Source organism: Nomascus leucogenys, chromosome 12 (assembly GCF_006542625.1).
Source record: "Nomascus leucogenys isolate Asia chromosome 12, Asia_NLE_v1, whole genome shotgun sequence".
NCBI lineage: Eukaryota > Metazoa > Chordata > Mammalia > Primates > Hylobatidae > Nomascus > Nomascus leucogenys.
Window position 1 is genome coordinate 52,557,598 of NC_044392.1, and position 144,179 is coordinate 52,701,776.

General features: G+C 42.7%; 2 protein-coding genes, 2 non-coding genes and 2 pseudogenes across 4 annotated transcripts; 4 read left to right on the forward strand and 2 right to left on the reverse strand.

Annotated features, from left to right (window-relative positions):
- Nucleotides 1-5,541: 5,541 nt before the first annotated feature.
- On the forward strand, nt 5,542-16,065 carry LOC100587085 (annotated as a pseudogene).
- Nucleotides 16,066-31,508: 15,443 nt separating this feature from the next.
- Nucleotides 31,509-34,129, forward strand: LOC100587440 (protein FAM91A1-like). Its single transcript, XM_030824730.1, is given in 3 exon segments — nt 31,509-31,579; nt 31,707-33,838; nt 33,841-34,129. Coding segments are annotated over 3 exon segments (2,409 nt in total). The 3' UTR covers nt 34,047-34,129.
- A 421-nt stretch (nt 34,130-34,550) lies between these two features.
- On the forward strand, nt 34,551-103,674 carry LOC100592845 (myomegalin-like). Its single transcript, XM_030823647.1, is given in 23 exon segments — nt 34,551-34,577; nt 35,484-35,506; nt 68,623-69,058; nt 69,892-70,084; nt 70,659-70,775; nt 73,293-73,821; nt 75,606-75,841; nt 76,844-76,895; nt 77,981-78,204; nt 78,856-79,012; nt 81,174-81,355; nt 84,867-85,118; nt 86,621-86,749; nt 87,409-87,528; nt 89,001-89,187; nt 89,876-90,000; nt 95,734-95,973; nt 98,003-98,120; nt 98,678-98,903; nt 99,836-99,979; nt 101,065-101,203; nt 101,510-101,556; nt 103,208-103,674. Coding segments are annotated over 23 exon segments (3,945 nt in total). The 3' UTR covers nt 103,250-103,674.
- TRNAE-UUC lies at nt 60,895-60,966 on the reverse strand. The gene has a single exon. It is a non-coding gene; the product is annotated as a tRNA-Glu (tRNA).
- TRNAG-CCC lies at nt 65,726-65,796 on the reverse strand. Its single transcript has one exon. It is a non-coding gene; the product is annotated as a tRNA-Gly (tRNA).
- Nucleotides 103,675-122,321: 18,647 nt separating the features above from the next.
- LOC100593526 lies at nt 122,322-126,390 on the forward strand (annotated as a pseudogene).
- Nucleotides 126,391-144,179: the final 17,789 nt, after the last annotated feature.

Consider the following 144,179-nt stretch of genomic DNA (forward strand, 5'->3'; position numbering starts at 1 on the left):
CCCAGTGAAAACCTTTATTTTCATGATGGCTGCTTATTTATTTATTTATTTATTTTTCTTTGCATGCTCTCCCTCTTTTTAAATTTTTATTATTTATTTATTTATTTTTCTGCAGAGATTTATCCAATTCAGAGGCCTTGTCCCCATAGTTTGGAACTTTCCTTTGGATTTGATCAAGTCAGATAGAACTGGTCAAACCCAATGGGGAAAAGAAGGAAGCAACAATAAAAACACAAACAAAAAACAAAAAACAGTTCATAAAATTAATGATCAATTTTTTGAACAATTAAATGAACAATTTATATGATTGCCTAGCACTCTAATGGTAAGAAGAAATTATGATCAGTTGGTTGTTAATTTTTTTTTTTTTTTGAGACGGAGTCTTGCTCTTTCGCCCAGGCTGGCGTGCAGTGGCGCGATCTCGGCTCACTGCAAGCTCCGCCTCCCGGGTTCACGCCATTCTCCTGCCTCAGCCTGGTTGTTAATCTTAACTTTAGTCATTTAGGAGAATTTCCAAGACAAAACACAGATTCAGTTACTTACCTAGGAATGGGGCCCAGGCTGAAGACTGCTCTGTACCATCCTAGAAGCAGGAAAAAACTCAAACTCTCCTTCCGTCCTTCCCTGTTAGAAGTGAACTGAAACCCCAGAAAGGAATTGCCTGCTCTCCATCGTCATGGAAGCAGGAAAACTTGCCTTCATTGCTGGAAGCAAGTAAAACTCTAAAAAATGAGTTCTACAGCAAAATAAACCTTAGATCTCAACCAAATTTTGGGAAATCAGGGATTCTCTGGAGGGGGTGGATCTCTGAGGCCTCAGCAAATTGTCCTATTGGTTTGAGCAATAAAGTTAGCTCAAGCTGGTACCAAGTACAGATAGGAGATTTGTCAAAGGTCAGGGCACCTCCACTCAGAATTCCTTCATGGTTATCAATTGTAAACCAAAAAGTATGTGAGACAGGTCTGAGTTGATTTAGAAAGCTTAGTTTGGACTCTTATTCATAGGTAATTTTAGTCTTCATAGAGGTATAGCAGCCAGGTGCAAATTGTGGGGGCCTGGCAACAATTTTGGTATAACAGAGATTAAATAATTTGTCTAAGCAATAGCTTGGCAACTTTGGGAGCCAAGTTGTAATCCTGGAAAGATTAGTGCTTGGCCTGAGATGTAATAGCCACTCCTCCAGTTTGTCTCTTAATGTGGGAAGTAAGTTCTAGTGTGTTTCTGTAGTGTGGAACTTTTAGAAATAATATTCTTGTCACATTTGACAATACCATGGCTGATCTAGACAAAATATCAACCAGTCGCTGTTTAGCCCTGATTTGCATATGAGACTTTGTGCTGGTCGTCTGGTAACTTTTCACTCGGCAGTGGGGATGAAGTAACTGAAACTCCAGAAAGAAGAGTTACTAGATACCTCAAAAATGATGAAGATATTATAAGCCCTGGCCTTAGGGGTCCAAGAAAGAGCAAGGTTTGTGGGTAATAATCTGTATAAATCTGATAGGAAGCTATAAGGAGGACTCTTAGGATTTTGAGTGGTGGGCGAAGATTAGAGCCTGGATTAATCAAGGGCCTGTGGCTTCTAACACCATCAGTTGCCTATACTCAGCCACCTTCAGCAGTGCTATCTGGCTCTAGAGAGCCATAGCATTCCAGGAAAGGAGAGAAGGCTACACAGAGGCTTGGTGTTTGTGTCCCCCCATCTAGACAGACATAGTAGCATGCAGGGACAAAGCAAAAGAGAAGAGTAGGCAGAGACAATATGAATCTGTTCACCACATATTGTAAATGCATTTAAAAATATTGTTAGCCCATATTTGCAAGTAGCACTAATTATGAAGTTGTTGGACTGAGTACTTTATTTATTTGTGACTCTCACCATCTTCAAAGTCAGCAATGAAGAGTTTCTTCCTCATTGAATCACTAACATGTTTTGGATCTCTCTGACTTCCTAGTTTGCTGACCTCTGACCTCTAGACCCAGACGTTAAAGGCCCATGTTATTAGATTAGTCAACCTTTATAATCTCCCCCATTTTAAGGTTAATTTAATTGTATCTGCAAAATCCCTTTGCCATACAATGTAACATAATTATGTAATTAGCAACCATAAGAAAGCTGAAGTGACTTTTAAACCAACCCAATTGTCCCATAGAACTGATGTTTACAGTTTCTTTTGAATAAACATAGAAATTGACCCTTTCAGTCTTGAAATTTGAGAAAGTTACATTTGTATTATCTGAGTTCCTTTCTCAGGAAACCAACCATCGGGCCTTCCAGATAGTATCAAAGAACTGAAATTTACCAGAGTACCACATCTGGACAATGAAATGTCAGACCCCTTATCCTATCATAATTGCCTAAGTGACCACTTGCTTCCTGTTGACCAATTCCTCTTTCTTACCTCTCCCTAATTCCTGTTTTTCCTGCATGTAGTTCCATTTCTTCCCTGCTATCTAAACCCTGAATTTTCATTGGTCAGGAAGATGGATTTGAGACTGATCTTCCATCTCCTAAGTTGCAGTACCGGATGAAAGCCTTCTTCCCTGGCAATGTTAGTTGTCTCAGTGACTGGCTTTCTGTGCAGTGAACAGCAAGTCTTAAATCAAACCTCTGGTATTTCAGTAACAACTATCCTAATACCAGACAAGATAAACAAGAGACTTTAAGACAAAAAAAGTTACTGAAGACAATGAGGGCTATTTTGTAATGATAAAAGGGTTAATCCATTAGGAAGAGAGTACAATTATAAATACACATGCATCTAACAGAGCCTCAAAACACAGGAATCAAAAACTGACAGAATTGAAGGGAGAAGTAGACAATTTAACAATAGTAGATGGAGACTTTAATACCACAACTTTCAATAATGGATAGAACAACTAGGCAGAAGATCAATAAAGAAATAAAAGATTTAAACAACATAACCTACCACACATCTATAGAATACTCCACTCAACAAAAACAGAATACACTTCCTCTCAAGTACACATGGGATGTCCTATAGAATAGACCATATGCTAGCCCTTAAAATAAATCTTAATAAATTTAAGAGGACTAAAATCATATAGCTTCTGATATATCTCATAAAATAATACTATTACAGACTATAGTTTCAGGTTAGCATGTAGGGTATGCAGTTTGTTGGTCCTGCTTCCTACTGTTTGTTATGAATGTGGAAGTGACCATGATTACATAGGTGTAGGCCAGTAGACCAGGAAAGTCAGGCAGCTGAAGGGAAAGGACAGATATTCCATAAGAGTCTCCCTATCTCAGTCTCAAAAAACCAGGGAGGAATTGATACATAGGAAGTGAAGAGGTACACCAGGGGATGACTTCTCTTCTGCCTATCAATGCCTGTCTTTAAAACCTCAGTTTCTATCCCACTAAACCCCATTGCACAGGAATACTGTTGATCACCACCAACCACCACAGACTCGTTAACTTGATTTTTACCATGCTCTGTCTGAGAATATATCCTCAGACCAATGCAAATCATTAGTGTTCCATAAAAACTGATTCAAACATATAAAACAGTAACAGTTTATAAGTCATTCCAAATTAGGTGGCAACTACATGTGTTTCAAGAGATATACATAAATTATTTCAGCAATTGTGACAAATTGGAAAGAAAGCATGCGGAGTTAGAATGAAAATCATAAGTGACAAGCACAAAATATCTATAGAGAGATTATAACACAAAGCAACCCATACATAGAAGAGGAGAGTGGGGTTAGGAGTTATGAATATCAAACTTGTCCTCAAGTTAAGTGAAAAGCCAGCATGGGCCAGGTGTGGTGGCTTATGCCTGTAATTCCAGTACTTTGGGAGGCCAAGATGTGAGAACAACTTGGGCCCAGGAGTTTGAGACCAGCCTGGGCAACATAGTGAGACCCCATCTACACACACACACACACACACACACACACACACACACACACACACAAAATAGCTGAGTGTGATGACATGTGCCTGTAGTCCCAGCTATTCAGGAGGCTGAGGCAGGAGGATCCCTTGAGCCTGGGAGTTTGAGGCTGCAGTGAGCTGTGATCATGCCATTGCACTCCAGGTTGAGCAGCAGAGCTAGACCCTTTCTATTAAAAAAAAGCAAAAAACCAAAAAACTAACATGCTTCCCCAGTGGGGGAAAAGATGCCAGTATAACATTGGTTTGCAGCAAGAAGTATATTAAGACATTGACCAAAATCCTTTTATTGTTTATTTTGCTTGTAGGTTTTGAGACAGGGTCTCACTTTGTCATCCAGAATGGAGTGCCATGGCATGATCTTGGTTCACTACAGCAAAAAACACCTGGACCCAAGCTTGCAGTGAGTGATCATGGCTCACTGCAAGCTCCGCTTCCTGGGTTCATGCCATTATCCTGCCTCAGCATCCCAAGTAGCTGGGACTACAGGCACCCACCACCACGCCCAGCTAATTTTTTTGTATTTTTAGTAAAGACGAGGTTTCACCATGTTAGCCAGGATGGTCTCGATCTGCTGCCCTCATGATCCGCTCTCCTCGGCCTCCCAAAGTGCTGGGATTACAGGCATGTGCCACCGTGCCTGGCTCTATGCCTGGCTAATTTTTAAAATTTTTTTGTAGAGGCAGAGTTTCACCATGCTGCCCAGGTTGGTCTCAAACTCCTGAGCTCAAGTGATCCAACCACCTTGGTCTCCCAAAGTGGTGGGATTACAGGTGTGAACCACTGCACCTGGCCTCTAAATCCATATAAATCAATTATTCACACACTGAGCAGAATATTCAGGATTTTTTTCTTATAATATAAATGATGTGGAAAACTGGAGAACCAAAGAAGGATGCCAAGACTATCTAAAAGTGTTAAATTTTTCATTAGGAAGAAAATGACTTCATGACAGTCCTTAAGACAATGATAGAACTTGGGGAAATATGTATTCCTTGATGTTTTCTATGCATTTGCAATAATAAACAATGAAAATATGGTTGAATTTTAGAAAGAGATAGGCCTGTGGTATTGTCACAAGGGTATACAAATACTGAGAATGACTGCCGAGGCAGTGGTCTCCATTGGTGGTGACCTTCAGAAGAGACCTGTGTTTCCACATGGCCTAGACACCTGGAAGGCAGAGATCCTAACATTCCATGACATCCCCACCTTCTAATTCTGACTGTGACTCCAGAACATTACCTGGCACTGGGTCTTACCTCTGGCATTCCTATCAGAGCCTGAACCACAGACAGTACCTTAGACTCTAAGCTTAAGCACCTTGTGCCTTGTTTTTGTGGCTAAGGATTCTCAGAGTTGTGGGATGCCGACAAGTTTCCCAAAAGTAAGTTATGAATCAGATCTGCTTTCTTTTGACTTGTTTAAATCCTTTGTTTAATGTAAAGAAACTTTATTGAGGTATAATTTACATACTTAAAATTTACCCATTATAATTGTACAGTTCAATAATTTTTAGTAATTTACCCAAGTAGTGCAACCATTACCATAATCCATGCATTTGTTTTTAATTTATTATTTGTCTGGGTTCTGATTCTACTTCCTCTACAAGCTTCAGCATGGCAGTATCTCCCACCGCTTGTTTTGGTCCAAGGGCAGAAATGAGCATCCTGAAAACCAATCAGTACTTGTGCTCTGAACTGGAAAAGTGCAAACAGAATTTCTGAGACCTCACAGAGAAATTCCTGACATCCAAAGCTACTGCCTACTCCCTGGCCAATCACCTGCAGAAATACAGTAGGTCCCATAGGGGCATGGTCACCAAAGTGATAAATGATTGTCCATCTTTCCTCTGTGAAATGAAACACTGCAGACTTTATTCTCTATCAAAATTAATTTTATCCTAACTACACTCCCAGAAAGGTAGAAGTGGGCATTTTACTCTCAATTTGCCAAGGACAGAAAAACTGAGGCACAAAGGTGTAAAGTTTGCAGGGCGAGTGTAGTGAGGAATAGAGACTAAAACCTTGGTTTAAGCATGAAACTGTCTTTCTCCTCTCAACAATGAATATCAGATTCTACAAACATGTAACATCACTGTTGGTTAAAACATCTCAGGATTCGATTTAAACTTTTTAAGAGCACCCATTTGCAAAGCACTGTGCCAACAGCACCAGGGGTGAGGGAAATAATAGTATACCCTATCTGCCTTGAAGGAACTTAAAACTAGCTATTCTCAACTGAGTAACAGATATGTGGAGATGCGAACTTCAAGAGCAGACATGGAAAAAAGTCTTTATGATACCCGGATCAAGATTCTCTTCCACATAAGTTCAGATAAGCCATTCCTCATGCGCTGGTTAGATTGAGGGTATTTCCAGAAGAATCAGAGACTTTGTAACACCCTTTCTGTCTCTCTCTGAGTATCAACTTTACGGACAGCAAGCAACTGCAGGTGGACATCCAGGATCAGAGCTATGAGACATACGGCTAAAATGGGAACAAGGCCAAGTGGAACAGACCGCCGTTCTCAATAGAAGGCCAGGCCAGGTTAGGGGCTGGCCCCTTCCTCTCCACAGTTAGCTCTCACATTTTTAAATCCATGGTAAAATCCCAAACCTGTTACTAATAGTCGGAGAAGGGGGAAGCTGTAATGACAAGGAATCATGGGAACAAGGGCATGAGAGGAACAGGGATATTAGAAGAGGATTCTGGTTAACATTGAAATTGAGTTTGCTTTCCAATTTCTACAATTATTTTAAAATAAATCATTGTGTGGGGGGGGCGGCTAAAAGTTGCTGTCTAACTTACTGTCATAGAAAAGTAAAGCCAAAAGCCCACTTATTAAAGAAGTGAAAAGATGAGCTTTGGTGTGTGGAAAAACTAGTTTAAAAAAAAAAAACTTCATTCATTATAATTGTCGGAAAAAATTTCTCAAGCCACAGAAGAAGAAAGATATTACCTAAGACCTTAGCATAAAGGTATTATTGTGCAGTGATTAAAGAGCATATACCCTAGGGCCAAATTTCCTGGGTTCAAATCTAACTTATCCTCACTGTGCCTCAGTTTTCTCATCTGTGATGGTAATAGAGTAGTAACTACCTCTTTGGATAGTGGTGATGATCATATGATGATAATTCTTAAAAACCTACTGCAACGGTACCATGACAAACACTATGTGTTGGTTCTCCCTTTAAAACACCACCTATTAGCTTTTGGGCATATATCATTTGGATCTTTCTCCTCTATATACAGTTTTACACAGCTGTATACAGATAAATGTTTAAATCTTTGAAATATTTTGGGATTATTGAAACTCTTGAAACAGGAGAACCATCAGTCCTACAGTTCTTAGTATCTTCCTAAACACACAGGAAGTCATTATTTCATGCCCTTATGTTCATGTTTTACTTAAGAGGCTGTAAGGCTTGGGAAATTGGCCTTAAGATTTGAAGTCATGGCTGGGTGCAGTGGTTCACTTACTGTAATCCCAGCACTTTGGGAAGCCAAGGTGGGTGGATCATTTGAGGTCAGGAGTTCAAGAGGAGCCTGGCCAATATGGTGAAGCCCTGTCTCTACTGAAAATACAAAAACTAGCAGGGTGTGGTGGGGCACACTTGTAATCTCAGCTACTTGGGAGGCTGAGGTGGGAGAATAACCCGGGAGTCAGAGGTGCAGTGAGCCGAGATTGTGCCACTGCCCTCCAGCCTGGGCAAAAAAGTGAGATTCCATCTCAAAAAAAAAAGAAAAGAAAAGAAAAGAAAAGAAAAAGATGTGGAGTCAGACCCCAGGGGATGTGAATTCTGACTGCCTCATTCTAGTTGAATCATCTTGTCAAGTGACTTTATTGGCCTGTGGGCTTTTCTTTCCTCATCTCTAAAACAGGGAGTAAGTAGTTGAGAGAATGAGGAATAAAGATATGGAAATCCCAGTGTAAAGCCTGGTACTGGGGATACTTTTATCCTTGAGATAGACCCTGCCTCCTGCCCTGCAGGCAGTGACCACAGCAGCACGGCCAGCTTTCCATCATGCAGGCATGTCTGTCTTTTCTTAGAAGAGTGTGAAGAGTGCAAAGACCTTACAGAATCTGTGCTGGAGGAGGAGCTGCAGTTTCAGGAGAGGGAGCTGGCCGAATTGCCAAGGCCAGCTGCAAGGCTCCGGTAAGGAGGTACCTCTGTGGGAAGTGTATAAATACTGTTTGAAGTAGGGCAGCTCAGGCTGGTAGAACAAAGAGCAAATTTGTGCAAGGACAAGGGCAGAAATGTGTGACACAGGCACAGAACTAGAGTAAGACACAATGAATCTATGGTCTAGTTAGGTTTCTAGGGTTTTCCATTAAATAGCATATTAGTAAAATGGAGTCAGCTGCCTGCGTTGGAATACTAGCAATGTGGCTTCTATTTGTGTGTCCTTGGTCAAATTTACTTCACTTTTCTGTGTGTCATTAACTTAGGCTACCTCATTTACAAAATGGAAATACTGACAGTATCTACCTTAGAGGGTTATGAAGATTAAATGCACAATTGCAAGTAGTTAGAACCATCTCTAACACATATAAAACTCTGAACAACTATTTTCTGTAATTATTATATTTGTTCCCATTTATAGATGTGGTGATTGTCATTAACATTTACTATAAGAGATATTTTCAAACTTTCCAAAGTGCCTTTCATGATAAGAATGTTTCTCCTCCAAACTTTTAAAAAAGGTATTATACTAAGTGGAGTATTAACTGGTAGGGCTATTGGGTAGAGAGATGATTGAGCAGCTGTAGTGTGGAAAATGAATTATTAATTTTCTCGGGACCAGCATTGACTATCCTTAAAGGGTTTCAGACATAAGGTAGATTGTAGCATTTGAAACTTCTTTTAATCCTTTGTTGAAATGAAATCATAGAAGCTCAAATGTGTAAAACTCACCAAAGCAGAGATATTTGATTGAAGGTGGGATAGGTCTGGAGCCCGTTTCTCCCCATTATGTGTCTTTACTTCCCTGACACTTTCTAGTAACTCTATGGAATAGAGTTTGAAAGAGGACCTGAAGATAACTACTTAGAAAAATAGCAGGGAGAAAATTCAAGCATTAGACGGGGTAGATGACTGTAAATGTTCAGTCCAGCTCTGGGATTACATGGTTCTAAACATTAACTGAATAACTACTTGTATGTGTACACACTACTGGGTGCTTTAAGTTGGGTAATAGGTGGCACTGTCTTTAGACTCACAGAGCTCACACTCTACATTGGAACCCATGTGTATTAGTCCATTCTGACACTGCTATAAACATGTATCTGAGACTGGTGATTTATAATGAAAAGAGGTTTAGTCGGCTCATGGTTCTGTGGTCTGTACATGCTTCTGCTTCTGGGCAGGCCTCAGGAAACTTACAATCATTGCAGAAGTCAAAGGGTAAGGAGCCATGGTCTTCACATGGCCAGAACAGGAGAGAGAGAGAGAGAGCAAAGAGGGAGGTGCTACACTTTCAAACAACCAGGCCTCATGAGAACTCACTCACTATCACAGGAGCAGCAAGGGGGAATCCACCACCGTGATCCAGTCACTATCCAGCAGGTCCCTGGTTGGAGTAAAATCCAACATGAGATTTGAGTGGGGACACCGAGCCAAACCATATTACCATGAGAAATATTTAAACAATAATTAGAAAAAAAGAAATCCCCATAGAGTAATGAAATTACTACTCAGAGCTTTACTTTTTATTTTTATTTTTTTGAGATGGAGTCTTACACTGTTGCCCAGGCTGGAGTGCAGTGGTGCGATCTCAGCTCACTGCAACCTCCACCTCCCGGGTTCAAGCGATCCTCCTAGGTCAGCCTCCCAAGCTGTTGAGAGTATAGGTGCACACCACCACACCAGCTAATTTTTGTATTTTTCGTAGAGATGGGATTTCGCCATGTTGGCCAGGCTGGTCTCAAAACTCCTGACCTAAGGTGATCTGCCTGCCTTGGCCTCCCAAAGTGCTGGGATTACAGGCGTGAGCCACTGTGCCCAGCCAGAACTTTAGTTTTAACTGCCTTCTTACTGATTATAGTCTATCTTCATGTCATTAAAAAGAATACTGCCCTTCTTGACCTTTTCACTGATTTTTCTTTTTAACTTTCAATTAATACCAGAAATACCTGCCCAACACTTTTGAACCTGGATTTTTTTTTTTTTTCTGCCAGTTACTGCATATGAAAATGTACTTGGGCTAAAGTGGGGAACCAAAGGGGCATCTTTTTAAAGGAAAGTTAGTAAAATAGCAGACAAACCCAAGGCTGCCTCTTCTTTCCTTCTGCCACAGGCAAGTCACACAACTTGTACAAGAATTCATCTTGGGCCAGGTGCGGCGGCTCATGCCTGTAATCCCAGCAGTTTGGGACACCGAGGTGCACGAATCATTTCCGGTCAGGAGTTCGAGACTAGCCTGGCCAGCATGGCAAAACCCCATCTCTACAAAAAATATATAAATTATCCTGGTATGGTGGTGAGCATCTGTAGTCCCAGCTACTTGGAAGGCTGAGGCAAGAGAATTGCTTGAACCTGGGAGGTGGAAGCAGAGGTGGAGGTTGCAGTGAACCGAGATCACGTCACTGCACTCCAGCCTGGGCCACAGAGTGAGATTCTGTCTCAAAAAAAAAAAAAAAAAGAAAAAAAGGAATTCAACTTGGGAGTTCCTTACAGGGTTTCTAAGAGATCTCTCCTCTGAAACTTCTATAACCTATTATTCACTACATTCCCTCATACATTTTACTCTTCTTTCCCACCTTAGGATACATGATTCCTTAATTCAGGCTCAGGCTGAAGAACGGACCCACTTACGACAGAAGATACAGGAAGGGAGAGGTGTCTGCTACCTTTTCACCCAGCATGTGAAGAACACAGTTAAGCCTTTGAGGGCCTTCTCGGGGCACTGGCTTTGCCTACTACCAGAGACAGTGATTCTGTGAGCAAATGGTATAAGGAAGCCAGCTGACAGAGATCCTTGTCAGAAAACTTGCCACAGGTAAGTTGGCTACAGGCTCTGAAGACCCTTAGCTCCTCCCAAGTGCCCCAAAGTGGAGAGAAAAAATGCAAAGTTATCTCCATTGTAGATTTTATTTTAGTTTTGACTATAGTCCTTAACCTGCATTCTATTGTTTTCTCTTTAGGGCACTCAGGTAATCACTTTTCATATTCTTTCAAGAGTTCTGAGTTTTGTTTTTTATTTTGAGACTGAGTGTTGCTCTCTTACCCAAGCTGGAGTGCAGTGATACGATCTTGGCTGACTGCAATCTGTGCCTGCTGGGCTCAAGCAGTCCTCCCACTTCAGCCTCCCAAGTAGCTGGAACTACAGGTGTGTGCCACTACACCTGGTTAATTTTTGTATTTTTTGTAGAGACAGGGTTTCTCCATGTTGCCCAGGCTGGTCTTGAACTTCTGAGCTCAAGTGATCCACCTGCTTTGGCCTCCCAAAGTGCTGGGATTACAGATATGAGCCACTGTGCCAGGCCTGAGAGTTCTTAGTTTCAATTAGTACGAGAGATAGAGCATAGTGGATTACTTCATCTTGATAAGCATAAGAACTCACTTTCATTTCTGGAAGATATTTTCACTGGATGTAGGATTCTAGTTGGCAGTTTTTGTTTTAAAAAAGTGTTTGGAAAGTGATATTCCACTGCCTTCTGGCTTACATTGTTTCCAACAAGAAGTCTGTCATAATTCTTATTTTTGTTTCTCTGTACATAATATGTCTTTTTTCTCTGGCTGCCTTTGAGATTTTCTGTTTATCCCTGGTTTGAAGCAGTTTGATTAAGATAAGACCTTGTATAGTTTTATCTTTTACATATTGTTTTACTTTATTTAGTTTCTTGCATGTTTATAGTTTATACTTTATTTAGTTTCTCCATGTCTATAGTTCTCATAAAATTTGAATAATAATGATATATATGTCTTATCTATGGCATATACAATATAATATTTGGCATAGATATATCAAATATATATAATGTATATTCTATTCTTTCTCTCTATCCTCTCCTTCAAAGACTCCAGTTATATTTATATTAGCTGCTTTGAAATTTTACCACAGCTGACTAATAGTCTGTTCATTTTTGTTGTATCTTTTTTTTCTCTTTTTGTTTCTTTCTCTTTCCATGTCTTGGAATTGATTAGTCTTTCTTTAGCAGCATCTAATCTGCTGTTAATCCTATCCAGTGTATTTTCATCTCAAACTTTATTTTTCATCTAAATTTAATTTATGTCTTTTTTTAAGGTCTTCTATGTAACTCTTCATCATTTCATATTTTCCTCTAGTTTCTTTATTTTATTTTATTCTATTTTTTGAGGCAGAGTCTTGCTCTGTTGCCCAGGCTGAAGTGCAGTGGTGAGATTTTGGCTCACTGCAAGCTTCACCTCCTGGGTTCAAGTGATCCCCGTGCCTCAGCTTCCTGAGTAGCTGGAATTACAGGCATGTGCCTCCACACCCAGCTAATTTTCATATTTTTCAGAGATATGGGGTTTCACCACATCGGCCAGGCTGATCTCAAACTCCTGACCTCATGTGACCCATCCGCCTTGGCCTTGCAAAGTGCTGGGATTACAAGCATGAGCCACCACACCAGCCTAGCTTCTTTAATACAAGGAATAGAGTTATATTTGTTCCAATGTCCTTGCCTACAGATTCTGTCATCTGTATCCTTTCTATTGTTTTTTAATTCTCACCTGGTGTGTCCTTTCTAAGTTAGTCTAAGTAGATTGATTTTTTTTCCCCTTCTTATCATGGATTATAGTTTTCTGTCTCTCTGCATTCCTAACATTATTTGATTTGGTGTTAGACATTGCAAATTGTAACTTATTGAGTGCTGGACTATTTTGCATTTTGTGTTAAAATTCTTTTAGCTTTCTTTTGGTATACAATAAAGTTACTTAAAAACAATTTTCATCTTTTCAAGCTGGCTTTTTAATTTTTTGAGGCAGGATAAGAGCAGCTATTAGTCAACTGCTATTTTTTTCCCACAATGGAGGCAACATGACTTTTAAGAAAATAGACCTTATGTTTTAGAGTAGTTTCAGAGTCACAGCAAAATTGAGCAGGAAGTACAAAAAGTTCCCATATACCCCCTGCCTCCACACATGCACAGCCTCCTAGACTCTCAACATCTCTCTCCAGAATGGCACATTTGTTACAGTTGATGAACTTACATTGACATGTCATTATCACACAAAGACCATAGTTTACACTGGGGGCAGTACTGTTTTGAAGATTCTAAGCCAGTGATCTCCCACAGATCTGGCACCAGGGACTGGTTGCATGAAAGACAATTTTTCCACAGACAAGGTGGGGGTGGGGTGGTAGGGGTTGGGAGTTGGGTGGTTTCAGTATGAAACTGTTCCACCTCAGATCATCAGGCACTAGTTAGAGTCTCATAAAGAGCATGCAACCTAGATCCCTGGCATGTACAGTTCACAACAGGGTTTATGCTCCAATGCTAATCTAATGCCATCGCTGATCTGACAGAAGGCTGAGCTCAGGCGGTAATGATTTCTCGCTGGCTGCTCACCTCCTGCTGTGTGGTCCCCCATTCCTAACAGGCCATGGACCAGTGCTAGGGGTTGGGGACTCCTGTTCTAACCAATGCTCCCTCTCTTAAAAGGGATTTTCCCTCTAGCTGATGGAAACACCAAGTGTTGCAAGCTCTGTGTGAGCTACAGAGATTATTCCTTTTGAGAAGTTCTTTGCCCTGCTTTGCATAATTTCCTCAAATACATGTACTAATCAGTACTTAGCTGAAGATTGAAGACAGATATCCAAGGCATTCCGTCTGTGCAGCAACCTAATCTCTAGTCTGTCCTGTGATGTCTAGCCACCCTGACTTCTTCAAACTTACTACCAGGCTCTGTCTGGGTCCTCCCTCCCTGCTCTGCAGTTGACAATCTCAGGCAACAAACTGGAGCAATCATAGGGCTCACCTCTTTTATTTTCTCTCTCTCAGGGATCACTGTACTGTACTGCACTATATCCAATGTTGAAGCTAGAGTTTAAAATACTTTTTCCAGTTTCTTATTTGTTTAAGGTGGAGGACAAATCTGGTCCCTATTACTCCAACTTGGCCAGAAGCAGAAGTCTCCATTCCATCTTTGTGGTCAGAAAGAACAGTATGACAGAAGGCAGCTTGTTAGAATGGGAAGATCCATGGACTAAGAATCAGAATTACCCAGGCTCTAGTCTCAGCACTGTATTTACTAACTTTGTGCAAGTGATTGATCCTTCTTGAATTTCTGTTTCCTCATTTGTAAAGTGGGTCAAATCATAATTCCATGGCTGCTGTACAGATCAGTTGAAGTAGTATCTTAATGTTCATGAGTGTATTTCTCTTTCAGGGTTATTTATTTATTTTCAGGTCCCAATAAACTGTCCAAATCTTTTGGGGTTAGTTCAGGGTCTGTATATAGTAGAAGCTGGTGTTAGAAAAGTTGATTTATACTGGAATATTTTTCATAGAATCACCCCCAATTCTCACTAACAAACTGAGAAAAAAAAAAGAATCCCCCCCAAGAACATCTGAGGAAGCACAACAGGGACAGACTTGAAGGCACCTGGGCAGTCCTCTGGTTTTGGAGTAGAGGTAGGACAGGGCTATTTGTCCTCTCAGAGACTGGAGCAGGTTCTGGGTGTGAGTAGCTATGGGACAAACACTTATGGTCTGGCAAACAGCCTGTAGCAGGAAGGAAGGTTACAACCGGAGAAGTCCAAAGGGCAGCCAGGCAAGTATTCTTTAAGCTGGGGAACAAAAGACATTTTAAACTTTTTGCTCTGCTTCAGGCAGCTGATGTCATGGTGATGATTCACCACATCAGGAACACCCTGTCCAGTGGGCTCAGGCAAGCCTGCCAGGCCACTTCTCTAAAGACACAACCTGAAGCCTCCTGCAATAATTCTCACAGAGCATTCTGAACACACATGTAAATAAAGGGTTATGTCCCTGATCATATAGGCCCCATGTGTGCAATGTGTGAAACGGGACCTGCTTAATTTCTGACCAGCTCTTTTTAATTTTGGCTTGTAGAAAATCACAATGGTGAGAAAAATGAGGACAGGCAAAAGCCACTGGCTCCCAGGTAACTCTAAATGATGAAGAGGCTGATAATGGACTGACCAAATCTAGAGAGGATTCCAGAAGCAAGGACTCAAGAGCTTAAAGGTCCCAGATCTAGAAAAAGCAGAAACTGTTGATTGGTCCTTTTTTTGTTGACTAATTATACAATGTGTCCTTTTAAAAATGGTTCTCTCTTCTCTTTGCCATTCCTGTATTGGTTCCTGTTTCCTAGTAATTTCTCACACTTAGTTAGCTAGTCAGTCTTACCAAAAAGTAAACTAACCAGGGATCCCTGGTTTCTGTATCTTTAAAACTTTTGTGGTTACAAACCAAAGTGAGATGCCTATCTGGTTTCTTTACAGTTGTCCTGAATTATGTTGGCAGATATTTTATGCCCAGAAATTTACCTTGAAAACTAAATTGAAACCATACCAAGTATTTAGAGCTAGGGGTCTAAAGTCTGCAAAAGTCCTGGGAGGTTCTGTTGTCTCAAGAGCCAGTATTCAATGGACCACTCCACATCGTATTAAATACAATTTGAACACAGCATTTTGAAGCCAATAGTGTGGGTCTTTGTGTGTCCTGTGTGCCCTGAGTGTATTTTAGAGTAGTTGTTGAGTCTGCTGCCTTATCTGTGTGTTATGAGGTCAATGCACTGATCACTTGCTGTTTTCACTTCTATACTAAATTTAGGCACACTCTACTCCCAGTCAAAAGTGGATTGTATATGTCCTCTTTGATATGATGGTCCCTTTGGTTTTGGTGCCTCTTCCATCAGCTTCAGATCAGAACCAGCTATGAAGCTGTGGTTCCAGGCTGCCTTGGTTTAATCCCTTGTCTTGCCTACTCCACCAGGCTCAGGAGGGAGGTCCAGGAGGAAGAAATGGATGAAGTCCTGGAGGACTCACTAGATGAACAGTATTTGACTCATTCCAGCTGCCATGACTCCCACCTGCTTCCCAGCAGCAATGCCTTCATCTTTGATGCACAGGAAGACCCCTCTGCTCTGGATATAGCCAGTGAGTGCTCCTTTGATAAGAGAAATAAAGCTCCATCAATCTCTCAGTAGCTCCTATATTCTACATGCTCACCACCTCTGTCTAAACTGAGAGATGTTATTCTCTGCAGGCAGGCCCTAAACATTAACTTTAAAAAAGTGATTATGCTGAACACAGCTCTGGGATCAAGTCTTAAGTACAGGTCCCTGGTGGGTCAGGTAATTTGCTCTATTCCTGTCCTCACCTCAGTCCCTCTGGCCCAAACTGGCATCTGCAAGCTGATATACTCAAAGCAGGCCAAAATGGAGAGAGTGAAGAGATTATGGCAGACTTCCTGCCACTACTGCCACACATGTACAAATCCGTTTAACCGATCTCCTTCTTTAAAATGGGACGTCTTATCTTTCCTGAAATATATATGCATAGAGAGAGACAGCATCTCTTGTTCTGTCAGCCAGGCTGGAGTGCAGTGGCGTGATCTCGGCTCACCATGACCTACAACCCAGGGTCAAATGACCCTCCCATCTCAGCCTCCTGAGTAGCTGAGACTGCAGATGCATGCCACTACTCCTGGCTATATTTTTGCCTCTTTGGTAGAGACAGGGTCTTGCCTTGCTGCCCAGGCTGGCCTCAAACTCCTGAGCTCAAGCAATTAACCCACCCCTGCCTCCCAGAGTGCTGGGATTACAGACGTGAGCATTCCTGAAATATTCTTTTTTTTTTTTAATATTATACTTTAGGTTTTAGGGTACATGTGCACAATGTGCAGGTTTGTTACATATGTATCCATGTGCCGTGTTGGTTTGCTGCACCCATTAACTCGTCATTTAGCATTAGGTATATCTCCTAATGCTGTCCCTCCCCCCTGCCCCCATCCCACAACAGTCCCCGGAGTGTGATGTTCCCCTTCCTGTGTCCATGAGTTCTCATTGTTCAATTCCAACCTATGAGTGAGAACATGAGGTGTTTGGTTTTTTGTCCTTGTGATAGTTTACTGAGAATGATGGTTTCCAGTTTCATCCATGTCCCTACAAAGGACATGAACTCATCATTTTTTATGGCTGCATAGTATTCCATGGTGTATATGTGCCACATTTTCTTAATCCAGTCTATCGTTGTTGGACATTTGGGTTGGTTCCAACTCTTTGCTATTGTGAACAGTGCCGCAATAAACATATGTGTACATGTGTCTTTATAGCAGCATGATTTACAGTCCTTTGGGTATATACCCAGTAATGGGATGGCTGGGTCAAATGGTATTTCTAGTTCTAGATCCCTGAGGAATCACCACACTGACTTCCACAATGGCTGAACTAGTTTACAGTCCCACCAACAGTGTAAAAGTGCTCCTATTTCTCCACATCCTCTCCAGCACCTGTTGTTTCCTGACTTTTTAATGATGGCCATTCTAACTGGTGTGAGATGGTATCTCATTGTGGTTTTGATTTGCATTTCTCTGATAGCCAGTGATGATGAGCATTTTTTCATGTGTTTTTTGGCTGCATAAATGTCTTCTTTTGAGAAGTGTCTGTTCATGTCCTTTGCCCACTTTTTGATGGGGTTGTTTGTTTTTTTCTTGTAAATTTGTTTGAGTTCATTGTAGATTCTGTTATTAGCCCTTTGTCAGATGAGGTAGATTGCAAAAATTTTCTCCCATTCTGTAGGTTGCCTGTTCACTTTGATGGTAGTTTCTTTTGCTGTGCAGAAGCTCTTTAGTTTAATTAGATCCCATTTGTTAATTTTGGCTTTTGTTCCCATTGCTTTTTGTGTTTTAGACATGAAGTCCTTGCCCACACCTATGCCCTGAATGGTGTTGCCTAGGCTTTCTTCTAGGGTTTTTATGGTTTTAGGTCTAACATGTAAGTCTTTAATCCGTCTTGAATTAATTTTTGTATAAGGTGTAAGGAAGGGATCCAGTTTCAGCTTTCTACATATGGCTAGCCAGTTTTCCCAGCACCATTTATTAAATAGGGAATCCTTTCCCCATTTCTTGTTTTTGTCAGGTTTGTCAAAGATCAGATAGTTGTAGATATGTGGCATTATTTCTGAGGGCTCTGTTCTGTTCCATTGATCTATGTCTCTGTTGTGGTACCAGTACTATGTTGTTTTGGTTACTGTAGCCTTGTAGTATAGTTTGAAGTCAGGTAGCGTGATGCCTCCAGCTTTGTTCTTTTGGCTTAGGATTGACTTGGCGATGTGGGCTCTTTTTGGTTCCATATGAACTTTAAAGTAGTTTTTTCCAATTCTGTGAAGAAAGTCATTGGTAGCTTGATGGGGATGGCATTTAATCTATAAATGACCTTGGGCAGTATGGCCATTTTCACGATATTGATTCTTCCAACCCATGAGCATGGAAAGTTCTTCCATTTGTTTGTATCCTCTTTTATTTCATTGAGCAGTGGTTTGTTGTTCTCCTTGAAGAAGTCCTTCACATCCCTTGTAAGTTGGATTCCTGGGTATTTTATTCTCTTTGAAGCAATTGTGAATGGGAGTTCACTCATGATTTAGCTCTTGGTTTGTCTGTGATTCTTGTACAAGAATGCTTGTGATTTTTGTACATTGATTTTGTATCCCGAGACTTTGCTAAAGTTGCTAACCAGCTTAAGGAGATTTTGGGCTGAGACAATGGGGTTTTCTAGATATACAATCATGTCATCTGCAAACAGGGACAATTTGACTTCCCCTTTTCCTAATTGAATTCCCTTTATTTCCTTCTCCTGCCTGATTGCCCTGGCCAGAACTTCCAACACTATGTTGAATAGGAGTGGTGAGAGAGGGCATCCCTGTCTTGTGCCAGTTTTCAAAGGGAATGCTTCCAGTTTTTGCCTATTCAGTATGATATTGGCTGAGGGTTTGTAATAGATAGCTCTTATTATTTTGAGATACGTCCCATCAATACCTAATTTATTGAGAGTTTTTAGCATGAAACGTTGTTGAATTTTGTCAAAGGCCTTTTCTGCATCTATTGAGATAATCATGTGGTTTTTGTCTTTGGTTCTGTTTATATACTGGATTACATTTATTGATTCACATATGTTGAACCAGCCTTGCATCCCAGGGATGAAGCCCACTTGATCATGGTGTATAAGCTTTTTGATGTGCTGCAGGATTCAGTTTGCCAGTATTTTATTGAGGATTTTTGCATCAGTGGTCATCAAGGATATTGGTCTGAAATTCTCTTTTTTGGTTATGTCTCTGCCAGGCTTTGGTATCAGGATGATGCTGGCCTCATAAAATGTGTTAGGGAGGATTCCCTCTTTTTCTATTGATTGGAATAGTTTCAGAAGGAATGGTACCAGTTCCTCCTTGTACCTCTGGTAGAATTCAGCTGTGAATCCATCAGGTCCTGGACTCTTTTTGGTTGGTAAGCTATTCATTATTGCCCCAAGTTCAGAGCCTGTTATTGGTCTACTCAGAGATTCAACTTCTTCCTGGTTTAGTCTTGGGAGAGTGTATTTGTGGAGGAATTTATCCATTTCTTCTAGATTTTCTAGTTTATTTGCATAGAGGTGTTTGTAGTATTCTCTGATGGTAGATTGTATTTCTGTCGGATCAGTGGTGATATCCCCTTTTTCATTTTTTATTGCATCTATCTGATTCTTCTCTCTTTTCTTCTTTATTAATCTTGCTAGCAGTCTATCAATTTTGTTGATCTTTTCAAAAAACCAGCTCCTGGATTCATTAATGTTTTGAAGGGTTTTTTGTGTCGCTGTTTCCTTCAGTTCTGCTCTGATTTTAGTTTTTGTAGCCTTCTGCTAGCTTTTGAATGTGTTTGCTCTTGCTTTTCTAGTTCTTTTAATTGTGATGTTAGGGTGTCAGTTTTGGATCTTTCCTGCTTTCTCTTGTGGTCATTAAGTGCTATACATTTCCTTCTACACACTGCTTCGAATGTGTCCCAGAGATTCTGGTATGTTATGTCTTTGTTCTCGTTGGTTTCAAAGAACATCTTTATTTCTGCCTTCATTTCATTATGTACCCAGTAGTCATTCAGGAGCAGGTTGTTCAGTTTCCATGTAGTTGAGTGGTTTTGAGTCAGTTTCTTAATCCTGAGTTCGACTTTGATTGCACTGTGGTGTGAGAGACAGTTTGTTATAATTTCTTTTCTTTTACATTTGCTGAGGAGAGCTTTAATTCCAACTATGTGGTCAATTTTGGAATAGGTGTGGTGTGGTGCTGTAAAAAATGTATATTCTTTTGATTTGGGGTGGAGAGTTCTGTAGATGTCTATTAGGTCCACTTTGTGCAGAGCTGAGTTCAATTCCTGGATATCCTTTTTAACTTTCTGTCTCGTTGATCTGTCTAATGTTGACAGTGGGGTGTTAAAATCTCCCATTATTATTGTGTGGGAGTTTAAGTCCCTTTGTAGGTCACTCAGGACTTGCTTTATGAATCTGGGTGCTTCTGTGTTGGGTGCATACATATTTAGGATAGTTAGCTCTTCTTGTTGAATTGATCCCTTTACCATTATGTAATGGCCTTCTTTGTCTCTTTTGATCTTTGTTGGTTTAAAGTCTATTTTATCAGAGACTAGGATTGCAACCCCTGCCTTTTTTTGTTTTCCATTTGCTTGGTAGATCTTCCTCCATCCCTTTATTTTGAGTCTATATGTGTCTCTGCACATGAGATGCGTTTCCTGAATACAGCACCCTGATGGGTCTTGACTCCTTATCCAGTTTGCCAGTCTGTGTCTTTTAATTGGAGCATTTAGCCCATTTACATTTAAAGTTAATATTGTTATGTGTGAATTTGATCCTGTCATTATGATGTTAGTTGGTTATTTTGCTCGTTAGTTGATGCAGTTTCTTCCTAGCCTTGATTGTCTTTACAATTTGGCATGTTTTTGCAGTGGCTGGTACCGGTTGTTCCTTTCCATGTTTAGTGCTTCCTTCAGGAGCTCTTTTAGGGCAGGCCTGGTGGTGACAAAATCACTCAGCATTTGCTTGTCTGTAAAGTATTTTATTTCTCCTTCACTTATTAAGCTTAGTTTGGCTGGATATGAAATTCTGCTTGAAAATTCTTTTCTTTAAGAATGTTGAATATTGGCCCCCACTCTCTTCTGGCTTGTAGAGTTTCTGCCGAGAGATCAGCTTTTAGTCTGATGAGCTTCTCTTTGTGGGTAACCCGACCTTTCTCTCTGGCTGCCCTTAACATTTTTTCCTTCATTTCAACTTTGGTGAATCTGACAATTATGTGTCTTGGAGTTGCTCTTCTCGAGGAGTATCTTTGTGGTGTTCTCTGTATTTCCTGAATCTGAATGTTGGCCTGCCTTGCTAGATTGGGGAAGTTCTCCTGGATAATATCTTGCAGAGTGTTTTCCAACTTGGTTCCATTCTCCCCGTCATTTTCAGGTCCACCAATCAGACGTAGATTTGGTCTTTTCACATAGTCCCAAATTTCTTGGAGGCTTTGTTCATTTCTTTTTATTCTTTTTTCTCTAAACTTCCCTTCTCACTTCATTTCATTCATTTCGTCTTCCATCACTGATACCCTTTCTTCCAGTTGATCGCATCAGCTCCCGAGGCTTCTGCAATCCTCGCATAGTTCTCGAAACTTGGCTTTCAGCTCCATCAGCTCCTTTAAGCCCTTCTTTCCATTGGTTATTCTAGTTATCCATTCATCTAATTTTTTTTTCAAAGTTTTTAACTTCTTTGCTATTGTTTTGAATTTCCTCCCATAGCTCGGAGTAGTTTGATCGTCTGAAGCCTTCTTCTCTGAACTCGTCAAAGTCATTCTCCATCCAGCTTTGTTCCATTGCTGGTGAGGAACTGCATTCATTGGGAGGAGGAGAGGTACTCTGCTTTTTAGAGTTTCCAGGTTTTCTGCTGTGTTTTTTCCCCATCTTTGTGATTTTATGTACTTTTAGTCTTTGATGATGGTGATGTACAAATGGGTTTTTGGTGTGGATGTCCTTTCTGTTTGTTAGTTTTCCTTCTACCAGACAGGACCCTCAGCTGCAGGTCTGTTGGAGTTTGCTAGAGGTCCACTCCAGACCCTGTTTGGCTGAGTGTCAGCAGCGGTGGCTGCAGAACAGTGGATTTTCATGAGACCACAAATTCAGCTGTCTGATAGTTCCTCTGGAAGTTTTGTCTCAGAGGAGTACCTGGCCGAGTGAGGTGTCAGTCTGTCTCTACTGGGGGGTGCCCCCCAGTTAGGCTGCTGGGGGGTCAGGGACCCACTTTAGGAGGCAGTCTGTCCATTCTCAGATCTCCAGTTGCGTGCTGGGAGAACCACTACTCTCTTCAAAGCTGTCAGACAGGGACATTTAAGTCTGCAGAGGTTCCTGCTGAATTTTTGTTTGTCTGTGCCCTGCCCCCAGAGGAGGAGCCTACAGAGGCAGGCAGGCCTCCTTGAAATGTGGTGGGCTCCACCCGGTTCGAGCTTCCTGGCTGCTTTGTTTACCTAAGCAAGCCTGGGCAATGGCGGGCGCCCCTTCCCCAGCCTGGCTGCTGCCTTGCAGTTTGATCTCAGACTGCTGTGCTAGAAATGAGCGAGATTCCGTGGGCATAGGACCCTCCAAGCCAGGTGCGGGACACAATCTCCTGGTGTGCCATTTTCCAAGCCCATTGGAAAAGCGCAGTATTAGGGTGGGACTGACCCAATTTTCCAGGTGCCATCTGTTACCCCTTTCTTTGACTAGGAAAGGGAACTCCATAACCCCTTGCACTTCCCGAGTGAGGCAATGCCTTGCGCTGCTTTGGCTCGCACACAGTGCACTGCACCGACTGTCCTGCACCCACTGTTTGGCACTCCCTAGTGAGATGAACCTGGTACCTCAAACGGAAATGCAGAAATCCCCCGTCTTCTGTGCCGCTCACACTGGGAGCTGTAGACCGGAACTGTTCCTATTTGGCCATCTTGGCTCCACCCCCCCTGAAATATTCTTGATAATTATAGCTCCTGAACTGTTTTCCCAAGCTGTTCTAGCCATCCCAAAAATGTTGGCAGGCTTGTCCATATGTTTGGAGGAGCAATTATAATGGTTCCTGGGTTTCAAGCTCCAGTCTCCATGTCCCCTCAGGTGCTTGCTTTCCCATAAGGTTCCATCTGACTACTAGAATATCGGGATTTCCATAAAGACAAGACTTTGATCTTGGCAACCCATTGGTAAATAGCCAGGGTTCTCAATCTTTGTACAGCACCAAGGTATTTTTAAGATCTCTGTCAGTTTAGTCTCAATGTTGTAATTCAGTCTAAATAAACAACAAGGCTATCTGCTGGAGAAAAGTCTGAATCTAACAGCAATGCCGCCAGCATGCCCTCTTCCCAGAATAACTCCATGCTAGCTATTGTAGCTTCATTAGTATATATAAGAGCCCTATGTGTTGGTAGCCTCACTGGTGTGAGTATAGATTAAAACCTTGACCTATATCTCCTCTCCCTTACTTGAATGTTTGACTTTACTTTGGGGGCAAATGTTTGGATTGTTTGGAAACTATATGCTTTATATACTCTTCTATGCAATAGAGAGAGATTATATTAATTCATTCATTGAGCTTTCATAGTCACATAAACCATATTGGCTTGTCATTTTGTCAGTGATGGGTGTAAGTATGTGGCTTTTATTACTCATACCATCCTCTGACAAAGGCATCCTTATTTCTCTTTCCAATTTCACAATAAGGTGCAGAAGAAGGTCTTTATGTTCAGGGCCAGGCATGGTGGCTCACACCTATGATTCCAGCCCTCTGGGAGGCCTAGGTGGGTGGATCACTTGAGGTCAGGAGTTTGAGACCAGACAGGCCAACATACTGAAACCCCATCTGTACTAAAAATGCAAAAATTTGCCAAGCTTAGTGGTGCACACCTGTAGTCTTAGCCACTCAGGAGACTGAGGCATAAGAATCCTTTGAACCTGGGAGGCGGAGGTTGCAGTGAGCCAAGATGGTGCCTCTGCACTCCAACTTGGGTGACAAAATGAGACTCTGTCAAAAAACAACAACAACAAAAAAAGATGCTCAGGAGAGATATTTTGTAGAGAGGAAGATATTCCCTAGTACCTATAAGTCATCTCAAGTGGTGGTCATACCTTTCCTAGTGCTAGAAAAGCCCTACTCAGAGACCTTCAGTGTTTTCCCACCTCCTGTCAACCTGCCTTATACTTCCCATATCTCCATGTGGGAGGCATCCCTGTGGAGTTTGCTTAGCACTTGGCCATGCTTTGTTTGAAACTTTAAAAGCTCTTAAAGAAAGTTGCCTTATGTTCCCTGATGAGAAGATGAAGTTGGCAAAAGAATGGTGAAACGCAGGGATCTTGATGAGAGGCCCCTGAATACCCCTTTATTGATCGGCATTCTTCATTTCCCATCTCATTCCATGTCCTGGTGGAATGGCTGCAGAAGATGAGATCCATAGCCAGCGGTAGCACCTGAAGGAAACCCTTTTCATCAACAATTGCCTAAAAGAAAAGCTGGAACGTCATCTCAGCAGCTTTGACGAAGAAAATGGTAGGAGAGGCCCAAGTCGGCCTGCTTCTGGCAATACGTATTTTTCTAAAGGCATGTGATTGGGGCAGTCCTATAGATCTCAAGCACTTTGACATACTTTACTTCACTTATTCATTACAAATGTCCCAGCTAGAGAGGTAGGGCAGCTACTATCATTCCTATTTATAGGTAAATAAATAGGCTTAGAGATTTGCCTCCATCTTAGTGGTATCTACCTCTAAAATCATTCTTGTGATTCCTAGGCTGTCTTCCGTCTTCTGTCTGCTGCTGTACACTGCCTGCTGTCTCTCTGCTTCTTATGTGATTGGCATTCAGTAGAACCCAGGTTTCTGAGCACCTCATGTAGCAGAATGAGAGTCTCCTCTGCTGCCATCCTCATCAACTTCCCTTATGTCTTGATTACTCTTCATTCTACCATCCAAGGTGGTTCTCTCCAACCCCTGTCCTCTTAGATTGCTCTCACACAGAGGCCATCATTTCATAACATTTTGCTGGGCCAGAAGAACCGTAACCAAGTCCCTTCCCATACCAAAGCAGCAACTATTTCGGAAAAGCCTCCTTCATATTGCAGCCATTGGACATGATAATACACGTGATGTGCTGGCTTTTGTTGAGAATTATGTGAAAATTAAGCTTCTGCCCCATCACACTAAAGTTCCTGCCCTGAGTCCCCACGGTTTTCTCCCTAGGTTAAGATAGAGAGGAAGAACATCAAATGTGCAGAAAGCATTATCTTAAGCAAATATGTATAATTTGCCTAAATTTTAATTATTTCCTGGAAGAGGATGCACCTCTAACCTCTACAGGCACATCATAGATTCCATTGTCCAGCTGTATAATGAAAACAGTTCTCAGAGAATACCAGAGACTCCCCCGACTTGCCTGAATCAAATTTCCAGAGGTAAGTGGTGAAAGGGCACAATATGAAGTCACTCTCAGATGGGTCCCTTGTCTTGTCACACTCCACTGTAGAAACAAAAGAGGATGGGGAAGCCAGAACTGCTCAAAACCTCGTAACCCACAATTCTCATGGTTATTCTCAACTTTGAGAGGGCTGCTTTCTAGACACACCCCCTCCAGGCCCCAAGACTGCCAGGGTCTGGGAATAAGTACTTCTGAGAAATATAGTATTTTGGTGCAAGCCACACTCCACTATTGCAAATTGGAGAAGAGAAGGACAAATTTAAAAGGTGAAAAGATATAAGAGAGCAACATGATGAAACCCCGTCTCTACTAAAAATACAAAAATTATCTGGGTGTGGTGGCATGCACCTGTATTCCCAGCTACTCGGGAGACTGAGGCAGGAGAATCATTTCAACCCCAGAGGTGGAGGTTGCAGTGACCCAAGATTGAGCCACTGCACTCTAGCCTGGGTGACAGAGCAAGACTTCATCTCAAGAAAAAAAAAAAAAAAAGAAAGAAGGAAGAAAGAAAACAATTATTTTAGTTGAACACATTTTGTCAAGATTAAATCAACTTCCCCCTACAGTGCCGACAGAATAAGCAATCATAATTTAGATTCTAAGTTACTGGTCTTTGAGAAAATGTGAAAACCAAAAAGATGCCATAAGTCAAAAAAGAAGCAAAAGTCCTAATTTTCATACCGATGAAAATAAAGTACTAAAAAATTGAAATCATCATAGTTCATCTTGGTGCTTGGCAAAATACAAGTTTATTGACTGAAACTATAATATCCTAGCTACTTTATTGTGCCTAGCTTTTACCACTGAGGAAAAAAACCAAACGCAAACAAAAGTATGTTCACATTGGCAAAAATGTTTACAAACCTGTAAAATCTCTTCAGCCTATCCCTTAAACTCCAGACTTGGTATTTACTAAGCTCTGCTGTGCACAATACCCACCTTAATATCCATTCTTGCACAGGTTCTGTTAGGTATAAGCCAAGATCATATGGGATTTTTTTTTTTTTTTACCCTTTCATGCCTATGTTTGCTTTTGCTTCCAAAAACCCTTCTGAGTAAGGACTGTCCTCAGACTACTGGAGTCACTTAGTCACAAGCTTGCCTGAGGCTCAGAGCTGGCAATACCTTGGAGTTTATGTTAATCCCACAGCACCCAGCAACCCTGCCTGCAAAGTATTTACCCATGATTGACAGGTGCAGGCATATGAAAGTCCAGGTCTTCTACTTGCGGGGTGCCTTTGTGGTGAATTAGCTTTGGGAAAAGGGAATCCAGAGGCCAACTTTGTAAAACTCCAGATAGATAAATGGAAAGAAATCTTTGCCTTGGAAATCCAATTGAGAAAGATAGTGATTTAATTCAGACTGTGAAAAGAGAGACTAAAATCTTTATTTTCTCATGGGAAAGAAGCCTATGGTGAAAGAGAAACAAAGAGAATGGTGGGAAATAGGGTGGGTCTACTCAGTAGCTTTAAACCATTCTGTCATATTATAAAGCCTGGTGAGGTTTTAAGTAACGCAAGTGCCTGGACTCTACACATAGAGATTCTGATTTAAATGCTTCCAGGTGGGTGGAAGCCACTAGTAGTCCTAAAAAGCTCCCAAGTAATTTTCACATGTGGCTAGAGATGAAAAGGACCATCTATCTATTAGAATCTCAAGTCACCAGCATAGAAGTGTCCCAAATGTGCAGCTACCTCATAGAAAAGGCTTAACCCCACCCATTGATGGAATTTGCCTTCCTCTCTCCATGGTTTTGTTTGCATAGCATGGAAAAAAGAGAAGAGAAAAAGAGGTAGATGGATAGATTGAACCTATAATTTGCCTATGTAGAGCAGTTTCTCAAACTTTTCTGACCACAAGACGCAGTGAGAAATATACAATTCTTTGTGATCAGTTTTAAAAAAATCTTTTACTGTGTGTAATCCATCTTACCAGTGTTTAAATAAAGCCTGTAGTAGTAAGCAGTCCACTATGTTGATTTCACACCCCATAAGTTGTTCAGAATTGCAATTAGAAAATTTTTACTTTTGGCCAGGTGTGGTGGCTTGCACCTGTAATCCCAGCATTTTGGGAGGTTCACCTGAGGTCGGGAGTTTGAGACCAGCCTGACCAACATGGAGGAACCCCATCTCTACTAAAAAAAAAAAAAAATTAGCTGGGCGTGGTGGTGCATGCCTGTAATGACAGGTACTTGGGAGGCTGAGGCAGGAGAATTGCTTGAACCCTGGGGGTGGAGGTTGTGGTGAGCTGAGATTGCACCATTGCACTCCAGCTTGGGCAAGAAGAGTGAAACTGTCTCAAAAAAAGAAAGAAAGAAAGAAAAAAAGAAAAAAAATTTTTTCACTTATGCTCAGCCTTTTTATCAAGCAAAATCCCAAAAGAAGATTAACTGTAAAAGAATATTGACTATAAACATCTTTCTATGAATCCTTATTTCTGTCCCAGCCACCATGACCCAATAATCTCTGGAGCCTGTTACTGTTCTCCAGATTGAAGCCTTCTCTCTAACTGCTCCTAAACTCTGTGATGTAGTGGAAAAAGTTTGAGGCCTCGATTCTCATCCCAGGTTTTTCGCCTACACATCATGTGTCCTTAGCCTCTTGACACCATTGTCTCCTTATGGCCAAAGATGGAACTGTACTTGGGTGGTATCTGAGCACCCTGTTGGCTTTGACATTCTAGGGCTCTTCCCTTGGCACCACTCTCTTATTTAAAAGGAATAGGATGTGGACTTAGGCGGGTTATTTCTCTGCAAACTATCCTCTCTTTCTTATGACAAGCTATTTCTGAATGTGCACATTTGAGGCTAAGCAAATCCCTTCCTGGGAGGTGTGAAAGATCTTTATCTCTCTCCAGAAGAGTATTACAGAGAGTCAGTTGATGCTGAGGAGGTGGTAGAGAACTAGCTAACTCATCTGCAGTGGCTTTGAGCAAGGCTTTTAGAATCATAAGGTGGCTGGGGTCCTGTGTCCTTCACCACAGGCCAGCTAGTTCATTTCAGGAGACTTTCTTTTCCACCTATTATTACTATCTTCTTCTAGACTGTGGTTCACTACCAGAGATTATCCACTTAGCTGCACTCAGTTTGCACCTGGCCTGTATCACCGCTTAGCTCTCACTCCAGCCTCAGTTAGGTATCAGCAAGACCTCACCAAAGATGATTGTTTCATTGTATGTGTGTGTGTTTTTGTTTGTTTCAGGTAACAACTAATGTTGGAACTATGAAAAGCTCTTCGCTACTTTTAACAAAGCTTAGTCACAAACAGTTCCCCAGTTGATGAGAAAAACTAAAACAACAGAACAATTGAAAGTCCAAATCTGAAAGCTCCATCTCTGAGAAGCAAATTTTACAGCCACTCCAGATTTATATTCCAAATGGATAGTTTGACTGTAGAAATCACATCCTTCCGCCTGCAAATGTGATAACTGCCCAAGAGACAGTGATGCCTAGATCCATATATAATCCCTTCCCCCCAACCTATATATAACTGGAGTCCACAGCAGCTAGAGGAAAATGGCAAGGACTTGGAATGAAGATTAAGTTAGAATAACACTGCTGTAGACTGTTTATCAGCTCTTCAGCATATGTCCGTTTTCCTTGAAGGATGAGCATTTAGACACCTCTGACAATAAAGTTTATTTTACACACATTCTCTTGCCTATAATTTTTTGTACAAATCACAATTATAAAACTTTCTTGCTCCAGCTAAAAGCAGGAAACTCTGTCACAAATGTGTTCACTACATGTATACCACAGAATGATAGCAACCAGTCTGATTGCATCACTTGATTCCAAAATTAAATGTTAGCACTCAGTAGTGAACTACTACATGTATCTCCAACTCTGGAAGTCGCAGGCAAGGTATTCCTGTTTCCTTGCAGGGAAACAGATCTATAAGCAGGGCAGCAGTCTCACACATGTACATTCCTGGGAAACCCAAGGTAACAATGATAGTGATGCAGGGCAGGCAAGCCCCAAAACTGGTTTGTAGCCTGGCAAATTTCTCCCAGACTGTAGTCTCCTTGGGTTTGCCAAGGAAAGATTCAAGGATAAGCCGCTGGTGACAGAAGGCAACTTTTATTGAACTGGTGCTGCTTCTTGTAGAGCAGGGCTAACCCATAGGCAGTGTGCCCAGAGTTGGTGCCTGTGGGCTGCTAGCTAGTTGTATTTAGACCCACTTTTAATTGCATGCAAATTAAGAGGTAGGTTATTCAGAACTCTCTGGAAAAGGGGCAGGGAGTTTCCAGAACCATATAAAGTAACTTCCAGGCCATTGCCAAGGTGTGTTGCCATGACATTTGTAAACTGGCCATGGTCCCAGTGGTAGTGTCTTTATGCTCATAAGCAGTGAGGGCAACTAGAGGTCACTTTCATCATCATCTGCTGGTTTCAGCAGGCTTCTCCACTGCACCCTGTTTTGACCAGATTCTGCTCTGTTCAATGGGGTTGTGACTGGAAAATAAGTCCTTCTGGTCTCCTACCTCATTTCCCCATCAGAGATTATATACACCTCCTTAATCTTAAGGGGCTTGCAGAAGGGTGGAGGTTCATCTTCTGTAACTGCTTCCTGCTGATGTTATGGGCATAGACCCTGCCTAGCATTGGAGAAGTAAAATCTCTGGATACCTGTTCTAAAAGGCCCAAAGGCAAGATGTCTTTTTTTTCTGGGTCAGAAGAGGGGATGTGTTGAAAGCCTTGTGCCAGCATCACATTTTTTTTTTCTCTTTTGCTTTTTATTTATTTATTTATTTTTTAATTTTATTATTATTATACTTTAAGTTTTAGGGTACATGTGCATAATGTGGAGGTTTGTTACATATGTATACCTGTGCCCCGTTGGTGTACTGCACCCATTAACTAGTCATTTAGCATTAGGTATATCTCCTAATGCTATCCCTCCCCTCTCCTCCCACCCCACAACAGTCCCTGGTGTGTGATGTTCCCCTTCCTGTGTCCATGTGTTCTCATTGTTCAATTCCCACCTATGAGTGAGCACATGCCAGCATCATCTTTACAAGGAATTATTGTGATCTAGAAGACACAAACTTTATAAGGAGGTTAAACAAGCAAGGAGCAAAGATTAGTAATAACAAGATATCTGTTAAAGGTCCTAGGAAGGGTAAAAACCAAGGGTCTGCTGGTAGAGATTCCTTTACTGAATTCCATCAGCAGGGCAAAGCGGTAAGAGAGAAAACATTATAATTAGGAGTAAGAGAAAAACTTTCATGCTCATCCACAGCATCATGGTATTAATACTTACCTGTGCATTTGCAAAACAATAGCTTTAAGTCTTCTGGGAGTTTGCAAGCATAGGTCGTGGCATCTTTCTCTTGCATCTGTGACAACTCATAAGAATCTTTGAGGCTGAACACAGTGGCTCATGTCTGTAGTCCCAGCACTTTGGGAGGCTGAGAAGGGCATCTCACAATGTCAGGAGTTCGAGACCAGCCTGGCCAACATGGTAAAATCTCATCTCTACTAAAAATAGAAAAAACATATTAATAAAAAAATAAAAAATAAATTAGCCGTGCATGGCAGCATGTGCCTGTAATCCCAGCTACTCAGGAGGCTGAGGCAGGAGGATTGCTTGAACCCAGAAGGTGGAGGTTGCAGTGAGCTGAGATCGAGCCATTGCACTCCAGCCTGGGTGACAGAGCAAGACTTCATCTAAAAAAAAAAAAAAAAAATTAACTTTGAAGTTTAACAGCAGTGGTGATGCTTAATAATGCCTGATAGGGGCCCTTTCCATTTTGGTTGTAATTGATTCTTGGGGGGATCCTTCTTTCTAAGTTTTTAGTAAGACTAAATCTCCTTGTTGAATGGGGGAGTTAATCCTTTCCCTTGTGGGAGGAGGTTAGGTTTCATTTCCATAGGATTGAAGGGCCTTTTGAACCTGGCCTAAGTTGATAATCTATGTGTCTCTCATCAAACAGAAGGTCTAAAGTTAAAAAGGGCCTTCCGAGCTGCTCAGGCGACCCAGCCTCCCATCGCTGATGCTCTAATGCTCGGTTGGCCCCAGGCCGCGCTGAACTGTCGGGAGCCCAGGCCATTGGGCAGTGTGAGGCGCCGGGCTGCGGGTGGGCAGGTGGGAGGTGTAGTGTGGGTCGTGGTCACAGCCCCAGCTGCCGGCCCTGTCCGCGGCATCATGAACATAGACGTGGAGTTCCACATCCAGCACAACTACTCCTGGAACAAGTTGCCGGCCAACATGAGGCAGTCATTAAGTGGAGATGGCTCATCATGGAGGTCTTCATCCTTGTCTTCACAAGTAGGCTGAAGAGGAGGAAACACAGGAAGTATTGGTCTTGCTGTTCAGGGTGGCAGAGGAGGAAGGAAATCCCAGTCGTCTTGGAAATTCACAGAGAGACTATGAAAAGCAGGTTGTCCTGTACAGTATCTGCAATCAGTTATGATACAGAAATAACTTAGTTAAACATGTCAAGAAAGATGAATGCAGACACTATGAGGAACTGCTAAAGTACAGCCGAGATCATCTCATGCTGTACCCCTACCATCTATCAGATATTATGGAGAAGGGCTTGAGGATAACACCATTTTCATATTATACTGGGATTATGGAGAATATTATGAACAGTGAGAAAAGTTATGATTCATTGCTCAATTTTACTGCTGCTGACCGTCTAAGGCTTCTTGGCATAGGAAGAAACCAGTATATTGATCTTATGAATCAGTGTAGATCATCAAAAAAATTCTTCAGAAGGAAAATAGCCCGTGATCTTCTACCAATAAAGCCAGTGGAAATTGCCATAGAGGTGTGGTGGGTGGTGCAGGCTGGATATATCACAGAAGATGACATCAAGATATGCACTTTGCCTGAGAAATATGCTATTGATAAGATCATCGATTCAGGTCCTCAACTCTCTGGGTCACTAGATTACAATGCAGTACATAGTTTGTATAACAAAGGATTTATTTATCTGGATGTACCAATATCTGATGACAGTTGTATAGCAGTTCCACTTCTTGAAGGTTTTGCAATGAATCGAGTGCAAGGTGATTATTTTGAAACTCTACTCTGTAAGATATTTGTTTCAATAGATGAGCACACAAATGTGGCAGAGCTTGCAAATGTCCTTGAGATTGACTTATCCCTGGTTAAGAATGCTGTTTCAATGTATTGCTGATCAGGCTTTGCCCATAAGAAGGGACAACTTCATTCATCATGGAAGAATGCTCCATCCATAAACAGATTAAAGAATACCTTAGATCCACAGAAGATGCTCTTGTCATGGGATGGAGGGGAAGGTAGGAGTCCTGTACAAGAAGCTTCATTGGTAACTGATACTAATACAAATAGTCAAGAAGATCCAGCTGACACAGCCAGTGTAAGCAGCCTGAGTCTGTCTACAGGACACATGAAACGCATCGCATTCCTGTTTGTCTCCACTCTTACTGTCTTCTTAATGATGGGATATCTTTCACCAGTTCAGGGCACTGGTGAAGGAGAAGCACAGAGATATTTTGATCATGCACTTACTCTGAGAAACACAATACTATTTCTGCATCATAACAAAGATCTAGTTGTGCAAACTGCACAGCCAGACCAACCCAATTGTGGTTTTTCTCTAGATCTCTTATACTGTGAAAGCCTTCTTGGTCTGGACCCTGCAACTTGCAGCAGAGTTCTAAACAAAAATTACATGCTGCTTGTTTCCATGGCTCCCCTCACCAATGAAATCCGGCCTGTCAGGAGCTGCACCCCTCAGCATATTGGACCAGCTATCCCAGAAGTCAGCTCTGTCTGGTTTAAACTGTACATTTATCATATCACTGGACAAGGACCACCATCCCTTTTATTGTCCAAAGGTACAAGACCTCGAAAACTGCCAGAAATATTTCAGAGTTATGATCGATTGCTAATAACATCTTGGGGTCATGATCCTGGAGTAGTTCCTACCTCAAATGTGCTCACGATGTTGAATGATGCTTTAACACATTCTGCAGTTTTAATTCAGGGGCATGGTCTGCATGGGATAGGAGAAATAGTCCATGTCCCATTTCCATTTGATGAAACAGAACTACAAGGAGAGTTCACTCGTGTCAATATGGGTGTTCATAAAGCATTGCAGATACTAAGGAACAGAGTGGACTTACAGCATCTCTGTGGATATGTCACCATGTTGAATGCTTCCAGCCAACTTGCAAATAGAAAACTCAGTGATGCTTCTGATGAGAGAGGAGAACCTGATTTAGCTTCTGGCTCAGATGTAAATGGGAATACAGAGTCATTTGAAATGGTCATTGAGGAAGCAACTATAGATTCAGCAACAAAGCAAACCTCTGGTGCCACAACAGAAGCAGATTGGGTTCCTCTTGAGCTGTGCTTTGGAATTCCACTTTTCAGTTCTGAATTAAACTGGAAAGTTTGTAGGAAAATTGCTACACATGGCCTTTGCAGAAAAGAGAGCCTTCCAAACCTCTTACATTCCAGTAGAAAACCCTCTCTGCAAGTCCTTAATTTGTTCACTCATTCCAGGAAGGTGCTTCAACATTGGATATTCACGCAGAGCCCAGTTTTTCAAGTTTGCTGTCACAGTCATCGTATGCTGACATGGGTATTCCACTTCCTGCAAAAAACTTGATATTTAATGATGGTGTCTTATGAGAAGGGAGTAGATGGTCACCTTCCTCACTTCTTATTGCTAATCTCCATTTGCAATAATTTGGTTACACCATTTGTTGCTCACACTTTCTGCCTTTTTTCTTTCTTAACGTTAGCTTTATAGTGTCAGCCACTAAAAAGCATCCTGCTGCTGCGGAGCAATTCTTGCTTAACTAATATTAAAAGTTTGGGGAATATATTCTTGTCTTCTGAAGTTTTGCTCATTATTGCACATCTTATTGCAACAACATGCCTTTTAGCAGCCAGCACTGTATTTTTTACCTTGAGACAATCTACATTTCTTTAATAAAACTAAGTATATACTTTATAGGTTTTATGATGACTGTCATGTTTATAAGCAATTACTATGAAAATTTCAATGGTAATTTTATATGCTGGTTTATCAAACATAAATCTTGTTTAATTTTATATTTTCTTACCTATATTTTTGGGGATCAAGGGAAGATATGGAACTCTTCCTCTGAAAACGTGTCTTGGTACTTAAAGTAGTAAAACTATAAAGCAATAAACATCCAGTATTGAGAGATGATATGATAGGGCATTATGAATTCCTATGGGTGTCTAAATTATGTATGTCAGTTGGACATTGTAGAAGGTATGTAAATCTGCATAGTTACGTATAACTTAACCTTGATTTATAAGGTCTTAACTCAGATTATGATTATTCATTGACATCTCATGAGAAGCTTTAGAAAACTTTCTATTGTTAAACACCATTTATATGTGGATTTCTGTTGTCACTGACTTTGGGCTTTATATTTTCATAGAGTCTTTACGGAAAAAATAGAATTTATTTTCCACTCTTGTAGCTATAGCTGCTGCACATTTTCATGCTGATTTATTTTTTTGTTTCTTAGCTTTGATGTTTTCAAACCAAGGATTGTGATTTTCAGTTAGAATTACATATTAGAAGCATTAAGACTATGTCTTTGGATCAGAATGCTTTAGTGTAAACCTATTTTGAAGACATACTCAAGCAATCTGGATCTTAAATTTATGTGAATTTTTTTTAGAAAATGATAAAGGAAATGGAATTACTTCAAAGCGTTTCTTGAGTCATTGATTCTTTTAGCATCACAAATGTTAATTAGAATAATTGGAATCACTTTTTAGACTTTTCAAGTTACCTTCCTTGGGAAGTTTGTGTAGTGTTACAGTTTAGTTTAGCTCCTCTTATATGGTAATGGTTTGCTAGTTTAAAACTGTAACCAAACAAACTGGTCAGACAACATATATCTAAAACACTTAAAATGTTAGAAAGTTTGGGAATGTTATAACCTAAGCGTTTTTGCTGATAACTTTTTGTTATTTATAGATATTTGTGTATTTAACATACTTACTTCTGGAAATCTATGCATTTCCTAAAACTTAACCATACATCCACTACCATGGCCTATCTATAGAAATGAATATTTTGGACCATGTTATCTGTGGCACAGTCAGTGCTGTGTTTGAGGTAAATGTAGTAACTGTTAGTTTTCTACTTTGTCTTATAGAAGGTAGAAACCATGTGTATGTTATGTTTGTCTATAGAAGAAAAAATACTAATATTAAATAATTTCTTATGACTGTGAGTCACTCACTTATTTTTCCAATAATAGATATTGTACATTCCTAGTGCCATTAGGTATGTATGTATATAACTTTTAGTTTTTCAGCTGAAAGTTTTACTTTTTTAAAATCAGGGCTCTTTAATCTCATTTTAATTTCCTTTGTTTGAAAGAACTGTAGTTATTTTATTTATTCCTATATTAACTATCTAAACCAATTGTAATGACATGTACATTAATAAAGAATTGAACATTTGGGCCAGGCACGGTGGCTCAAGCCTGTAATCCCAGCACTTTGGGAGGCCGAGGCGGGTGGATCACGAGGTCAGGAGATCGAGACCATCCTGGCTAACATGGTGAAACCCCGTCTCTACTAAATATACAAAAAATTAGCCGGGCGTTATGGCGGGCGCCTGCAGTCCCAGATACTCGGGAGGCTGAGGCAGGAGAATGGCGTGAACCCGGGGGGCGGAGCTTGCAGTGAGTCGAGATCGCGCCATTGCACTCCAGCCTGGGCGACAAAGCGAGACTCCGTCTCAAAAACAAACAAAAAAAAAAACAAAAAAACACAAAGAATTGAACATTTGTAGTTTTTGGCAGTGAGCCCAGTTGTTGGTGAATTCAAAGCTTAAAATATGGGAGTGATTTGCTGCTATATTTCTTTTGAGAGATAAAGGAGGAGGAAATAGAACCTAATAGTGATCATGAATTTTAGGGAAAGTACTGAAAAACCATGGGGTTCCCTCTGGTTTCTTGTGTTGAATGAGGCAAGAGTAATCATCTGATTCCGAGCTGAAGACCTCTCATACTCTTAAGGAGGGAGAGTGCATTTTTAGAGCTTTTAGGAAAATGTGAAAAGCTGATGTTTGTGCTTTGCTTTGTGAATTTGGCTTCATTTTACTTATACATTAACTCATGTAGTCTCTTAAATCTTACAAGTATTGATCCATTTCAACAAAAAGGTAAATTTAAAATGCAGGGTTTGTTATTTGCCAAAAAAAGACTCATGAAAAATTTATATCCAATTATTTTCCAAATAGTTAATTTCATTTGGCTTTTTACCGCGTTCCTTTCTTTCTTTCCCCACTTCCTTAATGTAATTTAAACATTCTTTAGAAACCAAGAGGAAAAAAAGAACAAATATCAAAAAAGATAGAATTTAATATGGTACATGGCCAGGCGCTGTGGCTCGTGCCTGTAATCCCGGCACTTTGGGAGGCCGAGGCGGGCAGATCGCGAGGTCAGGAGATCAAGACCAACCTGGCTAATATGGTGAAACCCCGTTTCTACTAAAAATACAAAAAATTAGCTGGGCGTGGTGGCAGGTGCCTGTAGTCCCAGCTACTCGGGAGGCTGAGGCAGGAGAATGGCGTGAACCTCAGAGGTGGAGCTTGCAGTGAGCCGAGATTGCACCACTGCACTCCAGCCTGGGTGACAGAGCAAGACTCTGTCTCAAAAAAAAAAAAAAAAGAATTTAATATGGTACAATTTCACATCTAAAATGGGTTAGAAGAAATGCAACTTTATATCATTAAAAAATATGATCATCTGATTTCCTTTATTTCTTTTTTAAATTATGTAATCAGATGATTTTATATTTTTTTGGGGGGGCAGAATACTGGTTTCTTTTACTTGATGTTTTCAGTTTTCTCTGCCATTCATGTTTCTTTTTTGTGTTCACTGTTTCAAATACAGTTTGTATTTAAGGATTTTAAAATACCAAACTTTAAATGAGTACAGTGGATCATTTTCTGTTAGGATGTTAATATTATACAATGAAATCTATAAGGTGTTGTCAGTTTGATTATTGACACATATAACATGTTTACAAATAAACTGGGGTGTTGATCAAGTTAAAAAAAAAGGGGGGGCCTTCCATAAGTCATTTCAAATGGACTAAGCTTTAAAGTTCCCTTTGGAGCCATATTCACATGCAAAAGGGCTATGAATAGGAGAAAAACTCAGGCCTCTGAGGTCCCCTGAAAGAGTTTTGCTAATGTCACGACTGGCTTTCTATGTTATCTGAAGATTGAGATCTCCATGCAGAGTGAAGATAGGTAATGCCTAAGGCTGAGGAATTACCTCACTGGGTCACCTTAGCTGGGAAGGGAGGTCAGTTATCACCTTGCAAACCTTTTGGTAATCTAAATCTTGGGATGATTTCTTTAAGTAAGAATTTAGACACTTCCAGTACTTTTCCTGTCCTTGTGGGGAAAGCTTCTATCCACCTGGTGAAAGTGTCTATAAATACTAGCAAATATTGTAGTCCCCTGTAAGGTGACATCTGGGTTAAATCTGTCTGCCAGTCTTCACCATGGTATGTTCCTTGGTGTTGTACAGGTTTAAGCAGGGATCGGGGTATGGGGTGGCTTCCTGAATGGTAACCCTTTTTATAGTTTGGAACAGTCCCTTCCCCAAGAATATTCAGGAAATGAATTTGAATGGAAAATCCTGTCCCAAATGTGAGGAATCATGAAAATATTTAAGTATTTTCCATTTGTCAGCCTCAGGAATAGAGTTTGTTCTTTTCTGGCAACCATCCAGAGGGGTCTTACTGGAAGCCTTTTACTCAGTCCCTTTAATTTCCTTCGGGGTATAGTATGGTGCCACTGACATGGATGGAATACCTGGTAGTAGCGCAGAAGCCTGAAATACCAGGGTTTCCTTAGCTGTGGCCTTAGCTGTTCTTTCCACCAGGGAATTTTCTCTAATAAGAAAAGTGTCTCCCTTCTGGTGTCCCATAGAGTGAATACTTGTTATTTATTTGGGAGTTGGACAGCATCTAAAAGTTCCAAGATCTGAGTAAAGTTGTATGGGGATCACTTGGCTCATGATATTCCCCTTTCCTTCCCTATGGCTGCATGAGCATGAAGCACCAGGAACCCATATTTAGAGTCAGTAAACACATTGACTCTTGACGAGTATTTTTTTGTTTTTTGTTTTTTGTTTTTTCTTTTTTTGAAGCAGTCTTGCTCTGTCACCCAGGCTGGAGTGCAGTGGAATGATCTCGGCTCACTGCAAACTCTGCCTCTCAGGTTCAAGTGATTCTCATGCCCCAGCCTCCCGTGTAGCTGGGATTACAGGCGCCCACAACCATACGCGGATAATTTTTGTATTTTTAGTAGAGACGGAGTTTCGCCATATTGGCCAGGCTGGTCTCGAACTCCCAACCTCAGGTGATCCACCCACCTCGGCCTGCCAAAGTGCTGTAATTACAGGCATGAGCCACCGCGCCCAGCCTTAAGTCTTTTCATAGTTGGAAGGCCCTGATTAGAGCAGCTAATTCTGCTTTTTGAGCAGAAGTCTGAGAAGGTAAGCCCTTGGCTCAATGACTTCTTGTTAGCTAATCTTCTTTTCTCACTCCCTCATGAATAAAGCCATTTCCATCTCTAAACCACTCAACACTGGGATTAGACAAGGGCTTGTCTTCAAGGTTGGGCCTTCCAAAGTAGATCTCTTCCATGGTTTCCACCCAGGAGTCAATGAGTTGGGGATCTGTTCCTTGGGACGTGAGGTCCAGCAACAGAATAGCAGGGTTTAAAAATCAGCATACTTTAAGGGTAACATCTGGGGTGTCAAGCAGAAGAGACTGATATTTAAGTAACTGGCCTCCTGTTAGCCATTGGTGTACTTTTGTCTCTAGGACTCTCTGTACTGTACTTCATGGGGTGGCAGGGGGCGGGAGTGGTATGGCATCTACTTGTTGTCCCAAGGTAAACTTACTGGCTTCTTCTACCAATAGAGTGATGGTAGCCACAGATCTCAAGCTTCCTGGTCACCCAGCTGCCACCTGGTCTAGCTGTTTAGAGAAATAAGCCACTGGTCTAAGGTAATTCCAGAGCCTTCGAGTTAGAACATCCAAAGCTGTCCCTTGTTATTCATCCACATAGAAGGTGAAAGGTTTTTCTAAGTTCAAGAGTCCTGAAGCAGGGGCTGTCCCTGGCTTTTCTTTTAAGGCTAAGAATGCCTTTTGACAGGTTCCATTCCAATTCAAAGGCTTGTGACCAGTCCCTTTTGGAGGTTCATAGAGTGATTTTGCTATGAGCCCAATCCTGGGAATCCAAACCCAGCAGAATCCAGCTATTCTCAAAAAGACTTCTTAATTTGAGGGACCTGGAATGCTAGGATGGTCTCTTTTCATCCCTGGGTCAAGATCCTGGTCCCAGGAGTGAGCATGTGTCCCATATATGTGACCCTTTGGACAGAAATTTGGGCCTTTGGGGGGATACCTGATACCCTTGTTTTGTTTCAAAATTAAGGACTTGAATTGTATGTTTCTCAGAGTCTTCCCCTAGTAGGGCTGGAAATTAATAGGTGATACACATATGGTAAGAGGGATCCATTAATTAACTGTAGTTCCCTTACCTCTTTGGCCAATGAATTGCCAAACCGATGGGGACTGTCCTAAAACCTTGGGGACAGGACAGTCCAGGTAAGCTGAGATGCAACATGAGTGTCTGGATAAGTCCATTCAAATGCAAAAATGTATTGGGTGTCTAGGTGTAAAGGTATGTAAAAGAAAATATCTTTTAAATTGAATACTATGAACCAATGAGCATCTTCAGGGACTTGAGTTATTATTGTATAAAGATTAGAAACTATTGGGTGACTGGAACTACTGCCTCATTAACTGCCCTAAGAGCCTGAACAAATCTATATTCCCCATTTGGCTTATTAAAAGGAAAAACGGGGGTGTTACATTGGGACTGACAGGATTGTAATAATCCATACTTCATTATCAGGGGATAGAGGCCCCTTGGAGCCTAAGGTCTAAAAGGATACCGGATATTTTTGTTTTTGTTTTTTTTTTTGAGACAGAGTCTTGCTCTGTCATTCAGGCTGGAGTGCAGTGACACAAGGCTCACTGCAACCTCTGCCTTCTGGGTTTGAGCAATTCTCCTGCCACAGCCTTCTGAGTAGTTGGGATTACAGATGTGCACCATCATACCTAGCTAATTTTTGTGTTGTTAGTAGAGGTGGGATTTTGCCTTGTTGGCCAGGCTGGTCTCAAACTCCTGGCTTTAAGTGATATGCCTGCCTTGGCCTCCAAAAGTGCTGAGATTACAGGCATGAGCCACCACAGCTAAAAGGATATTGTTTTTCCCATAGATAATTAACACTGGGTTTCAAAATAACCTGGACTGGGAGAACATTTACAGTTCTTCCAGGAACTTCCATGTCACAAGCAGACGGGTCTACTTGAGAAGTGATATGTGGTGGAAGGAACATCTTTTCTTTATCTGTGTTAAGACATGAACTAGGAGAGGTGTCCCTTTGCAGCCTGTGGCCTTCTCTTGAGGTGCTCCAAATTGAACTGCAGCCTGTTATTGGGAAAATCTCTTCCCAGTAAAGGGATAAGGCACTCAAGAATAAGCAAAAATCTGTGGGAAAACATATGGTTCCCCACAGTGCTACTAAAGGAATGGGTGAATCTCCTAGCTTTTAGCTGGTCATCAATCCTCATAACAGTATAGGAGTGGGAAGACAATGGCCCCAAGGACAAGATCAGAACTGAGAAGACGGCTCCCATATCCAATAACTCAATATTTTTACCCACCATGTCAAGAATTACCTGAGGCTCTTCTGTAGAGATGATAAGGTGTCTGGTGGAAGCTGTAGGGAAACTTGGGCCCTGTCAGTCCTCTGTTCTCTTAGCCATTAGGGGTCCGGGAAGCTCAGACTCCCTTTGGAGACTGAGGCAGTCTTTCCTCCAGTGGCCCTCTTGCTTACAGACGGCACACTGATTCCAGCCCAGGGGATGATGAGCTGGCTTTTGTCTGGGCATCCCAAAGCCACTCTTGCAACACTTTCTCAGGATGGCCAGCTCAAAAGCAGTAGGAGGCTGAAAGCAGCTGCAAACAATTGCACTTTTTGGCAATTTCTTTTGGTTTTCTCCTCTTCCTCTGCCCTGTCCCTATTGTTGTAAACTCCAAAGGTCATGTTTAAGAGTTGGCTCATGGATTTTGGGGTCCTATTCCTGCATTTTGTAACTTTCTCCTAATGTCAAGGGTAGATTTAGTAATAAAATGCACGCCCAGAAGAGCCCGCCTTTCCGGGGTGTCTGGGTCTACATTAGTATATTTCCTGAGTGCCTCAACCAAGAAGCCCTAAAACAGAATGGGATTTTTATCCTTCCACTGAGTTACTTCTCTATCCTTGTCATAATTAACTGGCTTAATCACACACCTTTTCATACTTTCTATTAAACAAGTTAGCATGTGATTTCTATGTTCAAGTTCCTGGGAACCCTTCTGGTAATCCCACTGAGGGTCTCTATGTGGAACTGCATCTCCCCCTACATAAATGGCATGGCCTTGGATATGAGCAGCTATTCTATCTGCATATTCACAGGCCAGTACACAGAATCCCTCAGTTCTCCTCTATAGCACAGCAAGTGGACAATAACATTTGCAAGTTTTGCCAAGTTAAATCAAAGGATATGATCAACCTAACAAACTCCTCTATAAACTTCCCTGGATCCTTCAAAAACCAGCCAAATTTCTCCTTGAAGAAAGCCAATTTGGACATAGGAAATGGCACATATACTCTGATTGTTCCCCTATCTCTGCTAGCTACCTCCCCCAATGGACACAGATTCAATTTCAGGGGCTGATATAGAGCTCCACTCCTGGTGGTTCTGGTTGGGCTTATTTCCTTGGGCAGTGGGGGATATAGGCTGGAGCTAGTTAAATAAAAGGGAGGGGTTCCTGATGACATTGGGGTGGAATCCCGCACTGGAGAACTGGCAGGGCCCCTCTCAGAACCGGGGGACTGAGAAGACCCTGGGGAGGGCATGGGCCTTCCAGGGGGTGCCGCTAGGAAGGGAGGATCGAGGATATCCCATGCAGTTTCTTGGTGCCTAGAAGTAACATGAGCCAGACACATCCTGCAGTTGACTCTTAAGTTAGAATCCTGGTAGGGGGCCATAGAAGCCAGTACATGAGGAACTTCTCTCCACTTTCCTTCCTTTTCACTGAATAAGTCCAATTGTAAAATAGTATTATAATGTAAAGAACTAGTTTCAGGCCAAATTTCTTGTTCTCCCAAGGAAATGTGTTTCTTTTTCTTTGAGCCATCTAATTTGAATTGGCTCCAATTGCCTTAAAGACACCCTAGTGGGAAGTCCTTTGGGATGCTCGCCATTGTCCCCACATCTAACAAGGATCTCTACTACACCCAGAAGTTTTTGTAAGTTTAGCAAAAGCTCAGTTACTTTCCCTTTCAAATTCCCACCTCATGCAGAGAAGATGTAAGTACAGTTAGCAAAGCGTTACGAAAGTAGATTATGAAATATGAGTGCGAAGTAAAATGATGGGTCTGAATTCCACAGAGAGTGAAGAAAGCATTTTAGTTTGGGCAAAGAGGGGTTAAAAGAAACAAGGTGATCATGGAAGGGAGAAAGAAAAGGCATGAACAGTATTGTTCGCTGAGGTGCCAGTAAATCTATCCAGCAGCCACAGAGACTGAAGAAAAATATTTGGGCAAAATGGGTGGCTGCTTCTTGTCTGCCACTATAGGTAGTTGTCACTTGGGTCAGAGGTCCAGGAACACCTGGTCCCTGTGACCAAGAGTTCAATATGGGCTTGAGCAAGGTCACATAGGAGGGGCCCCACAACTGGCTGTTATGGAAATTTGTAATCTTTTAATTTAAGGGCAGAGAAGATGACATCAACACTCCCCCAGGGGAGGCGCTCTAATCCACAATCTATAGGGAATGTCAATGCTGAAAACACCAGAGCATCCGGGGGAGGCCAACAGTGACAGTGGAACTCTCACCCACAACAAAATGCCAAAAACCCAGAGTATCCAAGTATCACCCAGTGAGGGTCCCCACACCAAATGCTGAAACTGCAGGAGGTAGCCAATTGTGAACCCTAAAGGCCAAGTTGGGGGCCACCAAACAATGTGACTTTGGCATCTCAGGGTCAACACAGTAAGAGACTTTTCACAACCAAGTGTCCTGCCTTAAACAGTTCTTGACTCTGTCCTGTCCTGTTCTGTGTCATGTCATGTCCCATCCCATCTGGTCTTGTCTTTGTGGTCACCAGATGATGCAAGGAAGGACAACCCCAAAACTGAGGCTTAGCCCAGGAGAGTTCTTGGCTTTGCCCAGTTAAGAATTCAAGGGCAACCCAGCGGTGAAAGAAAGCAACTTTTTTTAAACTGGTACTGCTTCTTGTGGAGCAGGGCTAGCCCATGGGCAGTGTGTGGGTTGCTAGCTAGCTGTATTTATACCCACTTTTAATTAGATGCTAATTAGGGGTGGGTTTTTCAAAACTTTCTGGAAAAGGGATGAGGAGTTTCCAGAACCATATAAGGTAACTTCCTAGCCATTGCCATGGCATGTTGACATGGCATTTATAAACTGTCATGGCACTGGTGGGAGTGTCTTTATGCTAATGAGAGGTGATGGCAATTAGAGGTAGCTTTTGTCTCCATCTGCTGGTTTTGGTCAGCTTCTTTAGTGCACACTGTTTGAACCAGATCCCGCTCTGATCAACCAGGCCACAACCGGAAAATAAGTCCTGCCACTTTCCTACCTCAGTAGAATCTCTGCCAAAGAATGATCTTGAAAGTTTGCTGTTTACTCATGATCTGGAAAAATCTTCCTGTATAGGCCAAATTCCCACCCTTGAGATTTCTGAAGGACCAACAGGCAAAAACAATATAACCCAATGGGACTGTTAGGTTTCAAATAACTTACTCTCCTTTGGATTTCTTTTTCTGAAAATAAATTCTTCATACACATTGACTTGTCTTTTGCAATCCAATGTAAAAGTGGGACATCTTCTTCAGAAGCTTTGAAACATACAAATTAGCCTCAAACTTACCCACCAGACTTCCAGGCTAGAAGGTTGATTCATGTAAGAAGGACTAAGAAGACACTTCACCCATATCCTAGGTAACAGGAGGGGATCCTTTAGATAGGTTTGTACACCAGACAGGTAACCTACACTTTCTTCTAGCAGTGAGAGGTACTGAGATCCGTCACCCCCTCCTGCAAGGCCGAGACCCAGAGAGAGCCAAATTTTAGCCTAGAACTCAGCCAGCTCTTCACAGTCTGCCATGTTTTACATTTTCCTCCATGATTATTTACTTTGAAAGATTTCAGAACCTACAGAAAAGTTGAAAAAAAAAAGAACACCTCTACACCATTCACTCAAGTTCAACAATTAACATTCCTTTACCTTTTTTGTCTGTCTACACACACTTACACACACATTCATATTTCATAGTAAATGCAGACCAAAAAAACTCCACTTCATCCCTAAATAGTTCAGCATGTATTTCATGAGATTAAGGATGTTATCTTATATAATTATAATACAATTCAATTATCAAACCTAAGGATATTAACATTTATTCAATAATATTATCTAATATATAGTCCAGATAAAAATTTTCTAATTGTTCAGAAAATGTCACATTAATACACACATATGTGCATGTATATAGACATTTATGCATATATAGTGCGTGCATGTGTGGTATATATGTGTATATATAACACACATGCACATTACATATGCATAAATGTCTTAATTTAATGATATTTATATGCATCAATATCTTAAAGATATATACATATTGTTAGCTGGAAGCTGCCTCTATCCATATTTTAAAGTTTTCACCATATGTAGTGAACTGTAACCTAACTGGATGTATAAACAACCTGTAACCTACTCTTGTGCCAATGACTGAGTTTTAGCCAGTCAAAGGTGGCCAACTGTTCAAACTGGGTTCAAATAAGACAAACTCAGAGCTGCAGCTAATCCAATTATTTTTGTACCTCACTTCTGTTTTCTGTAAGTCACTTTCCCTTTTCCATCCATAAATCTTCTTCTACCACATGGCAGCACTTGAGCCTCTCTGAACCTATTCTGGTTCTGGAGTTTTCTGATTCAGGAATTCTTCTTTGCTTAATTAAACTCTGTGTGTGTGTGTGTATTATATATATTATATACACATGTTTTTTATATATATATATATATATGCATGTGTATATATAATATTTATTTAAGAGAGAGAGAGAGAAGTGACTTGTGGTACTGATGTTTCTTCCCCAGGTTCCAAATAAAGTTCCTCAACTGCACTTTACTTACCTAGAACTGTCCCTCCATTTCTTTGTTCAAGTTGCTAAGTTTTTGAAGTGGATAGGCTTGTCATCTTGTTCAATATCTTGCATTCTGATCAAACTAAACACTTTTGGAAAGAACAGAATATAGTAATTTGTGCTTCTTTCCCCTCTACCTGTCAGAAAGCAAGTGATGCAAGAACAAAATATTGTGAATATTTTTACATCAAAAGTATTAAAGAAAACTCAGCATCTGCCAGCAAATTTATGGTGTGCCACGGTGGTCTAGTGATTGGCACTTTGTGTTGTGAATGCAGAACCTCGATTCCAATCCAAAATAGCAGTGTCTGGCATCTTTTTGGGGAGAAACTGAGCTTCTTTTTGTTTGCTTTCAATCCATGCACTGATTGAGTCCTTTAGCAGGGTTTACCACTGACTCCTGCAATGCAATGCAGTCAGGTAAAAAGGAGACCCCACATTGCACACACCTAGGGCCCAGGACATGCCCTATGTCTCACCATTGAGCAGAAAATATCCCAAAGGGTAAAATGCCACCTTTCAATCTGCCACGTTGGTAGCTTCCACTAATGCAGTGGTGTGGTCATAACTGGTTTTTACTGTTCCTCACAATGGCTGCAGCCCTTATTTGTGACTAGAGAACAAGGCTTACCACTGACTTGCCAGCATGATACAGCCAGGGTCATTGAAAACACATCTGCACTAGGTCATTGGGAACTTTGGAGGTGCCTCACATCTGGGCATGCATGTGAAATGCCTCTTCTCAAGGAGACTTGTCTGCAGTTTCCACTAATAGCTGTTCTTCTGGTTGAGATATTAGGAGGGATTTTGTGGGGGGTGGGGGGAAATGAAAATGAGCTTTTACTGAGTTTAAAATAAAATCCAAACTCCTTGCCATGGTCTACACTGGCTTGTCTCCATCTTCCATCCCCCACCCCCCATGTTTATGCTAAAGAGCAAACTATTGAAATGTAATTCACACAGTGTAAAATTCAAATATATTAACTAGGACAGGTTATTAAATATTGACAAATGAAATAATCACCCAGATCAAGTTATAGAAAATTTCCGTCATCCCAAAAATGTCTGTAGATGCCAGGTACAGTAGCTCATGCTTGTAATCTCAACACTTGGGAGGCTGAGGTGGAAAGATTGACTGAGCCCAGCAATTTGAAACCAGCCGGGCAACATGGCAAGACTCCCATCTCTATAAAATTTTTTTTCAAATTAAAAAGATAAAAAAATTTTAAAAAGGTCCATAGTGTCCCTTTCCAGGCAATCCCACCCTTCTTCCCTTAGTTAATCACTATTCTGATGTTTATCACCATAGATTATGTTGCTCTCATCTTGAAATTCACATAAATTCACTTTTGTGTTATGTGTTTTTTTCATGTCTTTGAAATGTATCCATATTATTATATGTATCTAGTTTATTTGGGTGTTACTGGTGAGTGTTATTCCAATATGTGAATACGCCACAGTTGATGGACAATTCAGTTATTTCTAATTTGGACTATTATGAAGAAGGCTGCTGTGCATGAATATTCTTGTACAAATCTATTTATTAACAAATATTCTGTGGTTTCTTAGATTTTGTATTTGTCTCTATTTGGCATCTATTCATCACAGGATGATTATAGTAACTATATTTTCTTATTTTCTTTATTTTTTTCTTAAAACAATTTATTGATGTATACTTGGTATACTAAAAGCTGTACATATGTAATAAACACAACTTGCTGAGTTTGGAAATAAGTATAGACACATCAAATCATCACCACAGGCCGGGCGTGGTGGCTCACACCTGTAATCCAAGCACTTTGGGAGGCCGAGGTGGGTGGATCACAAGATCAGGAGATTGAGACCATCCTGGATAAAACAGTGAAACCCCGTCTCTACTAAAAACATACAAAAAAAAAATTAGCTGGGCGTGGTGGTGGGCGCCTGTAGTCCAAGCTACTCAGGAGGCTGAGGCAGGAGAATGGCGTGAACCAGGGAGGCAGAGCTTGCAGTGAGCAAAGATCATGCCACTGCACTCCAGCCTGGGCAACAGAGGGAGACTTCATCTCAAAAAAAAAAAAAAAAAAATCATCACCACAACGTATACAATAAAACTATTCAGCTGGGCATGGTGGCTCACACCTATAATCCCAGCACTTTGGGAGGCCCAGGCTGGTGGATCACTTGAGGTCAGGAGTTTGACACCAGCCTGCCCAACATGGTGAAACCCATCACTATCAAAAATACAAAAATTGGTCAGCATAGTGGCGCACACCTGTAATTTCAACTACTCAGGAGGCTGAGACACGAGAATCACTTGAACCTGGGAGACAGAGGTTGCAGTGAGCTGAGATCACACCACTGCACTCCAACCTGGGCAGCAAAGGGAGACTCCATCTCAAAAAAATAAAAAAAAACTACCACCTCCAAAAGTTCTCTCCTGCCCTCTTTGCTTACTATTATTATTATTTTAAGTTTTATATTCTAATTGATACAAAATAATTATACATGCTTATGGGAGTACATATGATATTTTGATACATGCCTACAATGTGTAATGATCAAATCAGGGTGTTTAGGATATCCATCATCTCAAACATTTTATCATTTCTTTGTGTTGGGAACATTTCAAATTCTCTCTTCTTAGCGCCTTTGAAATGTACAATATACTCCTGGTAGCTGTAGTCACCCTACTGTGCTGTTTCTTTTCTGAGATTCCACCTAACCCCTTGATGTTCCAACTGCTTGGTTGTCTAAAACTTTGTCCTCTGTTCCTTTAATCTAGGAAGACAGTTTGGTTTTGTATTGTAATTTAGCTAATCCAAAGTAAGGTGCAGCAAAGTTTGTTCTATAAACTAAAAATAAAATCCTAAGTCCCCCAACTGACTAAATGGACCCCCTGTTAGCCAATGTGACCCTAGGCAAACCTTAAAAACCGAGTCCCAGGCCAAGAAGGAACAGGAGGCCAGACAAGCCTCATTATATTCCCACCCTTTTGCAGTTTAGACAAAACTGACCAACATTAATGTTATCACAGAGATCATAAGACTGACTGAATGGACTCTTTATGGCAATAAGACATCAAATTATAAATAGGACTTAGGACCATGCCAGGCAAGGATTAACTCACACACCTGGTACAAGCAAAGAATAAACTGTGTTCTAACTGCCACAAGGTTTTTTCTCTAGCAGCTAAATAAGCACTGGCCTTGAGAATAGGGAGTGCTGAAGCACTTGCTGCTTACTCCTCACCAGATACTGAATCCTGCTGTTCCACAAGCCATAACTACAGCCTTGACTGACAAGAGACTGATTTCAATAACTTTCTTCTGATGAGAAGACCAGCAACCATGAACTGGTTCTGTCAGTTTTACAGTATCTGTGCATTTGAGTGTCCTGAAAAGACCTTTGTGTATAGGGCCTAATTGTAATGCATTTAAATGCTAAGTATCCATAAGAAGGTGAACAAAGTCGTATATTAAGTGAATGTTTGTTCAATAAGCATGCATCAGGAAATCCTTCATAAATATTCATGAATCCTCCTATAACTTGTTGAATATGTATGTTAGGCCAACCTGTTCAACTTAAATTCCTGTCTTGCCCCTCCCTCCCTCCCTCAAAGTGCCTGCTTCTGGGCTTCCTGTGTTTCCCAGCCTGTCAGGATGACCACCTTACATGCTGTAACCCTTTATAAGAAATAAATTCTCCTCTGTAACCTCACAAATTGTATGGTTTTTCAGTTAACAGCGCTCTGCTGAAAGTTTGCAAAATGGGAAACTCACTACATGCCATTCTTCCACATGTCTGCCTGCTTTTGTTCAGTCTTCCAGCACCTTCAAATTATATTTTATATATATAGGAAATAAATTTTTCTAGTTTATATTCGTTATCTGTGGGAGATTTACTCTGAAAGCAGCAAGCAGCCATTACCAGATGCAGAACTCATTCTGTCAGTAATGGCAGCCCAGTAAATAGGGCAGCAGCCCCACCCAGGTGTGGATCAATGCATGGCTGTATAACCTTGAGCAAGCTGCTTAGTAGCCCTCTGAAGTCAGTATAGCTGTATGAGAAATGGAGATATGAAAAGAACAGGAGTGCTAGGGTGCCCAAGGGAGAAAAGAGTAGGTAACAAGGTTTTCGCTAGGGAGCATGAGAAACAGGCAGAGGGTTGCCATTAACTTTCCTTCTTCACCAGAGTTTTCTGGCACCCAAGACTACACAAACTCTCCTGCAACTGGGCCTTGGGGCATATCGCAAGTTGCAGTAGCAAGGGGGAAGATCACCTGCTTTTTCCCTTTTCTATACCTTACCGGGAATCGAACCAGGGCTGTGGTGGTGAAAGCGCTGAATCCTAGCCACTAGACCACCCAGGAAACACCAGCAACTACTTTTCATTCCTCTTACCTTTCAAAGGTTTCTCCAAAAGGTGAACCTACCTGCAATGCCCACAAAGCCTGCCAGATGCACAAGTCAAAACTGATGATCTAGAGACTCTGAAGTCCGCTTGTGCTCCCTGAGAAGTGCGGAGCCACTGGAACCGCACTAGCAGCTTCAGACAGGAGCCATTGAGGCCATCAAAACCCTCAACAGAGGCATCTGTGAGTTCACTGTAGTGGCTGCAGACACCACGCTGCTAGAGATCATTCTGCACTCCCACTGCTGTCTGAAGGCAAGAATGTGCTGGGCCTGCCTGGAATGTTTGTGCACTCCAGGCAGGCCCTGGGGCGGGCCTGTGGGGTCTCCAGTTCTGTCATCACCTGTTCTGTCACCATCAAAGAAGGCTCACAGCTGATCCAGTCCATTCAGCAGTCCATGGAAAGGCTCCTAGTCTAAACCAGTGGCGTCTAAACCTGTGGCCTCTGCTGCACAATCTCTGCTGACTCCTCCCCCTGAGGTTATTTTCAGCTACTTTCTATTGTTATAAAATATCATAGTACTACATCTGGTTTCTGGGGTTTTGTATAGTTTTTGTTCTGTTTTACAGGGTTGTTTTCCCTCTTCTCCCTGCCCACCCTTTCTCTGCCATCTTTCATCCTCTTATCCTCTCTATTGAAAAATGAACAAATGTTCAGAACAGAGGAAGTAGAGCCATGGCACCATCAAAGGCAGGAAGGGCCAGGAGAACCTGATGGGAGTGGGGATACAGACCTGGTTCTAGCTTCCAGTCACTAACTTTCTACTGTGTGCAGGGTACAATGGAAGTAAACACCACCCACTATATATCCCCTGTGCCTGGCATACAGAATCATTCATACGTGTTAAAGTGATTGAGGGGTTTCCTTTGCTTCTAGGGGATTATATATCATTTTGGGAGGAAGCATGTCTTCTGTGAGGTTGTTTGGTTTATGTCCAAGTGTCATTTACTAATGTATCCCTGCTGTTTGCTTTCGGTATGTATGTTCTTCCTCCACCTGACAATTGTGCCCCTGATGGCGGCAGGGCAGCAGCATACCAAAGAGATGTGCTGCAAGATTTCAGAGGTGGGTGAGTGAGACAAGGGAAAGTGGACTCAGGTCTTGAAAGAGTCAGGAGTGGCCAGGGCAAAGAACATGAACTGGTGCTGGAATGAAGGATTCTGGGAAGGTTGTGGAGACCTGGCTGGTAGCTAGAGCAGAGATGATGGAATCCAAGGAAACAACTTCTCTTTGGTGAATTGAGATTTCTTCAGTGGACACTTAGTCCCAGCTCTGATAGCCCTTACCCCTGTTTCCTGCCACAATGTGGGTCATATGTATTCTTTATCACATGAGGAGAGTGCTAATTAATGTCTCATTTATTTTGTGAGCATCCTAATAAATATATTCATATTCCAATTTAATGAAAAAAAGCTGATCTAGAGATGCTGCTTTTCTGAGGTGACAGCATGGCTCTGGAGAGATGGCCACAGGAGCCATGGCAGTGGACCAAGTTGCTGGGAGAAGGCAAAAGCGGAGGCACCCAAGCTGAGAAGGGGCTAAGCACTCAGTCCCTGGGACCACCAACAGCAGGCCTGAGACACATGCAGGAAACCAGACACCCTGGATGAAATTTCTTTCAAGCAAGGCCCGTGGTCCACCAGAGGTTTCCCCCTAAAACCTTTCGCATCTGCACTGTTTCCATCTCAGTTGGAACTCTTTGTTCTCATCCTTGCAATACGCAGAGAAAAAAAAATCACAGGTTTTTGATTGTTTTAAGATAGGGTCTTGCTCTGTCACTCAGGCTGGAGTGCAGTAGCGTGATCATGGCTCACTGCAGCCTCAAACACCCGGGCTCAAGTGATTCTCCCACATCAGCCTCTGGGGTAGCTGGGACCACAGATGCGCCACCACAGAGACAGGGTTTTGCCATTTTGCCCAGAATGGTCTCAAACTCCTGAGCTTAAGGGATCAGCCTGCCTAGGCTTCTCAAAGTGCTGGGACTACAGGCATGAGACACCTTGCCCAGCCAACCAGAGTTCTTTTTGATGCCGATATTTTACTCAGACTCCACATCTAGGTAGGAATTCATGTTTTCAAGTAGGGACGTTGCTCTACACAATCCTCTCCTTTCCTGATCACTAAATTAGAGTAAATCACTGTCCTGAAGAATGTACCCTTGGGAGAGTGGGTTGGCCTGTCTTTCCACCCTTTCTTGGCTCCGCCCTCACCTTCAAGCCTCTTTCTGGCCTGTGTTCAAGGTCCAGAGAAATGCTTAAGACCTCTCCGTGTGGCTCCTCTTGAAGAGTCAGGAACACCATACTTCCTGTTCAGCGGGCAGAGAAGATTCAAGCGCACATTTTTGGGTATGCTAGGATCCCGCAAGGCACAGATGTGCAGTGGCCCACAAAGTGAGTTTGTGGGTCTCCAGATACATGCAGTCCTTTCTGCTCCTGTAGGGTAAAGGGCAATTGCCTTTTTTTTTCTGTCCAGGAAGGATCCCAAAATGTTCTGAGTCAGAAAGACAGTGAATCCTCTACTCTGGGTCAGTGTGGAGGGAGAGAGAGAGATTGCAGAGGGAAGAAAGCAGAAAAATATGTCACAAAATTGCCTAATCAAAAGTTACCATGATGCCCGTCTCATCTGGAACTGGGCTCCCAGTCTCTAGTGAGTGAGACATAGTCCAGTCCAGTCCCAGTCTCCAGTCTGAGCCAAAGCAGAACAAAGCTGGACACTGCAGCCTGGCATCCAACGAATATTTTGTCACTTTCCCCAGGGTGGGAGCATTTGAACTTTGGATGTGAAGGAAACACTGCAGTTAAGAAAAGCAACTGCTGGAGAAAATGGCACTTTCTTTCCCAAATTTGTTTTTACGCTCATGTCTAAAGAACACCTTAGAAACAACATTAACATTTTTCAGCAAAAGGAAATTCTGCCTGTTGACCTTTTGCTGTGAGACAAACTTGAGAACTTCACAGACACTGCCTTTCTCTGAAAACTGCCCTTACCTCTTTGTTATAATTCACTTCAAGACCTGTTGAGTAGGAACATTAAAAAGGCAAATAAAAAGTTTCAAGTATTATGAAGGAATGCAATAAAACTGCCCTTAAAAAAAAATCTCAAGATGGAGGTGGAGATCCAGTGATCATGAAATCTGAATAGGCTGCTCCTGTGTCCTTCAGTGGTGATGGCTCTGAAACCCTTGTGTTTTATAAACCTAGTGGCCTGGTCTTCAGATGAATTCAATGCAGGCCAAGAAGCACAGTTTAGCCTGGGTTGGATGTTCTATATTTTCAAACAGTCAAATGCCTTGAGACACAGCATTTGCTACAGTACCTGCTAAAACTTGAATGTGTGAATAAATATAGCTTAAATTGAGTTGAACAGACTAAGCAAGAGTGACAGTGAAGGATGCCCTTTGGAAGATTTCGAGGTGCTGAGGCCAAAGGGCTGGCAAGGAAAGAGCTTGTGGATCAGGCCTCTTGGCCTGGGGGAAGGGCGGGCAAGGAGGGTCCTGTGGTTCCTGGGAGGACCCGAAGCGTAATCACCTGTCAAGAGCCAAGAGACCTGATGGCCAGCGCCGGAGGGGGGGGAAAAGGCCCCGGAGGCACAGTCAGCAGCCCTACAGGGGCGGCGTCCACACTCCTCTTCCGCACAGGGCACTCAGGGCTCCGACGCTCAAAACCCACCAGCTCCTGAAACTTCTGGGAGCTGGAGAGAGTCAACTGGGAGAATCTCACACAGGGGCACTCAGTTCCTGGAAACCCTGCATAAGATGCGGGATCCCAAAGCCAGATTGGGAGTCCCTAGGGTCTTGCCTTCGGGTCTAGGCATGGAACCATAAATAAGAGTTCAGCCTGTCTGCCTGAGGGATTGTGTTTCCTGGCGTTTTTTCACTGAAATTTTGAAAAGCAGTCGAATTTCTTATATTGGAAACTCTAGTAGTTAAAAACAGCAGACGGTAACATTTTCAGGAGTATGTCTTGTGCCAGGAACTGTGAGGGGTTTCTGTGGTGTGGTGATTACATGTTCGCTTCACATGTGAAAGGCCCCCGGTTTGAAATCGAGCGGGAACACCCTTGCTATTCTGAAGGTTGAAAATCCGTAGGTGATTCTAAAGAAACATGAAAGGAATGCCATTACTAATCAACAAATCTGCTCACAGCAAACCACACCTCCTTCCTTGTCCTGCTAGTCAGAGTGGTGAGGAGGGAAGGGCACATTTGTCACCAGGCAATCCTTTCAGCAAGGCAGGTTGAGGGCAACACAACAGTGTTAAGTTTTAGCTCAGGAAATCTCACAAAGTTCTCTTCATTCTCTTCTAATTCCCAGAATTTCTTCATGGGCTGACAATGTGATTACATCTTTGAAAGCTCAGGAATTATTTCCTGTGGGTCCTACTTGGCTCCCCTCCATCTAGGAGCACAGTTGTGGAACAGGTTGATTTGCCTGAGAAAACCAATCTGAAGCTGCATCTGGACCTCAAGCCAAGGATATGGAGTCAATATTCCATATTCACACCAATTAAGAACAGATGATAGATAGATAGATGATAGATAGATAGATAGATAGATAGATAGATAGATAGATAGATAGATAAATAGATGTGTTTTTGTTGTTGTTATTGTTTTTGTTTTTTGAGATGGAATCTCGTTGTTGCCCAGGCTGAACTGCAATGGTGCCATCTTGGCTCACTGCAACCTCTGCCTCCTAGGTTCAAGTGATTCTCCTGCCTCAGCCTCCCGAGTAGCTGGGATTACAGGTGTGCACCAACACGCTTGGCTAATTTTTGTATTTTTGGAAGAGATGGGGGTTTCACCATGTTGATCTGGCTGGTCTCGAACTCTATACCTCAGGTGATCCACCCACTTCAGCCTCACAAAGCAGCGGGATTACAAGCGTGAGCCACTGTGCCCCACAAAAGTAATATTTTTAGGCTGGGCTCTGCAGCTTATGCCTGTAATCCCTGCATTTTGGGAGATGGAGGTGGGCGGATCATCTGAAGTCAAGAGTTTGAGAGCAGCCTGGCCAACACGGTGAAACACTGTCTTTACTAAAAATACAAAAATTAGCCAGGCATGGTGGCATGTGCGTGCTACTCCAGAGGCGGAGGCAGGAGAATTGCTTGAACCCAGGAGGGAGAGGTTGCAGTGAGCTGAGATCACTCCACTGCACTCTAGCCTGGGCGACACAGCAAGACCCTGTCTCAAATATTTTTATATTAACAATGCTTACATTTCCCTACCCCCAAATAACCTTTCTCAGAAAACTGTAATTGCCCAAACCAACCTCCAGAGGCTTCAGGAACCAACAATTTTAATAGACACAATTCCCGATGTGTGGTGTACAGGTCCCAGAAGGCTCTCACCCACTTTCCCACCCTTGTCTCCTGCTTTTGCCTTCTATTCTCCTTGACAGGTTTGGGGTCACTGAATCCAGGGCTTGCTTTGCCTTCTCTTCTCTGGAGGGAGCGCTTAGGCACTTAGGTGCCAGACTGCTGCTTGGAACCACTGAGTGGCCAGCACTGGTGTAGCTGCAGGCCAAGGCATCTGAACCCTCAGGGATCTGCCCTTTACCCAGGTTAAAGGTCCAAGGACTATCCTCACAGCTTTCTGCCAGCCCACTCCAGATATACACATCTTGCTGGAGGTTCAGTTTCTGCCCAAGGCCCAGCACAAATGTCATGGATCAACCGTGACTTTATGATTTTTTGCCAGGACTTCATGGATCCACCAGGAGTACAGACAAATGTGAAAAGGTTACTAGTTCTAAAGGTTATAAACCCACAGAAACACACCAGAATTTACCTCCCACTCTGGAAGGTGAGTAGGGTGGGCTGGAGGGGTTGCTGCTGCACTTCAGGCCAAGCACCAATTCCTCCAGTATCACAACCCCACCCTCAAGACAGACACATTGATGAGGAGACAATGTATTACCATCTTTTATTCCAAAAACACCAATAGGGCTGGGTGCGGTGACTCACGCCTGTAATCCCAGCACTTTGGGAGGTGGAGGTGGGTGGATCCCCTGAGGTCAGGAGTTTGAGACCAGCCTGGTCAACATGGTGAAATCCTGTCTCTACTAAAAATACAAAAATTAGCTGGGTGTGGTGGTGGGTACCTATAATCCCAGCTACTGGGGAGGCTGAGGCAGAAGAATCGCTTGAACCTGGGAGTTGGGGATTGCAGTGAGCCGAGGTTGCACTCCAGCCTGAGTGGCAGAGTGAGACTCCTCTAAAAAAAAAAAAAAGGCCAGTGGGATTTTTCTTTCCCACATTTCCTCAGCTCACAGTGGCCCTGCTCCTGGCTGCTCAATCTCTATGTAGACCAGACTCACCAGGTGAGTAATAGAGACTCCAACAGATGCAACAAATGAGGTTATGCTGACAGTGAGAAAAGAAAAGAAAACAAAACAAACTACATGTTTTGGCCAGAAACTGAACATAGGGAAGAGAAAGAAATTCCACCTGAATCACTAATGCTGTTAGTTTAAAAAATTCTGCTTTGCTTATGATACATTCAATACTTCTAGATCTGATTTTGTTCACCGTTCACATTAGGCCTAGGGTTCATTTTCCAGACTCCTTTATAGACATGCAAATCAACTGGTTCAAACTGAATGCAGTGGCCCAACTGTTTTCGGTTACACTGAACCCCCTCATTTTTCAGGAGTTCCATCTGGGATGGAAGGGAATGCCAGCCTGGTGCAGAATTGTTTCTAGGCTAGGCACAAAGAAAAGGATTGGTGGCAGACTCCCTGAATTGAGGAAGTGAAGCTAAGTGTCTGGGGAGAGCAAGACAGAGTTCATATCACAAAGATCCAGTGAGAAAAGAGCTGAGCAGAGAGAGAATCTGGGTATATGTACAGTTTCTGCCACCAGTGTTCAGCAGAGCACTAGTCAGTGCATGATTGTGAAAAGAGTAGCTGACTACTGCCAGGGAAAGAAACATCCAAGAAAATCATGGAATTGCATCTGGTACTCACATAGTGCAGAAAACAGTATCTGTTTGCACCAGCCAGACTGGAATTATGCATAATTCATAATGCTTTCATAATGGGATATAATCAGCCTTGGACTGAGCACTACTCCTGAACCACATAAAAGTTCATGAAAGCAAGATCCAAAAGGATCCAACTGTTTACAGGTCACTTAAGCGCACCCCAGAAAAAATTCAAGATGATTTATAGGAATTATAAAATATAACTTCCTGCTGGCAAGGGAAAAAAAGGAATTTGAAAATAGCTAGTATGCAAGAAGGTAAACTTCACAATGTCCAGTATCCAATTAAAAAATACCAAGTATGCAAAGAGCCAGGAAATGATGACCCATAAAGAGGGGAAATAATCAGTTAATCAAAATTGAACCAGACCTAACATAATGTTAGAATTAACAGAGAGGACAGCCAGGCGCGGTGGTTCACACCTGTAATCCCAGCACTTTGAAAGGCCGAGGCAGGCGGATCACCCGAGATCAGGAGTTCGAGACCAGCCTGGTCAACATGAAGAAACCCCATCTCCAGTAAAAATACAAAAATTAACCAGTCGTGGTGGTGCATGCCTGTAATCCCAGCTACTCGGGAGGCAGAGGCAGGAGAATTGCTTGAACCCGGGAGGCAGATGTTGTGGTGAGCTGAGATCACGCCATTGCACTCCAGCCTGGGCAACAAGAGTGAGACTCTGTCTCAAAAAAAAAAAAAAGAAAAAAGAAAAAAAAAACAAAACGAACACAGAGGACTTTAAAACAGTTATTGGGACAATATTCTATGGGTCCAAAGAATTAAGCAGAGGTATCAAACATATAAAAATGGTCAGAATCAAACTTTAGAGATTAAAAACTAAAACATCTGAGATAATAAATTCACTGGATGCAATTAACATCAGATTAGACACTGCAGAAAAAAAGATTAAGAAACACAAAGACACAAATGATTGAAATATCTAAAATACAACTCACGGTAACAATTTTTTTTTTTTTTAATGAACAGAGCATCAGTGAATGATAGCACAAGTTGAAGACATCTAATAGACAAGTTAAAGGAGTCCTCCAGGCAGAAGGAAACTGACACTGGATGGAAATCTGGATGTTCAAAAAAAAAAAAAAAAGGAACACTAGAAATGACATCTACATAGGCAAATATATAATTTTAACATCTGACTGTTTAGCAGGGCGTGGTGGCTCACACCTGTAATCCTAGCACTTTGGGAGGCCGAGGTGGGCAGATCACTTGAGGTCAGGAGTTTGAGACTAGCCTGGCCAATATGGTGACCCACCCCACCGCTGCCCCTCTAATACAAAAATTAGTCCGGTGTGGTGGCCCACGCTTGTAATCCCTGCTACTCAGGAGTCTGAGTCAGAAGAATCACTTGAACCCAGGAAACAGAGGTTGCAGTGAGCTAAGATTGTGCCACTGCACTCCAGCCTGTCGGATAGAGTGAGACTCATCTTAAAAACAACAACAAAAAACAAACAAACAAACAAAAACACATCTGACTCCTTAAACAAAAGTAATAAAGATGGATTGTAAGGTTTATAACATGTGTAAAGTAAAATGCATGACAATAGCATAAAGGCAGGGAGAGGAGTAATGTGAACAGGTACGATACCACTTGAAGGCAGACTGTGATCGGTTAATTTTTGTGGCATGCAAGGCAGAATTTTTGAAGTTTCTTTCTTCATATACTTTCAGGTTCCCATACAAACAACCTGGCTCGTTCTGGAGGGATCTTATTTTCTAGGAGGCTTGGAGGGGGACCTTCTGCTTTGTTCCTCGTGGGATGCACAAGACACAAGGATAAAGGAAGAGCCTTTCACTTTTAAATATAGTAATAGGCCTGAGGAAAAACAACTGCATTTTTTTTTTAATGAGATGGGATTCTCACTGGTCTTGAACTTCTGAGCTCAGGCGAGGCTTCCCCTACGTCGGCCTCTCAAAGTGTTGGGATTAATATTAGGCTTGAACCACCGCGCCTGGCCACAACTACCAACATTTAAAATCACGTACCTGGGTGGGTTCGAACCACCAACTTTCCGGTTAAACAGCTGAACACCCTAACCGATCGCGCCACAGAGACAATCTCAGTTTGTCCCTTTCATCTCAACTTAGATTAAGCAATCACTAAACTCTAGGGGTTGCCGTTCGCTTTCTGCAGGACAAGTGTGCAGACTACAAAGCTTCGGAAAACCAGAGAGGCTGAGTCGACTAATCGTGTTGTTGCACGTTAGAAACGCGTGCATTGCCTGACTCTGAAACCAGAAGGGCAGCCGAATGGCCTTCACCCTGCGTTGACCCTCGCCTGCTTCAGAAGCCAGTGCCTCTGGAAATGCCTGGATCTGCGACCCTAGCCCGAGCCTAGTAGGGCCCAAGGGAAGCTGAACGCCCCGACGGCTCTCATGGTAGCTCTTTCTGTTTTTTTGTTTTTTTTTTTTTGCGCCGCCTTCAGACAATCATCTGCTCCGCTTGCTCTCCCCTCACTCAACTTGGCTTCAGTAGATGGGGTTGGTGGGGCGGGAGCGAGAAAGAGGCAGGGGAGTGAAAAGGGAAAACGTGAAAAGGAGGAGGGAGAAGCAGGGGAGACCAGGACGAGACAATGGGACAGCCCAGGATGCCCGTGCAAAGGGCACCGGCTGGATGCAGAGAAGATGGGATATGTATCAGAATGGAGAGGGGAAACGGGAAGAAGACATGAGAGAAAATCACAAGAACCTGTAGCTGTCCAAGAATAAAGAAGTAAAAATCGCATAAGTGTTTTCACATTAAAAAAATAATAATAATAATCAGAGAATCGGGCGCGGTGGCTCACCCCTGTAATCCCAGAACTTTCGGAGGCCGAGGTGGGTGGATCACTCACCTGAAGTCAGAAGTTCGAGACCAACTGGGCCAACATGGTGAAAGCCGTCTCTACTAAAAATACAAAAATTAGCTGGGCGTGGAGGCGCACGCTTGTAGTCCCAGCTACTCGGGAGGCTGAGGCAGGAGAATCGCTTGAACCTGAGAGGCGGAGGGAGCAGTGAGCCGAGATGGCGCCACTGCCCTCCACTCTGGGCAACAGAGCGAAATTCTGTCTCTCAAAAAAACATACAAATAAATAAAACAGGGGTGGGGAAGCAAAACAACGGCAGTAGCAGGTGTGGGGCGCGTTGGGATTCTATAGTGCTCTGCGTTGTGTCTGCACCAACCGCTGAATGGAAAAGGGGGAGCGTGCGCAAGTGCTTGGTAGAGTGTAGACATTGTGGGATTTGACCGTGGTACCATCGCTTCGACGTCCTAGTGCTGATTTTTACATCTTCCTTTTCTGCTTAGGGCACGGGCCACAGTTCTCCATTTGTGCCTACTCCACCTGCTGTCTTTGTTGGGTCAGCGAACATCGCCTCCCTCTACCGCTCAATCAGCAAACCGCACCGCCCTCGAGGACCTCACCCGCCGCCCACCCTCCTCCCAACTTCGCAGGCATCGCTTCCGGTCGCCTCTTCCGAAGGCCTACCGAGCACGTTAGCTGCGAACGAAGGTGAGGCTCCGCTGACTGGCAGGTGCCCGTGTCCAGGGCACGCACAAACGCCACGACTTGGCTTGGCCTCTCTCTTAGTTATTCGCAGCTCAGCCCGATAGGCGCCTTGGGGCGGCGACGGCCGAGGGTGGGCTTATTAGGTGCAGCTCCCCGGGGGCTGGCATCTCTGCACGGCTGTGTACACCTGAACGAGAGGCTCAGTCGCTCTCTAAAGCCGCTTCTGCGGACAACGGAGACGGAGATAAATAGGAGCAGGTGTGTCGTGGGAGGTGGTCCACTACGACTTGCCCTCCTTTGCTGGGGTTTGCCCCTCTCTGTGGAGACTGTTCGGCCAGTGCAAAACATCCCCTAACCGGGAATCGAACCCGGGAGGCAGCGTTGAAAGCGCCGAATCCTAGCCACTAGACCACCAGGGAGATAAGGCAGAGTACTTTCTCTCCCTTCTACGGTCTGAAGCCACAGTTTCCCTGTGCTCTGGGAGGACTTGGGCCTTGTGAGGGTCGCTCTTTGCTCCTGGAGTAGTCTCACAAGGCCGTTCCCTCCCTGCTTTCTTCAAAACAAGAGCCTGCAGGCGACACACCGAGGGCTCCGCGAGGGGCACCAAGGCCACGAGTCCCGAGTCCTGGAGCGAGTTGCAGTGACCCGGCCACAGCTCACCACTGGCCTAGGGATGAGCCTATGCGAGGCGGCAGCAACTGACAAGACGGTCGCGGGTCGCCAGGTCCAGAGCCGCGCACTAGGTTGCCAGAAGGAGGCGGGAGCCGGGAGGCGCCCGGGGTGAAATGGGGGCACCCTCTGCATCATAAAGGTCCCAGACCCTGGCACCCTCAACATCATAAGGAGTCAGACGGATGCGGAAACCGAGAAGGGCTGGATGGGAAACTCTTTCCAGGAAGGCTCCGGGCCCCTCAACTGGTCTCCGACCTTGCCCTGCAACCTGTGACACCTGCCATTTTCCCATCTTAGGCAATGGCAACGCCACCCTTCCGTTTGCTCCGGGCAAATCTTTGAGAGTTTCCTCTGATGCTGGAGTTTTTTCCTCAGACCCAAGATCCAACTGGGCACCAATTTGTGATTTCCCATCGGCCAAGTGCGTGGGCATTGATCTACACGCGAGTTTCTCCACCTCCGCGGAATGGCTACTTCGGGGTGGGGGAGGGGCCCTCCCGCGGTGGATTGTAAGGTGTTTAGCAGCTGCTCACTCCGGTCCTGTCCGGAAGGTATCCCTTTCTGACGGGAAAGAAAGGCGGCGAGAACAGATTCCTTACCGTAGTAAGATACTATATTATAAACAAGACCTAAGGCCATGCCAGGCAAGGTTAAGTCATGCACCCCTCAACTTATAAAATAAACTATGTTCTAATTGCCACAGTTTTTTTTTTCTTCTTTCTTTTCCTCTCTAGCTAAACAAGCACTGGGCTTGAGATAAGCAATGATGAAGCACTTGCAGCTCATCCATTACCATAAACTGACTGAGCCCTCCCTACACAAGCCATAACTACCTCTTTGATTGGACAAGAGACTGATTTCAGTAACTTTCTCTTGATAAGAGACCACTGGCTGTGGACTGCTTCTGGACAGTTTACAGAGGCTATGCACTTGATTGCCTTTGTGTCCCTGCTTCACCTTTTGAAGCATAGGGCCTAATTATAATGTATTTAAATGTTTTCTCCACCCTGAAGTGAACATGGGTTGCATGTAACAGGCATGTTTGCTCAGCATGCATGCAGCAGGATCCCTTCACGAATATTCAGAGCTCCTCCTATTCCCTGTTGAATATGTATATGTGGCCAATCAGATCAACATAAATCCCTGTTCCGCGCCCCCTTCCCTGGAAACATACTTTTCGGGTTTCAGCAGGAAGGTATGCCTCCCTGTCTGTCAGAATGGCCGCCTTGCAGGCTGTAACCCTTTATAAAAAATAAAATCTTTCTAAATTTATAAATTGTGTGATTTTTCAGTTGACAGCTTTCAGTTGTCAGTCAAGTCACTGACTGGGAAAAGTCATTTGCAATATATTTATGTAAAAAATGACTCAATTCCTGAATATATAAGAGAACTTTCATAAATCAGTAATATAGAGCTAAGCCAAATAAAATCGGGCAAAATATTAGAATAGGACTTTGCAAAGGAGAATTTCTTATATGCTGGAAGCCATAAGAAAATATGCTTCAGAATATTGCTCATTAGACAAGTACAAATTAATTCCACACTGAGATACCACTAACCACTCACCAGTGTATGGCTAGGTTTTTTTTGTTTTTTTGTTTTTTTTTCGAGACAGGATCTCACTCTGTCACCCAAGCTGGAGTGCAATGGTGCGATCTTGAGTCACTGCAACCTCCCCCTCCTGAGTAGCTGGGACTACAGGTCCATGCCACCATGCCTGGCTAATTTTTGTATTTTTAGTAGAGACGGGGTTTTGCTATGTTGGCCAGACTGGTCTGAGAGCATAGCTACACTTAACAAAGTTAGTACACCACATGCTAACAAGAATTTAGTGCCACTTCAACAGTCATCGCTGGCGAAAAAACATTCTAGAAGACTGGCAATTTATACTAATGTTAAACTTATACTCAGGTCATGACCCAGCAATTGAAGAACTTCCATGAATCTCAAGTGCACAAAAAGACTGCTATAAGAATATTCATCACAAGAACTCAATAACACCGAAATTGAGAAGTGATCTATGAAACTACGTGGATATATCTCATGAGTATAATGAACATAACTGCAGAAAAAAGGCCAGATCCAAAAGATATGTCCATTCACTCTTGTGAACTTATAAGAGCAGGCAATTGTAACCTATGGGAATAGACATCAGAATAGTGATTAACTAAGAGCACACAGGGTGGGAATTGCCTGGAAAGGGGATCTAACAGGCCTTTCTCACATGATGGCAATTTTCTGTAACTTGAGCTGGGTGGTGATTACATTTATCAAAATTAAACAAATTGCACTAAAGATTTGTGCACTTTATGTGAACTGTAGTTTATTTACTGTTCTCATTGCTTGAACCTGGGAGACGGAGGTTGCAATGAGCCAAGATTGAGCCATGGCACTCCAGCCTGGGTGACAGAACAAGACTATATCTCAAAAACAATAATAATAGTAATAATTTACTGTTCTCATAAAAATTAGTGGATGAGGAATGGAGGCAAGCTGGTGTAGACCATGACAACTAGTTTAGATTTTATTGTAAACTCATTAAAAGCTCGTTCTCGTTTTGTGTTTTTAAAAAATCCAACTGATACAGCCGTTTTCTCTACCAGAAAAGACTATAACAGCATTATTTCATCAGTGGAAGCTACAGACAAAGGGCCTTTGAGAGGCGGCATCTTCACCTATGGGAATTTTTTCTGCTCCATTGTGAGACAAAGAGCATGTCCAAGTTTTCCTTTTGGCCAGGCCGCCCCCTCGTTTATTCACTGTGGGCTGAACTCCAGAAGCTGGCGCCTTTCTGGGCCAGCGGTTGACTCCGCTCTCTGGAGGCTGCCAGGATTAAAGGCAAAGCAAACGACAGGTCTTCTAGCTACAATCGCAGGATAGAAAACACTACTGTGACTCAGATTAGAACCCAGGTTGTGGCAACCACAACTACAAGTATTGACCACTACACGACGAAAAAGCCTGCTGACAACCATTCTACTTCTTATTTTTTTTTAAATGTAAAAACACTCACACTATTTTCTCTGCTTTATTCTTGGATGTCTGCAGATTTTCGTGCTTTTCTCTCTTTCATGTGCTTCTCCGTTTCTCTCTCCCCATTCTGCTTCATAATTTTAAAAAATCTCATCTCTCAGGATCCGGCCACTGCCTCTACAACAAGCCTCCTGGGAGGTCTTGTTGTCCCATCAACACTGCCTTCTTTCGCTCCTTTTTTTTTTTTTTTTTTTTTGATGGAGTATCGCTCTGTCCCCCAGGCTGGAGAACAGTAGCGTGATCTTGGCTCACTGCAACCTCCGCCTCCCCGGTTTAAGCGATTCTCCTGCCTCAGCCTTCCAAGTAGCTGGAATAGCAGGTGCATGCCACCACATTCGGCTAATTTTTGTATTTTTAGTAGAGACGGGATTTCTCCATGTTAGCCAGGCTGGTCTTGAACTCTTGACCTCAAGCAATCCATCCGCCTCGGCCTCACAAAGTGCTGGGATTACAGGCGTGAGCCATCGTGCCCGGCCAAATTTTGGGCCAACACCTGTTGACACACATTGCCAGACACACGGAATCCCTCGCAGAACACCGATGGGCCCACAAAACACACGGAGGCTGCGGTGGCTGACGATGTTAGCAAATTCGGTTCACGGTGTCTGGGGTACAGCCCCGAGGGTCCACTGGCCACCTCTGCGCAAGGACCAGTCTCCGCCGCTCCCCTATCTCCACGCAGATTCTTCCCCACACACCTCCCTTTTCTTTGGGCCGCTGACGCCTCTTGGACCTCTGAGGTGACTGTCCCGCTGGCAGCTTCTTTCCTTCCGGGAGCTTCATTTCTTGATCCTCTACATAATGGCTCAGCCGTAAGCCCAAGGTCCAGCACATGAATCAGAAACCTGATGGTTCTTTGGGTTTGCGGGGATCCGCCCAGAGAATAGATGAAAATAACAGGTACCAGCCGGGCGCGGTGGCTCACGCCTGTAATCCCAGCACTTTGGGAGGCTGAGACGGGCGGATCACGAGGTCAGGAGATCGAGACCATCCTGGCTAACACGGTGAAACCCTGTCTGTACTAAAAATACAAAAAATTAGCCGGGCGTGTTGGCGGGTGCCTGTAGTCCCAACTACTCGGGAGGCTGAGGCAGGAGAATGGCGTGAACCCGGAAGGCGGAGCTTGCAGTGAGCCAAGATCGCGCCACTGCACTCCAGCCTGGGGGATACAGCGAGACTCCGTCTCAAAAAAAAAAAGAAAAAAAAAAAAAAGAAAATAACAGGTACCAATACCAAAACTGCAGTGACTTACCAGAAACACTTCGCGCTTGCCAATTTGCTAAGCGGTTTGTTGAGTCCAGCAACCGCATGGGTCCTGGGTTAGTCTCCTGAATGTCTTCTGCTACTACTTTGGGGAGTGTTGTCATCATTTTACCTTGTGGTGGCCAAGCCCCTAAATGCACTATTAGGTTATGCAGTACAATTTTGCAGAGAAGACGGGTAAAGAGCCATAGTGAAGTGAAAAAAACCCATTGCATTGGCCGGGAATCGAACCCGGGTCTCCCGCGTGGGAGGCGAGAATTCTACCACTGAACCACCAATGCCTTTCTCTATTAACTGCCTAGAGGGTTACTGAAAAGAGTATCCAGAAAGACTTAGAAACTTCGAAGCGGCCTTTTCAGGTGCCAACTAAAAGCTAACAAAGACATCCAAACCAAATGTTTTTATAGGAAACTTTTACTAAACAAAGTTATAAATATCAAAATAGCTAATTTGTCAGATCAAACTCTTAACTCTGAAAAAGGTCTTTCTACCTGCATTACAAACCCCTATAATAAAACACCAGAAATTCATTAGTCTTTCTTTTTTTGAATCCTAAATCTTCAACTGTCAACCTCAAACTGCTGCCTTAGTGGTTCTAAGAAGGTAACCTAACTGGTAGTTTAGGTAAGGAAACTTCAAATCCAGAGAGGAAATAAGCAGAAGCAGAATTAGAAGAAAGAGGAAATAAAAGGACAGAATCAAGGTAGAGATAATGAAGAAACAAAGGTTGTTCCACTGAGTTAGTCTTTTGTTGCTGGTTTTTTTTCTGCAAAAGAGTAATGATCGGTCTTGTAATCATTGTAATACTATTATTTGTCTGCTTGAAGATGTATAAAGCATTTGAAGGAAATGTGATACAAAAAGATTAATAATGCTTGCAGTCAATATTTCATTGTTAGGGAGAATCCAATTTCCTAAGTTAATATGCTTTGATGTATTAACTATGTAAGAAGTAGACTAGTTTAAGGAAATATTGATGGTCAAAATATTAACATATTAGTCTTTTGATGAAGTTCAAGTAGTCGAGAGATTTCTTTCCTTAGTTTCCTGGAGAGATTAAACTGAAGAGAAAAATCCAGAGTTTGCCCCACGTGTTGGGACTGGGAGTCATTATGACTTTTTCAAAGACAGGAGCTGTGTGTGACATGGAATCATGCTTCTTCTCTAGCTGAGAAGCAAAGCTAGGTCCAGGCTGAGTCATAAACTTGAGCCCAACAAGGAAATCACCCTTCACATTGACCTCTCAGAGTTTTGGCTGTTCTCTGTTCTTTGCCCAACAACCAAGACACACACTAGCTCTGGCCAACAAACCTTAACGTATTATCTGTATCAACAAGAGCTACATTTATTCCCAAATCTCCTTCTAAAATACAGACCTGTATTTTCTACTCTCAACTTCTAAGTTTACAAAGGCCTCACATGCATCTCAGTCACAGATGCTAAAACTCAACATACCAGTGATTTCCCTGTCAGCAACATGTACCACCCTCTACCTCAAAACCCAATGATCAGACCCAAGCACAGCATCTCCCAAAGAGTAGTGCACTGTCCTGGGTGTTTCAACCATCACTGAAACCTGTTTCTAGCCCTTCCTAGCACACTTTGGCTTGCAGACAGCTACCTTCTCCTTCTGTCCTTGCATGGTGGAGAGAGAGAGAGAGAGCACTTTGGTCTTTCTTCCATTTCTTATAATGACACTGATCTCATCATGGAGATCCCATGGTCATGACCTCATCTAACTGGTGAGGACCACTATCCATCCTATTTGCCAAGCCAGATCTTTCTTTGGATAAACTCTCTCATTTTCACAGCACAACAATTTCATTTCATTTCAAAAAATAGTGTTTAAGTTTATTGGATACTCCACAAGCTTACTGCCAGTTTATTACTACACTTTTCCATCTATCAGCTCTAGTGTCCACTAACATAAACAGACAAAAAACTGGACTCCCGGCCGGGTGCGGTGGCTCACGCATGTAATCCCGGCACTTTGGGAGGCCCAGGCGGGTGGATCACGAGGTCAGGAGATTGAGACCATCCTGACTAACACGGTGAAACCCTGTCTCTATTAAAACTACAAAAAAAAAAAAAAAAAAAAAAAGAAAAGAAAATCACCTGTGGAACTTAAGTAAAATGTGGATTCATAGGCCTTAGCTCTACAGCTTTTTAAACAAGCACCTTATGGGATTCTGCTATTGGTATTTCTCAGCTCTGCAGCTATTATAGCAGGGATTGAATGACTTCCCTGTTAGACCCTGAGCTAACCTTACCATATATGTAATTTCATTTAAGCATCTGCTAACTCCACCAGGTAAGTGTTATCATCCTTATTTTATATAAAAGGAAACTGAGGCTCAAAGAAGTTAAGTGAATAGACTTGTTACAGCCATGTTTGCTTCCACTCAACCCTGGTATGAGTTTGTTGTTATGGAAAGAATTTATCTGGAATGTCTTGGTGAAAATTAGCTACTTGGTCAATTTTATTTCTTCAACGAATATGAACGATTTATGTGGCAGGCACTTGTGTAGGCACTGGGGATCTGGGGTGAATAGGACAGACACAGTCCTGCTCTCAAGAAGGTTTTCTCTATCACGTGAGCCAGACATAAAGCAAACAATTATCTAAGTACATTTTGATTGTATTAATATTTCTGATTAGTGTTATTTATTTATTCTGTCTTACTAAGTCCCAAAGGTTTGAAACTGACTGATGATACATAATAGAACTGTAAAATTTATAACAATAAATTTGTTACAGAAAAGATCTTATTTTTTAACAGTGTAAGTACTCTTATTCCAGAGGCTACTAGAAATTAGAAAATATGAGGCTGTGTGGCACAAGTAAAGAAAACAGGCCTGCATGTCTTGAATCCAAGGTTTCTAGTGATGGTGCTGCCACCAAGAAGCTGTGGAAGTTTGGGCAAGTCTCTTACTTTTCCTGAGCCTTGGCTTTCTTGTATATAAAATTAGGGGGCTGTGGTAGGTCTCAGGTTGCTTCATGCTCTGGGGTATGTCTGAGTTTATCATGGGCTGAGATGTGGGTAAGAGGTACTATTAGGAACTGTTGTCAGGACCAGACCTAGCCCTCAATTATGTGTTTCCCACAGAAACACCATGGTAAGCCTTTGCCTTGAGAATGCAGAGCTGAAAGAGCAGATGGGAGAAGCAATGTCTGATGGATGGGAGATCGAGGAAGACAAGGAGAAGGGCGAGGTGATGGTTGAGCCTGTGGTAGCCAAAGAGGGTCTGAATGAGAGTAGCCTTCAGGCTGAGTTCAGAAAGCTCCAGGGAAAACTGAAGAATGCCCACAATATCATCAACCTCCTCCAAGAACAACTTGTGCTGAGTAGCAAGGAAGGGAATAGTAAACTTACTCCAGAGCTCCTTGTGCATCTGACCAGCACCATCGACAGAATAAACACAGAACTGGTTGGTTCTCCTGGGAAGCACCAACACCAAGAGGAGGGGAATGTGACTGTGAGGCCTTGTCCCAGACCCCAGAGCCTTGACCTTGGGGCTACCTTCACAGTGGACGCCCACCAAGTAAGTGTGGGCTTAGATGGAATGAAAAACAATTGGAGAAGGGCTTGAGATGACAGTGTTTACCTTAAAACGTTCTCCCATGTGAATCAGGAGGTACCAAGAGAAGGGTCTCTTTGTACCACAAACAGTAGTAATAATATTCCACCTACATTCAGCTTTTAGAAAGGCTTTTACAATATAAATATTTCTTGAGTATTTAATTTTTCAGATAACACACTAGGCATTCGCATGGGGCAATAAAACCAATGGCTGCCACTTAATATGGTCAGAAAAGATGGCTCACAAACAGGTAATTTTAACAGGATGTGGTAACTGCTGTAACATAGGGATGCATCAGGTTATGAGGCAGCCCAGACAAGTGGTATGTAATGACATCCCTTCCTTATCACTGCCATTTTTTTGTCACAGCTCATCACAAGTGTCTGTTCCTGGGCCTCAGATGGATTATTGGGATCCTCTTTAGGCAAGGAGCCATGCTTAAGATTCAGTAAAATGGAGAATACAGGGATTCTGAGAGAATCAATGGGACAGAATGTGAGGGGAGATGAGTGGAGGGTTCCACCCCTTCTCTTTTTGACCACTGAGAAAACATTTCCTGAGAGCTCCTCTGTACTCATGATTGGCGCTGTGCTGTGTGCTGTGGATACAGATATGAAGAAAACATTATCCCACCGCTCCAGGGGCTCCATCAGGAAAGGAAGTCACTGCCAAATGGCATGAGAAATGTTGTGACAGACTTGAGTAAAGTACACAGGATTCAGAAGGGGTGGTGGTCATCACTGCATGGGGGTGACCTCAGACTGTTCTGATCCCTGTATTGGTCCCTTTCACAGTTGGATAACCAGTCCCAGCCTCGTGACCCTGGGCCTTAGTCAGCGTTTAGCCTACCAGGGTCCACCCAGCACCTGCACTCCCAGCTGTCACAATGCAAACAATGCTGTCAAGATCTCCAGGAGAAGCTGCTGCTACCAGAAGCCACTGTCTTTGCTCAGGCTAATGAGCTGGAGAAATAAAGAGCTATACTTAGTAAGTAACTATGACTTACTAGTAAAGAACTAGCCTGTGTGTCTTACAAGTTTTGTATGTTCTATACCGACATAACGTGGTTATTGAGCACATGAAGTGTGGCTAGGGCAACTTGGACATTTGGTTTTATTTAATTTTAGTTAATTTAGTATAAAGTGGTCATATTTGGCTACTAACTACCTTATTGGACAGTACAGGTCTAGGGTCTTGGGACTGTAAATTAGTCCAGCTCCATTCAACATTTATTGAACCCCTGCAGATAAAGCACTTGTCAGCTTCAGTGGGGCTGCTAGAGATGATAGTGTACAATCCCTGACTTACAGATATCTGGTCCCAACTAAAGCCTGGGTTATCTGAAGCAGAGATTATCAATGGCAAATGGAGGCTCTTCCTGTGGAAAGAAATTCTGCTTCCTGGAGCTGGTGGTCTCTTCTCCGACCAGTTCAGAGAAGCTTCTCTCCCACTGTGGATCTGCCCTCCCTGCCCCAAAAGGTTAGGGTATGTGCCATTGAAGCTGAAGGCGTATGTGGGAAATTCAGACATTCTGTAACACCTGCTGTCTCTTCCCAAGCAGGTGAATCCTTGTTGAAGCAGGACAGCAAGCAGGTCCAGGTGGACCTCCACGACCTGGGCTGTGAGACTTGTGGCAGAAGCGAGAATGAGACTGAACGGGAGGAAACCACCAGTCCCGGTAAGAGCACAGGGTGTGGGGCTCACCCCTCCCTGGAGTCAGCAGTCACATTTGGGTGCTGTTGGCCAATTCCACACCTGACAAGTATTGGGGGAGAGGAGGACAGGAGGTTAACAGGAGAACTCTTACCCAAAATGAGGCCGAGTATAAGTTTGAATTTCTACAATTAGTTTTTGGCATACTGCTAATAACAATAATAATAATATAAAGTTCTATCCAAATGATTATTTTTTATATGCTTTTATTTTTCCATGATTACAAACACAACTGAATATCAAATGCACAAAGAAAGAATTATACGGGGAAAAAATCAGATACGTTCATATATATATCACTTTTTCAAGGCTATTTCCATCCAGAATAACCTTGGTTTGCCAGGGCCAATAGAAAGAAGTCACAAAATCGCCTTTAGTCAAATTTGTGTGTCTGCTTTCTTCTATAATTCCAGTACCTCCACCATCAACGACTTGAGATAGCTGCCAAGGTGTTATATAATCAGTGCCAGTGTCTTCATTCATTCTACAACGAAGGCTGTCACTTCACACTTGGAAGGTTGCACAGCGGCCACGCAGTGGCGCTCCTCACTTCCCAGACGGGGCGATGGGGCAGAGACGCTCCTCAGTTCCCAGACGGGGCGGCCAGGCAGAGGCGCTCCTCACTTCCCAGATGATGGGTGGCCGGGCAGAGGCCCTCCTCACATCCCAGACGAGGCAGCCAGGCAGAGGCGCTCCTCACTTCCCAGATGATGAGCGGCCGGGCAGAGGCGCTCCTCATATCCCAGACGATGGGCGGCGGGGCAAAGGCGCTCCTCACTTCCCAGATGGGGCTGCCAGGCAGAGGCGCTCCTCACTTCCCAGATGGGGCTGCCAGGCAGAGGCGCTCCTCACATCCCAGACGATGGGCGGCCGGGCAGAAGCACTCATCACATCCCAGTTGGGGCAGCCGGGCAGAGACGCTCCTCAGTTCCCAGACGGGGTGGCCAGGCAGAGGCGCTCCTCACTTCCCAGACGGGGCTGCTGGGTAGAGGCGCTCCTCACATCCTAAACGGGGTGGCGGCCGGGCAGAGGCTGTAATCCTAGCACTTTGGGAGGCCAAGGCAGGCGGCTGGGAGGCGGAGGTTGCAGCGAGCCGAGATCACGCCACTGCACTCCAGCCTGGGCAACATTGAGCATTGAGTGAGCGAGACTCCGTCTGCAATCCCAGCACTTCAGGAGGCCGAGGCGGGCAGACCACTCGAGGTCAGGAGTTGGAGACCAGCCTGGCCAACACGGCGAAACCCCCTCTCCACCAAAAATACAAAAACCAGCCATGCGCGGTGGTGTGCGTCTGCAATCCCAGGTAATCGGCACGCCGAAGCAGGAGAATCACGGGAGCCCGAGGCAGGGAGGTTGCAGCGAGCCGAGATTATGCCGCTGCACTCCAGCCTGGGCAACAGAGGGAGACCGTCTCAACAAAAAAAGAAAGAAAGGAAGGAAGGAAGGAGGGAGGGAGGGAGGGAGAGAGGGAGGGAGGGAAGGAAGGAAGGCAGGCAGGCAGGCAGGCAGGCAGGCAGGCCAAATGATTATTATAGAAATACTAAGGCCTACTTAGAGACCAGATGAGGTTTGGAAACATGCAAACCCTAAGTTAAAAATAATTTTGTTTTGCATTATAAAAAGACTACAACTATAGGGCCACCCACCATACTGAATACCAGAAGAGAAGAAAAACACAATCTCTCTCATTCTTGAGACAGTGTAGTGTGGCAGTTAAGAGACAAGATCCTGGGGCCAGACTGGTTGATTCAAATTCTAGTTTGAAAACTTTCCTATGCCCCAGTTTCTTCATATGTTAAAATAGTAATAAAGGAACTACCTACCCCATCAGGTACTAATGTCAATTAAATGAGTAAATTCTTATAAAATGCTTTAGAACAGTGCCTGGCATCTGGCGAAATGGTATGGATTAGTTCTCATTCTGACTACCACTGCCCTAATACACTGAAGTTAACATGCTGATATATGTATTCAAAGTCTTATTTTCCTATGCCTATTTTTCACACAGTTGTAACACAATAACCTTTTAAATTATAGTAAAATTTAGGGAGCATTTAACTTTCGGCATGCAGGAATAGCTTGTCCTACATTCTTGTGGCCATCCTAAATAGATAAGGCCGTGTGAATGTCTTAAGAAACCTTAGTGTGTGTGGAACGAACACAGGACATTGGAGGATTTGAATTCTTGTTCTGCCATGTGCTAGTTTGAGTGATCTAGAACAAGCTAGTTTACTACCTCTCTTTAAGTTTTGGTTTCCCCAGTCAGTAAAATAGAAAGTGATGAAACCTAACTTGTAGGTATAAGAAGGATAAGAAAATTTGTGTTTGAATGCCTAGTACAGTGTCGGGGTTGAATAAAGTACTACTTCAATTTTTCCCTGGTGATTATTGTCCTCATGACAAAATCTGCCTCCTCTCAAAGGCAGTGGCCACAACAGCACATCTAACTTTTATTTAGGAAGACATCTTTGTCTTTTTTCAGAGTGTGAGGAGCACAACAGCCTCAAGGAAATGGTCCTGATGGAGGGGCTGTGCTCTGAGCAGGGGCACCAGGGCTCAAAGCTGGCTAGTTCCTCCGAGAGGAAGCCCTTGGAGAACCAGCTAGGGAAGCAGGAAGAGTTCTGGGTATATGGAAAGTCAGAAAACATCTCGGTCCTATGAAAGGACATCAAAGATTTGAAGGTCCCCCTGCAGAATGCCAACAAGGTCATTCAAAACCTCAAGGGCTGGGTCCAGTCCCTCTCAGTTACAAGTGATTACTCATCTAGTCTGGAAAGACCTCAGAAGCTGAGAGCTGTTGGCACTCTGGAGGGGTCTTTACCTCATAGTGTCCTTGATGAGGATGAGGTATGGCTGTCTGATGGCACTGGGGCTTTCTACTCGCCAGAGCTTCAGGCCAAGAAGGACCTGGAGAATCTCATCCAGAGAGTATCCCAGCTGGAGGCCCAGCTCCCAGAAAATGGACTAGAAGGGAAGCTGGCTGAGGAGCTGAGATCAGCCTTGTGGCCTGGGTAAGGATGGCACTGTTTGGGCACTTTCTGGATTGAATATGTGTAAGTTTGTGCTTGGTGTAGGGTAGCTCAGGCAGTTGGAAGAAAGAATATGTCTGGGTATTCACAAAGACACTGATTTAAATGGCAGATATAGGTCTGAAGAAAAGACAGGTAGGCAACCAGGAGGGCATAGGATGATGTTCCAGTATCTGGGAGATACCGGGTCTCAGGGATTTCCTCTTAGGGATATGTTAGTAAAGATGGTATAGTATAGTAGTAATACTGGAATTAGTCTGCCTAGCTCTGATGCTTACTACCCAGGCAACCTTCTTAACCTTTCTGAGCCTTTGTCCTTACCTATTAAATGAGGATGATAAGAGAATCCATTTCAAAGTGTGGATATTAGGTTTAAATGAATTAATAGAAGTGCTGGCCAGGCCTGGTGGCTCATGCCTGTAATCTCAGCACTTTGGGAGGCTGAGGCCGGCAGAACACCTGAGGTCAGGAGTTCGAGACCAGCATATCCAACATGGTGAAACACTGTCTCTACTAAAAATACAAAAATTAGCTGGGCATGGTTGTGCATGCCTGTAATCCCAGCTACTCGGGAGGCTGAGGCAGGAGAATCACTTGAACCTGGGAGGTGAAGGTTGCAGTGAGTTGAGATGGCACCACTGCACTTCAGCCTGGATGACAGAGCAAGACTCTGTCTCAAAAAAAAAAAAAAAAGAGAATTAATACAAGTGCTTAGAATAGTGCCTAGCATATATTAAGCTCTCAATGCTATTTGCCATAGTTATAAGTGTTATTGATACTTTGTGTTGAAAACACAGACATTCATCTTGGTGTGTCCTGGTTATCTATTGCTAAGTAATAACCACTCTAAATCTTAGTGGCTTCAAACAACACTTTATTATGCTTCATGGTTCTATGTTTGGACTGGCCTCAGCTGGGTGGTTCTCACTTAGAGTCTCTTGTTTTGATGGCAGTTGATGGTATGAGAGTTTATGTGATGGCCATCATTGCAAAATACAGTCAGCCACAGTATCATAACATAGAAGAAATTCAGGCATCAGGTGGTGGTTAAAACAGAAGACATGAAAGGTTCTCTCTAGACTTAGGATGAAATGATTCTAATTATTCATTGAGTAACTGCTGTGAATCTATGTGACACTGGTGCTGTAAGGGATGTAAAATGAAGACCTATCTTTATTCTCACAAATTTTATGATTTATCTAGGGACATATAATTAACATATATATAAACAGTTGAAGAACAGTGGCATGGTAAATTTTTTGTTGTTGTTTTGTTTTGTTTTGATACAGAGTCTCACTCTGTCACCCAGGCTGGAGTGCAGTGGTGCCATCGCAGCTCACTACAAGTTCTATGTCCCAGGTTCAAGCAATTCTCCTGCCTCAGCCTCCCAAGTAGCTGGGATTACAGGCATGCGACACCATGCCCAGCTAATTTTTTGTGTGTTTTTAGTAGAGGAGGGGGTTTCACCATATTGGCCAGGCTGGTCTTGAACTCCTGACCTTGAGATCTGCCTGCCTCAGCCTCTCAAAGTGCTTTGATTACAGGCGTGAGCCACCACACCTAGCCCATACTAAATTTTTTTAATGCAATACTTTATCAGGGTAGAATTTACTCTTAAATACCTCCTATGGCTTATGTGCCAGAATTCAGCTTGGGGGAGTTCCTTAGAGATGCTCTCATAGAAATCTCCACAGAAGCCCCCATAACTCCATAACTTAGCATCCACTCTTTCCATACTTACTCTTTCCTCTTCTGTCCTGCATTAGGAAATATGATTCCCTGATTCAGGATCAGGCCCGGGAACTGTCTTACCTACGGCAAAAAACACGAGAAGGGAGAGGTATTTGTTATCTTATCACCCAGCATGCAAAAGATACAGTAAAATCTTTTGAGGATCTCCTAAGGAGCAATGACATTGACTACTACCTGGGACAGAGCTTCCGGGAGCAACTCGCCCAGGGAAGCCAGCTGACAGAGAGGCTCACCAGCAAACTCAGCACCAGTAAGTCGGCCACAGGGCTTTGGAATACTCTCAGTCACCCCCACAGTTCCAGCCCCTGGTGGCCACATCTCCACTGCAACTTTTTAACCTAGGATCCTGTTTCTATTTCATTTCCTGGGGCTAATAGAGGATCAAGACTGCTCAGTGGGGAGCATGGAGAGGAACACACAGGGCTGGAGATGCCATGGTTACAACTATAGAAACTTCACCACTCATGGAATGTGACCTGTGGGGCAGGGGCAGCATCTATCTGATGCTAAGAGGGAGTAGGGGACATGAGATGGAAGGGCCTTTTATAGGAGGAAAAGCCCTGAACTAAGAATTTCAAGACCCAAGCTCTAGCCTGGATGCTGCCACCAACTCGCTAAATGCCTTATCCTTGTGGTGTCTCCATTTATGGCATGGTAATGTACGTGCAGGTACTCCACATATGGATAAAGTGCCATGCTCTTTTATACATGGTTTAGGCACTGGCTGCAGTAGTTCAAGGGCTACATTGGTTATTATTGGGGTCCTCTACTCGGAATTTCCAGAGAATATCCAAGGGAGTAAAGTAGGATCAGACTTGGGAGCCACCCAGCCCACCTCCTGGTGGCAGATGCAGAGGTGGGGCAGGGCTTCTTGTCATCTCCTCAGAGACCAGTGCAGGTTCTGCATGAAAGCTGTGGTGGGACATATGCATTGGGGAGCTAGTCTGCAGCAGGACATGGAGGCTGGAGTGTCCCACAGGGCAGCTGGGCAAGTGCCTCATAATTAATGGAACAAAAGACATTTTAAATGTTTTACCCTGATTTAGGGCAGAGGAAGTCATCATGGTGACCGGCAGGTCAGGGACAGTGGGGTCACTTCTCTAGAGACACAGCTGAGGTCTCCCAGAATAACTGTTCTGGATGCACACATGAAATACTCACTACTCTGTCTCCAGATAGGCTCCTGCATTTGTAATGCGGGAAGTGGGACCAGCCTAATTTCTTATGGTTTCTTTCTAAATTTGGTTTGCAGAGGAACATAAAAGTGAGAAAGATCAAGCTGGAGTTGAGCCATTGGCTCTCAGGTAATTCAGAGAAGAATCTGGGAAAGAGATTGGGACTGAGGCCCAAAGGGTCAAGGGTGGCGGCAACTCCACAAATCAAGGGGAATAAAGGAAAGTGCTGAATGTATTGAATTCATGCATTCATTGAACACCTCACTGTTGTTTTTAACTAAATTCTTTCTTCCCTTTTGGTTTAATTACATTGGCACATTAATTCTCCAGGCTTAGTAACCTAGAAACAGTCTCAGCTGAAAGTGAACTAACTAAATTTCAAGTCTTCTGCCCCACTAAGGGTCCTGCTTTCCTGCTGTGTGTTTAATAAGTAGGATGAGCTTTTTCAAAGTTGGCCTGCCCCAAGTTGGGTTGACAGCTAGTTTAATAGTCACTCAATTGCCCTGGGGGAAAAAAAGGAATCATATAACAGGACCTGGTGAAAGAGGCCTAGATGGTGTCGATCACCAGGAGGCTGCAGTGCCTCAGGACCCAGTTCTCAGTGAGTTGCTTCATATAATGATCAATGAAATATGGGCTCAGAGTCCTTCGTAGCCACTAGTTTGGGTTCTTTGTGTCATGCTTGTGTCTCAGACTACATAAATGCTTCTGAAAATATCTGTAGTGAAGGACACAGTGTTGTTTTTTGCTTTGTTTTGTTTTTATTTCTAATCCATCATAGAAACATACATGGTCTGAATTCAGTTAACTACATGATTCCACTTATCATGCTCTTGGATGTTGGGACAGTGGTTTGCTCTGTGTTTCTCAATGCTTGCTTTCAACTTTTATACTTGTCTTGTTGGAGACAGTAACAAATAGTTCACAGGCTGCAACTGCTCCAGGGATCATACATTAAGCAGCAGTGCCTTAAAAGGAGGGCTAGCTATGTCTTTGCTTGTCCTCAGCATATTATGTGGCCAGAGCACTGGGTAGCTATTCTCTCTCCATCTACACCCCACCTATGCTCCATCCCTAAGCAGAGGTGGGTTATTTCCATAATTCTCTGCAGGCATGGTCCCCTTGGCTTACTTGGCTTTTCCTATGAGCCATAGTCAGGACAGGTTGGTTTGGGCGACCCTGGTTTTACCTGTTGTCCCCCTTCTCCCCACCAGGCTCAGCAGGGAGCTGCAGGAGAAGGAGAAAGTGATTGAAGTCCTGTTGGCCAAGGTGGATGCTCAGTCCCTCACACCCTATAGCAGCCATGCCTTGTCTGACTCCCACCACTCTCCCAGCAGCACCTCTTTCCTGTCTGATGAGCTGGAAGCCTGCTCTGACATGGACATAGCCAGTGAGTACACACACTATGAAGAGAAGAAAGCTTCTCCCAGTCACTCAGGTAGCCTCCACTTTCTGCGTGGTACTGTCTTTGTCTAGACTGAGTGGAGACCTCAGGAAACAGGCCTTATGGCTCCACCATGGTGTGTATCAGGCTGAACATGGCTGTGGGGCCAAGTGCCATGCACAGGCACCAGTGGATCAGGATCTTTGCTCTGCTCCTGACTCTACAAGTTACCTTTGTCACCGTGGCCTCCATGGGCATGTACATGCTGTTGGGCACAAGGTCAGCCACTGTGGGGAGAGTGAGAAGATCACGGCAGACTCTTCTTCCTCAGTGACTCTGTCGGATAGATCTTCTTTAAGATGGAAAACCTCGTTCATCTCTCCTACAATGATCTTGCTACTTATTCCTGAGCAGTGTTCCCTAAGTATATGTGGGTGTCCACAGATGCTGCTAGTCTTGCCTGATATTTTTGGAGTTGCCATTTTCATGTTTCAGAGCTCAGAGTACCACTATCATCCCTAAGGTGGTTTGCCTCACTATAGGAGCTGTCTGCAAGCAAGAAAATGAACACTGCTAACAGTGCCTGTGCTTGGTTCTTTCCCTGAAAGCAAGACTCTAGCCCTGGTAACCCTGGCTAAATATAAGGCCAGGATTCCAGTTCTCTGTAGAACATCAAACGTTTTCTTTCATTCATGGGTTTTATAGATTCCGTCCATCATTCGAGTCATTCTGCTGTATTGTCTTCTAAACAATCATCAACGAGTGCATCTCAGGGGGTTAAGGCCAAATCCAGCAGCAACATCAACAGCCTGCCAACTCCCCAGAATCCCCCCAAGGAGGCCAACCAGGCCCATTCAGGTATGCAACAGCCAATGGGGCAGAAGCTTCATCTCCTCTTTCTCTGCTGCCTGTTTGACTTTTCTTCAAGGACAGAGGTTTGGACTGCTAGGGGTCTAAATGCATCAAAACCTAGACAGAATCAAGAAACCATCCTCATTTTGCCAATTGTGTCTGATTTAAGAAAATATTTTAGAAAATAAGTAATCCACATCAGGTTTTGATCTGCATACCAGTTTTGACCAGTAGTTGGCTAACCATTTAAAAAGAAACATTTTTATTTGTTTTCTCTCATTTTATCCTGGGAGCAAAGATGCAAAATGTTTCTCCCAGGATTCCAACAGCCACAGGATGAAAAGAAATTCACATCTACTGATCCACTGTATGCGTTAGCCATTAAATCTGCATGGAGATTCTCTGCAAGAAGTAGTCCTACTTATTTCATAGCCAAGGATGCTGAGAACAGCCTCAGAGAAGGTTCTGTTCATAGTATGTTACCATTAATGGATGTATGAATGGATTGGCAGTCCTTGATATGTACATAGTGCATATCTTGGGGGCAGCTAAAGGGTTGCATTTCATTAACAAGTCCAGCTTAGTTGCCGGAGGGTACACTGCTCATTCCCAGCCCTGTGCCAGGGATGGCAAGGAAAAGGCAAACTTTGTCGTCACCTCCTACCTCCCACCATGCTGGCTGGCTGTCTTCAGTGTGGTTTGTTGTGAGGTTTGACTTGAGTAGAGGTGCTCCCAGAAAGCACAGTGCTTTCTTCTGCTGCCCTCATTTCCCTGAAGGCAATTCAACCAAAATCTTAAGGAAGAGGAAGTGTTCCAATGCTTCCTGAGCCTGGTTTCAAAGTTTCTAGGCCAGAGTGGGCAGCAGCTGGACCAGAATCATGAGGAAAAGCTGTGCTTCCAGACCTGTAGACATCTGCTTAAATGTTGTGGGTTCAAACAGAGCAGAAGATAAAGAACAGAGGATTTAAAAATCAGAATGCCTCCTCAAAGAATGCCTGGGCTGTGTTACCTGGCGATTTGAGTGTATTTGCAGTATTGATCTGAAATGGTGCCAGCACCATTGGGATGTGTTTTAGGATGTAATCATTGTCTTCTACATTAGACATTCTGTATGGGTCAGCCTTGGTTTCTGCTCCCCCTCCATTGGCCACCTGCCCTTTAATTGCTTTTAGGGAAGAGGAAACTATTTTAAACATTGAAACTTGACAGGGTCACTGAGGAAGAAGAGTCTGCCGTGATCTTCTCACTCTCCCCACAATGGCTCACCTTGTGCCCAACAGTGTGTACATGCCCATGGAGGCCAGGGTGACGGTGGTAATTTGTAGAGTTAGCAGCAGAGCAAAGATCCTGATCCACTGGTGCTTGTGCATGGCACTTGGCCCTACAGAGTTTCTAAAAACCTGTCTGCAGATGGGCTGCCTAAAGATCACCAGGGAAGACTTTTTTTTTAATACAAATTTCCTGTTCCAAGAATTTATAATTCTGTAAGTCTACATTAAGGACTAGACAGAATCAAGAAGGCCTAAAGAATCTACATATATTAAGAGCCTTTGCTATGTGATTTAAATGCCCAGAAGGGTTTCCAAGCCATTATGTCTAAGCCACTCTACCAAAGCATCTATTTTTAATTTGGTGAATGAACACGTTGATTTGGAATTCTGAAGTTTGTTTCCATCAGAGTCCTGAACTGCATGCACTAGCAATGAAAATTTCCCCCACAGCCTTTGTTCATGTCTCTCCTACTCAGGGTGAGACCTGATGCCATCAGAGAGGAGTTCTAGGTGGAGAAAGAGTCTTGTCCCAGGGCCAAGGACTGATACATGCTGGGAGCAGAGCCCCAGGGGCCCTTGAGAGCATTCAGGCTCTCTGACTTGTCCATGCCCAGGATTGCTGGGGCAGGGCTCAATAATGCCACCTTACCTCCTTTAGCCTGTTGCTTTCAAGATGAACACAGAGGATGTATGCAGGATAGCCCTGGCAGGGGAGAAGAGGGAATGTCAGCCAGGCCAGCCTCTCTGGTAGCAATGGTCACTCTTGGCTGTCTCATCCTGTACCACACTAGGTGATAGCCACTCCGCAGGGTGATTTCTGGTTCTCAATCTTTTACCCATTCTTTTCTCTCATTTTCTCTTGATGATGTGTGTCTTTTCTCCCTGACTTTCTGTTTCTAGGCATTTTCACTCCATACCCAAGCTGACTATCCTTCCTCAGGCACCATTGCCCTCAGCTCCATCCAGCTTCCTGCCTTTCAGCCCCACTGGCCCTCCCCTCCTTGGCTGCTGTGAGACACCGGTGGTCTCCTTGGCTGAGGCTCAGCAGGAGCTACAGATGCTGCAGAAGCAGTTGGGAGAAAGTGAGCACTTCTTCATTTGTGTGCTTGTGAATGGCAGCCCCACACTGTGTTGCTCTGCATGGCTCGGGCTGGATGGCAGAGTTTAAAAAAACAACATGGGTACACATTACGAATGGAAGAGTGAGGGAAAGCTCTGCTTGCTTATTTTTTGGAAGTATATTTCCTGTTATTTCTCTGGTGTGCGTGTCTCGTCAGTTAACAGGTAGATATGTTCACAAGGCTCTAGACCTGGTGCTCTCACACTGTAGACAGTGTTGGATACCACCAAGTATGCTGAATCCCTGACAGACTGGTGGACTGCTCATTGGTAGGGGGTGGGAGAGAGATGTTATGTTTTGCCTATGCAGGATGAAGTGGCTAAGAAAAAGATGGCCACATTCAGTGGGCTCCTTTGTGTGGCCATTAGATTTTTCTGCTGTGAAATGCTGTTAATCAAGTTCAGTTCCTGACATCATTAGGTTGGAGCAAAAAGGGTAATGATAGAGGGATTCAGAAGAGGAAATGATGAGCCCCTTTTCCTACTGCACAGGGTTCATCCCTGCCCTGGGACAGGTGACACGTAGGCAGCTTAGAACCAAAGCACCAGCTATGGCATCTGACTGTGAATCCTATCTTCTGACTCCCACAGATAATTGACATCATGTAGTTATGTAGACTGTGGACAGTCACCTTTTAGAAAATGCTTTGATGTATTTGTAGGCTGGATGCTCATCATAAACGTAGTGTGGCGGTGGTCACTGATAGCTTAGAAAGAAATGACAAACCTTCACATGAATTTGCTCTCTCATAGCACCTTAAGCACAACAGTTAGAAAGCAGTTTGAATGAACTTAAATTAATTTGTCAGGCACTTTCTGTGCCTGTAAAGAAGCTTAGGTGAGTCTGAGACTGATAGCATCACCATGCCAGCAGTTTCCAGTGAAGCAAGACAACAGCCAAGAATTTGCATCCTCCTCCCTGTAGCCCCAAATGTCATGCAGAGCAGCCTATTTCTTTCCTTCTTCCTCTTTTTTTTTTCTGAGACAGGGTCTCGCTTGTCACCCAGACTGAAGTGCAGTGGCATGATCTCGGCTCACTGCAACTTTGACCTCCTGGGCTCAAGCGACTCTCCCACCTCAGCCCCCCAAGTAGCTGGGATTACAGGTGTGTGTCACCACGCCTGGCTAATTTTTGTATTTTTTGTAGAGATGGGGTTTCTCCATGTTGCCAAGACTGGTCTAGAGTTCCTGAGCTCAAGTGATCGGCCCCCCTCAGTTTCCAAAAGTGCTGGGATTACAGGCATGAGCCGCTGCACCCGGCCTAGCCTATTTATTTTGTCAACCCAGCAAATGGATATTTTGTCTAGTGCAGGGAACTCTAAAGCTCAGGGAAGTGAAGCTACTTGTTCAAGGTCACTAGCAAGTGGGAGAGATGGGGTTGAATCTGGTCTTCTGCTCCAGGTTTCATGTTTCTGTTATACCTTTTCTACTTAGGATGGCTTTGTCACCATTCTGCTTGGAGTATGGAGCTGAGCTCAGCTGATCAAACTCTGGGGACTCCTTGCAACAATTTTTTCCCTCTCTTTAGAGACTAGTAGGAGGTGCTGCTGTTTCTGACCTAAAACTTGCTATTTTAGCAGTTCTGGCACCAACAATGAATGGGCAACAAAGGTGCCCCATGACAAATGGCAAGAGTATTTTCTAGCTTCCATTTCTTTCTCTTGCCTCCTTTTCCTTTATCTTTCCACATTTGTCCATTTGTCTTTGCCCAAATGGAAGGATGGAAGGAGAGCACTGTCCATGAAAAAGGGTCTGCTGTTTTGGGTTAAATTGGAATTACATCACGTCTGAGGCCATTGACTGGAGTTTGAATGGTCCCAGCCTAGATAAGGAAGACTGTAGCCCTTTCTTTCTCCACCTGAAGTCAAGGTCCTCTCCAAGGGACCATTGCTTATCCAACCTCATTGTTTGCTTTGAGCCAAGTTTCCATGTGGACAGTGGTGCATGGTGGCCTGTCAGGTCCCTGGGTTAAAATCTTGTGCAAGAGTCTGTATGGTATCTTTGCATGGTTTAGAGCATGTACTGTGTATTGTGTGGTCAAGGGACTGGAACATGAGAATACTGATCATTGTTACTGATAGACTTAAAACCTCACATGGACTTGATTAAAAAGTAAGCTGACTATCCACAACCACTGATTTCCCCCTTTGCCTTGTGTTTGGATGGGGTTGAAAGCAGTTTGAAACAGGTAGGAAATCATGTATTTGTTATATCCCTTCTAAAATGTAGGTGCTTAAATTTTTAATCTTCTTCCTTAACTAAGTGATCCTGATGAACATCTGGTATCTTGCAAATTGGAGGAGAGACTCATGACAAGACTTCTCAAACTTCTGCCTATTAGAATCACCTAGAATGAATGTAAAACATCCATTGTTCAAGATGTATCCCATATTGATTAAGGCAAAATCTCTGGAATCCAGTAATCAGTATGTTTCCATACTTTCTCAGATGATTCCAATATGTACCCAAATTTGAGAACCAGCTACAAATCTGGCTAAAAACTGGCAAGTAGCAATTACACTAACCCCTCCAAGGAGTTTGGCTTGGTTGGAAGAAACAATGACCTCACTCCTGTTGCTTAGGAGGAGCTACCTGTCTATTCTGCTGCCCATGTTCATAATCCCTGAAAGAAAGCAGGCTTCTGAATTTTCTCCTAAACTGTGTCTCTGCTCACCTCCTTCCTCATCTCCCCCATGCTGGGCTTATTTTTACAGAGAAGTGGAGATGATAGGGCTCAAGGGAAAGTCCTATGATTTCAAAGCGTCTACGAAGGTATCAGCCTATGAAATGAAAGGTCCTACCCGCCTCTGCGGAATAGTATTCAATGATTCTTTAGACAGGAGTGATGACATTTTGCAGCTCCTTGAGTCGTGTTGGATAGGATCCAAATAAATATTTGCCTTACATAGGCCCTTCCCGAGCCTCGGCAAAGTTCTTCAGTCTGGAGGAACTAGGGCCACCATATCTAGCTCGACTTCATGTCTCCTTTCTCTTCTGAAAAACTCCGAGGTGGAACTGACACATTGACTGGTTAGTTTCAGGGGAAGGCAAGTACATGTAGACAAACAGATGGTCATGTTCACAGGTAAGCTCAATCCTGTATGCCATTGCACTCAGCAACTTGTAACTGTGGGAGTGAATCCTACTTTTAGAACTTTACTTGGGGTCTGTCATGAAGGATTATAGTAGGAGCCAGCAGCGGGGCCAATGGACTTTTCCATTGTGTATACTGATGACTTTAAGATACTTTATTCTCTACCTCTTGTGTATCCTGCTAGGAAATACAAAGGGTGAGAGTTACAACCTCTAGGTTATGAGCCTTAGTGTAATTGGTATATATACCACAGTGAACTGGGATCTCTGACATTCCACAGGTCTCCTTTTAGTCTCTATTCCTAGCAATCACACACTTCCTTGCAAATCCTTCCCTTCTGACACCCCATTTGCTTCTTACTCATGTTTCTTTCTGCCCAGGTGCCAGCACTGTTCCTCCTGCTTCCACAGCTACATTGCTGAGCAACGACTTGGAAGCCGGCTCTTCCCACTACCTCAACTCTGCCCAGCCTCACTCTCCTCCAAGAGGCACCATAGAACTGGGAAGAATCCTGGAGCCTGGGTACCTGGGCAGCAGTGGCCAGTGGGACATGATGAAGCCTCAGAAAGGGAGCGTATCTGGGGACCTATCCTCAAGCTCCTCTGTGTACCAGCTTAACTCCAAACCCAAAGGTAAAGCACAAAGCGGAGATGGCAGCCTTTGAAAAGAAGTTTCATTCAGAGTCTACTCTTTTCCTACCCAGGCAGGACTGTTTCATTCCTCCTTCATCCCTGGCTTACAGAGTGGGGGGTATAAAATGCAACAGCTGTATCAGGGCTTAATCCATTCCAAGTACATTTCTTCATTCTCCTGCCTAGGGCTTCAGTGCTCTGTAGGGATATGGGAAAGTCAGGGACCCACCTCTTGTGCTGTCACACTCATGTCCTTCCATCTCTCTGCAGACTGGCCTCTTTGCAGCCCACTCTCTTAGACCCCTCCAGAATGCCAGGCATAGATGGGACTTTCTTCCATCAGTCAGGAGTTGTCACAGGAAAGGGTGCAAGGTTGCAGCTCCCCAACCCTGCACATATATCCTGTGCACAAAACTCAGTCACAGCAAGTGGAGAGATATAGCTAAGCTCAGAAATGCTGGGATGCCACTCAGTTCCAACAGTAAGACAATCGTAATTTTCAGGAAAAGACTGAGCCCAAAGCAAAATGGTGCAGTTAATATCCGGTGTAAGCATCCCTCTGACTTTTCTGCATCTTTTTTCTTTGTTTGGTGGGGGGGAAGGGGGTGGTGTCATCTCCTCTCTAATCTGCCTTCAGATCTCTAGATCCTTCCAGGCTATTCTTTCATATTCCATATTAAAAGTGATTTCAGGGAAGCATTCAGCATCAGTCATTAACCACATAGGGTGAGTGTAAGATCACATACTTTTACTTTAGGCCTTCTTTTCTTTTCTTTTTTTTTTTGAGACGGAGTCTCACTCTGTCACCCAGGCTGGAGTGCAGTGGTGCGATCTTGGCTCACTGCAAGCTCTGCCTCCCTGGTTCACGCCATTCTCCTGCCTCAGCCTCTCCGAGTAGCTGGGACTACAGGCGCCCGCCACCACGCCCGGCTAATTTTTTGTATTTTTAGTAGAGATGGGGTTTCACCGTGGTCTCGATCTCCTGACCTCGTGATCCGCCTGCCTCAGCCTCCCAAAGTGCTGGGATTACAAGCGTGAGCTACTGAGCCCGGCTAGGCCTTCTTTCTAAGGGTGGGAGGAAGGGCTTTGTCCCTTGCTAAAGCATGCTCACTCATGTGTCAGTAAGAAGAAAGGTAGAGTGAGATCTCACCTATCATCCTCATAGTCATACCCAGGAGGTGGCTATACCTTTCTGGATTCTAGGCAGGCCTTGTCCAGAGCCCTTAGTTATTTTTCTAAAACATGTGGAACTCTCACAAGACCCCTGTGTGGGAGGAGGCCCATGGAGATTTTTTAGCAAATGACTGTTAGGTGTTTGAAAGCACATTTGCTGTTTAAACAAAACTACCATTCCTTTGGGTGTCCGTGTGAGAGGACATAGTTAGCAGAAGGCTAGTGATATTTACAGGTCTTGCAGCAGTGCCCCTGGCTGAGCCCCACCCCCATCAGTAACCAGGATTCTCCATCTCCCACCTTTCTCCACGTCCTGGTGGTTGCCTCAAGGGCTGACTTGCTGGAAGAGCATCTTGGTGAAATCCGGAACCTGCGCCAGCACCTGGAGTCCATCTGCATCAATGACTGCCTACAGGAGCAAGTAGAACACCGGCTGAGCTCTACTGCTCATGGAAACAGTAGAAGAAGCCCAGACCTTCCTCTTTCTGGCTCTATTTAGAGACCTTTAGGCAGAGCTTCACAGATATTCTTTACTTCACTTGCTGCTTATGAACATTCCAGCAAGGGAGGTGGGCAAGTACTGTCATCCCTACTTTCTGAATATATCTAAGTTTAGAGAGTAACTCTCTTTAAGGCAGAACTATGTCTGGTCCCCAGAGTCACCTGACTTCTCACCCCATACTTAATCTGCTTATATACTGCCTGCTGATGTCTGTGCCTTTGTTGTGTGATTAATAAGTAGTAGAGCCAGGTCTGTAAGGGTCCTCCCATCTCCACCCCTAGCTGCTTTACCAAGGTGGCCTTTCTCCTTACACTGTCCTTCTGTAAGGAGGCCAGTCTTTCCATTTGTTGTTGTCCTGCCTATACCGCAGCAGCAGCAGTTGTTTAGGGAGATCAAGCCTCCTGTGCCATTGCAGTTATGGCATGTGATGATGCATGCAAAGAATCCACTGAGAAGAGGCACACAGAAAACATGTACCCAGCTCCCCATGCTTCATTCAGGGCCAGGCCTTGAGTCCTTGGGGTTTTCTGCTTGGTTTGGGCAGTATCTTTGAGAGATAAAGAATGGGAAACTTTTGGAAGCTTCTGTTACCCAAATGTGTACATTCTGGGACAGGATCCACCTCTAACTTCTACAGTCAGGGCCTGGAGTCCATACCTCAGCTCCGCAATGAGAACAGAGTCCTCAGGGAAGAAAATCAAAGACTTCAGGCTCAACTGAGTCATGTTTCCAGAGGTACATGGTCAAAACTCACAAACTGTGGTCACTCAAGTTTCTTCCTTCCCTTGACACACTAATTACCAACTGGAGAAGCAAACAGAAGAAGGTACAGATAACAGAGCTACTCATATCCACCAACCCAAATTTACAGCTATTCCCAGTCTAGAGAAGGCTGCTTTCTAAGATGTTCCAACTATGGGCCCCTCAGATTCGGGAGCAAAGAGCTCTAGGAGATCCATCATTTCTGTACAAGCCCACCTGCATATATCCAGAGTCACGAGCTATCAATCTGGATACCAGTCTGGTATCTCTTCTACCTCCCTTCACTCACGACTGATTTGGAACCAATAAAGGAGGAAGTGCGAATGCCTATCTTCCCTCTCAAGCTTCTCCAGACTTTACTACAGCAGCATGTGTTGCTCCTGGCCCTGCTCTGCTATCCCTCTGCCTCCTCACCACATCCCTCACTCATAGACTCAGGGCTTCTCTCTGGTCAGTACTATGACTCCATGCCGAGTGACACTAGCAAATGCCCCCAGCACTTTCCCAGCCCTAGCCAGCGGGCACTCACAGGTGGGCATCATTTCTCATGTGGCTGGGAGTCACCTGACCTTGGTGTTAGTCTACTTGATCAGATCAATGTGTTATCGATAACAAAGTATTTTTATTCACAAATATTTATTGAACAGCCATAAAAAGACTGAGAGTAGTATCCAAAAGGATTAAGCCCAGAACGAAGGAATGCTTGTGGAAAAGGAAAAAGCCACCAAGAGATATTTCTAAATTTGCAATCCAAATTAATTAATTAATTAAATTAATTGATTTCTATATTAGCAAGAAGATTTGAGAGGAAAGGTCACTGCTGGGGAATGATAACAAAATTAACAGATAAGAAAGAAGGCAGAACTACTAAGCTACTGTTGCATGCTTGGAGATAATAGAACAGACCTCACAGCTGAGAAGACAGTAAGAGATTTAAACGAGTACAATTTGCCAGGCTCAGGTGACTCTTTCCCCAGAGGACTTACTGAGCCTGCAGCTGTATTTTTAGTCTCTTCAATAATCTTTGACAACTTGTGAAGATCAGAGAAGTGCTGCAAGTTCAAAAAAGAATATCCCCATTTTCAAAATAATGAAAATGATATATTCCAAAAAGAAATCTTGATGTTGATCTTTGTCAAAATTCAAGAATGGATTATTGAGCAGATGGTGTGTGAGCACTTGGAAAGTGGTGAGCATTAGAAAGCAGAATTTCTCTAAGAGCAAGATAGGACAGATTAAGTGGAATGAAAGGTTTTGCAAAGACAGAGATGTACCATTCTCCAGGCTGTGGGGGATGTTGAGTCAGCATGCTCTTCCCACCAACATAGGGCCTTCCTTCCCTTCTCCTTAGCTCCATTTGTCAGGGCGGATGTGCTTGGGATCATCTTCCTGCTGAGCTCTGGCCCCATCTTAATAAATCAGTCTTCTTGTTTTCATCTCACCAGAGCATTCCCAGGAAGCAGAAAGCCAGAGGGAGGCTCTGCTGTCCTCTCAATCCCACCTTCAAGAGCTGGAAGAGGAGCTGGAGCACCAGAAGGTGGAAAGGCAGCAGCTTTTGGAAGACTTGAGGGAGAAGTGGCAAGAAGTTGCATTCAGGGAGGAACGTCTTTCCCTCCAGGAAAACGACTCCAGGTAAGAGGAGACCCACTGACAGAGAAGGCAGCATTCTTCATTCTTACATTCATTCTTACATTATAAGAAGGGATATTGGCAAGACAATAGGTGTCCTCTTTTGGAAACCTCAATATTTTCTCCGCTATTCCTGATTTTTGTGTATCAGTTGTTGGGGGAGGGGGGCCACTTTGAGCAGAAGAAAGGAGTTCTCTGGGAATGCCTTGTCACTCCCAAGTTGAGAGAGTAAAACTCTGTTATAGAAGTCTTCAGCATATCAGAGACATGAAAAAGAAGGGTTCCCATGCTTCCAAATAGATATAGGGCATTAGTCTCACCATCACCTAGGAAGCTTCTATACTGGCTGTGATGCTTAGTCCCAGCATAATCCCTGTAACTGCTTGTCGGAATGCAAAGAACACTGTAGGAGCAGTAAGGAGACTGTGCTGGTGTGTCTGTTCTGCTCTGAACTAATGTAGGTGATGGTGTTTTCAAGCAAAGTTACTTGACCTCCCTTAGCCACCATTTCCATGTCTGCAAAATAAAAGTGACGGTCTTCATGATCCCCTGAGTCGACATCTGGGGCTCAGATGTAACCCTAACCATAACCCTTTATGACCCCCTGAGTTGACATCTGGCTATCAGCTTGTTGCTCTGGTGTGACTGAGTGGCTCTGCCATTTCAGTGGGCCTTGCCTCTCCCTGGTCAGACTGCAGCACAAGCTGGTCCTCCTGCAGCAACAGTGTGAAGAGAAACAGTAGCTCTTTGAGTCCCTCCAGTCAGAGCTACAAATCTACAAGGCACTTTATGGCAATTCCAAGAAGGGTCTGAAAGGTATGTGTTCTCCCCTCACCCCATGAGCATTTTGCCCTTGCATAGGATGCTAGTGAGCTCTTTCCTCTGGGAGTTGTGGAGATCATGAGAAGCTACAGAGTTCTGTCTCAGAAACCCCCACCCAAGCCTGAGGTTCCCAGTAGGAACTCTCATACACAAAGCCCAAGGTAACAGGTTGGTGGCACGAGCAAGATCCAGCCTGGTCATTCCTAATTACTTTAAGAAAATCTAGACATTCCTATTCTAGACATTCCTATCAATGTCTAGATTATAACATTTTTGTTTTTTGTTTTTTGTTTTGAGTTGGAGTCTCGCTCTGTCACCCAGGCTGGAGTGCAGTGATGCGATCTCGGCTCACTGCAAGCTCTGCCTCCCAGGTTCTGGCCATTCTCCTGCCTCAGCCTCCTGAGTAGCTGGGACTACAGGCATCTGCCACCATGCCCAGCTAATTTTTTTGTATTTTTAGTAGAGATGGGGTTTCACCGTGTTAGCCAGGATGGTTTCAATCTCCTGAAGTCATGATCCGCCCACCTCGGCCTCCCAAAGTGCTGGGATTACAGGTGTGAGCCACCACACCCGGCAATTATAACATTTTTTAAAGCAAAAGAACTGTCCTAATGATATCATTTGAAAAGGCCTTTAATATTATCAGTAATACATACTGACAACCCATTCAGCCCAATGTAGCAGGCAGTCTGCTCCCACCCTGACCCCTTCCCTGGTGACATCTGGCTCTCAGCTTATTGCCCTTCCATTTAATTTTCATAAATCCTGATTTAATTTCCTGATTTTCTAAAGAGAAGGTGAACTGGAATTTGAAGAAATGCAGGGGCTTACCGGGCTGGGCAAATAGCTTAAGTACAAAGTCATGGTGAGTGTTGAGTCAATGGGGACCAGCCTGCCCACAGGAGAAAATTAAATGAAACAAAAACTATAAACAGAACCAAAGACAAAAACCACATGATTATCTCAATAGATGCAGAAAAAGGCCTTTGACAAAATTCAACAACGCTTCATGCTAAAAACTCTCAATAAATTAGGTATTGATGGGACGTATCTCAAAATAATAAGAGCTATCTATGACAAACCCACAGCCAATATCATACTGAATGGGCAAAAACTGGAAGCATTCCCTTTGAAAACTGGCACAAGACAGGGATGCCCTCTCTCACCACTCCTATTCAACATAGTGCTGGAAGTTCTGGCCAGAGCAATCAGGCAGGAGAAGGAAATAAAGGGTATTCAATTAGGAAAAGAGGAAGTCAAATTGTCCTTGTTTGCAGATGACATGATTGTATATCTAGAAAACCCCATAGTCTCAGCCCAAAATCTCCTTAAGCTGATTAGCAACTTCAGCAAAGTCTCAGGATACAAAATCAATGTACAAAAATCACAAGCATTCTTGTACAGCAATCACAGACAAACAGAGAGCCAAATCATGAGTGAACTCCCATTCACAATTGCTTCAAAGAGAATAAAATACCTAGGAATCCAACTTACAAGGGATGTGAAGGACCACTTCAAGGAGAACTACAAACCACTGCTCAATGAAATAAAAGAGGATACAAACAAATGGAAGAACATTCAATGCTCATGGGTTGGAAGAATCAATATCGTGAAAATGGCCATACTACCCAAGGTAATTTATAGATTCAATGCCATCCCCATCAAGCTACCAATGACTTTCTTCATAGAATTGGAAAAACTACTTTAAAGTTCATATGGAATCAAAAAAGAGCCCTCATCGCCAAGTCAATCCTAAGCCAAAAGAACAAAGCTGGAGGCATCACGCTACCTGACTTCAAACTATACTACAAGGCTACAGTAACCAAAACAGCATGGTACTGGTACCACAACAGAGACATAGATCAATGGAACAGAACAGAGCCCTCAGAAATGATGCCACATATCTACAACTGTCTCATCTTTGACAAACCTGACAAAAACAAGAAATGGGGAAAGGATTCCCTATTTAATAAATGGTGCTGGGAAAACTGGCTAGCCATATGTAGAAAGCTGAAACTGGATCCCTTCCTTACACCTTATACAAAAATTCATTCAAGATGGATTAAAGACTTAAATGTTAGACCTAAAACCATTAAAATCCTACAAGAAAACCTAGGCAATACCATTCAGGACATAGGCGTGGGCAAGGACTTCATGTCTAAAACACCAAAAGCAATGGCAACAAAAGCCAAAATTGACAAATGGGATCTAATTAAACTAAAGAGCTTCTGCACAGCAAAAGAAACTACCATCAGAGTGAACAGGCAACCTACAGAATGGCAGAAAATTTTTGCAACCTACTCATCTGACAAAGGGCTAATATCCAGAATCTACAATGAACTCAAACAAAATTACAAGAAAAAAACACAACCCCATCAAAAAGTGGGCAAAGGACATGAACAGACACTTCTCAAAAGAAGACATTTATGCGGCCAACAGACACATGAAAAAATGCTCATCATCACTGGCCATCAGAGAAATGCAAGTCAAAACCACAGTGAGATACCATCTCACACCAGTTAGAATGGCCATCATTAAAAAGTCAGGAAACAACAGGTGCTGGAGAGGATGTGGAGAAATAGGAACACTTTTACACAGTTGGTGGGACTGTAAGCTAGTTCAACCATTGTGGAAGTCAGTGTGGCGATTCCTCAGGGATCTAGAACTAGAAATACCATTTGACCCAGCCATCCCATTACTGGGTATATACCCAAAGGACTATAAATCATGCTACTCTAAAGACACATGCACACGTATGTTTATTGTGGCACTATTCACAATAGCAAAGACTTGGAACCAACCCAAATGTCCAACAATGATAGACTGGATTAAGAAAATGTGGCACATATACACCGTGGAATACTCTGCAGCCATAAAAAATGATGAGTTCATGTCCTTTGTAGGGTCATGGATGAAACTGGAAAACATCATTCTCAGTAAACTATCGCAAGGACAAAAAACCAAACACCGCATGTTCTCACTCATAGGTGGGAATTGAACAATGAGAACTCATGGACACAGGAAGGGGAACATCACACTCCGGGACTGCTGTGGGGTGGGGGGAGGGGGGAGGGACAGCATTAGGAGATATACCTAATGCTAAATGATGAGTTAATGGGTGCAGGAAATCAACATGGCACATGGATACATATGTAACAAACCTGCACATTGTGCACATGTACCCTAAAACCTAAAGTATAATAATAAAAAAAAAGACACAGAAACAAAAAAGCCTTATAGAAATACCACTAATAGGACCTAAATTTCAATCTTGGATTTAAATATTAAGGACGTTTATTGAAGACTTTGCTGCCTGCTGAAATAATAATCTAATATTTGAGAATTTTGATATATTTCTTCATTCTACTTTAAATGGAGAAGGGTATTCAAAACATAATGTTAATAAGTCACAGTAGGCTGGAACAGAGAACTGACATCGATGTCAAGAAATTTAGCAAAGTTAAAAAGCAAAATCCTGAGCTCGATTAAAAATATCAGCGGTAGAAATATAGGACAAGCATAGAAATATAGGACAGGCAGCCATTCATGGACTTGAGGGTTTGGGGTTTGGTGGAAACATGTTCACACAAGTACAGCATAGGCCAAAGATTGCTAGAAATACCAGCTCCAAATGACACTACAGTAGTGTAAGTGTGATGTTCGCCTGTGGAGACCATGTCTAAAATATTGTTAGATTAAGAGGCACCATCTTTGAAAAGGGCATTGACACACTAGGGAACATAATGAAGACAGGGCGCACAATGGTGTGGACCAGAAATCTCCAACTGGTCAAAGAAACTAAAGAAATGTAGGCTTTCAAAATATCTTGGGGACCTGAGAACTGGCTTCAGATATTTGAAGAACTGTCAGGTGAAAAAGAACTCATGTATTTTATGTCCCTCCAGAGAGCTAAACAAAGAGTGAAGGGCAGTGGAATTTAGATTGGAATTATCATAAATCCTGATTTAATTTCCTGATTTTCTAAAGAGAAGGGGAACTGGAACTTGAAGAAATACAGGGGGCTCACCAGGCTGGGAGAATAGCTTAAGTACCCAGTCATGGTGAGTGTTGGGTCAGTGGGACCAGCCCGACCCACAGGAGAAGCTTGGGATTGGGGAAGTGAGAAGTCAGGATGGTGGAGCAGAGTCACCAAATCTTGAAAGCCCCCAGGACAGGGGTGAAAGTTGACATTCTGTATAGTAGATAATGAAACTAAGTCTGTTCTTTTTCAAAGAAGATAAGCATATGATGAAAACAGAACTTTAGGATGCTAAGTCTCAGGGGATGTCCTGGAGTTGGGAGACATTAGAATCTGGGAAACCTATTGGATGGATCTAGCGATATTCTGGCACATTAAGAGATGACAGTCTAATATAAGGTGCTATTGGGAAGATGAAAACATATAGATAGGTTTAAAGACATCTTTTTTAAAAATAAGCAAAATTTAATGAGAACTTGGAATGGAAAAGAGAGAGAGGAACATCATAAAACTTTGGGTAAAATTCAAGAGTAGATTATTTACCAAAGTCTCTAAAACTACTTCATTCTGAGCTACCTTTCCTTTCATGGTTTCCTCCCTGCCTTTCAGGACTCATTTCAAAGCTACAACCACTAAAGCTCTATAACCTCTTACCTGTAATTTCAAAATCCAGTAAGATCTGCAAATTAAATTTTTCAAATACTCATTTAGTGACAAAATCTAGATGATCTGACAAGAGGATATTCATGTCTTTATTTATCTACTTAGAATATTCACATAGCTCATTGCAGAAAGAGTTATACGTTTGATTAAGGATTGTGGCTCACATGCAACTAGATACATGTTATATATGATATATGCACCCTGTTGCCTTGCTAAAAACTAAAACAAACTTTACCTTTTGAAATACGTTTGGCCTTAAGGTTTTCAGATAAGGGATTGTGGCCTTGTAGAATATTTCTTAGATCTCTTCATCCCCAGTACAAAGAAATAAACTACATGTGGTGAATGGAGGTAAATATATATACATATATATGTGTGTGTGTGTATATGTGTGTACATATATATGTACTTGTATATATACATATATACACCTATATATAGTATGTATATACACACAACATATATATACACACTATATACAGGTGTATATATATATATATACACACACACAATATATAGGTGTATATATATACACACACACACACATATATATATAGAGAGAGAGAGAGAAAGAGAGAGAGAGAAAGAGAGAGAGAGAAGTTGAAAAACTCACTTAGTTATAATCCCCAGTCTAAGGTGCCCAATTCATATTCTCACATGCTACCAAAAGGCCTCCTTCTTCTCCTGTTTCATTTTTGAGAGTGAAGACTATGAAATCTCTTTCTCCCTCATCCCCTACCCTTCTCTAGCTCAGTGCTGACCTTCTACCTTGGAGGATCTTATACTTTAGCCTACAGGACTAAGGTTACTATGGAGATGAAATATGGACTTATCCTCATCTGCCAATCAAATGCTCTGTAGGTGCATATGTGTAACTTAAGCCGCAGGGAAGTTTCAGACTGGATGTGTGCCAGCTCAGTGCCATCCCCAGGCCACACACAGAAATGGTGACATCTCTATCATAGATGGGTTGCATGAGACTCAGATGATAGTGGGGTCCTTGGCAGAAAAGAATGTCACAGAGGGTTCTGAGAAGTGCTTGGAAATACTTGGGTCAATGTTACCAGACTCCTCTTCTCTCTTAGCTTACAGCCTGGATGCCTGTCACCAAATCCCTTTGAGCAGTGACCTGAGCCACCTGGTGGCAGCGGTATGAGCTCTGAGGGGGCAGCTGGAGCAGAGCATTCAGGGGAGCAATTGTCTGTCACTGCAGCTGCAACAGCAGCTGGACAGCGGTGCTGGCAAAGCCAGCCTCAGTCTCTCCTCCATTAACCAGAACTTTCCAGCCAGCGCTGACCCTGGAAACAAGCAGCTGTTCCTCCAAGGTAAGAAGGAAAGGGGACTTAGAAAGCCCTTGGCCAGTGGGGAGATCACCAGGATGTCTGCAGCAGAAGGTGCAATCAGCCTGGTCCATGCTCCTTAGGGTCAGGTTGAAATCAGAGATGCTCTAGTCTAGCAGCCTGAGTGAAAGCATGGGATTTAGGTCAGACTGGGCTCCAGATTCTGAGTTTACCGCTTACAGGTTGTTTGATTTGGGCAAGGTGTTTAAAGCCTCAGAGGTTTAAGCCTTAGTTTCCTCATATTTAAGATGAGGATAATAACAATATATACCTTATATGATTTTGAGCATTAAATGAAATCATTTACAAGCGCTTGGCACACTAAGAATTGCTCAATAATTAGCAGCTGTATATGTTCACATCTTTTTCTTGGATTTGCTTAGTGCTTTAGTATTAGCCAAGTGTTTTCATGTATATAATTTCATCTGAAGTAAAGCAGGTTTTGCTGTCTTTAATTGATATTTCAATGTATTTCACAAAAGAAAACTTAGGTCTTGAGATATTAATAGACAAGAAAGGGTTTAGAGAAGTTATAGACAAAGCCAGGATCAGAACCAGATGTTGTGATTTTCAGTCTGTGTTCCTTCCAGCTCATTGTGCCCTGTCTCAGTATTCTGTAGTCCCCCTTTCCCTCACAGGTGGGGAACTCAGTGTGTGGTAAAATGTTCCTCCCCTAAGGAAACAGGGCTCTGGGGAAGTCCTGGATGGTGGGTGACTTATTTCGGGTGGCCATCATTCGCTTTCTCTACCCCACCCCTTGCCTGCCTTTCCAGATAGGCGTGTTTGACCAGGTCCCCCTTCTCTTCTCAATATCCCCCATCAATCTCACTTCTCCCAGTTTTCATTGAAATGTCAATGGTGTCCCCCTAGTCTCTTAAATCATTCAATTTCTACTTCCTCTGTCCTTTTTTCCTTTTGATACACCATTTAGTACACCATCTCCACTCACCTCCATGGCCATACATTCAATTTTATTCAAATCAGGAACCACTTCTGTTCAGTTTCTCTAAAGCTGAGCTTTCAAACTCTCCTACCAGCTATTTCTGGGTCATGTTAACCTTTATTTTTCTGTGGTTCTTGTAGATGCTCATTTATCTGACAGTAACCGTATTTGTCAAATGAAGGTGACAATAACACGATTATGCTGTTTTGGCAATTCAATAAAAAAACACACGTGGGTCACCAAGCAAACTGCCTGGCTGCCAGGAACTTCTCAGCTTACATTAGGTGGATGCCTTGCCCTCCTCTGGGCTGTGTTGATGGTTGTGGTGTTCAGTTATGTCTCCAACTCTTCCTTCTAACTGGGCCTTCCCCTCTCACTGGCTTCCCATACAGCAGCCAAGACTCATCCCCACTGGCGCAGTCCCTGCCCCTCTTTCTCTAGCACCCCCGAGGCCTGAGCCAGAAAGCAGGCACTGGGTAACACTTGCCTGAGCAGGACCTTTTCTAACTTCTTTGTGATATTTTCAAATTCCTCCACCATAGGGTTGCTTTTTGGTCTCCAGCAAGACAATGTTAACCCACCAAACCTTGTGTCTCCATTCTTCTCATACAAGTCAGTTTTTTCAGTATTACCTCATCAGAATGATGACTAGAATGTTGAGTTTAGTCCCCCATGAATCCATTCATTCCTTGATTCCTTGATTCTACATTTTAATATGTACTATGTATAGTTATACATATTACATTTAGTTACAGGGCATCGTATTAGATACCACACACAAATTATACTCAAGACTGAGTTTATAAAAATACACCTAATAATTTTTCAAACTAGAGGTTACTTTCTCATGGAACACTCCTCAATTAAAGGAATATCTTTTTGTTCGGAAGAATGGACATATTCTGAACTCAGTGACTCATGGGCTTTTGCTTTTGCTTGTGGGGTTTGGATAATTCAGTAAGAGGAGAGTCCTGCCACCTTAGGTCTCATTGGGGATGGCTAGGTGTGCATGTGCTTCACGTGCAGTGTGTTCCAGGGCTCCTGAAAACTGTGGTTGCCTTTACCCCCTAGATTCAGCTGTGTCCCCTCCAGTCTGGGATGTTGGTATGAATTCCCCAGCTCTGGTCCTCCCCAGCTCTGCTTCCTCTACTCCTGGCTCAGAAACGGCCATAATCAACAGAACAGATGGTAAATATCGCAACTAAAGGGCCCAGGGACTGATGATGGAAAGAGATTAATGCAAACAACCTTTTGTTGTCTCTAAACATATTATCTCTATTTAGAGATAATGCTCCAAGGCCTTTACCCTACTCCCTGCACCTTCTGTGGCTGCCTTTCTTGCCATTGTTCATCCTCCTGTAGTTTTCCTACTGCTGTTTTTGCTTCATTGCACCATAATCTCTCCATTCTTGAAAATGCTGTCTGTATCCAGCTTGATTGCCTTGTCTCTTTCTTCTCTACCCAGAAACTTATTATTTATCATGATTCATCCTATTTCATTTGTCAATAAGGAAAAAATTGTCTCCTGGCAAATTTATCATTAAGAGATAATGTAAGAAAGATTACAAAAATATAGAAGCCAGAAGATCTCTATGGACTTTGCCCCACCCTTGTACATTCCAAGGCTTCCTTTCTTTTTCCCAGCCTCTTCCTTTTCTCGTTCCCTACCTCTTTTGAGTTGGAGCAAACTGAGGATATCATTATGAATAACAGAAGATTCTGTTGTGGTGTCATTTTCTTTTTCAAGCTTGGTTTGGATACTTCTCCAGTAATGAAGACCCCTCCCAAGCTGGAGGGTGATGCTACTGATGGCTCCTTTGCCAATAAGCATGGCTGCCATGTCATTGGCCACATTGATGACTACAGTGTGCTAAGACAGCAGATTGCGGAGGGCAAGCTGCTGGTCAAAAAGATAGTGTCTCTTGTGAGATCAGCGTACAGCTTCCCTGGCCTTGAAGCCCAAGGCACAGAGGTAATCACACCTGTAGCTTTAGGTGCACTCTTTCCTTGTGCCCTTTATTCCTTTGATGTTAACTCCTTCTCCCACCATTTTTGTTTTTTTCATGCTTTGCATCTCTCAACAGCTGAGGATTCCTCTTCCATGTATAGCAGCCAGGCCCTTTCTTCTCTATCTCCTATTTTCGCTGTGAGTTCTGCTCTGTTCCTGATGTAGCTGACTGGATATTTCCCCTCAGCCCCACAGAAACATGTGGCATTGCCTAGCAGCCTTTGGTAGCTTATTATCTACCACAGTCATGCAGGCACATGACCATCTCTGGGCAGAGTCGACTCAATGGGATGGACAGAAACTGAAGGATTTGCAGGTGTATGGCCCCCACATGTGGAAGGGGCAAGAAGTCTGGCAGCCATGGCATTTCCTAGTGCAGACTGCATAGGGGGAGGGAAGGCAGTCAGCAAAGCTTCTCAGAGCACCTTGCCAGTGAGAGAGACCAGGAACCTGTGGCTGTGCTGTCTGAGCTGTTGGAGACCCATGGATGCATAGGGACAGCCCTGCCTCCACGGAGCCCCCACAATAGAGGGCAAGATACACACCCTAGTAGGTAAGCCCAGTAAGGGGCTACAGGCACAGTATGAGAAGTCATCCTCTGTGCTGTGAGAGCGCCAATGCAAATGTGGTCATTTATCTCAGGCAAGGAAAGTAACAGGTTCATAGAGGACATAGCAAGGGGGGTGAGTTTTGAAAGCCTTGTGAGTTCTGCAGGTGGAGGAAGGCATTCCTGGTAAAGGGAGCAGGACCTTAGTTCTGAGAGCTGCAAACGGTTGTGCGAGGGCTTCACAAGTTCAAGCAGGTGCATGTTCTGTGCCTCACTCACAAAGGAAGCTTGAACCCACGCAGGGGGAAGGAAGTAATCTCTCCGCTCCTGTGGTGTTACCTTTCCCCAGGTGCTAGGCAGCAAAGGCATTCATGAGCTTCAGAGCAGCACCAGCGCCCTGCACCATGCCCTAGAGGAGTCGGCTTCCCTCCTCACCATGTTCTGGAGAGCGGCCCTGCCAAGCACCCACATCCCTGTGCTGCCTGGCAAAGTGGTAAGATGCCAGTGTCCTTTCTTGGTTCAAACCCAGTTCTCCTGTCCTCCAATACTGTTCTGTCTCCTCAGTGTCACAGCTTTTCCAGAAAATCAGGAGCCACATAGTGACCTGGGATAGACAGGAACTTACAGGAGTGTCCCTGGAGGGACATCTCTGACCCATGGTGGCTGCTTTCATTGCAGCTCTGAATACATCCCATTCCCCGCCAGCCCCCTGGCCCCTTGATAAGACATCAAAGAAGAAGAGGAAGGGGTGTGGAGAAGGCGGAGGCATCATAACCCTGGCAATCCATAAATGTTCAGTTTCTTTACCTCTGAAGTTTGGCTGAGCTGAAATTCAGTTAAAGCTTCAGCACCCATCTCCCACCCCTCAGGTCCCATGGTCAAATGATCACAGAATGCTCCCATGAGACTGAGCCTTTTTAGCCACTGCCTAGAATCCCAGCATATCACTTAAGCTGGCATCTCTGGACCAGGCCTGGGGAAAGTCAGCCACCCCTCAGGATCTGCTCAGAGCTCAGGCTAACTCTGATTGGCAGACCCCTGTGTCGGCCAGTTTCAGGATACCCTCCCCAGGGATTCTAGCTCCAGGTCAATGTCACCAATACCTTTTGGATCCAAGTATGCTAATTCCAGGGAGAGGGTGTTTTGCCATCTTCATGTTGGCACAAATATTTACAAACTTGCAAACTTTCCTGAGTCCAGATCTCTCTCCCCAGCATAACATTTCTGAACTCTCAATTTTACCTGTGAAGGAAGAGTGACAGAACTGATATCAGGACTAAAGCAAGGTCCTCTTCAGAGTTGGGAGTTTTATACCAGCCTGAAGCGAGGTTCTCTTAAGCTACAGGTGTGTAGGCCTGTGCTAGTCTGCATGGGGAATTCCAGAGTCTCAATATTCCTAACTAATGGCCTCATCCTAAACTGTGCTCAGCTGGAGGTATTCGAGGTTGTGAAGGAGGAAATCCAGTTCAGGAGAGTGGTGATGATTGTAGAATCCTTCTTTGAATTGGAAAGAGCCACAAAGCACAGGGTGTTTTAGGCCTTCTGCCTGGTCAGTAAGAGTCTGTTCCTCGTATCCAGGGAGAATCAACAGAAAGGGAACTTCTGCAACTGAGAACCAAAGTATCCAAACAGGAGCAGCTCCTTCAAAGCATAGCTGAGTGTCTGAAGACCGCCAACCAGCAGAAGGAGAGCATGGAGCAGTTCATCGTCAGCCAGCGTAGGTTCACTGAGAGGGAATGGGGGAAGAAATGGGCAGTCTTCCGGAAGTCCCACTTGTGCTTCAGATGAGCAGTGACCAGGGGGGCTTGGAGATGTTGGGAGTGGAGACTGATTTGATGTCCCCAAACCTCCTGTGCCATGAGCAATTGTGGATGCAGAGGGTGGGGAGGACAGGGGGTGGATAGCAGGAGACTCCAAGCTGAATGGCCAGAAAGAAATAAATGCTTTAGAATTCTCACGCTAAGCAAGTAGGGTTAATTTCTGCTGGTGATTTCTACTCTGTAGTGCTCTTTTGTTGTTTCAGTAACCAGAACACACGATGTTTTAAAGAAGGCAAGGACTAACTTAGAGGTAAGGAAACTACTGCACCAGTCAGAGGCACCAAGCCTGTCCCCAACCAAGCACCATCTGTTAGCAGATCTCATAGGCAACCCTTGGCCTGCTTTGGCCTTCCAGGAGATTTCAGGTCCACTTTCAAGATCACAGGTCCTCAGTGAGTGTCCTGCTAGTTTCTGATGACCCCATCAGCTCCTGCCCCTGTATCTTGGTTCACTCTCACGTTGTCATCATCTCTCCTTTTTACTCCAGTTTTTCTTCTTTGATGCCAAGTCAGGAGACTGGAGAAATGCAATTCAGCTGACTCTTGAAGTCATTAGACATTCGGGAGTCTGCCTCTGAATGAGCTTTTGGTAGAGGGATCTTGAGGCCAGTTGTGTGTTCTACTCTTCAGGAAAAAGTAAAAGCAATTTGCAACCTGATAAACTGATTTCACTGCACACTCCTGGGTTAAGAACAGCAATTTGATTTTGCTATATCTTTAAGTAACATGACAAAATAGATCTGTTGGGTCTCATTGGTCTAAAAGAGAATTTGTTAATAAATAACAACTCAATCTTCAGGGGAAAAATGTTTTATGTGTACCAGACATTATCTACATTTACTTAAAACACTAAGTGTTAATCATTCTCTAGGAAGTACTTTGAAGAAAAACTTGAGGTATATGAAGTGGTTTAAAAATCAGAAACTAAACCTTTTAATGTGGACTTCAAAGCTTTGCCATAAGCAATTGAGCGTATTCATAGAAATGTTTCTAAACCATAACCTGAGAGAATGTTGATCTCCACAGTGTAAAAATAACTTGGGCCAGTTTAACTTGCTCTTTTTTTTTTTTTTTTCCCCTTCACTAACTCTCTTTTGTTTTTCTCTGATAATTCTTCTCTTTCCTGGGCCTCCTTAGAGCAGCACTTACAGGACTGCCTCTGTAAAGCCTTATTCCTGTTCCAGAAAAGGTAACCCAAAAAGTCTCTAGTAACCACTAAAAGGTAACCCAAAAATCTCTAGTATCCACTGGCTTTCTCCAGCATGGATGCTTTCCCCTCCACCTCCCAGAGATCACCGGAAAGGACTTGAGGCCTTGGTTCTAATCCCTGGCTTATCACTAACTGCTCTGTGGCTTTGGCTTGTCCCTTAGTCTCTGTGAGACTGCTGCACCCTCATCTGTCAAACATGGAACTGGACTTAGTTGAGCTCTGAGGTGCCTGTGGACTTGGCCCCTCCACACACTCATTATGGCGACTGGACATAAACTTAACAGAGGACTTCCCAGCAAAATGTCCTCTTCTTCCTACAACAGGCTGTTTCTATGTGTGCATGTTTCATGCTAAGCACTTCTTTCTTGGGTGGAGATGACAAAGGCCTCTTTCTGCTGAGAAAAAGTGATTTGGAGAGTCACCTGGCCCCTGAAGAGGGAGTGGTAGGATCCAGCCACCCAGTGTGCAGTGAATTGGAGCAGGGATCTCAGCACACAGGGAGGTGTGGAGGCTCCCCCTAACCTCAGGCACCTATTGCTTCTCCAGACTGCAGTGCGTGTTCTTAGCTCATCCTCTTAACTGGCTCTCACCATGCTCCTGGCTTTGGCCGTAGCTCTCACTCCAGCTTCAGGTAGCCATCAGTAGGGCCTGGCAATATACACTGATTTGGTTTGTTTTGTTTTTGTCTGCAGGTGAAATCCCTAAGGGCTCTGCCGTGTGCTCCAGCCTTGTGACCCTTGCCTTCCAGGAACCATGCAAGAAGCGCAGCCGCCAGAAGTCCTTAAAACAGCAGGAAACCTGGGCCTGTCCACCTTTTGTGCAGCTATCTAGCTGCTGAGGAACATGTGGGCCTCATTCCTCCGAGTCCACCGGAGGGTCCAGAAGAGGCAGTCAGACATGTATCCTGGTGGAGCTGGGAGAAAGGCAGAAAGCCTTTCTGACAGCTATGGAATACCATTAGCCAAGGTCCACTTGGCCCAGCACTAAGCAAAAGATGCGTAGTTTGCATAGAAGGTTTTGTGATATTGCCTCTCAACAGCCCCAGCAGCTTGGGAACTGGCAACAGCACATTTCTTGCCTCATCAGCTGTCCTGAGGTGGAAAACTCAGTGGATATAGGACCCTGATTCCAATGAATGGGGCACGTGGTCCCAATGCTGGAGCTACTCTGGCAGGTTCTAAAAGCACACTGCTGAGCAGCGGTGCCCTGCCAGACACTGCTGGCAGAAGCTCAGTGAGCACTACTCACAGATCCACACCTGACCCTGTTGGATCGAGTCAGGCGGGCTTTGGTCTGCACTGTAGCACCTGCGTTCTTCGAGTTCACATCATGAATGTGGTGACTTCCCAGATACCATCTCAGGCTTAACCTAGCACATCTATTTCTTTTCTTCTATGATATCCAAATTGGACTGACCTCACTTCAAATATGCTATCCCATTTTATCATCCTGTCTTACCTTGGGGAAATTGGGGACTGATGGCCAGACCAATTCTGTTGACATTGTTGCATAGAGCAAACCTGTGCTCATTTCTAAGTGGCATGGGAGAGGCCCCTAGCCATAATAAAGCCTAGTCTGTGTCTTCAGAGTGCTGATAGAATGTGCTTGTGTGTATAAATGTATGATATAGATTTACATATGTTGCTATCACTATATATTGAAGGCCAGCATAACTGGTGTACAGGGTGGGTGAGAGAAAAGGAGTCTTTTTGGTGATTATTAAAGTAAAATGTGTAAAGAAATAAATAGTTTTTCTTTCACTGCTTTGTTTCCCATTTCTGCAACAATCCCTTGACAGTATAAAGAACTGGAAAGAGAAAATGGGAAAGGCAAACTGTATTTAAGAAGCGCATAGTCTAATGCTTGAACTCTAACTTTAAAAGATTAAGATTTTCCTTCCTTGTCATTTTGTAAGAATCCCCAGTCTGAAAATATGACAGAATGGTTCTTAAACTTGGTGTGCCTGAGAAGCAGCTGTGGAGATTATAGGAATTACCTCCTGGTCTCCAATCCCAGGAGATTTAGTTGGTGTGAGCCCTAGAATCTGCATTTTTTTAATATAAGCACCCCATGTGATTCCATTACATGTGGGCTGCAGATCACAGTTTAAAAAAACAGTGTTCTGTTTTTTTTTTTGTCCTTGCGATAGTTTACTGAGAATCCCAGCTGTTCAGAAAGTATAAAAATCTGAGTGTTGTAAGAGTTCAGAAGAAAAGAGTGAGGGATGAGATCAAATCTGTTCATGAGTAGTCAAAAGTAGTTGGTGGAGGAGAATCCCATGGTGTTCAAAAGAAAGCAAAAAAAAAAAAAACTTTTAGTATATGCCATCTGATTAAATCCCTCAGCACAGCTACTTTGCTCATTGCTAAATCAAGCCCTAAATAAACTATTATTCTACAAAAAAAACAAAACAAAACAGTGTTCTAGAACATTGAATCAAAACTAAAACTATATTCAAGAACCTGGAATCAAAAAGTATGTCATTCCATAAACGATGATATAAAAACTTTAAAATATTCCTTGGGAAAAGTCCTTAGCTACATGCTTTTGATCCCCAAGATTAAAATAAAGCTATCACTTCACAATTATTTACTAGAAACATTTAAAAAATAAACAGATAGAAGGTGGAGTAATATGGTGGAATAGAATTCTCCAGCAATGGTCTCCCTGAAGGAACATCAAATTGAACAACTATCTATGCAAGAAAACACTTGCACGAGGGCTAACCAGGTGAAAGATCATAGCACCTGCTTTTAACATGATAACAAGAAAAGGTGCATTGAAGAAGGGAGGAAGGACAGTCTTGCATTGCCTATGACACCTCTCCCCCAACCACAGGAAATGCATCTCTGAAAGAGAATCTAATGGCTTGGGGACAAAGAGGAAAGTGTGGGACTTTATATTGAAACTTAGTACCAGTCTTGCCATAGTGACACACAGCACTGGACAGAACCCCACAGCACTTGATTCCAGGCTGGTGCCCACAGAAGAAGCATTTAGACCCACCCTGGGCCACAAGGGAATCAGATGCCCCAGCAGGAAGAACCCACCAAAGTTCTGCCTGGCTTTATCACTTTAAATTTCTTGGGCTTCAAATAAATTTCAGTGGCAGGCAGGCTGCCGTGACCGCAGTCCTTGGGCAAGCCCTGATGCTGCATAGGTCTGGAAGGCCCTGGACTTGAGGTGTGAGCCAGTATGATGGAAGCAGCTGCAGCAGCTATGGGGAATGCCTGTATCACCCCTCCCCACACTCCAGGCAGTGCTGCCTGAAGAGAGATTCCTTTTGGTTGGGAGAAAGAAAGGGAAGTAAGCTAGGGGCTTTACCTGGGAATGCAGAGAACAATCCCTGATCTTCCCCAAGTCCACGGGGCTAGGGACCTAGGAATCTATTAGAATTGCAGTGTACCTGGGCCAAGGGTGCCCTGTAGTACAAAAATGGCTGCAGTAATTACTGGCTTAAGGAATTTGTCAGCCCACTTTGAATTCCTGGAAGGTCCTCTGAGGGATAGGTACAAAAAAGACCTGACTGCAAAGGCCAGAATAAATACCGTATTCTTCAATGCCCAGATATTGACAAACATTGACAGTATCAATAACATTTAAGTCAATATGACCTCAACAAATGGACAAAGTAAGGCATCCAGTGACCAACCCTGGAGATATGGAGATGTGTAACCTCTTAGAGAATTCAGAATAGCTTTTTTGAGAAAGCTCAATGAACGTCAAGAAAACACAGAGAAACAATTCAGAAATATATCAGAAATTTAACGAGGCTACTGCAGTAATAGAAAAAAATCAAACAAATCCTGGAGCTGGAAAATGCATTGGTGGGTCTCAGTAGAATTGATCAAGCAGAAGAAAGAATTAGTGAGCATGCAAAGAAGCTATTTGAAAATACAGTCAGAGGAGAAAAAAGAAAAGACGAATGAGAAAGAACACAGAATGCTTAAGAGATCTAGAAGAGGGCCTCAAAAGAGAAAATCAAAGATTCATTGGCCTTAAACAGAGGGTTGAGAAGGAGCAAAGAGTAGAACCCTTATTCAAAGAAATAATCTTTTTTTTTAATACTTTAAGTTCTAGGGTACATGTGCACAATGTGCAGGTTTGTTATATAGGTATACATGTGCCATGTTGGTTTGCTGCATGCATCAACTCATCATTTACATTAGGTATTTCTGCTAATGCTATCCCTTCCCCAGCCCCCCACCTGACAACAGGCCCCAGTGTGTGATGTTCCCCTCCCTGTGTCCATGTGTCCTCATTGGTCAACTCACACTTAACAGTGAGAACATGTGGAGTTTGGTTTTCTGTTCTTGTGATATTTTGCTGAGAATGATGGTTTCCAGCTTCATCCATGTCATTGCAAAGGACATGAACTCATCCTTTTTTATGGCTGCATAGTATTCCTTGGTGTATATGTGCCACATTTTCTTTATCTAGTCTATTATTGATGGACATTTGGGTTGGTTCCAAGTCTTTGCTATTGTGAATAGTGCCACAATGAACATACGTGTGCATGTGTCTTTATAGTAGCATGATTTATAATCTTTTGGGTATATACCCAGTAATGGGATTGCTGGGTCAAATGGTATTTCTAGTTCTAGGCTTCTGAGGAATCACCACACTGTCTTCCACAATGGTTGAACTAATTTATACTCCCACCAACAGTGTAAAAGCATTCCTATTTCTCCACATCCTCTCCAGCACGTGTTGTTTCCTGACTTTTTAATGATCATCATTCTAACTGGCATGTGTGGCATCTCATTGTGGTTTTGATTTGCATTTCTCTGATGACCAGTGATGAGGAGCATTTTTTCATATGTCATTGGCTGCATAAATGTCTTCTTTTGAGAAGTGTCTGTTCATATCCTTTGCCCACTTTTTGATGGGGTTGTTTTCTTCTTGTAAATTTGTGTAAGTTCTTTGTAGATTCTGGATATTAACCCTTTGTCAGATGAGTAGATTGCAAAAATTTTCTCCCATTCTGTAGGTGGCCTGTCCACTCTGATGATAGTTTCTTTTGCTGTGCAGAAGCTCTTTAGTTTAATTGGATCCCATTTGTCTCTTTTGGCTTTTGTTGCCATTGCTTTTGGTGTTTTAATCATGAAGACTTTGCCCATGCCTATGTCCTGAATGGTATTGCCTAGGTTTTCTTCTAGGGTTTTTATGGTGTTACATCTTACATTTAAGTCTTTAATCCATCTTCAGTTAATTTTTGGGTAAGGTGTAAGGAAGGGATCCAGTTTCAGCTTTCTACAGATGGCTAGCCAGTTTCTCCAGCACCATTCATTAAATAGGGAATGGTTTCTCATTGCTTGTTTTTGTCAAGTTTGTCAAAGATCAGATGGTTGTAGATGTGTGGTATTATTTCCGAGGCCTCTGTTCTGTTCCATTGGTCTATATCTCTGTTTTGGTACTAGTACCATGCTGTTTTGGTTATGGTAGGCTTGTAGTATAGTTTGAAGTCAGGTAGCATGATGCTGCCAGCTTTGTTCTTTTTGCTTAGATTGTCTTGGCTATGTGGGCTCTTTTTTGGCTCCATATGAAGTTTAAAGTTTTTTTTCCAATTCTGTAAAGAAAGTCAGTGGTAGCTTGATGGGGATAACATTGAATCTATAAATTATCTTGGGCAGTATGGCCATTTTCATGATATTGATTCTTCCTATCCATGAGCATGGAATGTTCTTCCATTTGTTTGTATCCTCTTTTATTTCATTGAGCAGTGGTTTCTAGTTCTCCTTGAAGAAGTCCTTCACATCCTTTGTAAGTTGGATTCCTAGATATTTTATTCTCTTTGTAGTAATTGTGAATGGGAGTTCACTCATGATTTGGCTCTCTGTTTGTCTGTTCTTGGTGTATAGGAATGCTTGTAATTTTTCACATTGATTTTGTATCCTGAGATTCTGCTGAATTTGCTTATCAGCTTAAGGAGATTTTGGGCTGAGATGATGGGGTTTTCTAAATATGCGATCATGTCATCTGCAAACAGAGACAATTTGACTTCCTCATTTCCTAACTGAATACCCTTTATTTCTTTCTCTTGCTTGATTGGCCTGGCCAGAACTTCCAAGACTATGTCGAATAGGAGTAGGGAGAGAGGGCATCATTGTCTTGTGCTGGTTTTCAAAGGGAATGCATCCAGTTTTTGACCATTCAGTATGATATTGGCTGTGGATTTGTTATAAATAGCTGTTATTATTTTGAGATATATTCAATCGATAACTAGTTTATTGAGAGTTTTTAGCATGAAAGGCTGTCGAATTTTGTCGAAGGCCTTTTCTGCATCATTTGAGATAATCGTGGTTTTTGTCATTGGTTCTGTTTATGTGATGGATTACATTTGTTGATTTCTGTATGTTGAACCAGCTTTGCATCCCAGGGATGAAGCCCACTTGATCATGGTGGATAAACTTTTTGATGTGCTGCTGGATTCAGTTTGCCAGTATTTTATTAAGGATTTTCACATTGACGTTCATTAGGGATATTGGCCTAAAATTATCTTTTTTTGTTTTGTCTCTGCCAGGCTTTGGTATCAGGATGATGCTGGCTTTACAAAATGAGTTAGGGAGGATTCCCTCTTTTTCAATTGATTGGAATAGTTTCAGAAGGAATGGTTCCAGCTCCTCTTTGTACCTCTCGTAGAATTTGGCTGTGAATCTATCTGGTCCTGGAATGTTTTTGCTTGTTAGGCTATTAATTATTGCCTCAATTTCAGGACGTGTTATTGGTCTATTCCGGGATTTGAGTTCTTCCTGGTTTAGTCTTGAGAGGGTGTATGAGTCCAGGAATTTTTCCATTTCTCCTAGGTTTTCTAGTTTATTTGTGTAGAGGTGTTTATAGTATTCTCTGATGGTAGTTTGTATTTCTGTGGCATCAGTTGTGATATCTCCTTTTTCATTTTTCATTGTGTCTATTTGATTCTTCTCTCTTTTTCTTCTTTATGAATCTTGCTAGTGGTCTATTTTGTTGATCTTTTCAAAAAACCGGCTCCTGGATTCATTGAATTTTTGAAGGTTTTTTGTGTCTCTATCTCCTTCAGTTCTTGTCTGATCTTAGATATTTCTTGTTTTCTGCTAGCTTTAAATGTGTTTGGTCTTGCTTCTCTAGTTCTTTTAATTGTGATGTTAGTGTGCTGATTTCAGATATTTCCTGCTTTCTCTTGAGGGTGTTTAGTGCTATAAATTTCCCTCTACACACTGCTTCAAATGTGTCCCAGATATTCTGGTATGTTGTGTCTTTGTTCTCATTGGTTCCAAAGTACATCTTTATTTCTCCCTTCATTTCGCTATTTACCCAGTAGTCATGCAGGAGCAGGTTGTTCAGTTTCCATGTAGTTGAGTGGTTTTGAGTGAGTTTCTTTTTTATTTTATTTTATTTTTTATTTTTATTTTTATTTATTTATTTTTTTTTATTATTATACTTTAGGGTTTTAGGGTACATGTGCACAATGTGCAGGTTTGTTACATATGTATCCATGTGCCATGTTGATTTCCTGCACCCATTAACTCGTCATTTAGCATTAGGTGTATCTCCTAATGCTGTCCCTCCCCCCTACCCCCACCCCACAACAGTCCCCAGAGTGTGATGTTCACCTTCCTGTGTCCATGAGTTCTCATTGTTCAATTCCCACCTATGAGTGAGAACATGCGGTGTTTGGTTTTTTGTCCTTGCGATAGTTTACTGAGAATGATGTTTTCCAGTTTCATCCAAGTCCCTACAAAGGACACGAACTCATCATTTTTTATGGCTGCATAGTATTCCATGGTGTATATGTGCCACATTTTCTTAATCCAGTCTATCGTTGTTGGACATTTGGGTTGGTTCCAACTCTTTGCTATTGTGAATAGTGCCGCAATAAACATACGTGTGCATGTGTCTTTATAGCAGCATGATTTATAGTCCTTTGGGTATATACCCAGTAATGGGATGGCTGGGTCAAATGGTATTTCTAGTTCGAGATCCCTGAGGAATCGCCACACTGACTTCCACAATGGTTGAACTAGTTTACAGTCCCACCAACAGTGTAAAAGTGTTCCTGTTTCTCCACATCCTCTCCAGCACCTGTTGTTTCCTGATTTTTTAATGATGGCCATTCTAACTGGTGTGAGATGGTATCTCACTGTGGTTTTGATTTGCATTTCTCTGATGGCCAGTGATGATGAGCATTTCTTCATGTGTTTTCTGGCTGCATAAATGTCTTCTTTTGAGAAGTGTCTGTTCATGTCCTCTGCCCACTTTTTGATGGGGTTCTTTGTTTTTTTCTTGTAAATTTGTTTGAGTTCATTATAGATTCTGGATATTAGCCCTCTGTCAGATGAGTAGGTTGCAAAAATTTTCTCCCATTCTGTAGGTTGCCTGTTAATTCTGATGATAGTTTCTTTTGCTGTGCAGAAGCTCTTTAGTTTAATGAGATCCCATTTGTCGATTTTGGCTTTTGTTGCCATTGCTTTTGGTGTTTTAGACATGAAGTCCTTGCCCACGCCTATGTCCTGAATGGTATTGCCTAGGCTTTCTTGTAGGATTTTAATGGTTTTAGGTCTAACATTTAAGTCTTTAATCCATCTTGAATTAATTTTTGTATAAGGTGTAAGGAAGGGATCCAGTTTCAGCTTTCTACATATGGCTAGCCAGTTTTCCCAGCACCATTTATTAAATAGGGAATCCTTTCCCCATTTCTTGTTTTTGTCAGGTTTGTCAAAGATCAGATAGTTGTAGCTATGCGGCGTCATTTCTGAGGGCTCTGTTCTGTTCCATTGATCTATGTCTCTGTTGTGGTACCAGTACCATGCTGTTTTGGTTACTGTAGCCTTGTAGTATAGTTTAAAGTCAGGTAGCGTGATGCCTCCAGCTTTGTTCTTTTGGCTTAGGATTGACTTGGCGATGCGGGCTCTTTTTTGGTTCCATATGAACTTTAAAGTAGTTTTTTCCAATTCTGAAGAAAGTCATTGGTAGCTTGATGGGGATGGCATTGAATCTATAAATTACCTTGGGCAGTATGGCCATTTTCACGATATTGATTCTTCCAACCCATGAGCATGGAATGTTCTTCCATTTGTTTGTATCCTCTTTTATTTCATTGAGCAGTGGTTTGTAGTTCTCCTTGAAGAGGTCCTTCACATCCCTTGTAAGTTGGATTCCTAGGTATTTTATTCTCTTTGAAGCAATTGTGAATGGGAGTTCACTCATGATTTGGCTCTCTGTTTGTCTGTTATTGGTGTACAAGAATGCTTGTGATTTTTGTACATTAATTTTGTATCCTGAGACTTCGCTGAAGTTGCTAATCAGCTTAAGGAGATTTTGGGCTGAGACAATGGGGTTTTCTAGATATACAATCATGTCATCTGCAAACAGGGACAATTTGACTTCCCCTTTTCCTAATTGAATTCCCTTTATTTCCTTCTCCTGCCTGATTGCCCTGGCCAGAACTTCCAACACTATGTTGAATAGGAGTGGTGAGAGAGGGCATCCCTGTCTTGTGCCAGTTTTCAAAGGGAATGATTCCAGTTTTTGCCCATTCAGTATGATATTGGCTGAGGGTTTGTAATAGATAGCTCTTATTATTTTGAGATACGTCCCATCAATACCTAATTTATTGAGAGTTTTTAGCATGAAACGTTGTTGAATTTTGTCAAAGGCCTTTTCTGCATCTATTGAGATAATCATGTGGTTTTTGTCTTTGGTTCTGTTTATATGTTGGATTACATTTATTGATTTGCGTATGTTGAACCAGCCTTGCATCCCAGGGATGAAGCCCACTTGATCATGGTGGATAAGCTTTTTGATGTGCTGCTGGATTCGGTTTGCCAGTATTTTATTGAGGATTTTTGCATCAATGTTCATCAAGGATATTGGTCTGAAATTCTCTTTTTTGGTTATGTCTCTGCCAGGTTTTGGTATCAGGACGATGCTGGCTTCATAAAATGTGTTAGGGAGGATTCCCTCTTTTTCTATCGATTGGAATAGTTTCAGAAGGAATGGTACCAGTTCCTCCTTGTACCTCTGGTAGAATTCGGCTGTGAATCCATCAGGTCCTGGACTCTTTTTGGTTGGTAAGCTATTGATTATTGCCACAATTTCAGAACCTGTTATTGGTCTATTCAGAGATTCAATTTCTTCCTGGTTTAGTCTTGGGAGGGTGTATTTGTCGAGGAATTTATCCATTTCTTCTAGATTTTCTAGTTTATTTGCATAGGGTGTTTGTAGTATTCTCTGATGGTAGATTGTATTTCTGTGGGATTGGTGGTGATATCCCCTTTTTCGTTTTTTATTGCATCTATTTGATTCTTCTCTCTTTTCTTCTTTATTAGTCTTGCTAGCGGTCCATCAATTTTGTTGATCTTTTCAAAAAACCAGCTCCTGGATTCATTAATTTTTTGAAGGGTTTTTTGTGTCTCTATTTCCTTCAGTTCTGCTCTGATTTTAGTTATTTCTAGCCTTCTGCTAGCTTTTGAATGTGTTTGCTCTTGCTTTTCTAGTTCTTTTAATTGTGATGTTAGGGTGTCAATTTTGGATCTTTCCTGCTTTCTCTTGTGGGCATTTAGTGCTATAAATTTCCCTCTACACACTGCTTTGAATGTGTCCCAGAGATTCTGGTATGTTGTGTCTTTGTTCTCGTTGGTTTCAAAGAACATCTTTATTTCTGCCTTCATTTCATTATGTACCCAATAGTCATTCAGGAGCAGGTTGTTCAGTTTCCATGTAGTAGAGCGGTTTTGAGTGAGTTTCTTAATCCTGAGTTCTAGTTTGATTGCACTGTGGTCTGAGAGACAGTTTGTTATAATTTCTGTTCTTTTACATTTGCTGAGGAGAGCTTTACTTCCAACTATGTGGTCAATTTTGGAATAGGTGTGGTGTGGTGCTGAAAAAAATGTATATTCTGTTGAGTTGGGGTGGAGAGTTCTGTAGATGTCTATTAGGTCCACTTTATGTAGAGCTGAGTTCAATTCCTGGATATCCTTGTTAACTTTCTGTCTCGTTGATCTGTCTAATGCTGACATTGGGGTGTTAAAATCTCCCATTATTATTGTGTGGGAGTTTAAGTCCCTTTGTAGGTCACTCAGGACTTGCTTTATGAATCTGGGTGCTCCTGTGTTGGGTGCATATATATTTAGGATAGTTAGCTCTTCTTGATGAATTGATCCCTTTACCATTATGTAATGGCCTTCTTTGTCTCTTTTGATCTTTGTTGGTTTAAAGTCTATTTTATCAGAGACTAGGATTGCAACCCCTGCCTTTTTTTGTTTTCCAGTTGCTTGATAGATCTTCCTCCATCCCTTTACTTTGAGTCTATGTGTGTCTCTGCATGTGAGATGGGTTTCCTGAATACAGCACACTGATGGGTCCTGACTCCTTATCCAGTTTGCCAGTCTGTGTCTTTTGAATGGAGCATTTAGCCCATTTACATTTAACGTTAATATTGTTATGTGTGAATCTGATCCTGTCATTATGATGTTAGTTGGTTATTTTGCTCGTTAGTTGCTATAGTTTCTTCCTAGTCTCGATGGTCTTTACAATTTGGCATGTTTTTGCAGTGGCTGGTACCGGTTGTTCCTTTCCATGTTTAGTGCTTCCTTCAGGAGCTCTTTTAGGGCAGGCCTGGTGGTGACAAAATCACTCAGCGTTTGCTTGTCTGTAAAGTGTTTTATTTCTCCTTCACTTATGAAGCTTAGTTTGGCGGGATAGGAGATTCTGGGTTGAAAATTCTTTTCTTTAAGAATGTTGAATATCGGCCCCCACTCTCTTCTGGCTTGTAGAGTTTCTGCTGAGAGATCAGCTGTTAGTCTGATGGGCTTCCCTTTGTGGGTAACCCGACCTTTCTCTCTGGCTGCCCTTAACATTTTTTCTTTCATTTCAACTTTGGTGAATCTGACAATAATGTGTCTTGGAGTTGCCCTTCTCGAGGAGTATCTTTGTGGCGTTCTCTGTATTTCCTGAATCTGAATGCTGGCCTGCCTTGCTAGATTGGGGAAGTTCTCCTGGATAATATCTTGCAGAGTGTTTTCCAACTTGGTTCCATTCTCCCCATCATTTTCAGGTACACCAATCAGACGTAGGTTTGGTCTTTTCACATAGTCCCAAATTTCTTGGAGGCTTTGTTCATTTCTTTTTATCCTTTTTTCTCTAAACTTCCCTTCTCTTTTCATTTCATTCATTTCATCTTCCATCAGCGATACCCTTTCTTCCAGTTGATCGCATCTGCTACTGAGGCTTCTGCAATCTTCGCGTAGTTCTCGAAACTTGGCTTTCAGCTCCATCGGCTCCTTGAAGCCCTTCTCTCCATTGGTTATTCTAGTTATCCATTCTTCTAATTTTTTTTCAAAGTTTTTAACTTCTTTGCTGTTGTTTTGAATTTCCTCTCGTAGTTCAGAGTAGTTTGATCGTCTGAAGCCTTCTTCTCTCAACTCATCAAAGTCATCCTCCATCCAGCTTTGTTCCGTTGCTGGTGAGGAACTGCGTTCCTTTGGAGGAGGAGAGGTGCTCTGTTTTTTAGAGTTTCCAGTTTTTTTGGTCTGTTTTTTCCCCATCTTTGTGGTTTTATCTACTTTTTGTCTTTGATGATGGTGATGTACAGATGGGTTTTTGGTGTGGATGTCCTTTCTGTTTGTTAGTTTTCCTTCTACCAGACAGGACCCTCAGCTGCAGGTCTGTTGGAGTTTACTAGAGGTGCACTCCAGACCCTGTTTGGCTGGGTGTCAGCAGCGGTGGCTGCAGAACAGCAGATTTTCGTGAGACCACAAATTCAGCTGTCTGATAGTTCCTCTGAAAGTTTTGTCTCAGAGAAGTACCGGGTTGAATGAGGTGTCAGTCTGTCCCTACTGGGGGGGTGCCTCCCAGTTAGGCTGCTCAGGGGTGAGGGACCCACTTTAGGAGGCAGTCTGACTGTTCTCAGATCTCCAGCTGCGTGCTGGGAGAACCACTACTCTCTTCAAAGCTGTCAGTCAGACAGGGACATTTAAGTCTGTGGAAGTTCTTGCAGAGTTTTTGTTTGTCTGTGCCCTGCCCCCAGAGGTGGAGCCTACAGAGGCAGGGAGGCCTCCTTGAGCTGTGGTGGGCTCCACCCAGTTCGAGCTTCCTGGCTGCTTTGTTTACCTAAGCAAGCCTGGGCAATGGCGGGCGCCCCTCCCCCAGCCTCGCTGCCGCCTCGCAGCTTGATCTCAGACTGCTGTGCTAGCAATTAGTGAGACTCCGTGGGCATAGGACCCTCCGAGCCAGGTGCGGGACACAATCTCCTAGTGTGCCGTTTTCCAGGCCCGTTGGAAAAGCGCAGTTAGGGTGGGACTGACCCGATATTCCAGGTGCCGTCTGCTTCCCCTTTCTTTGACTAGGAAAGGGAACTCCCTGACCCCTTGCGCTTCCCGAGTGAGTCAATGCCTCGCCCTGCTTTGGCTCGCGCACAGTGCGCTTCACCGACTGTCCTGCACCCACTGTTAGGCACTCCCTAGTGAGATGAATCCAGTACCTCAAGCAGAAATGCAGAAATCACCCGTCTTCTGTGTCGCTGGGGCTGGGAGCTGGAGACCGGAGCTGTTCCTATTCGGCCATCTTGGCTCCACCCCTTTTAATTTTATTTTTATGAGTCTTGCCCTGTCGCCCAGGCTGGAGTGCAATGGAGCAATCTTGGCTCACTGCAACCTCTGCCTCCTGGGTTCAAAGGATTCTCCTGCCTCAGCCTCCCGAGTAGCTGGGATTACAGGCGCCTGCCACCACACCCAGCTAATTTTTGAATTCTTAGTAGAGTCAGGGTTTCTCCATCTTGCCCAGGCTGTTCTCAAACTCCTGACCTCATGATCTGCCCAAGTCAGCCTCCCAAAGTGCTGGGACTACAGGAGTGAGCCACCATGTATGGCCCCTACTCCCTGCTCTTGATGCTGTCATTTATAGATACCACAGGTTCTATTAGGAGCAGACTCCTCTTGAAGCCCCTCAGAGTGGGTACTGGGTACTATCACCAAGTTTCCCTCAGGGTCACTAGAACAGAGCTTTGTCTATTGGGCCTCAACAGAAGCTTGAACTGAATAATAGTTCATTAGTCCCAGACATTTAGAACAGCATACTAGATGTTATTTGTCTGCAGGATCTGATATGGTACAGAGATGATTCTTGAAAACATGACTGAGCCTCTTGGAGAAAACAGGTCATTCTGTGCCTGTGTCAGAAATCAATAACTGGGATTTTAACTCTAGTCCCACCCCCACCTGACTGCAAACATGGAAAGTTGCTAAATACTTTGGTACCTCTGTCTTCCAACTTTAACAAAATGTTAAAATACCCATTTCTGTTTTCTTAGAAGTACAGGAAGGGTGAAATTATTTTTGATGGAGAGAACATTTAGTTTCTCAAAGAGAAGACAGGACATCATTCATCACTTTTGTGATGGTGAGCCTATAGAACTTACGGTATTTGTTCTGCCGTTGGCCAGGGAGTAGGCCACTTGAGTTACAAGAAATTTCTCTTTGACGTTTCTGAACTGCTGCTTGTTCTCTGCCAGCTGGAGGCGCAATTTCTCATTGATTTCTAGAATGTTCACCTCTGCCTTCTCACTGGACCAAGGGCCAGCAGATACAACCATGCTGACGTTTGTGGCAGAAGAGGCAGAGCCAGGGACTGGGGAGAAGAAACCCAAACACATTGTGGGTTAAAAACTGGTGAAATCAATCAGGACTGAGGGATGTCAATAACTGAAATTCTTAACTCACTGTTGAGAAAAACGTGATCACTCCCCACTGCACTTTAGGATTCTTCACCACAAAAACAAAGGTCAAGGTGCCTGAGCTCAGAGCTGAGGGCACTGCCAGTAGCTCAGACTCTGACAAGAGTGAGGTACATTGTGGCCAGCATGCCAGGTAACGGTCTGCGGTTGCAATAACAGAATTAGAAGGTGGTGGTGTCATGGAATCTTAGGAGCGCTGCATTGCAATTGCCCAGGCTTTGCTGAAACTCAGGCACCCTGGTCTCACCTGAGGGTCACCACCAATGGGGATCATTCCTTCAGCATTCACTCTCAGTATTCATGTACCCTTGTGACAATGCCACAGACCCCTCTCTTTCCCAATACATCTAAGCATATTCCTCACTGTTTATCTCTTGTCTGTACAAAATCACCAAGGCAGAAACAGTTTCCCAGCAGGTTAGATTTTCTTAATGGTAGTCATGAAGTCACCCCAACTGCTGTAAGTTAAAACAGATCTTAAGGCTTTTCCACAAATCTAAGGTATCAAAGATTCAGCCTGTCCTGATGTCCTCTGGGTCTTCTGTAGTTTTTTTCTGTATCCACTAGAAAGTGAATGAATAATTCATTTTTTAAAAATGTTTTCTTTCCTGTCTCAGTATTCTTCTTGCTGCATCCCATGGTTATGTTGATATCTTTTTTTCTTACTGGGGCACCATCTTGGCTTTTCATTACATTCTAGACCAGTTTGACATCCCTACGTCCAAAGCTCTTCCTCTATGTGGGTTGATTTGTTTTTTAATGTCACTGAGCACTGCATTTTATACTTGTCACTTATAGATGTCATTCTAGTGCCACAAGAGCTCTTTTCAAGGTATCAAGTGATCAAAATCATTTATATAGGGATCTCCTGAAAACAGGTGTGACCATCTATCTTGGGAATTTTTGTAAACCTGATGCTATTTGGTTGTTCCCATTTTGTTTTCCCATGTACTGAAAAGAACAAGGCCACGAGCAGTTCTTATGGAATATGGTTTGATATATATTTTGTTGAGTTGTACTAACACCATTGATTTTTTGTTTTACTCCACTAACAGAACATGGCAAGATCAAGGTTACGGTCAGGGTTGGTTGGTGATCCTCAGTTTTGCTGTGCAGTAGAAGGTGAGTTTGAGGTGAGAGGAATGAGTAGGAAAGAGTGATCCCATGAACCACCTCTTCATTTTCTTAGCTTTCATCCCTGCCCAGAATTCTATGTGGAAGTGAAGGAAGGAGGACTGGTCAATCCCATTTGAAAGCATCCCTCTCTGCAGCCCACATCATCCTCCAATGACACTGTAAGGACACTGCTTTGAGATGTATCAAAGACTTTAAGTCAATGTATTTTCTGGGGTCTAGGAGACCTGACATTCTGTGTCAGAATGAAAATCTGTCAAGTTTCTTCATCTTACAAATGATAAAACTGCAGGTTCACAAAGTTACGTGGCTTACATGAGGTCACACAGGGATGAGTTTTCAGCACTGCCAATAAAAGCAACCACAATAATTATTCAGTAATTATTCATAGGATCCATATAATCCAGTAAATATTCACATAATTATTTAGTAATTATTCACTGACCAATTCATGCAAGGCATTTTGCTCAAAACTGTGCTCATATTTGGACATTGTATCTTCATCATAATCCTTAAGGTAATCCTTAAGGTAATACATAAGTAACAGGTAAGAAACCTGAACAAGAGGGACAGCAAATCATGTATTTGGCCATATTTCCATTTTTTGGTTTTTGTGATGCTGGAAGAATGACCAGAATGAGTAAAGGAAAGAGTATTCATTCCTGTATTATTTCCCAGGACAGAGGTGTGCCCTCCTAGAGTACTGGGACAAAAATTCAGAAGTGTCTGCAACCTTGCTTTAACAGTATGGGAAATAACCTCTATCACCTGGAATTTCCCTGGAACTTTGGAATATACAAGAGAAGTATGAGACGTAGGTCTTCCCTTAGCTGTGTTTAATTCACTCCTCTATGGAATATCAATGATTCTCACTAAGACTTTTGCCTTTTTATAAACACAATGTATATTTTGTGGAGAAGATTTTATACTTTGCTCTATTTAGAAAGAATAAATATGAGCAATGGTTGAGGTTTCATGCCTTGGACTTAATATTTTTCCGATTTCTGTTTTGAGATTAAATTATCATGTAAATAGAAAAATACTTATTATTTATCCTAAGGCCAAGTTTGTTATTAGTTTGAGTTTTTGAAAATGAAGCACAAACTTTTTATTTTTCCTTTGTCTGTCCCCATCAGCGCCACTCTTTTTCTCTTAGTATGACCTGGACTTGCCTCTGTACTTACCCTCGTCCTGCTGAGCCATCTCCATGCACTGTCCAATTCCATCAGTGATTCGGGCTCCTCCCAAGGCTCCCTGAAATGGGCATAGGGATCAGGACGTCAGACACATTCCAGACACAAAGGCAACCCATACCGTAGAGCGGGCAGCTGTGTTCTCACTTCCCTAATGTTCCAGTGATGTCCTCAAACTGAAAGGAACAATTTCCCTTTTTAGGGGTCTGTTCTTCACGTCTCAATGCCTCTGATCTAGTGAACACAACTGTCCTGAAAGTGAAAGAACTTGCTAAGTTTCGGGTTATTTGTTAGGTGGCTAGATTTATAAGATTTATAAGACTTCCTTACTTACCCATGACTGCTGAAGTTTGAATTCTTAGCAGTATGATTCCTTTTCTTGTAAGCTGTGCAGCTTAGGAAAGATTGGCCATGTTGCTGTGCAAAAAGAGGTAAACTTAATTTCTACTCAGAGCATGCTTGAATGTGAAACTAGGGCTTCCAGTCTTCCAAAGTTGGACTGTCACTGCCTCAGGCATGTGTCCCGAAGAGCTTGTGTCTCTGCTGTACTCAAAATAAAGTTTAAATGGAGCCCAGCAAGCCAGATTTCCTTTACTTCTAGGTTCCCACAACAGTTTCTCCTCTGCTTTAGAGACTGTATTAAAAAATTCTTGTTCTGCTGTTTTGTTTTTGCTTTGGAATGATGTGATGCAGCTCAATGGGTCCTGCCCCCAAGTTGATAAGAGTAAGAAACAGCTGGAAAAGTCAGTGTAAATACAAGATCATTGTCCTCCTTGCAGGGATTCTGATTCAGAGGGCTCAAGTGGGGCCTGGAATGTGTTTGTTAACATGACTCAGGTGTGCAGTCAATTTGGGGACCCACTGCTAGCATTGACCTTACAGTTTATGGGATGATTCTTTGTTTTGCTGATGAAGAAACTGTGGCTCAGAGAGTCTGTAACTTGCCCAAGTTCCCCTTGCTGTAAGTCCTGGAGCCAGATCTCAGGTGGAGCAGCCTCTACCCCATCCCCTTCCCACATTTTCCAATTCAGCTGGGTCAATTCTTTCCAAGTACATGTTTCTCTCCCCTATATCTCATTTCTGAAAAAAGGAAAACTGGAATTTAACTTCTTTCATCTAATACGTTTCCTCACAACATGCTGCCCGCATCATATTCTGGCCACTTACTATTAAAGTGAGATGCTTTTTTTTTTGAGACAGGGTCTTGTTCTGTCACACAGGCTGGAGTGCAGTGGTGATTATAGATCACTGCAACCTTGAACTCCTGGGCTCAAGCAATCCCCCTGCCTCAGCTTTCCAAGTAGTTGGAACTCTAGGCACACATCATCATTTCTGGCTAATTTTTTATTTTTCATGGAGACAAGGTCTTGCTATGCTGCTCAGGCTGGTTTTGAACTTCTGGCCTCAAGTGATCCTCCCACCTAGGCCTCCAAGAGTGCTGGGAATCCAGGAGTGAGCCACTGAGCCTGGCCCCGAAATACTTTTTTTTAATGAAAATACAAGACATGAAGATGTGGAAAGACACCTTGCTTTATTACTGTTGTTATTATTTCTACAGTATAATTCATATATCCCAAAATTCACCATTTTTAAGCATACCATATTTACCATATTCCAAAAGTTTCAAAACCATCACCACTACCTAATTCCAGAATATTTTCATAATGCCAAAAAGCATGCCTGTATTTATTGGCAGTCACTCTCCAATACCCCCCTTCTTGCGCTCTCTGACAACCACTAATCTACTTTCTGTATATATACATGTACTTGTTCTGGGCACTTCCTCTATATGGAATAACAAAGTGTGGCATTTTGCATCTGGTTCTTAGCATATTGTTCTCAAGTTTCATCCTTTTTAACCCGCATCAGTACTTCAACTTTTTTATGGCCAAATAATATTCCACCATATGATTATACCACATTTTGTTTATTCATCAACTGATAGTGGTTTAAGACGTTTCCACTTTTTGACTATCATGAATAATGCTGTTATGAACACCTTTGTTCATGTTTTTGAGTGAATACCTGTTTTTCTTTTCTTTGTTATAAACCTAGGAGTGCAACTGCTGCATCATGTCACTTTATGTTTAACTTTTTTTAATATGTTTAACTTTTTGAGGAACTCACACACTGTTTACCAACTTCAGTAGCTACGCCATTTCACATTTCCAATAGTAATATATGAGAATTCCATATTCTCCTCAACTTTCCAAACATGTGTTATCCTTATTTTTATCTTAAGTCATACTAGTGCGTGTGAAGTGGTATCTCATTTTGGTTTAAAATTACATTTTCCTAATAAAAAACATTGAACATCTTTGCATGTGCTTCTTGACCATTTGTGTGTTTGCTTTAGGGAAACCTCTACTCACAGCTTTTTTCCCATTGTTAAATTTGGTTTTTGTCATGTATTGCTCAGTTATATGAATTTCTTATATACTCTAGGTACTAGACCTTTGTCAAATACATAATTTGGAAATAGTTCTCCCATTATGCAGATTATCTTTTCACTTCCTTGACAGCGTCCTTTGAAGCAAGTAAGCTTTTTATTTTAATGAAGCCCATTTATCTATTTTTGGGTTGTTTGTGCCTGCTTAAAAAATGTCTAATCCAAAGTCACAAAGATTTGTACCTATGTTTTCTTCAAGACATCGTTTTTTGAATGAGAGCTTTCCTGGGTTTTAGTGGAGGGTGGACATTGTTTATTTATGCCTCCTGTCCATTACCGATATTTCTGCTGATTGTTATTCATATGCTCACCACCCCACCATGGAGCATCCCATGGCCTGTAACAGAGCTCTGGAGACTGATATCTTTCCACTGATTTTGGCGCTGGTGAGAGCCCTGGTCATGTGATTCAGCTTAGCCTTAACTCGACCCAGTTGCACATATTCCTCAGGGCCTTTAGAGTTGAAGTCGAGAGGCTCTCTGAGAAAGCTTGCCAGCCCATGCTGTTCTAAGGTTGGAGCAAACTTCCTCCATCTATTCCAGACAGAGGGGACTGCAGGGGTTGGACTCATTCAAGACATTCCCAGCATTAGAAAGTAGAGCTGTTTCAGGTTTTGGGGAAGATTATTCAATATGAACTAAGTCCTCTCTATTTTTACTGTATGTGTGACTTCTTTCTAGAAACAAAGGAAGAATACTTACGTTAGAATATTTTGTCTATTCTTCATCAATTGTTGTTTGTCTGCAATTTTAACGTGGATAAAGGAGAGCTCAGTGTAAATATATTCTTAAAAACTAATTATGGTTCATGTCCACTACCATGCGATCATATTTAAATCTATGAACTATCATGTTACTTAGGTATTATCCTGCTCCTGATGAGAAAACAAACTCAGAAAGATTGCAAAATTTCCCTAGGTCACAAAACTAGTGAAGAGAGGAGTAAGAATTAGAAACCATTTCCTTTTGGCTTTCAAAGCTAACCGAGTACCATTAGATCAAACTGATTTACATACTTTTGCTGGAATTAGTCTCAGAGTTTGTGGTTCTCGCTTGATTTTCCCAAGGAAACTGTGTGCCACTTTAATATCATTTCAAACTTTGAAATTTAAACTCTTTTTTACTATACTTTTTTGTCTTTGTTCTATTCCATTTCTTTTGATTTCTTCTAAAGGATCCCTCTTATTTATATGCTAAATATTTCTTACCTATTTTCTGTCAATTTTCACATTTTTGAGTGTTTGTTTTCTCTCTCTTTGTTGTATGCTAACAGTTCTTCACTGAGGTATAATTTGCATAGAGCATACTGCAAAAAACCTAGAAGTACAGCTTAATAAATTTTAATATAACTATACATTGTATAATAACAGCCAGTTAAAGACAGAGGACATTTTCCCCCATGCCACAAATTTCCGATGTGGTCCTTGCCAGTCAGTACTCATCCACCAAATGAAGAGTATATTCTGAATGTTGTCACTGCCTTAGTCCCTTTGTGTTGCTGGAAAGGAATACCAGAGGCTGGGTAATTTATAAAGAAAAGAGGTGCATTTTGCTCATAGTTCTACAGGCTGCACAAGAAGCATGGCACCCACATCTGCTCCTAATGAGGGCCTGAGGCTGCTTCCACTTGCAGCAGATGAAAAGGAACCAGTGGGGGCAGAGATCATATGGTGAGAGAGGAAGCAAAAGAGAGTGAGTAAAGGAGAGAGGCACTTTTTAATAACCAGCTCCTACAGGAACTAAGAGAGTGAGAATTCACTCACTACCTTCTCCCAGTGTGGGGATTAATCTATTCATGACGGATCCACTCCCATGACCCAAACACCTCCCATTAACCCCCACCTCCAACACTGGGGACCACGTTTAAACATGTGATTTGGAGGGGACCAATAGTTAAACTATAGCAGCCACCATAGATTAATTTTGCTTATTCACGTGCTTCATAAAAATGGAATCATTTTTGCTGGGCCTGGTGGCTCACACCTGTAATCCCAAGACTGTGAGGCTGAGGCGGGCAGATCACCTGAGGTCAGGAGTTCAAGACCAGCCTGGTCAACATGGCAAACCCTGCCTCTACTGAAAATACAAAAATTAGCCAGACATGGTGGCAGGTGCCTTAATCCCAGCTACTTGGGAGGCTGAGGCAGGAAAAATGTCTTGAACGCGGGAGGCGGAGCTGAGATCGTGCCACTGCACTCCAGCCTGGGGGACAGAGTGAGAGTCCATCTCAAAAAAATAAAAAAATGGAATCATTTAGTATGTTCTCTGGTTTTGACTTCTCTTTACTTGGGTGGTTATATATGCCACTAATTTGTTTGATTGTGTTTTTTTCTTGTTTCATTTTGTTTTGGCCAAGTAATATCCTATTGATCGTATGATTATCACACAATTTGATATGCATTTTTCTGATGGGAGACAGGTTTACTTGTTGGCTACTGTGCATAAGTAACTATGAATATTCTCATACAATTATTTCTGTGAAGATACATACTTATTTTCCAGGGTATCTATAGCTAGGGATAGAATGCTTAGTGAATGGGTAGAAAATGGACACAGAGTTTTGCAAAGTAATTGTATTATTTTACATTTCTATGAAAGATGTAGGCCATTTCCAGTTGCTCTACATTCCCACACGCTTAATACTTTTAGTCTTTTAAATATAGCCGTTCTACAAGTGTGTAGTGATACCCTATTTTGGTTTTCTGATGCCTAATGTTCATTTAGATACCTTCTTAGGTAAAATATCTTCTCAATTTTTTTTTTTTTTTTTTTGAGACGGAGTCTCGCTCTGTCGCCCAGGCTGGAGTGCAGTGGCGCGCTCTCGGCTCACTGCAAACTCCGCCTCCTGGGTTCACACCATTCTCCTGCCTCAGCCTCTCCGAGTAGCTGGGACTACAGGCGTCCGCCACTACGCCCGGCTAATTTTTTTGTATTTTTAGTAGAGACGGGGTTTCACCGTGGTCTCGATCTCCTGACCTCGTGATCCGCCCACCTCGGCCTCCCAAAGTGCTGGGATTACAAGCGTGAGCCACCGCGCCCGGCATCTTCTCAAATTTTTATGTTCATTGATATACTGGGGTGTTTGTGATTTTCTTTTAATCTGTAGGAGTTCTTTATATATTTTCAATGAGTCCATTTATATACACATATTTTTGCTATATTATATTGCAAATAACTATTCCTGGTCTACAGATAGCTTTTAAGTTGTTAATCAACAACGTAATAAGCAGAAGCTTTTTAAAAATGAAGTGCAATTTGCTTGATTTCTTATTGTGGTGAGTGCTACAGCATGTAGTCTTAGAAATATTTTCCTATGTCAAGTTCATGAAACTATTTCCTATTTTTCTTTTACAAGGTTTCTAATTTTAACTTTCACATCTTAAGTTAATTTCAATGTATGATGGAGCGTAGTTGTTAATGTTAACTTTTTAAAACAACAAATATTATTTCACTCTAAATCGTTTTACTAAAATGTCTTTCATTTCCCCAATGATGGGCATTGGTGCCTTTGTTTTTAAAACATTTAGAAGTGGCGGTGTGAGCATGTTCTCACTCATGGGTGGGAATTGAAAAATGAGAACACTGGGACACGGCGGGGAACATCACATACCAGGGCCTGTCGTGGGATGGGGGGCTGGGGGACGGATAGCATTAGGAGAAATGCATAATGTAAATGATGAATTAATGGGTGCAGCAAACTAACATGGCAAATGTATACCTATGTAACAAAACTGCACGTTGTGCACATGTACCCTAGAACTTAAAGTATAATAAATAAATGAATATATATATATATATATATATATATATATATATATATATATTTTAAAATGGCAGTGCGAGGGCTGCTGCATAGCTAGCAGAGTGGTGGTGAGGAGGGCAGCGCCTGCTCCGAGCTCTCCGCCTCCCCCGCCTGCCAGCCCAGGCAGCCCCAGCAGCAGCGATCAGAGGAGCCCACACAGCAGCGCAACGGCCAGGTGGATGCCTCCATCTACAGCCTTGTGGCGGACAGGACCTGTTAGGACGTGGCCATCATGGGCAACAAGGAGTCGCCCTCCAACTGGGCCATCGGCCCAGGGAAAACCTTCATCAACATCACCCCAGCTGCTGTTGGTGTCCTGGTTGGCAAAGATTGGTCAAGTTTTTCCTGAATGGGCTGACGCTGGGGGGCAAGAAATACACTGTGGTCTCAGACTCACTGCTGCAGGATGGGGAATTGACCGTGGATCTTCAAACGAAGAGCATCGGTGGAGCCCCCACCTTCAATGTCACTGTCACCGTGACTGCCAAGACGCTAGGCCTGCTGATGGGCAAAGAAGGTGTCCACGACAGTTTCATCAACAAGCAATGTTATGAAATGGCCTCCCACCTTCAGCGTTCCCAGTACTGAACTCCTTGGTTCCTTCCCCTCCACCAATCCCCACAGCTTTGCCCCCCTTTCCTTCTCATACACACACCATTTTAATTTCGAGGGCCATTACCCCACACACTTTATTGCTGCTAAAACAACACGGGCTGGGGGCCAGGGATAGATGGACAGACACTTTCCCCTACCTATACCCCTCTTGTGTGTGGTTGGAAAACTTTTTTGTTATGAATAAAAAAGATTCTACTAAAAAAAAAAACTCTAAATATGTGGGCATATTCTTTGAATCTGTAATCTTTTACTTTGACATATTTATGAATACTTACACCAGTACTACCATTTTAAAATTACTGTAGCTTTAAAATCAGGTTTGAAATCTAGCAGAGTAAGTCCTCCAACTTATTGCTTCTTCAAGACCAACTTGCCTATTCTAGGTTCTTTGATTTTCAAATAAATTTTGTAATTAGCTTTTAAATTTCTCTAAAATCTCCTACTAGAAATATTAATCAGAATTGTGTTGATGTAATATGCTAACAAAATTGAGTCTTCCAATGAATGAATATGATCTCTGTTTCTCTATTTAGTCTTCTTTAATTTTTCTCACCAATTGCTTTTAGGGGCCTTGTACCTGCTTCATTGCATGTGTTCTTAAGCATGTAATGATTCTGGCAATTAATCTCTATTATGTTGTATTGAATTTCATTTTCTAGCTGCTAATTGCTAGTATGGAGAAATTAAGATGATGAAATCAACTTTATAAAGGTTTAATTTGGGTACAACAGATTGCACCATTTTAAAATGTGTAATTCAATGCACGTTTAAAAATGTATACACTAATGGAACTACTGCCACAACCAAGATAGAGGAATTTCTCTATGCTCCAAAGTTTCTTGTACCCCTTTGCAGTTCATCAGTCTTTCAACCCTCCGCCCCAAGGAGTCATTGTCACTTCAGGTCCACTTGCATTTTTAACCATTTTCTATAAATGAAATTATACCTGTGTTCTTTTGTGTCTGCCTTCTTTCATGCATCAATGTAATTTTAAAATCCATCCATATGAGTATTTGCATCAACAGTTAATGCCTTGTAATTGCTGAGTAGTATTCCTTTGTGTGGCTATACCATGTTTGTTTGTACTTTTGCTTGTTATTGGACATTTCTATCATTCCACGTTTGGGCTATCATGAAGAAACTATCATGAGCATCCATATGTGGCAGGCCAGGTCTCACTAACACAGGCCTTCCTAACAGCTGTTTCAGTACCATCTGAGTGGTTCAGTTAAATATTAAGAGGAAAAATAAAAAGCCAGTGCCCTTATATAAAGGCTGATTGTAACAAAAGCCCACCAAGAGTTTTGCTTAGGCTTTTCCTGGACCTTAAAGCATGACGAAATAATGAAGGCATTCTTAACAGGAGTCATTTAGTATTAAATAAGTTTTATTGGGGGCCTGAAGAAACTCCCCAGACCTCCAGAAACAAGTTTATTGGAGGTCTGAAGGAACTCCCCAAACCTCTGTGATTTAGCAGGAGACAAGACTAGGGTCCCCAGCACCTAGACCCATTTAGATTAAATGAATTTACTGAGGCTCCAGAGGAAGGTCTTCAGGACTCAGACCTTAGTTATAGATTAAAAGAAGTTAATCACTTATGTGTTAAATGAATGCACACTTCCACATACACATACAGCTTAGAAGGTACATAAGCTCAGGAAAACTTTGTAATTTTGAGTTGCTCTGGTGATAATTTCCAGGCCTTTTCTCTGTAACCGGTTGCAGAAGTAAAAACTCTCTTCCTCCCCAGTTCATCAGCATCTCGTTACTGGGACAGTAACGAGATGCTGCTGATAGCAGCCCGCCCCTGAGTTTGGTCTGGAAACACACATACAGATCATTGTGCAGACACAGTGTGTAAATTCCCAGGAATGGAATGACTGTCCATCTGATTGGTATATGTTTAACCTTTAAGAAACTGTTAGATTTTCAGAGTTGTACCATTTTTCATTCCTACAAGTATAAGACTTCCAAGTGCTTTATATCCTCACCAACATGTGCTATTTTTAGCCCTTATAATTTTAGCCATTCTCATGGATATGTACTGGTATCTCATTGTTTATTGATTGATCTCCCTGACGACTAAACAGTAGAGCAACTTTTCCTATGCTAATTGACCATTCATGTATCCATTCAAGTCTTTTGAGAAATTGTTTCATTGTGCTGTTTATCTTATCGGACTGCAATATATATATAGCATATATGTATAGTATATATAGTATATATGTATAGTGTATATATATAGTATATATGTGTAATATACATATAGTATATATATATACACACTCTAAAAAACCCTTTGTTGGAGATAAATATGATATCTCCTATATTGTGGCTTCTTTTTATGTTCTCTTAATGTTCCCTATTTGGAGAATGACAGATAATCTTCAAAAAGGTGAATATATATATACATATATGTGTGAGTGTGTGTTGGGTGGGTGTGTGTGTGTATACATATATATCTGTCCTAGGAACCATTAGTTAGACACATATGTGAGTATCTATTTCTGGATACTGTCTTCTCTTCCACTGATATATATTCTATTTTTCTTTTCAACAAAACACATCATCTTGATTTTCATAGCTGTAGAGTAATTCTGGAAATAGGTAGTGAATTCGTTCACCATTATTCTTTTATAATATTGCTCTTTTATTATTCTTGATCATTGACATTACCATATAAACGGTAGAATCAGCTTGTAAATTTCTACCAAAATGCCGGTTGGAATTTTTACTAGAATTGCATTGGATCTGGAGATCAATTTATGAAGAACTGACTTTTTAAACATAACAACTCTTCTGATCCATGACAAGGTTTATCTCACCACTAATTTAGTTCTTTCATAATTTCTCAAAGCAATTTTTTGTAGTTTTTGGTGTACTGGCCTTACATAAACTTTGTTGACTTTTTTTTTTTTTGAGACAGAATCTCACTCTGTTACCCAGGCTGGAGTGCAGTGATGTGATCTTGGCTCACTGTAACCTCTGCCTCCCAGGTTCAAGTGATCCTCCTGCCTCAGCCTCCCAAGTAGCTGGACTACAGGCACATGCCAACATGCCCAGCTAATTTTTTGTATTTTTAGTAGAGACGGGGTTTCACTGTGTAAGGCATGATGGTCTCAATCTCCTGACCTCATGATATGCCCATCTTGGCCTCCCAAAGTGCTGAGAATACAGGTGTGAGCTACCACACCCAGCCTGTTGAATTTATTTATAAGCACAACATGTGTTGAGATGTTACTTTAAATGAAATTGTATTTTTATTTCATTTTCCAAATGCTCATTGCTAATATACAAAAATACAAAAGACTACTTACATTGAGCTTATATCCTGCAACACTACCAAACTCACTAATTAGTTTTCATAGATTTTTGTAGATTTCTAGGATTGTTAACATACACAGACATTATCTGTGAATAAAGACAGCTTCAATTCTTTCTTTTCAATCTTTTCAATACTTTTATTTATCTTTCTTACTTTATTGCATTGATTTAGATCTCTAATATAATGCTAAATTGAAAGAGTAACAACAGATATTCTACTTTTTCCTCTGATTTAATAGAAAAGCATTCAATCTTATGCCATTTAATATAATGTTACCTGTGGGTTTTTCAATTCTGCCCTTAATGGGGTTGGAAGTGTTGCCTTCTGTTCTTATCATGCAGAGAGTTTTCTAGGGTTTGTTTTTATAAATCATGGAAAAAGCTTTCAATTTTGCCAAATGCTTTTACTGTGTATGACAAGGTAATCATACAGTTTTTCTCTTTTGCCCTGATAATATATAAAATTATATTTTTTAAATATAAAAAAGATTTCTTGAGTCAAGCTAGGACAGTTTTTTTAATTATAAACTTTTAACAAATATATTGACATATAACTTACATGCAATTGAGATGCAATAAAGTGTATAATCATTAACGTATATAATTAAAGTGTAATTTTAAGAGTTTGAGCACAGTATACACGAGTCAAAGAGAAAGGACAGAAAATACTAAGTATGGCTCAGCATATGTGGTCTATCTTGGTGAATGTTCTATGTGAGTTTGAGAAGAGTTATTTGTTAGCTGTTCTTAGGTGTATTTTGCTTAAATGTTGACTTGGCTAACTTCTGTCACTGATTCTGTGAATTAATTTTGTTCTAGTGGGCAGTAAAATTACTGTCTGATCACATTGGACTTACGTGGACTTGGTTTATGTTTTATTACAGTGGATTCACGGAAAGCCAACAGCATTTCCCAAGACCCTCTAATTTGGCAGGACTCAATCACCAATCCACTGCTTTGTGGATTTTGACAGGGTTTGGTTTTAGGCTTTACTAGGGCTGGTCTAGAATAGGCCTTATTGTAAAGCATGACACTTATTCCTAAAGCACAACCTTTCCAGTGTCTCAGTTGGATACCTGGGTGCTAATAAGGTGTGCATGAGTTCATCCCACCCTGGATGGCAGGAGCTCCATCATCCATTCCCCAACCCTCCTCCACCACAAGTACCTCTGGTCCAAACTCGATTTTATAGCAGCCACTCCTATGTTAAACCTGTTAGTCTTTTCCTTGTGCAGGTACAGACCAGTCCTTGATAAGTATGCATATGGAACCCCACATGGACTTCGAGAGCTGCCCCTCTGAACAGCTGTCTCCTATTGGTGCCCTGCCCTGCCCTGCAGATGGCAATTTCTTCAGTGGCCTTGAACTCTGATCTCTGCCTTCTCAGCTCAGTGGGGCTGCCCTGCTCTGAGAGGACTCTAGCCCACTGTGCAGCTGCTGAGAAATTCTCCCCACATAAAGAACTAGGAAATCATGGGGTTTCCCCTTAAGTTTCCTGTTGTACTGTCTGTTGTCCACTGCCTGAAAACAATTTTATGGTTGTTTATGGAGGCAAGGTTAGTCTGATATGGTTTATTCTAACAGACACAAGCAGAAATCTGTTATACTGTTTTAATTACTGTGTCTTTAGAATATTATGGTAGACAGAATCCTAAGATGACCCCCAGTGATCTTTGCTCTTATATAATCACTTCTTCCTGAGTGTAGACAAAGCCAGTGATGAGATATCACTCCTGTGATTGTGTTACAATTTATGGCAAAAACAAGTCAGCAGATGTAATCGAGATCCCAAATCAGTCAAATCTAAGATAGAGATTATCTTATGAGCTTGACCTAATGAAGGTGAGTTCTTTGGAGGGACTGAGGTCTTCCTGGAGAGATGTGAAATGCAGGAGGGTTTCCATGCAGGGCAATTCTCTCTGCTTGCTGGAGGAAGCATGCACTGGGAACATGGGAGGCCTCTAGGAGCAGTGAGAGGCCCCTGGCTGACAGCCAGCAAGAAAACAGAGATCTCAGTCCTACAGTCACAAGGAACTGAACTCAGCTGACAACCCGAGGAAACTTGAGAGGAAGTTCTTCCCCAGAACCTTCAGAAAGAAGCCTAGCCTAATTTCAGGCTTTGAGGCCCGGAGAAGAAGACCCAACTAATCCAGGCCTGAACTCCTGATCTGCGGACACTGCAAGAAAGTAAATCATTGTTATTTTAAGCCTCTAAAGCTTGCAGTAATTTAGTATGCAGCAATAGAAAATTAATACAAGTAAAATGGAGAAGACTTTGGAGTGGGGACAAGAATGAAATGGTGGGAGAGGGATGCCTGTATGCTGATATGGTTGATGCCTGTATGGTTGAATTGAGTCTACCATTCTTCATTTAATTAGTTATGTTCTATTAAGGTGCACAGCTATACACAAATATTGGAACTATGTGAATCCAGAGGAATAAGATATTGCATTCTTGAGAGTAGAAGAGAACATTGTGAATTTGGGGTCACCATATCGTGAGTCATATATCAGGTCCCTCTGGGAAGGCCAGAGGAAGATTTACAGGATACACTTGTGATAACATTGCAGGCTTCTTTCTTCCCCAAAGGGACCCAATCTCCCCTCAGTCAAGAAGCTCCAAGTCTCTGAACTGGATGCAAGGTTATAAATTCCCACTATACTGACTCCATCAAGCTTCTGTCCTCAGAAATAGAGTTTATCAGTAAAAGACTCATGGGACCGTAGGCATTTATTCTCTTATTTTATATAAATCAGCTAATATGCATGAACAAAACAGACTTTGAAGAAAGTCACAGTTGCCACAGGAAAACAGCTTCGACATCCTCATGAGTCATGATGGGTGTTCCGTCGGGAGGACTTGATATGAGGCTTTCCTCCTCATGGGCTAGTACTGATCTGGGGGAAATGTCATCAAGCCCTCGATTCAGAGTGTAGCAGCTGGGGCTGTTGATTCATTAGGTTTCCTGCAGCTGGAGATGCAAGTAGTGCATCTTCATGGCCACCACAGGTGCTCTTAGGCTAGCATTCTTCAGAGCCAGAATCCAACAAGCCACAGAAGCTCTGAGTATTTCCCTTTCCTTGGTCACTCACACAAGTGGCTTCAGGTCCTTCTGGGGAAGGCCTGGAGGAAGATTTATAGCATACACTTGTGGCAGCATTGAAGGCTTCACTCTTCCTCAAGGGATCCATTCTCCGCTCAGTCAAGAAGCTCCAGGTATCTGAACTGGAAGCCAGGTCATAAATTCCCACTATGGTGACTCCATCAGATCTCTGTCCTCAGAACTAGAGCTTTTCTAATTATTACATAAGTTGATTTCTTAGTAGATTTCCCATCCATTACATTCCTAGACACCTCACGATGATTAGTAACCACCATGTGCCTGCCTCTCAAGGAAATCCCTCCCACCTTGTTTCTAGACTGCCGAGTCCCACAGCCTGTCCTCTAGTCTTCCAGAACCCTACCGTTCTCACTGACAGCAGGGAGGGCAAATCCATGCAGCATCTCCCGCCATGACCTCCAGCCTGCAGAGGAAAGGTGCCACAGGACCTTTACACACACACCGCTGTTCCCCTCACCTGTGCATTTCTTAAGGTCTTGGTGAGGAGAATGTCTCTGGATCTTCCTTGATGAGAGCTAAAGGAACAAAGGTAAATAATGCTATGGGACCCACTGAGAATTGGAGCTGTGGAAGAGTGGTCACTGAAGTAATAGACAGATGCAGCTATTGCCAGATACTCAGTGCCAGAGCAGGGAGGGAGAGGAAAGAAATACGGACCTCACCTTCCCCTCACTTCCAGGCTCCATCAGGTGCCCCCCATTGCTAAACCTAACTAGAAGTGTGCATGCAGGGGAGCCAGGGATGCATTTTAGAAAGGACAAGCCCTGAGTGGCATAAGACAGGATGGAAATGAGTGGAAAGTGGATCTGTGGGAAGGAGGAGGGGATGTTATGGGGAAACAAAAAGAGAATACTAGCTAATAATGCTAGGTGACACTAATATCCCAAAGTCTATGCTCATATTCAGAAAAGAAAGTTCAGCATAAAGCACTCAACCAGGAGTCAAGATATTATATTTTCAACTGTTGTTCCAACAGCTGTATTATAAAGGGCCCGTTTATTTCACGCCTTTCTAATTTGACCTAAAGTGCCAGGTGGCATTGGGGCTGGTACAGCCACACTCAACTCTGTGTTGAAGAGTATACAGAGACTGCCAGGCTGAAGGAATATGCAAGAGAATACAAGAGATGCTCTCAGGGAACAAGAGACCACACAGCCCTAGAGTCAGGGGCAGCATCAGCCACTGTCGGCTGCTCATTTTTCCAGCCAGAGCCCACAAGCCTCAGCCATGCTTTGCTTCTGCAAGATGCTTCTTCACCTTTTCAATAAACCTGCCTGAATTTAAGCTGATGGGGGTTTATTTCTCCTTCATCATAAATGAAATTCTTCACCACAACAATCTCCAATGAGTTGTGGGCACAGAAGGCAGACCCATCCCTGCTTCTGTTCCACTATCTCCCCTGTAGGTTGGAAAGGAGGAGGTACTGAATTACCTCCAAATGTTCCTCTGGCTCTGATATTCTGTGATTCTGGTTTCTTTTCAGCAACTTTGTTTTTGGAAGCGTGTATCCTAAGGAGTCCAGTTAAACAACCTTTGTCTACTGTGTCCAGGCATTCCTGGTGGTATTTCAGACAAGACACTCTTGGGTGGCTGTACTCACAACCACTGAACCAATTCTATGACCATCTGTTTCATGGCCACATGTTTGCTCATTTTGTGTTTACATAAAGGGAGGGGACAGACAGCAAACTTGCATGTTATAAATTGTATCATCTTAAAAAGGAAACAAGGCAACACTTTGCAATAAAACCTTAAGATGCATTAAATTTAAGCCTAACGCAATAAAGAATGCCCATAAAATTCTTATCTAAAGAATGTTTAGAAAATTGTTGAACAAAGGACATCATCATTTAAAGTGATACGAAGTAAACTTCTTAGCTAAGCATATGGGCTAGATTAGAGAGAAAAATAAAGGACCCATCTCTGCCCTGGAAAAACTACTGGTAGCATCTTTCAAAAAGCTCTCTGTGTTTGTGTACGCACCTTGATCCATAGGTTCACATTTGATCCCAACTGGTGGCTGCTTGTTGGCATTGACATTGGATTCCCAACTAGTAAATCTTTCCAAGATCTGAGTTTCTGCAGATATGACATTATTTTTTTGACCATCCTTATCTTCAAGGGCTACCAAAAAGGAACAAAGAATTTATTTACCTCCCCAAGGAAAAAGGTTTTACCAATGAGACACTTTCTTACCATGACCCCAAGGCCCCCTATGCCCTGTTCACTTGAGTGCCCTGTGTGGCCTGACAGAAGCTCATGCTGGTCACAGGATTTCTTATATAATTATCCTCCTTCCCTAATCCCAACTTCATGGTGGTGGTGATGACAGGTGTCCTGTATCCCACGCTCATGTCCCTGAAGTCATCAGCCTGTCTCCATTTAGAAAAAATTACATGTATATAGAGAGGCCTCTTTGGAAGTAGTAAAAGCTTTCTCACCTTCATACATTAATGGTTGGAATGTACAATAGTATAAACACTTTGGGAAAAAATGTCTGGCATATTCTTACAGAACTAAACAACTACCTATTCTATGACTCAGTAATTCTTAAGCATTTATCCAGGAGAAATTAAAACATATGTCCAGAAAATGATTTATACAAGAATGTTCGTAACAGTTTTATTCATAATAGGAAAAACTGGAAACATTCAAGTATCTGTCAATACAAGAATGGATCAATAAACTGTGACACATTCATTCCATGGAATGGCTAAAGGAACAAACTGTTGACGCACAAAACAACATGGATGAATCTCAAAAACATTTTGAGTGTAGTAGGAGCCATACACAAAAGAGTGTGAGAAAAATGATAAATAATAATGGTTTCAAGAAATGTAGGGCAGAGAGCCCAGAGGCAAAGACCCACAGGACAGCAGGTCGGTCCCAGGCTGTGGATCCTAATTAAGAAACTCCTGCTGGATTTTGCCCAGCTCCATTTCCAAACTATTTTGGGTCAGTGACTGTCCCCTCCAAGTTCCCTCACTTTGAACTAGAATCACTGTAGTTGTTATTCTATGTCTGTCCCGTCATTTCATATCGGGGCAGATAAGCTGTTTGTTCAGTTTCACAGGTTGTCAGAGGTAAGGGAATTATGTCAAGAATCTGTACTTAATGGACACCCTCAGAAGCCTCATCCACACCTGGTGCAGATGTTTTAGATGGGATTTTAAACTTTTGATCTGATGTGGTCTACATGACATTTTTCATGTTGAACTAATGTTTTAATGATACGAAATTTGGAAACCTTAGGGGAGAGGGTGAATGCATTTTGCAGATGGGGCAATGTGAGTGTCTGACTGTGGTAGATGGAATTTCTGAAATGGTCCCCAAACATGCCACACCCTTGTCTCTAAAGCCTGTTAAGGTGATGAGATACCATTCCTGTGGTTATGTTGTTATATGCCAGTTATATGACTTTAAGATGGTGAGGTTACCTGCAAGAACTGGATCTAATCACATCACTCCATAAATGACAGAGCTTTGTGTGGCTGGTTGGAGAAGATGAAGTCAGAGAAGGTAGGAGCTTGAGAAGGGCTCCATGAATTGTCATTGGTTGATGATGGAAAAGACAGGTAAGGAGGAAAGCAGGTGGCCTCTGGAGTCAGAGTGTCTCCCGGCTGACAGTCAGCAAAGACAAAGGTCCCTCAGTCCCCCAGAAACAAGAATAGGAAGTGTTTCAGTTTCTGTAGTGAACTTGGAAAAATAGCTTGAGCTCTAGGAAAAAACACAGCCAGCTCATTCCTGGATTTTAGCCTCACATGACTGTGATCAGAGAACCCGGCCACTTCATTCCAGACTTCTGTGGTTTCAAACCACTGGTTTATGGTAATGTGATAATAGGCAGCAAGAGAAAACTAGTACAGGTGCCTGTCTCTCCTCTTGAATTTCAATTTCAGACACATGGATGCTAACCCCTCTAAGAGAAAAAATCAATCAATCAATCAATTAATGAAAGAACTACAGTAGAAATATTGTCCTCACCTTTATGTGGCTGTTCCAGAGCCCTTGCCACCTGAAGAAGAAAATGAGGGGTATTTCAGGCACATGAATAGTGTAGCTTTACTGTTATCAATCACATTTCTGAAAGTATAAAAATGGTTGAGTTCGGGCCATGGCTCATGTCTGTAATCCCAGCACTTTGGGAGGCCAAGGCAAGTGAATTACTTGAGGTCTAGAGTTAGAGACCAACCTGGCCAATTGGAGAGACCTTGTCTCTACTAAAAATACAAAAGTTACCCAGGCATGGTGGCGGGTGCCTGTAATCCCAGATACTCAGGAGGCTGAGGCAGGAGAATCACTTGAACCTATTAGGTGGAGGTTGCAGTGAGCTGAGATTGCACCATTGCATTCCATCCCAAGGAACAGAACAAAAACTCCATCTCAAAATAAATAAATGAATAAATAAAAAATAAAGATGGTTCATTACTTAACTCCACACATTATTATGTGAAAATGTATCATCTCGATTTTAATGGCAGATTTTAAAAAATTCCTTTTCTTGTGCTCACCAGACAAGGTTTGGTAGCAAATACCAGTCACAAGCACAGATGAACCAATTCAAGGAGAGCCATAAACAGGACTACTATTATGTTCCCCCAAAAACCATCCCTAGAATGCAATCTCTTCTCTACTTGTCACAAAATGAACACAATAGTCCACTACATAAAGTACCAAATACATGAAAATGTAAATACAATGAAGTCTGCTTTCCAAATATTTATTCTATTCAGACCCAGTCATGGGGACCAGGGGTTAGGAAATGACTAAAAAGAGGTTCAAGGGAATTTGGGAAGTGACAAAATGTGCTGAAGTAGAACTCTGCTGATGGCTGCACAATTCGATAAATCAACTTACATCATTGAGTTGTACATTGACAATGGGTGACTTTTATAACAAGCAATTCTTTTATTTATTTATTTATTTTTTATTATTATACTTTAGGTTTTAGGGTACATGTGCACAATGTGCAGGTTTGTTACATATGTATCCATGTGCCGTGTTGGTTTGCTGCACCCATTAACTCATCATTTAGCATTAGGTATATCTCCTAATGCTGTCCCTCCCCCCTCCCCCCACCCCACAACAGTCCCCGGAGTGTGATGTTCCCCTTCCTGTGTCCATGAGTTCTCATTGTATAACAAGTAATACTTTAAATGAACTTTTGGGTTTCTATTTCAACATGGAAAGAGCTAGGCAGTCACCACTTGTCCTCACAGCTAGAAAAAAAAGCTGAACGAACTGAAAGTCGACCCTTTTAGGGTGGACCAGAGAATTGAGGTCACAGGGAAAACTGCCACCTGAAAAATGAGAAGCACAGGCTAACACACAAGGAGTCACAGCTCACAGGGAAGAGAAGCTACTGGGGACAGCAAGTGGGAGGAGCACTTAAATGGTATTGACAGATTACTAGAAGCTGAGAGTGGCCTGGCTAGAGCATTAAAAACTCCTTGAAAACCAGACTAAGAGGGAATCTCACACATTTCCGAGTTTTACTACAATGATCTCAACCAGGTTCTCATGATGAAGTTCAGAAAAACTCCCTGAGGTTTGGCACTACCAACTTCAGGACATACATTAAGCTACAGTAGCCCAAATAGTGTGAAGTTGGTGAAAAGAGAAAACACACACAAATAGATCTATGGAAAAGAATATAGAGCCCAGAGACAGGCCTACATACAGTCCACTGATCTTCCATGAAGGTTTAGAGACAATTTAAAACTGCAAAGATAGCCTTTCCAACTAGTGGTGCTGGAACAGCTGGACAACCACATGCAAAATATATATATATATATAAATAAATCCAGGTATGCATGTTATACCCTTTATCAAATAAATCTTACATGTAAATGTAAAGTGCAAAACCACAAGAGTCCTAGGAGATAACATAGGAGAAAATCTCAGGGATCTTGGGTTCAATGATGGCTTCTTAGACACAAAATCAAAAGCAAAATCTACTAATGAAAAAAAATTAAGTTGAGACTTATTAAAATTAAAAACTTCTGCTCTGCAAAAGACACCATTAAGAGAATGGAAAAAACAAGTCACAGACTGGCAGAAAATATTTACAAAATAATCTGATGGAAAAACTGCTGTCCAAAATATATGAAGAATTCTGAGAACTAAAAAACACAAAGCAAAAAAAAAAAAATTGGTGAAAGATTTGAACACCTCATTAATAAGATATACAGATGGCAAATAAGCATATGAAAAAGATGCTCAAAATCATTTGCTGTGAGGGAATTGCACATTAAAACAACAATGAGACATCACTGTTAAGCTATTATAATGGCTAAAATGCAAAAAAGTGAACACGCCAAATGCTGTCAAAGATGAGGAGCAACCAGAACTCTCCATAGCTAGTGGAAATCAAAAGGGTACAGTCACTTTGGAAAACTTATGTTCCCTCAAAATCCTGCACATAAGTACTTAGAGCAATTTTATTCATAATTTTCAAAACTTGGAAGAACCCAAGATGTCTTTCACCAAGTGAATGAATAAACTGTGTTGTAGCCATACAATGAAATCTGATTCAGTGATTTTAAAAAACAAGCTATCAAGCCATGAAAAGACATGGAGGAACTTAAAGTACATAATGCTAGAAAGAAGCCAGTCTGGAAACCTACATACTGTACAATTCCAACTCTAGGACATTCTTGGAAAGTCAAAAAGATAGAAATAGTAAAATGATGAGTGGTTGTCAGGGGTGGAGGCGAGGAGGAGGCATGAAATGGTGAAGCACAGGGAATTTTCAGGAGCAAAACTATTTTGCATGATGCTGTATTGGGGATTTAGGACATTATGTAATTGCCAGAACCCATAATCTGTGAAACTCAAAGAATGAACTCTAATGTAAACTATGGACTTTAGTTGATAATGATGTATCAATAGTGGTTCATCAATTGTAATGAATGGACCACACTAATACAACATACTAATAGGGTAAATTGTGTGCTGGAGGACAGGGGAGCCTAGGAGAACTCCCTGTACTATCCACTCCATTTTTCTGTAAGCCTAGAATTGTTCTAAAAAATAATGTCTATTAATTTTTTTAAATAGGATGCAGCAGCCCCGTATCAAGGTTTGGTGGCATCCTGTTATTGTGTGGTTAGTACTTGGCATTGAAGTGCACCAACCTGGAGTCAGAGCAGTTGGAGATTTCAATGCCTGTGCCATTTACCTCTAACCCTGGGGTGCCCCTGGAATACAGCTAGCAGATCAATTAGGTAGAAGCAGCCTCAGCAATCTAGACAGTGCAGGCTTCTGGTAAGGACAGGTACAAACCATCTGAGTGGGCAGAACTTGGTGAAGACTAGGAACCACTGAGACTCAGCAGCTGCCCCAGTGTCACCCACAAATCAAAGGAGGGGGCTGGGAGGAGCTAAGGGCTACAGGACAAGCTCCCTGCCTGCAAGACAGGAGCAGCTCCAGAGATTTTGGTAAATAATATAGGTTTCAGTACGTGTGGTCTATTCAAAAAAGTAGAACAAAAGGAAAGAAAAAGAGAGAGCATGAGAAAGAGAGAAAGAAAAAGAAAAGAAGAAAGGAAGAAAGGAAAGAAGGGAGGGAGGGAGGGAGGAAAGGAAGAAGGAAGGGAGGGAGAGAGCATGGGTGAGCAGGAGGGAGGGAAAGAATAAAGAGAGAGAGAGAGTTGGAGAGAAGTAGGGAAGGAAGGAAGAGAGGAAGGAAGGAAGGACAGAAGGAAGGAAATGAACAAATTTACGTTAAGATGAGAGCATCCAGGGGAACTTACACCAACAATATTTTCCATTAACAGGAACACACTAACTAGTTATTAGAGAGAGATGCACTACTGTAAAACCATATACTGTTTCCATGGGGTACAACCCCTTCTTCCTCCTCTGAAACACATTCTATCTCTGGCCCACTGTTGCCAGAGATACTGAGTCTTGTCTTTGGATAAGTTCTGGTGCCCACAAGAATGAGATGAGACAATGGACCCCAGAACACCAGGCCATGAACTTCCCTGCTGCTCCTTGTCCACTCCAGAAGCTGCCCGGCTGCAGATGGGGGCCTCAGCCCCTGGGTCTGATGTCATCCATTTGCCATTCTCACTGGACTTCTCTCCTTGCACTGGCTCCCACTCCCCCAGGACCTGGTGGGAGACCACGTAAGGACACTAACAGGCCATGCTCCTTTCTTTCTCCCCCTCTCAATGCCTGCAGTGGTGGGTTCCATGGGGTAGCGACCTGAGATTTACTCATTATGGGGCCTCTAGCCTAGAGCAGGGCCTGGTACCTAATAGTCACCCCATGAATGCTCAGTGAAAGAAGGCATCCACCACAAGGTTCTTGGGAACCAAGAATTCCACTGTGGCCCATAAATTCTAAGTCCTACAGGATTCTGGAATTGGAGATGGGAAAGGCCTTCAAAAGTGGCCACTCTTTTAACCCATTATACTGGCAACTGAGCCATGTTTCCCAATCCTGGACACATCTAGAGGGCACTGCCTAAAACCACACACATCTCCCCACCCAGGACAGTGCAGGGGCCTTAGCCTGGGGGATATGGGCGGACAGGGAGGGGGTGAGCCATGAAAGCTGAAGAGAAGAAAGCAGGTGAAAGGGGACAGCAGGGTGGAAACACAGAGAAATGGAGGCAGAGAATGGGGGGTGAGAGGGGAGGAGAGAGGAGAGGGATGCAGATTTAGCTACTAAGAAAAAGTCCCGGAGAAAACACTGTCCTATCCTGAAGTAAAATCATTTCCACCTGACCACAGCACTGCAGGTTGAGGGTGGCACACGCTGTGAATATTTGTTCATTCATTTAACGAATATTTATTTAATATCTGTTTCATGCCAGGCAAGGCCCTGCAATGTTTAGGGCCCTTGGCATCTTCCCTTCACATCTGAGTCACAATAGAAAAAGGACTCTCTGACTCCATCGAGCTGGCAATGCCTCAGGGTTTTTAACCTGTTGGATCTGGCAGCTCTTCATGTCAGCCCACACCGTGTGAGGCTGCTCTTGGTGCACCGAATGGGGAAGTTTCTACATCAGTGCCTTGGAGAGTCCACTGGAAGCCCTGGACAGGGGGAGTCGGTGGCACCCCAAGCATGGAGGCTAAGAGCACACAGCACTGAAGCTCCAGAAACCCTCAGGAGGACAGTAAGGGACAATTGGCTGGTGAGAGCCTGGGTCACCAGGAACCTTCGCCTGGGTCTAAATAGGATTTCCTTCAGAATGCCTATGAAATATTGGGTTGGAAGAATCAATATCGTGAAAATGGCCATACTGCCCAAGGTAATTTATAGATTCAATGCCATCCCCATCAAGCTACCAATGACTTTCTTCACAGAATTGGAAAAAACTACTTTAAAGTTCATATGGAACCAAAAAAGAGCCGCATCGCCAAGTCAATCCTAAGCCAAAAGAATAAAGCTGGAGGCATCACGCTACCTGACTTCAAACTATACTACAAGTCTACAGTAACCAAAACAGCATGGTACTGGTACCACAACAGAGACATAGATCAATGGAACAGAACAGAGCCCTCAGAAATGATGCCGCATATCTACAACTATCTGATCTTTGACAAACCTGACAAAAACAAGAAATGGGAAAAGGATTCCCTATTTAATAAATGGTGCTGGGAAAACTGGCTAGCCATATGTAGAAAGCTGAAACTGGATCCCTTCCTTACACCTTATACAAAAATTAATTCAAGATGGATTAAAGACTTAAATGTTAGACCTAAAACCATTAAAATCCTACAAGAAAACCTAGGCAATACCATTCAGGACATAGGCGTGGGCAAGGACTTCATGTCTAAAACACCAAAAGCAATGGCAACAAAAGCCAAAATTGACAAATGGGATCTAATTAAACTAAAGAGCTTCTGCACAGCAAAAGAAACTACCATCAGAGTGAACAGGCAACCTACAGAATGGGAGAAAATTTTTGCAACCTACTCATCTGACAAAGGGCTAATATCCAGAATCTACAATGAACTCAAACAAATTTACAAGAAAAAAACAAACAACCCCATCAAAAAGTGGGCAAAGGACATGAACAGACACTTCTCAAAAGAAGACATTTATGCAGCCAAAAAACACATGAAGAAATGTTCATCATCACTGGCCATCAGAGAAATGCAAATCAAAACCACAGTGAGATACCATCTCACACCAGTTAGAATAGCCATCATTAAAAAATCAGGAAACAACAGGTGCTGGAGAGGATGTGGAGAAATAGGAACACCTTTACACTGTTGGTGGGACTGTAAACTAGTTCAACCATTTTGGAAGTCAGTGTGGCGATTCCTCAGGGATCTAGAACTAGAAATACCATTTGACCCAGCCATCCCATTACTGGGTATATACCCAAAGGACTATAAATCATGCTGCTATAAAGACACATGCACACGTATGTTTATTGCGGCACTATTCACAATAGCAAAGAGTTGGAACCAACCCAAATGTCCAACAACGATAGACTGGATTAAGAAAATGTGGCACATATACACCATGGAATACTATGCAGCCATAAAAAATGATGAGTTCGTGTCCTTTGTAGGGACATGGATGAAACTGGAAAACATCATTCTCAGTAAACTATCACAAGGACAAAAAACCAAACACTGCATGTTCTCACTCATAGGTGGGAATTGAACAATGAGAACTCATGGACACAGGAAGGGGAACATCACACTCCGGGGACTGTTGTGGGGTGGTGGGAGGGGGGAAGGACAGCATTAGGAAATATACCTAATGCTAAATGATGAGTTAATGGGTGCAGGAAATCAACACGGCACATGGATACATATGTAACAAACCTGCACATTGTGCACATGTACCCTAAAACCTAAAGTATAATAATAAAAAAAAAGAATGCCTATGAAATAAAAGAAAGGAATCAAGGTTAACACTGAGATTTGGGGCTTGGGCAACTTGAAGGATGGAGCTGCCATTTATAGAGACTGGGAAGACCCAGGGAGGAGCAGGTTGAAAGGTGGTGGGAGGTAGAGTTGGGTTTCTGTCATATGTAATCAACAGTGCTGACCATCTGTAATCCCAGCACTTTGGGAAGCCAAGACGGGAAGATCACGAAATCAGGAGATCGAGACCTAACAAGGTGAAACCCCATCTCTACTAAAAATACAAAAAATTAGCTGGGCGTGTTGGCAGACACCTGTAGTCCCAGCTACTTGGGAGGCTGAGGCAGGAGAATGGCAAGAACCCGGGAGGTGGAGGTTGCAGTGAGCCAAGATCGCGCCACTGCACTCCAGCCTGGGCAACAGAGCAAGACTCCGTCTCAAAAAACAAAACAAACAAACAAACAAACAAAGTCCTGACCAGC